General features: G+C 51.4%; 3 protein-coding genes and 1 long non-coding RNA gene across 10 annotated transcripts; 2 read left to right on the forward strand and 2 right to left on the reverse strand.

The window, feature by feature from the left end:
- Positions 1–6,970: 6,970 nt before the first annotated feature.
- TPST2 (tyrosylprotein sulfotransferase 2) lies at positions 6,971–58,438 on the reverse strand. Of its 3 annotated transcripts, none has more exons than XM_058531675.1 (7): positions 58,363–58,438; positions 23,342–23,413; positions 18,302–19,207; positions 15,191–15,389; positions 11,967–12,017; positions 9,035–9,083; positions 6,971–7,465 (listed from the first exon to the last, which is right to left on the reverse strand). In XM_058531675.1, exons 1-6 carry the CDS (start codon positions 58,410–58,412, stop codon positions 9,042–9,044), a joined length of 1,320 nt encoding a protein of 439 aa, XP_058387658.1. In that variant the 5' UTR covers positions 58,413–58,438; the 3' UTR covers positions 6,971–7,465; positions 9,035–9,041. The 3 variants fall into 3 exon arrangements, with proteins under 3 accessions (XP_058387658.1, XP_058387660.1, XP_058387659.1); XM_058531677.1 differs by lacking the exon at positions 58,363–58,438 and adding an exon at positions 58,114–58,153; XM_058531676.1 differs by lacking the exon at positions 58,363–58,438 and adding an exon at positions 49,183–49,254.
- Positions 58,439–64,325: 5,887 nt separating this feature from the next.
- Positions 64,326–75,046, reverse strand: CRYBB1 (crystallin beta B1). Its single transcript, XM_058532291.1, has 5 exons — positions 74,747–75,046; positions 72,884–73,002; positions 68,944–69,076; positions 66,514–66,656; positions 64,326–64,590 (listed from the first exon to the last, which is right to left on the reverse strand). Exons 1-5 carry the CDS (start codon positions 74,918–74,920, stop codon positions 64,407–64,409), a joined length of 753 nt encoding a protein of 250 aa, XP_058388274.1. The 5' UTR covers positions 74,921–75,046; the 3' UTR covers positions 64,326–64,406.
- Positions 75,047–81,338: 6,292 nt separating this feature from the next.
- CRYBA4 (crystallin beta A4) lies at positions 81,339–88,196 on the forward strand. The gene is made up of 5 exons (XM_058532292.1): positions 81,339–81,419; positions 82,069–82,187; positions 83,923–84,064; positions 86,282–86,424; positions 87,884–88,196. Exons 1-5 carry the CDS (start codon positions 81,381–81,383, stop codon positions 88,029–88,031), a joined length of 591 nt encoding a protein of 196 aa, XP_058388275.1. The 5' UTR covers positions 81,339–81,380; the 3' UTR covers positions 88,032–88,196.
- A 15,561-nt stretch (positions 88,197–103,757) lies between these two features.
- Positions 103,758–114,882, forward strand: LOC131398297 (uncharacterized). 5 transcript variants are annotated; one of them, XR_009216857.1, is made up of 6 exons: positions 103,758–103,986; positions 108,548–108,746; positions 109,533–109,625; positions 110,183–111,440; positions 111,675–111,817; positions 112,244–114,882. It is a non-coding gene; the product is annotated as an uncharacterized LOC131398297 (long non-coding RNA). The 5 variants fall into 5 exon arrangements; XR_009216858.1 differs by lacking the exon at positions 109,533–109,625 and having other exon boundaries at positions 110,183–110,700; positions 111,362–111,440; XR_009216856.1 differs by lacking the exon at positions 109,533–109,625 and having other exon boundaries at positions 111,670–111,817.
- Positions 114,883–141,667: the final 26,785 nt, after the last annotated feature.

Raw genomic sequence — 141,667 nt, forward strand, 5'->3', positions numbered from 1 at the left:
AGGACTGGCTCATGGGATGGTTGTGGGGAATCGCGTGAGGCAGTAGCGGGGCCGGAACACGGCATTCAGGTGGGGATGATGAAGGTCAGGACTGTCTCCTGTGTCCTTGGGTCTCCGGTAAGCCCCGTCGTGGGCACAGAGCAGTTGCCTTATGTAGGAGTTTGAGGGAGTGAAGGAATGAATGGGCAAACTCGAGAAGTCCCAAGTATTCCCTCCAGGAAGCCTCTCCATTCTCTTCCTTTCCAGCCGGTTGATAAATAAATTCATTCATTCACTGATCTAATAAAAATGTACTGTCTACTCTGTGCCGGGCTCGGGGGATACAATGAACAAACCAGGCAGCGGCCCTCCCAGGGAATCCCTCACTGGCTCTGAGTACCAATCTCAGCTCTGCCACTTACCAGCTCTGGGCCTTGGGCAAGTCATTCCATCTCTCGAAGCTTCAGTTCTCTCTCCTGCAAAATGGTTGAGGATCCAATGAGATACAATATGTAAGCAATTAAAACTGAACCAGGTACACAGTAGGTGCTTGGGAAGTGTTAGCCGTTAATGTTTTCGTATGTTCCCTCGCTCTGTTTCTCTCTCTCCTCCGTATGATGAAAATATCCAAGACGCAAGTGTTGGTGTGCTTTGGAGCGAAAAGATTTGGGTCTAACTTCGAGTGGGTGTTATTAATTAAATGAGAATCCCGTGAAGCCAATTAAATGCCAGGTTCTTGGTGTTCACACAAAATAACCAATAACTATTCTATAGATAAGAGAGAGAGGTGAGTTTTACTTGAGCCAGACTGAGGGTTATAGCTGGGGAAGGCCTTTTCAGGACAGGAAGAAAGCATTGGGGAGAGAAAGCCTTGGGGAGAAACATGGTTTTTGTTACAGTCTTATATCTTTTTAGAACAAAGAACTTATATTAAACACACCCGGGATACATTTTCATCAAAGTTTCAAAGAGGTATTTAGTTGCAAATTAGCAGGTCAACATGACCCTGATGTCGGGACAGGGAATTTATTTTAGGAGTACTAATATGGGCGTTACCAATAGGGTGTAGGAGAGGAAGGATACTTTCTTAAGAGAGTGCGTGCTTTACTTTTATGGTTAAAGCAGATATACAATGTATGTTTGATAGGCCAAAGGCAGGCATCTTTTTTAGTTCAAGCTGAATTAGTTTTGAATCAAATACTTACCCCATATACCCCAATATGTGAAAACTTACTGGGAATGGGGACTGTGCTTTACTGGTCTCTGTATCCCCAGTGACATGTAGTGTCACTGTGCCTGACACAAAGTATGTACTTAGGAAAGAAACTGGAAAGTGAGGTTTTAGTAGAGGAGAACGCCGGGGAGACAGAGTCTAAGAGACCAAAATGTCCACTAGGCAGCAGACTGAGGGAAACAGATGAGATAAACCATTTTGAGTCTGGGCCTGAAAATGTATATGCCTCTGTTTATAGCCCAAAGCCAAAAATAGAAGTAAGCTTGGCTTCTCAGTAGCTATGTCTGTAGCTTCACAGCAGACTTTATGGAGCTGAAATTACTTTGATCATGAGGGGCTGATGGGTTTGCTTCACCAAATGGACCCCACTATGTGGCTTCTGGAGAAGAGACCTTTGTGGACTGTTGTGGCGTCACTGCAGGCTCTGATCGAGTGACCAGGGTGTGTGTCCTCAAGAATGGACAAATGAAAATCACGTACCACGTGGTAGGATGCCCTGAGAAGATCGCAGCATCACTCTTGTGATATTCCTGCCAAAGATGCATAACCTGAAGGGAATTATGAGGATACGTCAGACAAACCCAAATAAGGGGACATTCTCCCAAAATCTGGCCTGTTATCTTCAAAAGTGCCAATGTTGTGAAAGTCAGAGAAAGACCCTAGAACTGTTCCAGACTGAAGGAAACTAAAGAGACACGATAACTAAATGCAACACATGAATCTGAACTGGATCTTTTTGCTATAAAGGAAGTTATTGGGACAAAGGGCAAAATTGAAATGGGGTCCGGGGTTTCCAGGGTGTGATGTGTCCGTGTTAATTTCCTGATTTTGATGGTTGTCCTGTGGTTACATTGGAGAGTGTCTTTGTTTTTGGAAATACTCAAGTCTTGGGGGTGGTGGAGCATCCAGCAAGCAACTCAATCTCAAATGATTAAGAGAAAAAGATGTCTTCTTTATGAACTTAGAATTTTTTTCCAAAATGAAGGTTCTGGAGTAAAACTTCAAGGATCCAAATCTCCACTTTGCTGCTTCCTGAATGTGGGACCTGGGGCAGGTTCCATCACCTCTCTGCACCTCAGTTCTCCCACCTGTAAAATGGGAATAACAGTGGTACTGCTCTAAAAGGGTTATTTTTAGGACAAAAAAAAAAAAAAAGGCTGACTAATACATGTAAAGTTCCTGGTATAGTAAGAGCTTCATAAATGGTTGTGGCTATTTCCACTGAAAAGACCCAGTCTTATTCCTCTGCACGGGAGGCCTCTCAGCCTCAAAGATGAGTAGATTTTCAGGATTTCTGGGCTCAAATGCCCAACCTCAGGAAAAGCAAGGAAAGAGGTGGCCAGAAGTTTAGATTCAGGATCTCATATCCACCCTGGTCTCTCGTCACTGCCCAGAAAAACCCTTGCTTTGGGACTCGGGGACGTCCAGGCCCGTGTCTAGATTCCCAATGAGGTACTCAGACATGTAGCCTTCCCAGAAGGGTTGCTAGGCAACACGGCTCCTGAGCAGGAGCCTGGAAGGGCCCCCGGACACTCATTAGTCCCTCCCTCTTTTTTCACAGATGAGGCAATGTGCCCAGGGCCACACAGTGAGTTTATAGACAGAGCCAGGCCTGGAACCCAGGAGTCAGACTTCCAAACCAGTGCTTCCTCTGCTGTACCATGCATGGGGCACCCACACCATTTCTCTCTACTTATTTGAGCTAATACTTATAGAGTGATTCCTGTCTATTCAGAGTCACAAAGACAAACCATACATCATCTCTTAGATTCCTTAACCTTCTGAGGTAGTTTCTATTACCCCCTGAGTTCACACGCCTAATCACCCCTTTATGTGGCCTATGCCATACAGCACTGTTTCCATATTGCCTTCAAAAGATCTGGGGGGAAAATCCTCGCCTAGTTACAACTTTAAATAGTTTGGTACCATAGAAACAATCAGTAAGTGGTATTTCAAAGCTGAGATATTTAAAGTCTAGCACAAGTACCTTTTCTAGGACAGTGACATTATACAGTTGCACATGGCTTATTCTTATTTTGAATTCTGTCACAAAAATGTACCCTGAACTTGGCAGAATTGAAAATCCAGATCGGCTGAGATTAGCAGATCTGGTTTCCCTTTAAATGTTTCTTACAGATGGTTTCTACCCTACTTATCTTTCAAGAATTTGCGAACACTCTATCCTTATATAGAAAAGCTGGGACATGAAGTTCCGTGGGCCTGGGGAATTATCTGTAAAGCACGCATCCTCTAAAGCACACAGGTGAGTTGAGGAACCACAGCCTTCATCACTCATCTATTCATTGATTCATTCATTCAGTCATTCATTAACAAATATTTTGTGGGTTCCTATGTATTATATCTATTACAATGTAACAGTTAACTCCAAACTTAGTGGCTTGAAATGACAGTGAACAGTATCTCATATGATTTCTTTGGGTAGGAATTCAAGAGTGGCTTAGCTAGCTGGTTCTGACTTGGGGTCTCTCTTGGGGTTGCAGTCAAGACCTTAGCTGGGACTGTCATCATCTGCAGGCTTGACCCGGGCTGGATGATCCATGTCCAAGGTGTTTCACTCACACAGCTGGAAGCCTGGTGCTGGCTGTCGGCAGGAGGCCTCAGTTCCCTGCCACGTGAACCTCGACACAGGGCTGCTGAGTGTCCTCATGACACGGTGACTGGCCCCCTCGAGAGTGAGTGACTCAAGAGAGAACAAGGCTGAAGCCACAAGGTCTGTGCTCTAGTCTCGGAAGTCACACACTCTCATTTCCCTGAATATCTTACTGGCTGCATGGTCAGCCCTATTTAGGGTTGCCAGATTTAGCAAATAAAAATAGAAGATGCCCAGTTAAATTTGAATTTCAGTCAACAACAAATAAGTTTTTAGTACAAATATGTCCCATGAAATACTGTCAAAGACTAAAAAGTTAGTCATTGCTTTATCCGAAATTCAAGTTTAATCATCCATCCTGTATTAAACTGGAATCCTGTCCCCATTCAGTGTGGAAAGGGACAACATACAAAAGGAGCATGATACCAGGAGGCAAGCATCACTGTGGGCCATTTTGGAAGCTGGCTCCCCCATGCCCTGATACGCTAGATATGAAATGAGGATAAATGGGGAGCAATTAAAAATAACTGTCCCTTCACTCCTGCAGTTTACAGTCTCATAAGACCAACTTGAATCAAATCACCAGGCCAATAAATGCAAAACCCTGACTTTGATAAAGTGCTTCAGAGAGAAGTAGTTGGAGCTTGGGACAAGGATGGCTCCTCATCAGAACAGCCATGTTTATTGGTTTTATAGATTGACCTTTTAGATGTGATTTTGTCTATGTGGGAGAGGGTATATGGAAGGTTTTGCCACTAAAAAAAGGTAACAAAACCCTGAAAATACACACACACACACACAAACACATGCAAAAAATGGTGAAAACTGAATAAGGTCTGTGGTCTAGTCAGCAGCACTGGACTAATGTCGATTTCTGGGTTTTGATATTGCACTGCAGTTGTATAAGATGTGAGCATTGGGGGAAACTGCATGAAGGGCACGTGGGATTCTTTGTATTACTTTTGCAACTTCATGAGTCTATAATTATTTCCAAAAAAAAGTTAACCAACAACCCATTTAAAACACCAGCTGTTACAATGGAACAGGGTCAGATGAGAATAATCCAGACTTGTGAAGGCACTGAAGTTGGAGTAGGGCCATGTGGTGAAGAGCACACCCTGGTGGGTGGGGCTGGGTCTCGCACCTGAAGGAATGGAATTCTCAATGTTAATGATCCTGAAACACGTTCCTTTAGGACAGAGGAGGAGCATGGGGGGTGGGGGATGGCTAAGAGAGGTCCTCCTGGTTCTAGGCCCAGATTTGGGGCTTGGGGTGACCTGGAGTAGCTCCATCAGTAGCAAGAACCTTCGCTGGTCCCAAGGCAGAGGCTGGGGAAACCCCCCAAGAAGCCTGAGGTTTTTGAGACCTAGCCTTTGGGGGGCCTCGAATCATCCGAATTTAAATAGTAAAGGAAAGGTATGTCTTTATTTTGTACCCTAACTGAAGAAAGGGAACATGTGATGAATTCATATGTTATTTGACGACCTGCAGATAAGGCTGATAAATTGGTTTTCCAAAGACGACCTCAGCAATCTCTCTCACCCCACATGCTCTCCTGCTTTGTGACCGTGCCACTCCACCATCATGAGGACCAGTCTGTCTCTCTACTCCCTTGAATGTAAGAGGGCCCTCTGACTACTTTGACAATCTCAGTGGAAGTGACACTGCAGGACTTTCAGGCACGTCACTTAACCAACACAGTTCTGCTGCTTCCTGCCTCTTGCAACGCTTGCTCTGGGAAGCCAGCCGTCATATAAGAAGTCTGACTACTCTGCGACTGCCATGCTGTGAGGAAGCCCAGGCTAGTCACGTGGACAGGCTACATGATAGGGATGCCCAGTAAAAGCCTCTAGATGCTCCCCCCGGCCCAGCCCAGGCACCAGACATGAGGATGAAGATGCCTTCAGATGACAGAAGTCCCAGCCACCATCGGACCGCTCACTCTAGTTAACAACAAATTGTTTTAAGTCTCTAAGTTTTGGGCTGGTTGGTTACGCAACAGTGGATGAGTGGATCAACGAATGAGGCTGGACGTCCTCTGCTACCCCGTGAGTGGTGACGTGAGCCTCCTGTGTTCACAGCTCCATCCACTGTCCGTCCCACTGCAGTCTCGGGACAAGAAGGGACATGAACTGCCTCGTGCTGGGGGCTCATCACACACCAGGCACCAGTGCCCGCGTCACCCATCAGCCCCTCCCAATAAGCCCGTGAAGTTCGAACTTCCCCATTTTACAGACGAAGAAACGAAGGCTCAAGCCACACAGCTGGGAAGTCAGCCTGCTTCCAAAAATCCATGCCCCAAACCACTCTGAGTCGCTGGCTTCCCAAAACCTCACTATTATCAGGAGCTGTAAGGCAAGGGAGCGTGGGTGAAACACCGTAACCTTTAAAGATGCAAAACCGTTCTGGGCCCAGTCCATCCCTCAGCATGTGGAGGCTGTGCAGTAAGGGGTTAACTCAGCGGCTTGGAGAGTTCCGACCCTGCACCTGCCAGAGAGAAGACTGGCCCTTAACCAACTCCTGGGAGATGACCTCTACACCCTTGGTGTATCCTGTCTAATAGGAGCATCTTTGTCTACCTGGGACCCTGGGCCACAGCAGGCCAGATAGTCAGTGATAACAATGTGATTTATGGGGGCCCTTGGGTCACGCTGTATCATTTGACCTTAGTCACTAAGGTCAGTCATGTGGTTGTCTCATGCCTACGAGACTGATGCCTCATAAAAAATGCTGGACACCAACACGCAGGTGCACTTTCCTGGCTGGCAGCACTTCATATATGTTGTCGCACATCATTGCTGGGAGAATTAAGCGCGCCCGTAAGACTCCACCAGGAGAGGGCAACTGAAGCTCACTCCTGGTCTTGCCTGGAGTCTGCCCTATGCACCTTCTTCCTTTGCTGATTTGAATCTGCATTCTTTTGCTGTAATAAACTATAACCAGGAATCTAACAGGTTTTCTAAGTTCTGTGAGTCCTTCTAGCAAATCACTGAACCAGAGGATGGCCTTGGGGACTCGTGACACAGGAGCTCAGCTGTGCCTTGCACAGATCTATTCTCTAGACTTTGCTCGCCATCAGTCCACCTGACCAAATTCAATATGGAGAAAAAAAATCTATTCAGTCTGTAAAGAAAGGCACAGACAAATGAGTCTCTCTTCACTTTATTCAAATAATAGTTTTTTTTTCTCTTTGAAACTGGGTAGAACTGAGGAGGAATCAAAGAAAGCCTCATATATTAAATTCTTAAATAGATTCTTTGAATTCAAAGTAAGGGTCAATAGGAAAGGCACAGGTGGTGGGCCTTGTCCCAGCAAACAAAGCCACCCGGGCGGTCCAGCAGATTAAGGAGGATGGTAAATCTGCTTCTTGAAAAAAAGTTCTCGAGGGGCAAAATATAAAATACCGAAGTTTCAAAAGCCGGGCTACTTCCACGCTCTTCCGTCTCTATCCTGGAGTGTCCAAGATAGAGCGTCTCAAGGTAAGTTTTCAACAATTCAGCCTTTGCAAAGATATGCAAATACATTCCTCATCAGCAGTCCTGTTTGGGCGATTAATAGCAAGCAATATGCTTGGAGTAGAGGTCCGATTTCCACTCTAATGCAAAGTCTCTTCTCTCGGCAACAAAGCCATTTGCAGAGATCTGAAAGGAAAGAAGGCTGCGTTAGGCCCAGAGTAGCAATTCTGAAATAGATCTTTTATATTTATACGTGTGATTGCAGAACGGATGGGCTGCACACATTCGCACAAGCAAGTGAGCTTTTCTATCCGCCTCGCAGATGGCCAGAGAGAATTTAAATTTAAAAACGTTTTTTGGGTTCTTCCCCACATCTCAACCTGTATCCACTTGACCTCAAAGATACTTTTCTTATTTCTGAAGAGCAAATGGCAATGATTATGTGATAAATGCCAATGGATGTTTGGAGGCAAGGGCAGGATTAGCGTTTGTTCCAGGCACTTCTATACCAGGGATTAGCTAAAGCGCCCTGTATAAGGTGTCTCATTTAAAGAGTAAAGCGAGGAATCTATGTGGCTTTTGTCAACGAGAAGGTTCGAGATTCTACTACTAATGAATCTGCAGAAAGAGAACGAGGGAACAGAGTGAGAAACATGGAGAAAGACTGTCTTTCACGTGAGGTTCTTTTCTTTGGAATTAAATAGAACTCCGGGATTAGCACAATTCAAGAGGGGAACCCTGATAATGACAGGACTGGGTGTCTCCAGCCTTGCAGGTTGGTGCAAAGTGGATTTAAAGAGAAACTGAAAAATACACTGATTATTTAAAAATATGAAAAGGAGGCTACAAACAGAGTCCAGGCTCGAAGCTCTTGCACAGTCTAAAAGAATAGGGAAATACCCATGCAAGCTGGTTGTGACCTCTCTGAGTGCCCCAAGTTCCCGTGAGCCTGGTCAGAGAGGCTGGGGACATATGGAAGTGAGCTCACCCACTGGAGCCCAAACTCCAGCGCCCTAACATCAATGAATCCCCATTCTCCAGCAGTGGAAAATGGAGGCCGGAGAAGTCAAGTTACAGAACCCGGTCCCCGACCCTTTAGCAAAATACGGATGGACAAATATGCACTTAAAATCGTTCATGGAAAGCAAACTCTGGGCGAGACGGCCGTTGGGAGAATTCTGCCATTTGGTAGCTATGTGGCCTTGGGCAAGTCAATGCCCTTCTCTGGGCTTTGGTTTTCTCCTCCAAAAACAGGACAATCGTGTCACCTGTCTCCCAGGGATGCTGAGGGTTAAATGAGTAACACATAAGGAGTAAGTATTTGGCCCAGTGCTGTGGGGGTTATTCTTAGACCAGAACTGCTTATGACTATTATTAGAACATTAATTGCCTTGGGCCAAACCTGATGCTGTTTATAGAAACCAAACTGGCAGACAGCATTCTGTGCAAAAATGGTTCTAGAATCCCCCCATCATGCTGGTCCTCTCTGTCCCCTCCCCGAGGTCAGACAAACCTTTTTCTGGTGGGTTCTGCATTGATCCCTGCCCCCACCCCTGATGCAGAGCTAGGAGACTAAGCCTTGATTCTATAAATAGCTCCCCCAGCCTGTCACCATGGAAACCTCCCGATGGGGCTGGGACAGCCCACCTTGGTGGACACTTGTCCCCAGGGAGGCTCTGGAAGGACAAGCTTTTCAGAAAAGTGGCTCCTGGGCTCAGAAGTGGCTGGAGCCCCCACCAAAGTCCGCAGGCCTACCTGGAAATCATGAGCTTCCCAAGTGGGAGGAGGTGCTGTTCTGGTTCACCTGGAGGAAGACAACACAGAGGAAGGGGTCACAGCCAGGTGGGGATGCCAGGGTCTCGCCGCCCTGAGGTTCACCTCTCAGCGTCATTGAGTCAGGCACACACTCACTCGTGGCATATTTACTGCACACCTACTATGTGCCAGGTGCTGGGAATACTGTGAACACGACAGACCCAGTCCTGTCTTCATGCAGCTTACATTCGACCGTGGAGAGAGCCTGTTACACAAACACATACGCAAGATAATGTCCGGGCGATACAGTGGGCTGATATGAGGGACTGGTGTTGGGGCTCCTTCAGATAGGGTGGCTAGGAAAAGGCCACTACATGTGGATGACATTTAAGCTGTGGTGTAATGAACAATAATCATTTGATCCTTGTCCTGGGTTCCTGGCACACAGCAACTCAAACTCTTGGAATCTCCAGAGTGGTAACAAGCATCTGTCGTATGCTAATAAGATGACTGATGGCTGAGGTCCCTAGAGAGCTTCAGGACGGGGGCTGGTCCCCAGAAAGACCAAGGCATGATTAAAGGGTTGGAAATTTCAGCCCAACCCCACAACCTCTGGGGAGGGGAGAGGGGCTGGAGATTGAGTTAATAACAAATGGTCAATGATTTAATCAATCACGCCTGCTTAATGAAACCTCCATAAAAATCCCTAAATGACAGGGTTCACAGAGCTTCTGGATTGGTGAACACATCGAGGTGCTGGAGGGTGGTGCACCCAGAGAGGGCGTGGAAACTCCGCACCCTGTCCCCCATACCTTGCCCTATGCATCTCTTCCATTTGGCTGTTCCTGAGTTGTAACCTTTATAATAAACCAGTAATCTAGGAAGTCAAGTGTTTTCCTGAGTCCTGTGAGTTGTTCCAGAGAACCTGAGCGGGGGGCGGTCATGGGAGCCCCCTGGCTGGGCAGGAGTGTGAGTCGCCTGGCATCCCATTGAGGCTGGCATCTGAAGTGAGGGGAAAGTCTTGGGGGACTGAGCCCTTAACCTGCAGGGTCTGACACTCTCTCCGGGAGTCAGCGTCAGAACAGAATTGAATTATTCAACACCCAGTCAGTGACCAGAGAATGAGAGAATTGGTTGTCGGTGTTGGAAAACACCCCATAAGCAAAGCTCTAGAAGATGAAAACCAGGCCAGCCACGCAAAGATCTGGGTGGAAAAGCATTCCTGGCAGAGGGAACAGCAAAGACCTGGAAGGGGGAGGGGGTCTGGGGCCAGGGAAGTGAGTATACATTTTTGCATTTGTTGCAATTCTAACGTGTGAGCTGCTCCGTTTTGCTTGCTTAATTATGGTAATCACGATTACCATTTTGGGTGGCCACACAGTGTTCTGTAGAATGCACGTGCCACCGCTTACTTCACTGTTCCCTAGGAATGGGTGAAGTCACGTGCACAGTGGAGGAGAGCAGAGGAGAGGAGGGCGGAAAGTAGAGGTTTGACCCAATTTGCAGGGCCGCTCTCCCGAGGGTGGGAGTGTTCATGACGACAGAGCATATGCCATGTCTTCATATTTTGCTCCTAACAGCGCAAAAAAACAGTCCTAGGTCAGCTAGATATCTTGTATATGGCATACGCTGCAGGGGAGCGTAAAGTGGCCCAACTCTTATAAAACAATTTTAGCCTTGTAGTTCAAGAGTCTTAAAAAGGTCTGGACCTTTCTGCCCACTGATTCCACTCCCTAAAAATGTATTTGAAGGGAATGATTCTATCCAGCTCTCCTACCCCTCACCCCACAGGAGAGAGGAAAAATCAGGATGATGTGCATACGACATTATTTGGGATATAGCAAAAATCGGGGACGATGTTAGGGCAGCAGTTAAGTAACTGGTGGTATATAATGCATTCTAGAAAATATTACGTAGCCATCCAAAATGGCAATAATGAAACTCAAAAGATGGAAAAATATTAAGAAAGCAAAACCAAGCAGCTCATACTGCAACGGATGCAAAAGTGTATACTCAGGTGGGCAAGAAAGGATAACATGCAAAAATGAAGAGTTTCGGATTGTGGCTACTTCCCCTCACCCCCGCTTCTGTTGGTTGTTCTCGTGACATCATCTTTTTGGTTAAAACAAATAAGAAATGAGTGCTGACTAATTCCAGCAATATTTTTTCACGGTGGCAAGAGATGGGTCTCTGATTCCCACAAAGGGAGCGTGGACCCCTCCCCAAAGAACTGACATACGCGCAAAAGCTGTGGTCCCCAGGCAATCAGACTTCACGAATGTGATAATTAAACTGGGGACTGGCATAGGGTGGCCCATCCTTATTTGCCAAATTAAATGAAACACACATACAAACTGAAACTACTAATTTTAGCACTACCACGTCATTTAAAAGGGGGCACTTTAAGACCAAAAGGAGGACGGCTACAATGTCAGTCAAGGGGCAGTCCTTCTTGATATGATACGTGGACCACCTCCCACGGACAGACCCAGGATGGGCGTGGGGATCCAGGAGCGTATGTACGCCTACATTACACATAGGCCCTCACCAGATGACCATCATGTGTCTCATTTTTCGGTAAACTGATGAAAATTTTGTGCTGGGTTGTGGTTGGGAACGGCCATTTGAAATAAACCTGAATTTACGGCTAGAGACAGAAAGCTTGATAGAAAGTCCCCACCAAGTCCCTCCAACTGCTATCAAGCTGGGAGATGAGGTGAAGGAAGGGGCTCAGGCAGAAGGACTGCTGAGACTTGGCCCCGGCTGGATCAGACACTTAGAGAGCCTCTGGCCCAACTCTAACCCCCACCCAATTTTCTGATGGGGAAACTATCAGCCACATTAGAGACGTGACGTGTCCAAGTGTCCAAGTGTCCAAGCTAGTGGTACAGCCAGATACACAGACTTCAGAATTCCCCTTGGGGTTTCTAACCTGAAAATATCCTTTCAGATTGGCTGGTGTTTTATAGTCCCCTTTCAAGACCTAGGAAAGAAAAACATAAATATTACTATCATGGAAATGATTAAAAAATAAAATTTAGTCCATCATCTCCATATCCTTCCACCCTCCCATCCACCCATTCATCCACTAACCCATCCACCCATCTGCTCATCCTTCCATCCATCCACTCATCTACCCACCCATCCATTCATCTATCCCCTCACCCATCCACTCACCCATCCATCCCCTCATCCATCCGTCCATCTATCCATCCATCCACCCACCCATCCACCTACCTACCTACCTATCCATTTATCTGTCCACCCACCCACCCACACACCCATCCATCCATCAATCCATCCATCCATCCATCCACCCACCCACCCACCCACCCACCCATCCGTCCATCCATCCATCCAACAAACATTTATGGAGCTCTTCTTATTCCAGGCATTGTTCTAAGCTCCAGGGGTACAACATTAACCAGACAATTAAAATTCCTGTTCTCCTGGGGCTTCCATTCTAGAGGGGGAGCCAGAAACGATCCACAAGTAATAATAAACACAAACAAGAACATATCAAACCTCGGGCAGTGCTACGAAGAACGTAAAACAAAGGGATGTGATTAGGAGTGACCAAAGGAATTCTTTGGATGGGTGGTCAAAAAGGGCCTCTTGCAACAGGTGACCTTTGGACTGAGACCTCAATGACAGGGAAAACCAGCCAGGCCAAGGTTGGAAGGAGAAGCATTCCGGGCAGAGGACACAGCTAGGGCAAAGGCCCTGAGGTGGGAACCAGAAAATTCCAGGCCTTTCCTCTTGATAGATAAAGCACATCTAGACCAGCGCTGTCCAACAGAAGATAATGTGAACCAACTAAGTAATTTTAAGTTTCCTAGCAGCTACATTAAAAAAAAAGTGAATCAGGTGAAATTAATTCCAGTAATAGCTATTACTTAATTTTTTAAAAATTATTTTATTTTATTTAACTTGATATATCAAAAATATTAATACTTCAACATGTAATCAATATAAAAACGATTAATGAGAAACTTTATAGATTTTTTTTTGTACTAGGACTTCAAAATCCAGCATGTAGTTTACACGGATGGCACGTCTCAATTTGGACTCGTCACATTTCAACGGCCACAGAAAGTTAGTGACTCGTGGCTGTAATGGACAGTGCAGGTGTAGACAATTTCATTAGCAATGGGGTCCTTTCAGTCACTGAGCCTACTGCACCCCAGGATCCACTACAGGAACACACGGTGTCTACAACATACACAGAAACACACACACGCGCACACACACTCACACACGGCTTTCAACGAGGGGACTTATCTTTGTTGTAATAACAAAACTATTGTCAAGACTAAACAAGCATCTGGCACTTGCCAAGATCTGAGGAAGCCCCAGGGAGGAAACCTGTTTGGAAGAAAACGACAGACATCTTCCATTTTAAACAAACAACAGAGCTCCGAAGAGCTGATCTTAACCATCAGTGCTCATCAGAAGTTTTAATTGTTTATACAATACACAAGGTCAGGCCTTCCTCTGGGAGCTTCTGACCCCAGTCTGGGGGCAAGCCAGCCTTTTTTTTTTTTTTTTTTAAATAATTTTATTTATTTATTTTTTCTCCCCAAAGCCCCAGTAGATAGTTGTATGTCATAGCTGCACATCCTTCTAGTTGCTGTATGTGGGACGTGGCCTCAGCATGGCCGGAGAAGCAGTGCGTCGGTGCGCGACCGGGATGCGAACCCGGGCTGCCAGTAGCCGAGCGCACGCACTTAACCGCTAAGCCACGGGGCTGGCCCACAAGCCAGCCTTTTAAAGAGACTTCAGAGAAGCTGCTGTGGGGCCCCTGGCTGGTGAGGAGAGCACAGCGTGGGGACGCGACGGTCCTCATTCTGCCCTGGGGCTGGATTTCCAGATCACCGCCAGCTGCTCCTTTTTCATCCAGTTAATTAATTTTTTATTGTGAAATATAGCATATAAAACACATAAGTACAGTTTAAAGAATAATTATTATTAAAGAATAATAAAAAATAAACAAATGAAATATAATAAATATTTATAATAAAAATAATAACATGATAAAAAGAAACCACATCCAGGTTGCGAACATCCACACTGTGAATGCAGTCTGGGTATCTACGTCGGATCTCTGAGTATTTCCACCCATAAACGGTCTGCAAAATCCACTGATGTCGGGGGGGGAAGCATAACTAATGTAATTACACTTCAATTACCAGGGCAGAGCCCCCAGAGTCAGGGTTAGTAAATTCTCTCTGTGAAAAGGCGAGCTTGCGCATATCAGAGAGGCGTTCAAGACCCGGTAGCACCAAATGGAGTCCTTCTCCTTGAGTCAACTGAAGAATTACAGGAGAACTGAGAGAGGAATGACTTTGCTCCTTTGGGCTTCAAGGCAAGAAATGTTCACTTCCTAAAATCAGCAGGTGCTCAGAAATGCTGGGCTTAGGTTAAATTCCGACTCTGGGTCTTAACGATGGAAGGAAGCGCCAGGAGGGCTCCTCCTCAGGCCTGGCTCCCCCTTTCAAATATTTTCACTAACTCAGCGCCTCTAAGGAAGTCAGAAAGCAGCACCCAATGTAAACCAGCAACTGTGGCAGCAACGTATAAAGAAGAGCCTGCAGGTGTTAACTGTTCTTGTACCCCGGGTTAGTCTACTCGAACGCTTCACAAACATCTTATCAAAGTCATCTCCCTTGACCACCCTACCTAAGAAGAACTCAAAAAGTAATTTAAACTGCCCTCAGCTCACATTTGTCTGAGAAATCAACCTTAAACCTAGTGGGGCAATAAAGGGGAATGACTTTTATTTATAAAAATAAATAGTTTATTTATTTATGACAGCCTCAACAAAGACTTGAAGTGCTTTACAAACAAAGGAACAAACAGCCAGGGAAATGAGGGGAATGGATAAATGAGAGTTGAGAAATAGGATGAAATCAGTGCACAAATGGGCCTCCTGTAAAATGCTTTAGAGTGTAAGAGACAGGCTACGGATTGGTTTTGAGCTTCCTTGTGGCCCAAGCAAAAATGGAAATACAAGAAGTCATACAATTCACTATGTCCATAAGATAGAAACAAACCAACTGCTTGGGAAACAAGAGACTAAATGTTTTCTCAGGTAGCCGGAGCTTCCACCCCTGCCGCAGCCTGAGAGCACATCTTCTCGTGTGCACGTGCACTCACCCGGTGTGTATTGTTGATGACGATCGGGTCGGGGTTGCCATAGTTGGGCGGGTTTGCGTAAGGGTCATAGCCGAGCCGAGCCAGCATGGGGGCGATCTGGGCCATGTCCCTCAACACGTCCCCAGGGATGTGGCCGGTCCACTTGGAAAGTGCTTCCAGGTTCACAGGCTTGATGACCTGGTCTGTGGATCGCTCGATCCTGGAGAGAAAGGACAGGCTGGATGGGGCCTGGGCAGACCCAGATGGCACCTGGGCGGGCTCCCTGCTGAGTCACTCTGGGGAAATTGCAAAGGCTGGGGGTACCTGGCCCTGGGCCAGCTGTAGGCTGCAGGCAACTCACTGGGCCTCATCATACCTCCTCTGTACAATGGGGTAAGAGCACGCAGTGAGAAGTTGGAGGACTCGTTCATACAAGTACTGGGCAGTGCACACCACTGGTGCTTAAATTCTGCTTCCTTGATATCTCTGATTTTTAAAAATAACTTTTTATTTATGTGACTAAGATGGATATTTTGTTCTTGAGAAATAATTATAAAACACTAATGGTAAGGCTAAGAGGCCCTGTGGTCACCACTCCCAGGCCATCAGCTCCCTACAGGGACCCAGTCTTGGCATTTTGGGGCACACCCTTGCAATCCTGTTTCTGTGCTTGAAATAGTACAGCAGCTAAGAGCAGACTCAGGAGCCAGCCTGCCCGGGTTCAAATGCCAGCTGTACCAACATCGGCTGTGTGGCCTGGGGAGAGTTACCTCACCTCTCTGAACCGCCGTTTCCTTATCTCTAAATGGGAATAATGATAGTACCTACACCTCACTGGGCTGTTTCGAGGAGTAAATGAGTTCATGCAAGTAAATGCATTAGTAATAGAAGAATATATGGTCCATTGTAAGGTCTCAGTAAGTGTTAGCTTTCTTTCTCTCCCTCTCCCATACACAGACACACAGAAAATCGATGGTTTTGTTTGCAATTTTTAAAACAGAAATGATACACTACATGTAATGGTTTGCAACTTTTTTTTTCGCTCAACTCTCATTCTTTTTTCCAGCTATGAAGCATGCCTCCATAACTTATTTTTCCATTCCCCTAAAGATGGACACTGAGGTTCTTTTCAAGGTCATGCTCTTAGGATGGAACAACCATGATCTTCTGTGTGCTTCCTTCTACTCCCCTGTAATAGGCTCACAAGCCATCGGAATCACAAAGATCTCACCAGTTATAGCTCAGGGGCCTTGCAGGATGGAGGGTGGGGAACTCCCAGGATTGAGAGCCTATTTCTAGATGCTTCCATCCATTAAGCGGTAACTTGGGGAAAAGAATAGAAACGAACAGATGTAGCAAAAGGAAGACAGAACCAGGAGTAAGGAGAACTGGGGAGGTGAGAGGGTGCGGGCTAATGGAACAGCATGGATTTGGAGCCTGCAGGCCCGGATGTAAATCTCAACTCTAGCCAGTGAGTCAAAAATCTCAAATACGTGCATGGCCTCTGCCAGAACCCTTGTATCTCTAGGACTTTATGGGATGGAAATCAGGCAGACAGCATCCCAGAACATGTATGGGAGCAATGCTTGATACGAGTCAATAAACTAGAAATAACCAAAGTGTCCAACAACAGGGGATGTTAAATAGAATACAGTGGTCTGTGTCGTGGAATATTACGCAGCCATCCAAAATGATGTTGTAGCAGAGTGCTGGGGCCCCTGGGCAAGTGGTCCCACATACGAAGTGAAATAAGGTGACAGAGGAACATGTTCCGTAGGACCCTGGTTTTATTAATATGCCCTACAAAGGACCAGCAGGTCATATATTAAAATCTAGGTGGTGGGATTATGGGTTGCTTTCCTTTCCCAAGGATATTGCCCTAATTTCCTACAGTAAAGATGTATTCCTTTGGTAATCTGATGTTTTGTCAGGATAATTTACAAAATCCCAGTTCCAGCACCCACTGGCTGGGGTCCCTGGCATGCGGGCACGTCACTGCCGGTGGGTGAGCTGCCATAGCCCCCAGCTCTGCTCAGGGCTCAAGAGCTCTTGGGGCTGCAGCCTGGCAGAGACCAGCCATGAAACAAAGGGGGAGGTGTTGTCCGGGAAGGACTGCCCTTTCACTGGGCTCTCAGGGACTCCCGGGCCTGATGGGGATGGAGACAGGGATGGCACACCGTGATCCTACAGTGCCGGAGAGTGCCCTGGGTCTCGGCAGAGGGGCGGCCTCCCCAAAGGAGGAAGGCAGAGAGCAAGGGACAAAGAGAGGGACAGAGGAGGGGTCCTGGATGTGGAGAGCTTAAGACCACAGGCTCTGGAGCCCACCAGACCTGGATTCAAATCCTGACACCACACTTTGCTAGCTGTGTGGCCTTAGGCCAGTAACTTCTCCTCTCTGAGATTCAGTTTATTCATCTGTAGAATGGGGATAAGAGCATTATTATGTCCTCAGGTTGCTCTGGAGACTAAAGGAATAATATTTAAGTGCTTGCCACACAGCAGGCACTCAGTAAATGGTAACGACGGTGAGGATGATGGGTATTCCAATACAAGCAACAGCAACAATAAAATGATAACAATAATAACAGTCATAGTAGCCCCTATGTGTATCACCCTATCTGATGCTCACAGGGCTCTACAAGGTAGACAGATTAGATCCCCATGTTATAGAGGAGGAAACGGAGGCACAGAGAGGCTGAATCACTTGCTCAAGGTCACACAGCTGGGAAGCGGCAGAGCTGGGATTTGAACCCAGACAGCCTGGTTCCAAAATCTGTATCCTTAACCTCTATCCACTACACCCGTACTACAAAGCATCCTCGAAGTTTGCTGATTCTCTCAGAAAAGAGAGGAGTGATTGCCCCACTTTTTTGGAAAATGGAGCTGAGGTTCAGAGAGGTACAGCGACTTGTCAATGCCACACAGTTAGGAGGTGGGACAGCTAGTTCAAGGCCCTGCTCCCAACCACCCCTTCCCAGATCTCCTCCATTACAACAGAGGCAGCGGAGGCTCAGAGAGGCACAGTGACCTGCCCAAGGCCACACAGCTCGGAGAGGCAGAACCGATCTCCCCGCCTAGTGCCTCTGACTCCAGGAGGAGGGGTGTGGGCGGAGCAGAGGGGGCTCCACTCACTTGGACAGGGAGACGCCTCCGGGCTTGCCAATGAGGTCCTCGTGGTGCAGGACGGCGTCGCTCCAAGCGATGCCGAGGAAGTCGAGGATGAGCTTGAGGGAGCGCCGGGGGTGCAGCACGAGCTGCTCGTAGTAGACGGGCAGGCACTTGTCCCTGCCCACCTCCATGCACTGCGCGTACATCACCTCGATGGCCTTGTTCCACTTGGTGAGGCAGTCGCGGTAGCTGCTGAGGTCGAAGCCGGCGATGGTGACCTTGCGCGTGATCATGGAGTGCACGGAGGCGCGGCCGTCGCGCACCATCAGCAGGAACTTGGAGTTGGGGAACAGGCGCGACAGGTAGACCGAGGACTTGAGCGTGAAGGGGTCCTTGTTGCACAGCACGCGGGCCGGCTCGCCGTGCTTGGCGATCACCTCCAGGATGAAGGCCTGCATGGCGGCGTCCAGCACCTCGTCCGTCACGCCCGCCTCGTCCAGCCGCAGCTTCTCGCGGCCCGACTTGGACCAGGCCTGGCGCATGGCCAGCACGCGGGGGATGATGCGCGTCTCCTCGCCGCAGCGCACCTCGGGGTGGGCGTCCAGCATGGCGCGCATGAGCGTGGTGCCGCTGCGGGGCACGCCGCCCACGAAGATGAGCGGCATGGCCTTGCCGTAGCGGTACTCCACGTGGTCCGTGCCCACCATCACCAGGTCCTCCTGCTCCGGCCGCATGGCCCGCCGCGGGCTCCGCGGGCCCTCCAACACAGCGCGGCACTCCAGCACCCGCTGCCCCAGCTGGACCGCCAGCACCAGGGCCAGCGTGAAGCCCGCCGCCAGCAGCGCCCTGCGCACAGACAGGCGCATGCTGGGCCTGGGGTAGCGGGCCTGCTTCAGCGACAGGTCAGCGGGAGGCCCGCGGGGCTCACATCTGGGGAGAGAGAGGGGGACACACGTAGTCAGGGAGGCCTTGACCGTACAGACCCCAATGACAGCAGACGGGAGGACGCTGAAATTCACAGCAGGGCAGGTGTCAGGAGCACTGCTGTGTTCTTGGCACCGAGCTGCACCCTTCATCCATCTTAACTCGACATCCTCCAGCAACCCCAGGGGAAGGGCTGTCATCAAGGGACATGGGAGCCCCACGGCCTGGGTTCAAATCCCTTCTCGCCACTTCCTAGCTGTGGGACGCACTCAGTTCCTGAACCACTCAGTGCCTCAGTTTCCTCATCTGATAAGTGGAGGAATAATAATTATTTTAAAATTGACTATCCAAGTGTGGAAAACAGTAATACACCGGAGCATCAGATTTCAGCAGCACATGTTTCGCAAGGACAGAGTTTTGGCCTGGTTTGTTCTCAGCTGTCTCCCTGGCTCCTAGCACAGTGCTGGCGCCTCTAGGTGCTCGAGAAAATTTCCGGAATGTGCCCTGGTTGAATGAGCAGGCTGGCACAGAGCAGGTGCTAGGAAATGATCACTGTAGAGAGAGGAGGAGACGGAGGCACGGAGAGGTGGCTCACAATCGTCCAGCTGGGAAGCGGCCAGGCCGGGGTCCGAGATTTGGACCCGGGCCAGCTGGCTCTGGCGTCTGCTGTGAACGACCACACTCTGCCTCTGCAGGAGAGGCTCTTCAGGAGAAGGCACAGAACATCCTGGTCTGGGTTTTGTCCAGAATCCCCAGCCATTCATTCAGTCTTCATTCAGTAAGTGCTTATGAAACAGTAAAAGGTGCCAGGCACATGCTCAGGGCTGGGGACAGGAGAGTGGACGAGACAGCCAGGCCTCTGGCCTCAAGGAGCTTATGTCCTAGCGAGGGAAGCGGACGGTACACAGCTAGGGCCAGATGGCGATAATGGCTTGCAAAGGAATGAACCAGACACCGTGAGGGGGACCAAGTAGAGGACAGAGGGTGGAGGTCGGAGGGCCTCTCGGAGGAGGTGACATCTAAGCCAAGACTTGGATTTGTGAAGGTGTGTGGAAAGGGTGCTCCAGGCAGAGGGAACAGAAAGCGCAAAGACTTCGAGATGGGAGAGGGTGTGGATGTTCAAGAACCTTCGAGGAGACTGCTGGGGTGGGAGGGGAGGGAGGGGAAAGACAGCGTGAGGTGGGATGGGCAGCTGCCAAGCAGGATGACTTAGGACATGAATTATGACCCTGAGCCCACGCTCCTCACGCACCCCCCCCCCCCGGCATTGCTAATAAAGATGATCAGACTTCAACGGCAATTCTTCAGGGAGGGCCCACCCCGCTAAGCCACCCCCTTCTCCGGTCACCTCAAATGACACATGTGCCCTCCTCCCCAGTTTACCCTCAGGGCACCTCAATTTTGCAACCAGGGCCCAATACAGAAGGTGTAGATTCAGATGCTGGGCTGACACTCAGCCAGCCTCCGACCACCCCGGCCCTTCTCTGCCTCGTCCCTGCTGTGTTTCTGAGCCTTCGCGTCCTCTCCCACCTCTTTCCAGAATCAAAGTGAGGGACTGAAATCTCTGGGCATTCAGGAGTCAGGCAGACTGAGTTCGAATCCCAGCTCTGCCACTTCCTGTGGGCTGTGTGAGCTTGGGCAACAGACTTCACTTCTCTGAGCCTCATCTGTAAAATGGGTCTAAGAATATCAAACTCAAAGGGCTACCATGAACATTAAAAGAGCTGCTTAAGAACTTCAGAACACACCTGGCACACAGGGCACATTAGAAAGAATTTTAGTGGTGTTGACCACAATCATCGGTTATTCATTTATTCCAACATACCTACTGCGTGCCAGGAGTTGGGCTATGGAGCTAAGAGACACAGCCTCAGCCCCCCGAGTCTGCTCCCACTGTGGACCCACACCTGGGAAGGAGTGATCGGTTCTGCCCGAGTAGGCAAGGAAGGCTGCCTGTAGGAGGCAGCCCTCATGCTGAGTTCTGAATAGTGGACATGTGGAGTTTTAAACAGCCAGGTGGAGAAGAGAAAGAAGGGTGTTCCTGGCCTAGGGAACAGCCAGCGGAAAGGCACAGGCAGGAAAGGACCCAGCAGGACTGGGGGGCTGCACGTGGCTTAGTGAATGGTGCCAGGTCTGGAGAGAAAGGAGTGCGGAGATGATTTCTCTTCGACATGAGGTCCAGCCGAAAACACCAAAGGACCCGGTTTGCAGGTGGGCCAACCCACCCACCTGGCCCTGGGCTGCCTGAGGCTCCTCCGGCCGCAGCAAGTAGAAAATACACATCAAAGCAGAGGGAACATACAGTCCCGGGGCTGGGGTCAAAGGTGCTGAGAGGCCCTGGCATTTCCTGGCCATGTGGCTTTGGGAGAGTCACTTCCTCCAGCTAAGCCACAGTTTCCTCAGCTGCAGAGAGGGCGGGTCCACTGACCACAAAGGCTGCTGTGCGGGTTCTAGAAGCACCTGACAAGCAAAGAGGAGTCTCGCCCTGGGGTCACTGGCCTCTCTGAGCACTGGAAAATAGCCCAGAAACTTGTACCTATCAAATGTTCCTGACTATGCTGGGGGTTCAGAGGTGCCCTGAATTCAGGGTCTGGGATGGTGAAGTCTAATTCCAGGCCTACTTTCAGCAGGGAGGCAGGCTGGACAGAAAATCACTCGGAAATCCCTCCAAGGACCCCTCATCTTCTTCAAGTGCTCACTGAAACTCTCCCCTTAGACCTGAGACCAGAATTCTACAGGATATTGTTATCTCAGGGTCAATGCCCTGGCAGACTGTCAATCACACTTTAGCTGAAATTAGTGCACTCACCCTTTCTTCCTGACACTTAGTGGGGAGCAAGAGACTGGAGCTTTTGGGGGCCAGATGGTGATGAGGGACGCAGAGAAATGGAGGAAAGGGGATAATCTGGGAAAGTTGTTTCCAGAAAGGATAGGCAAAATGTGCATGCCACTACATGTGCGTACTCTCGAACTCATGTTTGGGGTTGGAAGTGATGTGGATACTAAATACCAGGGGGAAAGGCCTGGAAGAAGGGATCAGCAGAATAAGACAAATGTTATCAGCTCACCAGTTTTGCTTGAGACTGATCAGTCATTTGGCTACAGCACTTTCAAACAAAGCAGCTGAGTTTTCTGCTTTTACATTTATCGAGTGCTGGTTCTGCTCAAGTATTTTCCACGCAGCATCTAACAGGATCCTCTCCACGACCTCTGGGGTAGGGATGCCTCGCCTCCAGCAGCTCAGAGAGAAGACGCAACCTGCCCAAGGTCGCACGGCCAGAGTGGCAGGCCTGGATCAGACCAGGCTGAGGCCGAGCTGTTCATTGTCCTCGGACAGGCCCCAGCAAGAGCCCCATCTCTGCCCCCAGAAGAAAGCAGCTCAAAGCGGGCAGGTCAGACATGAGCAGAAGACAGCAAAGACCTGGAGGATGGCTTGAAAAGAAAAATCAGGGCGACTTGGCAGAGGGAAAGCAGCTGGGAACCCACAAAGCAGAGGTGGCTTCCTGGCCACCCAGAGCCAGGGAGCCCACTCCAGGAGGGGCCAGAGGGACCTGGGCCTGCCCTCCACCCCCACACCCCCCTGGACCCTGACAGAGGAGGTGTCCCAGCATCCTGGCAGTGAGGATGATGGATAAGAGCCTCAGACTCAGTATCCTACAGCCCCAGGTTCAAATCCCGCCTCTGCCACTTGCCAGCTGGACCTAGACAAGGAACTTCACCTCTCTGAGCTTCTATTTTCTCCTCCAAAAAAACGGGATAATAATAACTTTTCTCAGGGAGCTATTATGAGGTTTGGGGAACTTGTGTGTGAAGCGCTGAGCAAGCACTCCAAAACTGCCAGCAGGGGTAACGTGGAATGCAAGAGGGTTTGGATTCTGGCTGTGCCTGGAATCTGCTCAGGGACGCTGGGTAAGACCTGCCCGCTCCGGAACTCAGCCTTCTCTGTCCCATCGCCAGGAGAATCATCTTCCCAAGACAAAGAGAAGCAGAGGCCTGCCCTCTCCATGCTGCTGCGACCCAGCTCATTCTAGCACCGGATCTGAGCCAGCCAGGGGAGTCTGCTCGGCCGCCCAATAATGGAGGCTGGGGGTGTGGGATGGCTGTGCCTCGAGAGTCAGGGGGGCCTTCGGATGCACTTACCTCCCCCAGGCACTCGCATCCCTGGGCTCCAGCCCTCGTGGCCACTCGCCAAGGCCGTCCACCGGCTGACCCCTGCAAAGCAGACGAGACGCTGCATTAGGGGTGGGTGCCGCAGAGAGGGGCTGGGCCACCTCAGAGGGGATGTCAGGCTCCCCAGGGGCACCCGATAGTGATTTGGGGGGGAAGTTCCTTGGAAGACGAGCTGTAGTGCAGGGAGAGGCCACCTCAGCCCAAGATGTCACAGCTGGGGTCTGAACTCGCCTGGTCCTACAGGGAATGAACTGCTCCCTTCTCAGGCAGAGAGGTGTGAGCTGAGAATCTGAGCTAAGGCCCTGCAGCCTTAGGGAGCCCCTTGGTCTTTGCCAACTAGGCTTTTCCCTTCCTCTCGGCCCGGGGACCTTGGACTTCAGGAAAAGTAAATATAACAATAAGCAACAACCACCACCACTATTCCACTAATCGCCATCTGGGACTGCTGGGTAGGGTTGAACAGGCTGTGCACGGCCCAACTCCAACGGGCACCATGTAGTTAGCCTACAATAAATATGGCACCCCCGGAGTCAGACAGTGTCCTGCCACCACCTAACACTGACCAAATGCCCACTGTGTGAGTCCTTGTGTCACTTAAGCCCCCTAAGAGGAAAGTATGATGATCCCAATTTTATAGATGAGAAGACGACACCAAGAGGGGAGCTGCCAGCACCAGGAACTCCATCCAGATCTGTGAGACACTGACGCCTAGCTCTTAGCCACTGCATTAAAGGAATGAGGCCACCAACACGACGGGGTCTGGCATGAAGCCAGGACCTGGCCAACGTGGAACCAAGGGGATCCTGGTGGACATCTCACTGCTGTGTCCTTACCTTTTAGGGTGGGGACGGTTTTTCGTCCACTGCTCACCTTCCCCCATTTTACAGATGGGACAATTGAGGCCTACGAGGGGAAATCACCTCGCAGACTCACCTACTGTGCCTGAGGCTCAAAACCTCCCTCCTCTCGGTCCCATTCCAGGTGGGGGTGGGTAAGAGCGCAGCTCTGCAGTTGGACGCCTCCCTGACGACAGAGATCGTCACTCCCCTGAGCCTCAGTTTTCCTGTTCTGGAAAATGGGCTGTTGGGAGATCTGAACAAGATAAGAGCAAGCCCTCAAAAGTCTCAGCTATTGTTTTATTTGCATCATAATGGAAATAAACTGGGTAGAAGCTATTACTGCATTACTTTGTCCTCCCTCCCTTCCTAGTCGCTCACTCCTCACTTCTATGGTTTTTTTTCTATCCCTGAAATACCAGCCTGATTAATACATCTCAACCCAGATGGAGAAGGGTACTCAGGTGTAACCACAGCAACCAGCACCCCGCCCTGTCCCCAAGCTACAGAGCACACAGGCCTGGCCCTCCCGGGGCACAGCTGGCCAAGCACGGAGGCCTGCCTCTTGGAACAAATACAAACACTTAGGGACCGGGCACTTGAAGCTCTCATGGAGGCGAGGTGGCTCGGGCCCAGCCGCCCTCCGGCGGCCCTTGAAATGCCAGAGAGCTCGAGAGGCCTGCCAGCCAGGCAGCTCCCACGGCGGGGCCCTCAGTCCCTGAGAGCTGTGTGTCCAACGCGGGGCACCACCCACAGCTAGGTACATTTACATGAAGTGAAATTAAATGAAATGTAAAATTCAGCTCCTGTTTGCAGTGGCCACGTTTCAAGTGCCCAGTAGCCACGCGGTGGCCAGTGCCCACCATACTGGACAGCACAGATCTAGGATGGGGTTGGCAAACTGTGGCCCTCAGGCCAAATCCAACCCTTGGCCTTTGAGCTAAGAGTGGCTTTTACATTTTTTTAAGGGAACGAGAAGGGAGAGGAGCAGCAACAACAAAAACTCTACAGGCCCCACAAAACCTGAAATATTTACTCTCTGGACACTTACAGAAAAAGTGGCCGACTCCTGTTCTAGAACATTCCCATCATTCGCACAAAGTCCTATCGGACAGCACCAATTTAGAGACAAATGAGAGGCATGGGGAGGGGTCAGGGAGCCCTCCTTTTCTTGTAGGAGGAACAGCAGCATGTATTAAGCGCCACTGTGTATTTAACATCAGCCCAAGGCTTTCCACGCCCTACCTCCTGTATCCTCCCAACAGCCCAATGGTGGGGTGCGGCGGCGGCAGCCTGGTCCTCCAATTTGTGGACGACAAAGGCCCACGTGGGTGCCAGGTGCACACAACTATGCCAAAAAGAAAACTGCCAAATCCACCGAACCAACCAGCACACACAAACCACAGGTGAGAGAAAAACAAGAAGGAAATAGGCTCAAAACGCCCCCAGGGATTTTGTTCGGGCGTTAGGTGACCATATTTTTCTCCTAAAAATGTACTCTCATGGTGTTGTTACATTGTCTTTCTACACAATAAAACAATACAACGACCGACTAGTAGTTTTGAGTTCTAAGCCAGGCCTAGTAGGGGCTAGACAGCTTGGGCTCAAATCTCGGCTCCCCCAGCTACCAGCTGTGGGCCCTTGGCAAGTCATTCAACCTCGCTGAGCCTCAGTTTCCTCATCTGTAAAATGGGGCTGATAACAATACCTCACAGGAGGCTCACATGAAATGTGGCTGGTGCAAACGAGGAACGAGCCCCAGAGGAGTGTTGGGAGGTGTAAATAAGTCAGAACATGCTAGAACACCGCCTGGCACCGGGGGAGTGCTATTTACATTTTGGCTTTCATTTTCTAATTTCATCCTCAGCAGAACCTTTCAAGGTGGGGATTTTTTTTTTTTTTTTAAATGACACGCAGTCTTTTTTTTTTTTTTTTTTGTGCGGAGGATCAGCCCTGAGCTAACATCCGTGCCAATCCTCCTCTTTTTGCTGAGGAAGACCGGCTCTGAGCTAACATCTATTGCCAATCCTCCTCCTTTTTTTCCCCCAAAACCCCAGTAGATAGTTGTATGTCATAGCAGCACATCCTTCTAGTTGCTGTATGTGGGATGCGGCCTCAGCATGGCCAGACAAGCGGTGCATCAGTGCACGCCCGGGATCCGAACCCGGGCCGCCAGTAGCGGAGGACGCGCACTCAACCGCTAAGCCACGGGGCCGGCCCGGGGGGTTTTTATCTTCATTTGATAGGTGAGAAGACTGAAGCTCTGAGAAGGGAAGCCATTCACAAAAGGCCCACGACTAGTCAGAGCAAAAGCCGGTGTCCAAATCTGGCTCTGTCCCCAAGACATCGTGTCTGGCGGCTCATAAAACGGGGGCAGCAGGAGAGGATGGGAGGGGACTTTGCCCTCTCTTTAAGGCCCCATGGGCTGCCCTGAATGACCACTGGAAGGATGGGGATGCATTCATTGCACAAATGTTGACTGAGCACCAAGTACCAGGCACTGACCAAGATGCCAGGACACTCCAGGACAGCAAAGGCCCCGGCCCTCATGGAGTTGACATTCTAGCGGGGAGCCAGGAAACCGGCGTGTGAGATCATTTCTCCCGTGATAAAGGCTGGAAGGAAGGAAGGAAAGGCCCACGTGCCCTGGGGGTTCAACTCGTTTCAACTTTCTAACTCAGCATGATTTCCCCAAGCTCAGCAGATCCAGAGGTTCCCAAGACAGGGGACGGGGCTGGAGCACGCGACGCCAGTGCAGGAGGCTGTCACTGCAGCTCAGGGCGGCCTTGGAGGGGTGCCCGGTGCCCACGTGCCTGAGCTCGGCCATCAGCCCTGCGAGCCCTCCCGTGGGAACCAGCTCCCAAACATTCCATCACCATGGCCACCACTCCCCCGACCCCCGCTGGGCCCCGCTGACCTCGCCACTCCAAGCCCCGACCCTCTCGACCCTCTCGTGCAGATAGGGGAAGCCTGAAGCTCTCTGGGGCAGGGGCCCTGGGGATCAGAGACCTCTGACCCACCCTGGAGGGAAGCCAGTCAAGAAAAGCCTGCCAGATTCCAACGGGGTGAGAAGAAGAAAATAATAAGAAAAATGATAATTCCGAGGCTATGGACACTGCTTCAACTTAACAAGAGGGAGGAAGAGGAGGCAGGGTGGCGTGCTGCCTTAACAAGATTAGCTCATCCTTATTGAGCGCTTACTGTATGCCAGGTACTGAGCTCAGGGGTTTACATACATCGTCGAATTTTGTTCCCACCCCTGTTACCCCATGTGACCCTCCTTTATTAACCATCCATTCAGTGGGGCTCAGAGAGGTGGGGTCACCTGCCTAAGGCCACACAGCTGCTAAGCGGGGGAGCCAGGAGGAAAACCTGTCTCCCTCTCTCTCTGTAGCCCCTGCTTCTAGATCCACGATTTCACTCTCCTGACTTGCTTTGCAATTTCTACCTAAAATGATAAAGCAGCCCCCCTGCTGCCACTGTCCCGGCTCCCCTCGGAGGCCCAGTTCAGCACTCTGTTAGGCACAAGCTGGAGTGGGAGGTGATGAGCCTGGAGGTCACATCCCAGCTCCCCCACTCAGAGGCTGGGTGTCCTGGCTCAATCTGGAGCGGCTCTCGGAGCCTCAGCGTTCTCATCTGAGAAATGGGAATAACCCTGGAGCAGAGAGAGTCGTGAGGAACCACATAACGTGCATCAAGCCCAGCCCGGAGCCAACATGCAAAACTGCTAGCATTTAATATCATGATCACTGTCGTCACAGCAAAGGCACGAAGCCTGGAAGGACACACAAGCTAAGAAACGAGGGGCCTGGTGAGGTGGGGTCGGCAAACTTCTTCTGTAAAGGGCCAGAAGGCCAACAACTCGGACGCTGTGGGTCAGATGGTCTCTGGCGTAGCTACTCCGCTCTGCTTTTGCGGCAGGAGAGCAGCCATAGAAAACAACGCGTCGATACACGTGTGTGGCTGTGTTCCAATATAGACTATTTACAAAGTCAGGCGGCGAGCTACATTCGTCCCGCGGGCCCTGGTTTGTCAGCGCCCTGGTCTGGATGACGAGAAGACGATCTTGGCAGCACACGACCCCGGCGACCTTGGACAAACCCTCGAAATGCAAATGCAGTGAGCGGCGGTAGAAGCCGGTGTATACTCGGGTCCTGGGCCCCGTCTCACAAGGGCCAGTGGGAGGACCCAGGCCACCAGCCTTTGGTGGGCGAGAGAAAACATACAACTCGGGAAAACAGTTGATTTTTTTTAAAAAGAGGCACGTGCATGCACATGGAATCATCCGACATCTGGTCTGGCGCCAAGTAAAGACTTAAAGAGAGAGACATGGGTGCCTGGCACTGTTATATGCATTTTGCCTCTAACCACAACCCTGGGGGGTAGGCACTATTATTACCCCATTTCACAGAGGGGGAATCTGAGGCTCAGAGAGGTCAAGTGTTTAGCCAGAGGTCACACAGCTGATAGTTACCAGCTGAGTGTGAACTGGAACCCAGGTCTGCCTGATACCAGAACCAGAGCCTAAATCCCTACCCTGCCAAGTACACAGATGGGGGAAGCCATCTGTCCCAGGTCGTGCAGGTGCTCAGGGCAGTGACCAGCTCGGACTCCTGGCCCCCATCCCCCAGCCTGGCCCCCAGCGCCTGGCGCGGCCCCTGCTCTGGGCTTCCTTTTCGAGAACACACAAGGCCTGTGCCTGGTAAACAACGCAAACAGGAAAAGACCAGGGTGACCTTGTGGGACTGGGGCTTCCTGCACTTGCCACACACACACACACACACACACACACACACACACACACACGACCCGCTGACAAGCTGCCGGGGGGGGGGGGATGAGCACTGGAGTCGGAGTCCACACACCTGACTTTGAGTCCTGGTTCTGGTGATTACTAGCAATGCAGCCCTGGGGAAGGGGGGGAGGGGAGGTGTCACCTGACTTCTCTGGGCCTCAGTTTCTTCATCTGAGAAATGGGGATGCTGACAGCAGTTGCGAGACTTAACAAATGAACTGATAGAAAGCACTCAGGACAGGGCTTTGTTACTCTATCATGGTTATTTCTTCCCTTTAGGGGGTTCTCAAACTTCCACGTGCAGTAACATTGCCAGAAACTGTTAAAAGACAGGTCCCCAGCTCCTACCCCCAAATATTCTGATTTGGAAGTTACGTGATGGGGCCTAGGGCCCCGCATTTTACCACGAGCCGCCCCTGCCCCAGCTCTGTGAAATACCGCTGAGGGCACTGAATCCCGCATTCGAGGACTGTGTCCTGGGCGCCCACCCAGGCCAGGCACGGGGAACGCAACAGCCACAGAGTGTGGGGTCTGGAGTGCACGCCCCGAAGCTGGACGGGCCCGGGTGCGATCTGGGCTTGGCCCCTCGCCAGCTGTGTGACTTGAGCCAGCGACTTCTCCCTTCTGGGCCTCGCTCGCCTCATCCCCAGATTAAGGGTGCAAACAGCAGCTGCCCGGCCGGGCTGGCACAGAGGTGAGCTCAGTGACAGTAGCTACCAGGATGTACTGTTATTTCTTAGGAGACACAGCCCTGCCCGTAAGGAGTGGCCGAGCAACAGACCCAGGAGAGGCAGACACGCCACACACAAGGGAGGGAGAGAGTGGCTTGGCCACCCCGGAGAGAAAGAGGCTTGCCTGGCAGGGCCGGCCGAGGGTGAGCCACCATTCTCGAACACAAAATGTAAGGGGGCGCCCCAAAACTCAGGAGTCAAGATCAATAATGTTTTAGTGGAGTATTTTTAAATAAATGCCAAAAAACTATTAAATTTTTAAATAGGATAAATAATGAGGCTGTGCCAAGCCGTACTGGAGCCTGAGGCAGAGGGAAAATATCAGGAATATGATCCCGTCTTTATTTAAAATTTTGACATATTGTTCATCCTGGATATTCTTGCATTGATTTAGATTACTTTGGTAATAGCTTTATTCACGTACCACACAACTCACCTATTGAAAGCGTACAATTCTACAGTTTTTGTGTATGCAGAGGTATGCAACCATCACCACAATCAATTTTAGGACATTTTCATCACCCCAAAAAGAAACCCCGACCGTTAGCTATTGCCCCCCCTCCCCTCCTCCCCCAGCCCCTGGCAACCACTAATCTACCTTCTGTCTCTATGGATCTGCCTCTTCTGAATATTTCATGTAAACGGAATCACACAGTACATGGTCTTCAGTGACTAGCTTCTTCCACTTACATAATGTTGTCAAGATCCATCCATCGGTTCTGATTTTTTTAAATTTGCATTAAAATGTTATTTATCTTGATTACTGAACTTTCTGGGAATCCTTTAAATTTTACACCCGGGCGAGTGCCTGACTGATTAATCTCAGCCCAGCTGCCTGGGGCTCCTCCAGACCAAACCTGAGTTTCTGCAAACCCCAAAATTGATGGCACGGTTCTGTTCGCACCACGCCCAGGAGCCAGGGAGCTCAAGACCCCCAGAAATCCCCCAGCCTGGGGAGTAGGAGCTGCTGGGAGCCTCTCGAGGAAATCCACACAGGGGTGGAAGCGGGTTCCCCACAAAGTCCTGCTCCTTCTGGAACCACTCTGCCTCGCCTTGCCCTGAGAAATTCTACTGTGACTTCTGCTTTGACACGAGCATTTATTGAGCTCCAGCTGTATACATCACATGTCACCTCGCCACACACTGAACTCAGTTTGCAGCCACTTCATGCCTTTTCCTCAGTCAGTCACGGCACACCCCCTGAGGCAAGCGACAAGGCTGGGAGACAGGCACGGGACAGGAGTCAGGGGGTCAGGGAGTCGGGTTCACCTCTGCCGCTCCCTGGCTGTGCAGCTCCGGACAAGACACTCAGCCTCTCTGAGCCCTGGTTTCCTCATCTGTTAAATGGGGCGCACGGGGAGCCCTCCTAACAGGGCTGTAGAGAGGAGACAAGGACAGTCCTCGGTGAACTGTCACTTTTGTACGTAGATGCACGCTCACTCTCAGCCGGCACGGAGCTAGGGGTGTAGCAAGCGCGGCACCATCTGATGCCCCCAGCCGCCCTGAAAGAAAGGCACAATGATGTCCCATTTCACAGAGGAGGAATCAGAGGCTCAGGGAAGTGAAGTACCTTGTCCGGGGCTACACAGCTGGTAGGGGCCAGGCCAGGAGTCAAACTGAGGTCTGACTCTGAAACACCGGATCCGAGAAATCGAGCTGGCTTCATCAGTCTTAAGTGCCAGCCTCCTCCGTTCCGACCCCACAATGGGACCCTATGGGTTTAAGAGAGCGGGACACACGTGAACAGCTCCCCAGGGGGGTACAAGAGCGCACCTTTGGGAACCCCCAGCCTTCCCTGGGCTGTCCTGAGCAGTGGTGGGCACGCCGCAGCTGTGTCTGTATCCAAACTGCACATCCCTTCCCCCTAAAATAGAGTCACCACGTCAGTGGCCCTTGGGGGAAGGGAGGGGCGGCCAGCCAGGAAACGCAGGGCAGAGCGGCATGTTCTGGGCTCAGGACAAGCGGAAGCGGGTTCCAATCCTAGCTGCACTGCCAAAGCACCCGGCAACCAGGACGTGCCTCTGCCCTCTCCGCGACTCCCACCTCCTCGGGCTACTGAGAGGGAACAGACAATACACCCAGAGTGCTTAGAGGAGCCCCTGACTCAGGCTCAGCCCCATCAGGTGGTCCAGGATGCCCCGACACTTTGAACTCTCCAGGACAGATGCTGACAAGGGGACCTCGGACGAGGCTCTTGACCTCTCCATACCTTAGTGTCCTCACCTGAACACGGAACCCACTTCCTAGGCTGTTGAGAGGGCTCGACAGCTCAGGGCGGCCACAGCAGGTAGCCCAGCACCCTGGAAACTCGTAAGGAACAGAAGCCACTGTATCCAGCGTCCCCCAGAATCCACAGGGAGGGGCCTCAGCCACCCACTCTCTCGAGGTTTGGGGAAACCATCCAGCTGAGCCAGGCTGTGTTTCGCCCCAGGGAGCTCTGGCCAACTCCGGCGGGCAGGTGCCTCTCCTGCGGGAGGAAGAGCTGCTCCCAGCAGGACACACCCTTTCTTTGGCCAAGGCTGCCTCTCCGCCTACCGAAGACTACCTAATTGGTCTTCCTTCCTCGCTTGGTGAGCACCTAGCCTGCTTGCCCGCCTCAAAAAACAGGGCATCATGGGAACATGGGAGGTGAGGCACACGGCAGGGTTGTCCAATGGTTAAGGGCACAGGTGGAGGGCTCAGAGGGGCTGGGGCCACGTCTCGCTTGGCCAAGGATGGGCTGTGAGACCTGGGGCCGGTTAACTTCAACAGCCTCGGTTTCCTCATCTGTAAAATGGGGCTGAACTGCCTGCCTCAGAGGGCTGCGCTAATGACTGCTGAGGCAAGTGCTCAGGGCAGGACCTGGCAGGAGGGGATTTCAGACAATGCTAGCTATTAATTTATCATCATCTCTAATTAGATACTCTAATTAAATATTCATGGCATAACCATAACAGACCTGGATACGACCATAAAAAACGATTCATTCCCTGGCAAGACATCTGGGATAAGATGTTAGGTGATAAAAAGATGTTAGGTGAGCCCGTTCTGGTAAATATTTATGTTGGAGGAATATTCCAGAAAGATACACCCTAAAATGCTAACTGGAGTTTCACTTATTTTTCCTCTTTCTCTCCCTGAATTTTATAACTGTTCTACAGTGGACATCTATCAACGGTGTGATGCAAAATAAACAAATGGAGAAATGAAATTGGGGCGATTTCTAGATATGCTGCAAAACTTTGAGACCTTGAGTCCGGAATATACAGCCAGCCTTGGAGAAAGCCTGGCGCAAGCCCAGACTGGAGAGTCTGGCCAAGGTCACACGGCAAGGTCATAGAGCAGCCAGGCCTAGGCCCGGCTTTCCAGACACCCAGAGCTGGGCTCCTCTCTGCTGGCATTGTACTGGTGTTCATTCTCCCAACAAGATTAGGAAGGCTGGCCTCTTGGTTACAAGTCTGGCTCTGGAATCAGGCTGCAGATCCTGGCAGGGCCACAAGCTGTGTGACCTTGGGCAAGACACAACTTCTGTGGGCATCAGACCTGCAGCAGTGTCATAGGGCTTTTGTAAGGGTTGAATAAGATAATGTATGTAAAGCACTTAGTACCATGCTGGGCAAACAGTAGGTGCTTCAGGTCCTATTATTATTATTATTACTCTTATTACTATGCAGAATCTAGTTATGTTATGGAGAATCCTCTGTAGGACATGGAATGCTAACCTGGCAAGCACAGGAAGGAGATTTAGACTTGGGTACTGGGGAGCCATTGCAGGTGTTTGAGCAGGAGAGGAGCAGTATGATTGTGAAGCTGCATAAGGCTGGAGGCCAGTGCCCACCTACAGGGACTGTCTCTGCCACGTCCTCCATCACTGGCTCCACATCCTTGGCAGTCCTCCTAGTGCTGCCAGGCAGAAACACAGCACAACTCCCATAGGCTACACCCCTGCCATTTCCAGCCTGTCTGTTTCCTGGGTGCCACCTGGGCTGGTGAAGTTCAGGCGATCAACAAGCTGGGGGACTTGAAGCAGCCCACACGGCCTCAGTCCACAGGTGTGATGAGCAGGAGGCCCAGATGCCTGGCGGGGGCCACAGGGTGGCGGAGGAGAAACGGCCTCTACTTTGGAGCCATGCAGACTGGTTTCCTCCTACTTTGCTGTGTGCCCTTGGGAAAGTCCCTTCCCGTCTCTGAGCTCCAGTTTGCCCACATGCAAAGAGGGTCTGAACTGCTTCCATACACCGAGGGGCTGCTGGAGGGGTGCAACACAATAAGACAACAACGGTTTCCTTTGGCTGCGTTCCCACTATGCGCCAGGCACGGTGCCAAGGGCTTGCATTAAATCCTCACAACTCTAGAAGCACTCCTTGTACCATTCCTATTTTTAAATGTTACTTAATTACTCAAGTCACAGGTATAATCTGCATAATTTAAAAAAAAAATAGAGAAGGCTTAGGTCTCTTTGGAGGAAAATCCCCAATCCTGCCCTTTTCTCTCTTTCTTAAGAAGTAACCAGGTTGATCAGTGTGGGGAGGAGCCCCCCACACCTGCTTTCTATGAGGTTATAGCCAAACAGGACCTCTCTCCCTCCCCTCCCAAACACCCATCCCTCCATCTTTCCACTCAGCCTTCCCTCCTCCCTGCCACATGCCATCAGATCACACTGTGGTTCTCAACTGGGGCCGACTGCCCCTCAGGGGACAACCAGCAACGTGTGGAGACAGGTTTGGTTGTCACGACTAGGGTCATCTGGCAGGTAGAGGCCAGGGATGCTGCTAAGCGCCCTACAGGGCTCAGATCAGCCCCCAGCACAAACAATCATCTGGACCAATGCCAGTGATGCCCAGGCTGAGAAGGCCTGGACTGCACGTGTCCCTCTGGGACCTGCGTGGCGTCCTCCCCACCAGGTCCTGAAGATCTTTCCACATCAGTGTATTCATTCTGTCATTCCTAAATGTAGCCTGAGCACCTACTGTGTGCCAGACCCTGTCCTAGCATGGGCCCACATCAGTAAGGACACAGAGAAAGCCCCAGCCCTCAGAGGGTGCTCCATCCTCATGGAAGACAAGACCCCGATGGCTCTCCCCCCCTCTTTTTAATTGCTCCAGAGCATCCTCGGCCGGGATGGCGCACCATTGATTCATTTGGCCAAGGCTTTCCTGATGGACACTTGTTGATGCAACACACTCCGTCACAGAGGAACACGCCTCCTTGTGCCCGTGAGTGAGAGGCGCCCTGGGGCCCTGCTAACTGTATCAGCAGAGTCTCCTGGAAGCTCGCGAGTCCCACCCCAGCGGTACTCAATCCGGGTCTGCATTTAAACCAGACCCCACGCCTTCCCATGCATGTTAAAACTTGACAAGCACAGCTCTAAGTAGTTACCAGAAGCAGGTCGGCTGCTCAGGGGCCACGCACGCTCTACATTTCAGCAGAAACTGCCAGAACTGCCCTCCAAGGACCCTCCCACCAGTAGTCCGCAAGTTCCCCTTCTGCACCAACTTTGTATTGTCAGACGTTGCTGTTTTTGCCGAGCTGACAGTTCCTCCCCTTTTCCAGATATGGAGACTGAGGCTGAACAAGGTACCTAGACAACCAGAACCCAGGGTCGATGACCTCTACAGCCTCTCCCAGCTCTGGCTTTGAGGATCTGGCCACGTCCTGGGCCTGTTCTGTGCCAGCTTCCTGCCCAACCACTCTGGCTGTCAGAAGGACGCTCAGTGCAGGAGGCAGGAAAGGTTACAGCTCGCCTAGCAAAGGAAAGAGAGTTTCCAAGGGAGGGAACAGGCTCTGCAGGCTGGGCACCTGTGAATGCCACCTGGGAGGCTGCCCTGTGCCCGTTCGTGTCCAGTCATCTGGGACGAAGGACCAGGCTGGCGCATAGGACAAGCTCGCCCTTGTCACGCACAAGAGGTAATAACGCCAAGGCTCCGGGGTGAGGGCGAGGATGGGGGCCGTGCAGGCGAGGAGAAGGGCTCTGGAGCCAAGGAGCTGGCTGGGCCCCCAACCCTGCTCTCACCAGCTACACATCTTAGCCTCAGTTTCCTCCCCTGAAAAATGGGCTCATTCCACCCACCACGGAGAGCTGCCGGAGGACTTGCGTGCAGATCCATCAACAAACGGAAGCTGCCATCTGCAGCCCCGCCTGCACCAGCGCCGCGCTGCTCCACTCAGCTTACTACATCCCCACAGCAACCGGCTGCGGGCAGCGCTGTTATCTTCCCTGCTCGACAGATGAGGAAATTGAGGCTCAGAGAGCTGCAGCGCCCTGCCCTTGATCCCACGCTGAGATACAGGCCACGGCAGCAGGGGCCCGGGACCCTCGAGGTCAGCCTTCCTCATCGCGATTCTGCCTCTGTCGAGCTGTGTGACCCCGGGCAAGCCGCTTCACCTCTCTGAGCCTCAGCTTCCGAAGCAGTGAAATGGGGACATCACACAGAGACGGGAGATGGAAGGCCACCCTGCAAACGGGCGAGTTCCGTGTGCCCCTCCTCCGGGGCTCCACACTGTCACCCCCAGCCCAGGAAGACGTGTCACGAGACGCGGGCATCTCGGCTCTCTCCTTGCACTCTAGGTGTGACACGGGTGAGGCCATGAAAGCAGGCAGCCCCCAGAGAGGGACAGCCACTTGCTCAAGGTCACGTAGCTGATAAGCAGTGGAAAGCAGCAAGAGGTGGGGTTTCCAACCTGAGTGGGGTCCGGGCAGCAGCCAGGGTGGGGGCCAGGGGCAGGCTGGGGCTGGCAGGTGTCCGGAGTGGGGACCGCCAGGAACAGGCAGATCTGCAGTGGCCGAGGTCTCTCCTGCTGGCCCTTGCCTGCGAGGCCTCTTTGAAGGACCAGACAGTCCCCGCCTCTCCCCAAAGGCTCCTCCTCCCTCGGGGCCCAGCTGGTCACTGGCCCGTGGACGGGCAGTGGGCACCACCTGTCTGCGGCCTCAGGGCTTCGCTCTGCGGCTGCAGCACAGGCCACCTAGGCCACGCAGTCTCCCTATGGCTGAATTTGTCCGTCTTCTGGAATCTTCTCTCACCACTGCAGCCAGAGTGTGTAGCTACCACAGAATCCTGACCATGTCCTTCCCCCCCCACTGCTTAAATCCTCCCATGAGCCCTCAGCCTCAGCGCCACAGTCCCGCTCCTCCCTACGGTTTGTAACAGCGACAGGCAACAGAAGCCCAAGTTGAGTCACATGTGGAACTCAATTTCCCAGTAGCCACATTCAAAAACTAAAAAGAAAAAGGTGAAATTAAGTTTAAGAATAGATTTCATTTCACCCAATATATCCAAAATATTATCATTAATCAACATAAAAATTAATATAACAAAAAATCAATATAAAAATTAAAATTAATGAGACATTTTACTTTGTTTTATTTTCCTTAATACTAAGTCTTTGAGGTCTGGGGTATGTCTTCTACGTTCAGCACATCTCAATTTGGCTGATCAATTTGCACTGGAAATACCTGATCTGTATTTAGAGTTCCTAAAATGTAAAGTTGGAAAAGCACTTTCACATCCCCAAATAGTTCCACACGTATTCAAAAATTTTCCAAGAACAGAATCGAGTATCTGTTTTGAAATCTAAACTTCAACTACGTTAAAATAAAACACTGAGTTCCTCAGCCGCGTTAGCCACGCTTCAAGGGCTCAGCATCCACGTGTGGCTCGTGGCTCCCGTGGTAGACAACAGGTAGATGGAGTCCTTCCACGTCTGGTCCCCACGGCCCTCGCAGCCTCATTTCTAGGCCTGTCCTAGACAGGGAGTGAAAGCTCTGAGCACACACTGCCTTTCCATCCCCATGACCCTGCCCTTCCTCAACGTCCCCCACTTCCTGCCAATTCCGACTCTTTCCTTAAAATTCAGCTCCAGGTTCCTCCCTCTGCAAAGCCTTCTCCGACAGCCTCCGGACCCGAGAACATTCCCCATCCCTCTGCTCATTCCTCTTATTGTAATGTCACACGGTGTTGTAGCTGTCCATCTCGAGGTTTCTCAACCTCGGCACTGTCAACATTTGGGTCAGATAATTGTAGGATGTTAAGCAGCAACCCGGGCCTCTACCCGCTAGATGCCAGCAGTACCCCTACCCCCAGTCGTGACAACCAAAAATTCCTCCCGGCATTGCCAAGTGTTCCCCAGGGGCACAATCACCCCTGGCTGGGAACCAGGGCCTGGCACACAGAAGGCACCCAAGCCTGCGCCTCAACAGAAGAGGCTTACCCAAGTATACTCTACCATGAGGCTCACCTCCTCCAGGAAGCCTTCCATGATGCCCTAGCCCGGTTAGTGTTTCCCCTGGGCTCCCACAGCCCCTGCACTCACCCCCCCCCTACAACGCCCTCCAAGGAACTGGGTCTTGTCCACCGCTGTACTTTCAATGCCTAGGCTGGAGATTGGTATATAGTAGGCGCTTACTAGATATTTACACAACTGACCTGAGAAACAGGGATGGCTTAGGTTGAAAAGGCCCACAGGGCCTGTCTTGCCTATTTTAGTTCAGGACTCTCATCCCAGCAAAGGTGATAATAACAGTCACAGCTCCATTTATATACCAAGCACTGGGCTAACTCTGCAGCATTTAGAGAGGGAAACTGAGGCTCAGGCAGGCGAAGGGCTTACCCTGTGTCCAAATCAATGATTTTGAGGCTCAAAACTCCTGCTTCCTCCTCTTACTGATTGAAAGAAGTTACACATGGAAGAAGATATTTGCAATACATATATCAAACAAGATATCCAGAATATATAAAGAGCTCTGTGAAATCAATAAGAACAGGACAGGCAACCCAATAGAAAAATGGGCACATTTGAAGAGATACTTGTACAAGAGGTTATCTAAATAGTCAATAAGCATATGGGAGGGTGCTCAATCTCATTATCCATCAGGGAAATACATGCAAATTAAAAGTACAATATGGGACCATGCTACATCTGAATGGCTTGAAAAAAAAAAAAAGTGATACCAGTGTTAACAAGGATGTGATGCAACCAGAACTTGCATGCTCTGCTGGTGGGAGCGTAACCAGGCAAATCCCTTTGGAAGACTCTTTGGCATAACAGAGACAAAAGCTGAACACGCACCTTCTCTACGACCCAGCTAATCCACCGCTAAGTACACGTCCATCAGAAATGCATCTAACTGTTCACCAAAGGGCACCTATCAAAATGTTCCCAGCAGCACTGTTTTTGCTACAGTCCCCAGCTGGAAACGACTCAACTGCCCATTAACAAGAGGATAGACAAATGAGTAAATACAAATAAATAAATTTATACTGGACAGCCAGGAGAAAGAATAAGCTAGAACTTCACACAACAATATGGATGAATCTCACAGATATTATGTTGAGCAAAACAAGTCAATACAAAAGAAAACATACATATGATTTTATGCATGTAAAGTACTTTATATGCATATAAAGTACAAAGACAGGCGGAATTCATCTCTGGAAGGAGACCTCAGGATGGTGCTTACCCTTGGGGGGCCATGACTGGAGGGGGCACAAGGCGTCTTGGGGTGGGGGAGGGGGTGCTGGGCACGTGTTTTTCTTGATCTGGGTGCCATCCCACGAGCACACTCATCTTCTGAAAATTCACCGAGCTGACCACTCAGGATGTGTGCACCTTCCTCTACGTACGACAGACTTCAATAAAAACAGTCTTAAAGAATCACACTTTGTCAAATACTGGGGAATGGTGGTGCTGGCCGGGCGTCTTCCCACCCGCAAACCTTTCCCGTCTGCTGCAGAGGAACACACAAGACTCCTTTCATTCATTCAATCAACACCCGCTGGCAGGCGCTCTCCCAGGGCCAGGCTTGGTCCTGGGCACCGGAACCATAAAGGTGAACTGAGCCGTGGCCTCCGACGGTGCCACCCATGTCCCAGTGCCTGGCACACACACCTGCAGACCCACACGCAATCAAGGAGCTGCCAGGCTGGGACGGCTTTTGATCAGAGGCCAAGGAGGTGATGTCTGCTTGTCCTCCGCTCTCTCTGCCCCCCCGCCCTGGGCTCAAGAAAGTTTTCAGGCTTTTTCCTTCCGCTGGGCCAAACCCAGCCATTCCGGCACAGGCGGCAGAAGTTTCATACTTGCTAATTTCTCTGCCACCATCTCCCCTCCCTCCTGATGACTCCTGGATTGTCATCTCCAGCCCAAACCTCTCTCTTCAATGCCACAGTCGGGGTCAACTGTCTCCTCGTCACCTCCACTTGGGCTGGTACCCCAAACTTAATGCGTCCAAAGCTGATCTCCTGGTTTCTCCCCCTAAATCACTCCACTCGCTGTTGCTGACAGCTCATTATGCTCAGGCCAAAAGCCTTGAAGGCAGCCAAAAGCCTTGACTCCTCTCTCTCTCTCTCCCACCCCAGTCCAACCCAGCAGCAAATCCTGTCAACTTCACCTTCAAAACAGTGCCATGCAATGACTTCTTGGATATGACACCAAAGGCATAGGTAACAAAGAAAAAATAGACAAACTGGACTTCATTTGTGCATCAAAAGGCACCATCCAGAGAGTAAAAGTCAACCCACAGAATGGGAGAAAATATTTGCAAATCGTATATCTGATAAGGGGTTAACATCTAGAATATATAAAGAACTCCTACAACTCAACAACAAAAAACCAAACAACTCAATTCAAAAATGGGCAAAGGACTTGAATAGACATTTCTCCAAAGAAGAAATACAGATGGCCAACAAGCACGTGAAAAGATGTTCAACATCACTCATCCTCAGGGAAATGCAAATCAAAACCACAATGAGACATCACCTCACACTCGTTAAGATGGCCACTACCAAAAAACAGAAAACAAGTGTTGGCGAGGATGTGGAGAAATTGGAACCCTTGTGCACCGTTGGTGGGAACGTAACATGGTGCAGCTGCTGTGGAAAACAGTACGGAGGTTCCTCAAAAAATTAAAAATAGACCCACCATATGATCCAGTAATTCCATTTCTGGATATATACCCAAAAGAATCAAAAGCAGGGACTCGAACAGATATTTGAGCAGCATTATTCACAAGAGCCAGAAGGTGGAAGCAACCCAAGCGTCCATCACAGATGACTGGATAAGCAAAACGCGGTATATACATACAATGGAATATTATTCGGCCTTAGAAGGAAGGAAATTCTGCAATATGCTGCAACATGGATGAATCTCGGGGACATTATGATAAATAAGCCAGTCACAAAAAGACAAATACTGTCTGATTCCACTTACATGAGGTCCTCACAGTAGCCAAAACCACAGAGACAAATTATAATGCTGGTTGCCAGGGGCTGGTGGGAGGGAGGTTGGGTAGTTACTGTTTCATGGGGACAGAGTTTCAGTTTTACAAGATGAAAAGAGTTCTGTGGATGGATGGTGGTGACGGTTGCACAACAGTGTGGACGTACTTAATGCCACTGAACTGTATACTTAAAAATGGTTAAGATGGTAAATTTTATGTTATGTGTATTTTCACAGACACACACACGAGCCAGAACCTTCCCCACCCCCCCCACTTCACATCACTCGCGCTTATTGGGGCTTTGTGTGTTTTGTGCACCCTCTTCTCACCGCCCTGGTCCAAGGCACCCTCGTCTCTTGCCTGCATAACTCGAACTGGCCCCCTGATTCTGCCCTTGTCTCCTCAGTCCATTTTCACCGAGCAGCCGGAGTGATCATATGAAGATGGAAATCAGGTCACGGCCCTCCTCTGCTCTGAATCCTCCCATGGCTCCCGGGCTCAGGAAAAGCAAGTCCCCATATAGCCCGCAGGCCCTATAGGCTCTATCCGGCCCTTACCTTCCCGGCCTCACTCCCCACCTGGCTCTCTTCCAGCCCCACGGCCCCCTTGCTGTTCCTCATACTCGGGGGCACGCTCCCACCGCAGGGCCCTTGCCCAGCTGGCCCCGCTGCCTGGACGCCCTTTCCCCAGACATCCACCCGGCCTGCCTGTCCCTGCTCGTGTCTCTCTCCTGATCACCCATTTAGTACTGTTACCTGCCCGCACTAACATGGTACTCCAGACCCCCTTTCGCTGCACGATTTTTCCTTTCTCTTAGCATTCACCACCTGCCAACACGTCACACAACTGACACTGTATTGCGCATTCACTGTCCGGGTCCCGGATGCTTTGCTCACTAGAATAGAGCCTGGCGCACAGTACGTGCTCCATCAATATTTACTGCATTCTCACTCTGGGCCCCTCTCCTGAGGCCACGTGACCCTGACGCGCACCCCCCCCCCCTCACAGCAACTATGAAATACTCGACTCCCCGGGACCACCTGAACTCACCACGTTATCTCCTAGCGTGGTCCCCTTCCAGGCTTCCCTGCTGGAACAAGCCTGGTGGAACAGCCAGGATCACTGTGAACTCCTTCCCCTCCACGAGCCCCTGATCCTACTCCCCACCAAGCCCTACCCATCACCCCAAGCCCCCATCACCTCCCACCTGGCCCCCGCCTCTCTCCACGCAGCGGGCATGCCACTTTCTGCTTTTACGACGTTGCCCACACTTGCCACTATCTTCAGGATGCAATTCTTCCCATGGCTTATGGGGGCCTCATGATCAGACCCATGCGCTCTGGCCAAATGGAACTTCTATCAGGCCCAAGGTAGCCACACACCCCTGATTTTCCTATGCACAGTCTCAGTCTACGTGTCCAGGTGTGGACACGTGACCCAGGCCTGGACAATCACAGTGTTCTGTTCCTAGGCTATGGTGTTGGTTCAGGGACGCATACGTGACTCAATCGAGGTCAGAAAAAGTTGGCTAGAGACTTTTGCAGGATGCTCTGGGGAGGCTAAGCAAGTAGGGTGTGGGGCTGGAGGTGTGGGGCCATCTCTAGTCACAACCTGTGGAGCCTGCCTGAGATGGAAGCCAACCCAAGAAGATGAAGACAAGAGATGGAGGCATGACTCCCTCATGTTAGCTGGGCTCCTGGATCCAGCCATGCCTGAAGCCATCACTACCCCTCGACTTTCTGGTTACATGAGCCGATAAATGCATTTTTTTGCTTAATTCCGTGGGTGCTGGGTTTCTGTTTCTGTTACTCAAGAGTCCCAACTAATAGGTATCTACATACCCTCTCTCCAACCTCATCTTGACCTGCTTGTTATTGCCTCAGCTCAAGCATCACCTTTTCCAGGAAATCTTCCTTGAACACCCAGACTAGATTAAGCACCTGCTATGTCTCACAGTCCCCTATGCCTACCCCTCGCCATTCTCTATGGTAACTGCTGTTTGCCCCTCCATCTCCCACACTTGACTGTGGGGAGCTCATGGGCTGAGAGGCACTGCAGTCTTTTTACATTTTTTCTTCTGTGTATTCCCACCCTTAACACAGGGCCTAGCACACCCTTAGGCATTTATATTTTATTTTCTGAGCTCACTCTGCTGATCAGTAAGTGTCTTCAGGTATCAGAGTGGTGAAAGAATGGGCTTTGAGGAAGACAGACCTGAGTTTGAATTCTTCGCCTATTAGCTTTGTGACCTTAGGCAAGTCACTTAACCTCTCTGAGCCTCATTTTCTTATCTGTGAAAGGGGGAGAGCAGCTACATACACACAAATTGTATATACACAGCTACATCCACATGCCTTGAGACCATATCGGAGGAGAGGAAACGCTCACTTAATAGCAGCGCCTGCCTCCACCTTCTCTTCCAGCGCCGAAATCCTGCCCTTCCCTTTCATTTCTGCTCCACCACCGGCACGGGCATCCGTCAACCTGCCTGCCAAGAACGCATTCTCCAGTCTTCTGGGATTAGTCCTTATGACGAGGACAGGGCTGACCCCATGCCCAGGACCAGTGACTGTGGTCTGGCCAGTAAGGCGGTACAGATGTTCACACGTGGGCATGAGGCTCCAGGAGGGTGAAGAGAAATCAACCCCACCTGGATTTGCCAGAATTATTAGAGAAATGGCTCTCTTATAGCCGAGATTGCTAAATTAGTAAGATGTATGCCTGGAGGAGATGTTAATGGGGAGAGCATGAGCAAAAGAGATAGTCTGATGATACACTCGAGCACCTGGATACAGCTGTCCCTGAAGGCAACATGCCTCTGGACTTTCCATTTACCTGAGCCATTCATTCCTTTATTTTTCACCTTATGTCACTTTAAATTAGGATTCTACCACTCACAGCCAGACACAGACACGTAATAGGCTTTATTGGACTTGCATGCTTCCACTCAAGTGGTCTCCCAGGCCCCAGCATAATTAAAGAAAAAATGTTTTGACAAAACTAAGCAAAATTGATTTCCAAAGCCTTATTTGAAGACTCAGAGCGATGTCTTGAGCCAGCTAACCACTGTCACTTCTGTCCCAAGGGTACAGACTTAGGTTTCCCACCTGCGAAGCCAACTGGAGAATATCCTCACATAATTTCAAAATGGTGTTCCGATTCTGTTTGCTTAGAAAGTCCTTAGCTAACTTCCCCCTTCCCCTGCCCCCAGTTGTAGTTTATGGCTTTTTTGATGGCATTACCTTCCGCTTGTTTGTTGTGGAGGTTTTGCGATGGCTGACTGCCAAAAGATGGAAAGGCTTGACCAAGAACAAAGCAAGTAATAAATGCCTGCTGGATGTAATGTTCCAGATAAGCTGATCTAAACCTTTTCCCTTGACATTCATCCAAGAAGCGTTAGGCTTTCATCCCGATGATCTTTTGGCACATGAGTGGGGGCCGGGGGTGGGATCTGGGTGCGGGTTTTAAGAGCACACTTTGCAGGCCTGGTCCTGAGGCAGCACATACCTGAGAATCTAGTCACCCGGGTCATTAACCGGCCCTGCTGCCTCCGTCTTGGGCATTCAAAGCAGCCCGGGCCCAGGAGACCCTCCTCCCTCTCGCTTGCTCCTGAAGCAGGCTGAAGAGGAAGCATTCCAAAGGCTTCAAGAGCTGCTCAGAACAAGAACACTTAAAAAATCGAAGGGAGAAACTTATGAGGAAGAAGTGGCATCTCCTCATGCTTCACTGTCTCCCGGGAGCCAGATGTGGAGTAAGTGAATGGCTTTTTCCTAAAGAAAAATGGTTTGCGGCTCTGAGGGGGCCTGTGATCTTGCTGGAAAGTATGTCCTTCTGCAGAATTCCCTGGACATCGCCAGGAACAGGGTCAGGGAGCAAACTGCTGTGGGGAGAGTCCCTGAACTTCTCTGAGCCTCAGTTTCCTCATCTGTAAAATGGGTGAATAACAGAATCCTTGTTGCTATGAATTACTGAGCACCTCTGTGCATCAGGAGCCACATAACCTTATCTACAATCTTCCCAGCAACCCAAGAGATGGTCACTATTATGATCCCCGTTTTACAGGTGAGGGAAGTGAGGTCCAGAGAGGGGAAGTGGCTGGCCGAGGGTCTCCCAGCTTGTGCACAAGCCAGCTGGTATTCCAACTCAAGTGTGTCTTACTGGAAAGGCCCCATGTTTCCACCACACCAGGGCTCCCCGCCATGCCTGCCTCACAGGTCACTGTGAGGGTTCAATGACACCACACATAAAAAGATAAAGATGCACCTTTTGCTCAGAAACCAGCAAGTCCTAGGTGTTCTCATAGTCATGAGAAATGAATGGCTGGAGGCAGATGCAAATCCCCAAAGTCCTCATTACCTGCTTCATCTGGGCTCTCTCTGTCCCTAGCCCTAAGTGGAGAAGGTCCCCAAAGAGCAGAGCTGGGAAAAGACGACAGTAAGGAATCACCTCTTTTCAATGAAGGAGCGCACACCTGGGCATCCTCACCCTCCAGAACATGGGCTTCCAACCATGGGTCTGGCTGAGCCCATCACTTCTGGCCACAACGCCAGCCCCCCAGGCACCTGCCACCCACCGGCGGACCCCACCAGAAGGGGACGAGGGAGGAGCCGTCCCTTCCCACCCACTCTTGTGGGGCTTCAAGCCACATTGGTTTTTCTGGACCACAAGATGAGAATATGTGCTGTAAGCCACGCCACCCCATACACCCCGGGACCACCCAAGGGCTCCAGCAGGAGGACGTGCCCCACGACCTCTGGGATTCAAGGCAAAACTCCAGCCCTCCCCACCCGGCCCCAGCCCCTTGAGTCTCACCTCCCATCACTCGCCTGTGGGAGCCCTCAGCCCCCAGATGAAGGGGTAAGAAGCTGGGTTTGAATTCCACTCCTCCACTTCCCCAGAGAAGTGGCCCAATTCCTCTATGCCCCGTTTCCCTCATCTGAAAATGAGGAATATAAAGCGCCTCCCTGGAGGGTGAGGTGATTTGTACCCAGGAGGCCTTAGTAGAGAACCTGGGGCACAGAAAGACATCAACAAACACTGGCTACAAACATCCCAACTTGGACACCAATTGCCTTCCTGTCTCTGTTCTGTTACTGACACTATTCCTTCCTCCTACAGCACCTCCCTTCCCCCTCACCTCCTCTCTCTAATAATTTGGTAATAATAATAGTAATAGTTGTAGCTATCAATTGCTGAGGGCCTCTTATATGGAAGACTGCACAGAGCACTGCACCTGGACCATCTCCTCCCTAGCACATCCTCCCAAAACAACACGACCACTTATATACTCCTGTGATGGTTAATTTCATGTGTCAACCTGATTGGGCTAAGGGATGCCCAGAGAGCTGGTAACACATTATCTCTGGGTGTGTCTGTGAGGGTGTTTCTAGAAGGGATTAGGATTTAACTGGGTAGATTGAGTAAGGATGGCCCTCCCCAATGCAGGTGGGCATCATCCAATCCATCGAAAGCCCGAATAGAACAAAAAGGTGGAGAGAGGGAGAATCTACACTTTTTGGCTTGAGCTGGGACATTCACCTTCTCCTGCCCTCGGATACCGGCGCCCCTGGTTCTCAGGCCTTCAGACTCGAACTCAATTCTGCCACCAGCTGTCCTGGGTCTCCAGCCTGCAGACAGCAGATCAGGGGACTTCTTGGCCCCCACAATTAGGAAAACCAATTCCTATAATAAATCTTCTATCTGTATAAACATATCTGTATATATCCCATCGGTTCTGTTTCTCTGGAGAACCCTAAGACATCTCCCTTGGTATCCATCTTGTTCCCTAAAACGTCAGCTCCCCAAGGGCAGGGATGGCCTGTCTTGCTCACTGCTGGATCCCAGATACCTGGCACAGTCTGGCACACAGAAAGTGCTTGATATTATGAGACCCCACTGAATCCTCACAAAAACCCACTGACATAAACCGACGATATATCCTTTTAAAATGAAGATGCAAAAGGCACACAAAACAGAAAATTACCAGAGGCCACACAGCGCTCAATGGTAAAATCCAGATTTGAACCTGGGGTTTTCGGACGCCAAGTCATGTGCTTACTAATTATGGAAATCCCACACTCCACGTGGAGCTCCACTCCGGAGCCTTCTCTGCCGGCCCACCGCCCACGGGGCTGGCCTTCTCGAAACACATCAGGGCTGTACTTTGGGGGTGACCTTCCCAGGGGACCTCTTTTGTGCCAGCAGAGCCCCGAGAAGTCAGATCTGAAGGAGCCTGTGGCTCAGCACGGGAGACTGGCGCCCAGGTAACTGGATAATCGGCAGAATGAAAGATCTTGATTAGGGGAATAAATAAGTCATGCCATCACAGGGTCAGAGGAAGGGACTGGATTCCGGCTAGAGCGGGGCAGGGGAGTGGAGAGGGTCGGGAAGGAATGTGAGCTGAGTCTAGAAGGCTGGGCAGCATGGTAACAGGTGCAGAGTTGGGAGAAGCATCTAGGTGGGGGAAAGAGCTTGGGCAGAGGGGCCTGGAGGTGTGACAGCGCACTGGACTTAGAGGAACGGCAGAGGATTCACCGGAAGCAGAACAGTCTGGGGGTGGGCTGGGGAGGGGGGTAAATAATAACAGTAATAAAAATAACAGCAACAATAATAGTAATAATAGCAAACACACACACAGTGCTTACTCCATGCCTGGGCACTGTTCTAGGTACTTAACCCTCACAGGAAATCTACGACAACGGTGCTGTCATTATCCCATTTCAGAGATGAGGAAGCTGAGGTGGAGAGGGAGAGCTTGCCTGAGAGCTCACAGCAGGTCATGCTGGAGCACGTGGTGGAGCAGGGTCTTGAGCCTGTCTGGTTTTAAAGCACGGTTAACCCCTGCTACAGTGGTTCTCAAAGCGGGTTCCCAGAGCAGCAGCATCGGCAGCACCTGGGAATCTACTAGAGATGCAGATTCTCGGTCCCTTCCGGCCCTGCTGAAGGGGGATTCGGGGTGTGGGGTGCAGCAGGCGGTGCTGGATGAGCCCTCCCAGGGAGCCCCTGCTGCTCAGAGCTGCTGCATGACTATACTCCTTCTTGGGAGGGGAGGGCAGGGGAGGCAGGAGGGGAGGGCAGGGGAAGATCTCAGGGCCTCAAGTGCCAGGAGAAGGAGTGGCTGTGACATCCTCTGCAGGCCACTGAAGTCTTCTGAGGCTGGGAGCTGTGTCTCCTCCTCCTGGGTTTTCCCAGCTAATTCACAGAAGACCCTGTGACACAAAGTCTCCTCTTGATCCAAGACAGGCCAGGCAACTGTGGGGGATCAGAATCTGCCACCCCAAAATGTGTCTCTTTGGCTTGATTATTTTTAAGAAGAAAAGACTCTGAAAGAAACTTTGACCTTCCCCCCAACTGCCTAAAAGAATTTAAGATAGAAAGCCTGTTCCAGGAACGAGCTATCACCAGAAGATAACTACAGTGTAATGTAAAAATGTGTCTCTCAGGTCCCAGTGTCTATAGACGGCCCAGCAAACACCTATTTATCAAATATTTCTTCTCCGTCTCCAGGTGAATTGCCTTCCTCCCCTCTGAAGCCCCAAATCACTACCCCCAACCTCCTCCTTTGTCTTTAGCTGAAGATGGTATTTAAAGTGGTTGCTTTGGCCATTCTGGCGAGTTACTCAGTTTTCCTGGGTGTCTCCCACGTATACGTGTTATTAAACTTTGTCTGATTTTCTTCTGTCTTATATCAATTTAATTCTTGGACCAGCCAGAAGGACCAAGAGGGTAGAGGAACTGTCTTCCTCCCCTACACAACACACAACCAGAGGACTAAAATGCAGCCACGGCCCTTGCCTGAGAACACACCATCCACCAGCTGCGAGGTCAGCGACCTCTGACCCCACGGACCTGACCCCCTCTGCAATCCTCAGGACTGTGTGCGCATCACCCGGAGGGTGTGTAGGGACCCTAAGGACCTCAGGGGAGGAACATGCCCAGATCCCCCAGCAGGTGGGTAAGAGCCAGCTGGCCTCAAACCGAGTCTCTCGCCTCCTCAGCGGGGGTTTCCCAGGACACCCACGAGGGCCGTCAGAGCACCCACCCACCAGCTAAACCCACTCCCTGCACTGCTTCCAGCTTCCAGGGGATGGGGGACCCATCCTGTGCTCCAAAACGGTCCGTGTGATTCTGAGCCGGCCACCTTGACTGTCTGGGCCTCAGTTTCCCCACCTTGAAAGGAAGAGTTTGGACTCAATTTCCAATCTTGCTATTCTCCCCAAACTCCCCAAACTGTTAGCCAACAAACATGCACTGCTGACCTACTGTGTGCTCAGGTGGAGCAGCGAGCACAGCGCGTTGGCCACCGAGACGCCTGAAGAGAGATGGAGGCAAGGACGCGCAGGGCCGCGCGCCCCACACCAAACCCCAGCCCCAGAGCATTCTGCCCCGTCCCGCCCACCCGGGCTTCCTCTTCCTCCCCAGCCCCGGGCCGGGCCGGCGGGGGCGGGGCGAGGGCCCGGGCGTGGGCGGACGCGGGACCCTGCCCCAGCCGGCGGCCTCCGCCAGGCTCCCCCCTCCCTGGGCTCCAGCTCTTCCCCGGGGAGGTGGCAGCCGCGGCCCCCACGCCGCCGTGGCCTGCCTGGCCGAGTTTGGGACTCTGCCAGGGTGGGGATGGTTCTGAGGCAGGATGTCACTCACGGCCAAAGGAAGTGGGACGGAGGGTTTCTAATGAGAGAAAGGAAGAGCTGTGCGGGCTGATGTGCATGGGGGGGGTGGGGAGGAAGGGGAAGTAGTGCGGTGGGGGAGGGGGAAGACAGAGACAGCCATGGGGAGTCAGAGATGGGGAGAGACAGAGGAGGGGAGAGACAGAGATGAGAGAGACAGCAATGGGGGAGTCAGAGATGGGGGAGACAGAGATGGGGAGAGACAGAGGAGGGGAGAGACAGATGTAGGGAGAGACAGAGATGAGAGACACAGAGATGGGGGAGTCAGATGGGGAGAGACAGAGGAGGGGAGAGACAGAGATGGGAGAAACAGAGATGAGAGAGACAGAGATGGGAGAGAGGTAAAGATGGGGACAGACAGAGATGAGGTAGCCAGAGATGGGGGAGACAGAAACAATGAGAGCCAGAGATGAGGGGAGACATAAACACAGGGAGACAGGGATGAGAAGGAGACAGGGAGCCACAAAAATAGAGACCAAGAAAGACACTAGAGAAGGAGTAAGACGGGGATCAGGACCAGCCTGGAACAGGAGCCCATCTCCGGCGCCCACCGTGCAGGAATCACTCCCGGCCCTCGGTCAAGGCTCCTGGGGCTCCAAGGAGGAGCAGAACATTAAGAGCAAGCTCGCTGCCAGCCTGGCCCCCTCCAAGCCCCCACCTCCTGTCCCAGGACTCCCCAAATCCCCACCTGCTGAGGACCACCTTCCCCAGCTACATCCAGAACACCCTTTACTCTCACCTCTTTAATAGTTCTGTTAAATGGATTCAATCTTGTTACAGCATTTTCAAAGGAAACTATAACCCACTAGCTTACATTAAAAACACGCCTTAATGAAAAAGTAACTGCAAAACTAAATGCAAAGGAAGCAATCCTGATACCTCCTGGCTGGAGGCTGCCGTCGCCCGAGGAGCCCGGGGAAGCCCGGCAAGGGTCTGCTCTCCGTGCAACAAGAGGCTGCAGAGAAACATTCCCTTAGCAAGTGGGACTTTCTCCGGGAAGTCATCAGAGGAGGCCGTGGAGAGGGAAACTTTCATTTGCCAGGTGAAACCCAGGTTTTCTGACGTGGCACTTGAGAGTGTGTGGTGACTTGACTCCTGCTGACCTTCACCTTTACCATGTCACCTCCCACCCCAACACACACACACACGCGCACGTGCGCGCGAACTTTCTAAAGTCTGTGCCATGAACTCCACTAGACCTACAAAACCACAGCGTCTCACACCTCCAAACTTGCGCCTGTGGTTCCCTCCCCCTGGAAAACCTTTCCTGCCCTCCTCTACCCAGCTAACTCCTATTGGTATAATTTGGACCCCTTCCTCCAGGAAGCCTTCCCTGACTGCCTCCTATCCCTGTGCCAGTGTCCTCCACAGTACTTAGCACCCTGAGTGGCTCTCTGGCTCGCTGCCTCCTCCCCTGGAATGCGCAGGGCTGGGCATTACCCCCATCCTCTCAGAACTCAATGTGGCCCCCAACTCCCAGTTCAGGCTACACAGATATTTGTGGACTAAATGAGAGAACAGACAAATAAAGAACTGAAGGCACCCGAGTGCCCTTGCACAGGCTGAAATGAAAACAAACCCCTCTCTGTGCTCTGTGGAAAAGTCCCAGGCAGAAGCTCCTGGGAGACAAGAACGAGATGACCTGGCTCTAATGGGCCACACCCACCCCCTGGCCCACAGACTCTGGGCCGGTGACCCAGCCCCTATGAGCCTCAGTTTTCTCTCCTCTAAAATGGACACAGTCGTGTTACCTATGCGAGTCGAGCTAAGAAAAATACACGCCAAGAGCTAAGGAGGCACTCAAATATTAACTGCAATCATTATTTGTATTACCACCTTACACTCCCCAAACCACAAAATATCATAACTTGAAGGAACCCAAGAGATAATTAGATCAGGGGTTGTCAGACTTTCCGTAAAGGGTGCAATAACACGTATTTTCAGTTTTGTGGACCATACAGTCTCTGTCAGGACTACTCAACTCCGCCGCTGCAGCACGGAAGCAGCCAGACAAAACGCAAATAAAGGAGCGTGGCTGTGTCCCAATAAAACTTTATTTACAAAAACAAGTAGTGGGCCGAATTCGGCCCGTGGGCTGTAGTTTGCCGACCTCTGACCTAGACCCTCCAAGTGTGATCTTTAGATGAGCAGCACCCGAGCCCCCTGGGGGCTGGTTAGCAACGCGGTGGTAGGCCCTGCCCCAAACCTGCTGAATCAGTCTGCACTGGACCCAGAGCCCAGGGGATCTGTATAAGCACGAAAGTTTGACAGGTGTTGCACCCCACTTGCTAGCCCAGCCCTCGAGTCAGAGATGTGGTTTACCTTCTCTTGTTTGATGCTTCCACCAGAAGGTAAACTCCAGGAAAAGCGGGACCTGGTGGCTTCCTAAATCCTGCACCCCAGCATCTGGCTGAGAATTTGCCACGTATCCTGATTCTGCAAGTAGCACTGAGTGCCTAGTATGACCCAGGCCCAGTGCCAGGGGCTGGGGACGTGGCAGTGACCGCAGACACCAGTGGAGGGCATCACGCAGTGGACATTTTTGCAGTGACGGGATGGATGGACAGCTCCAATGGGCAGCCTCTGAGCCGGGCAGACCTGGGTTCGAATGCAGGTGCTGTCACATCAGGCCTGTGTGACCTCAGAAAAGTGACTCGACTGTCTCTGAGCCTCAGTTGCTGGGCAATGGGGTTGTCAATAACAAATGCTTCCCTGGTACTTGTGAGGACAGAGAAAGGGTAAGGGACGGTGTCTGGGCAGCTGTGCAGGGGGTACAGATGTGCTGGGACACAGATCCACACTAGCCAGTACTCACAGCAGAGGGACCTCGGCTGTCCCCAAGTATCTCACTGTGGGTTACACGGGGACCTGAGCCAGGTAAGGTGGGACCCTGGGGCCCAGGGACAGGGGCTCCTCACCCAGGAGTGTGGACTGGGGACAAGCTTATGGTGTGTTACAGCCTCGATGGTTCACAGTGGCAGAAACAGCATCAGGAGGCCTCAGACAGCCTCTGATGTCCTAGAAAAGCAGCCCGGGAAGGACTCTTGGAGAGCATTGAAACCAGTGGTTAAAAAACAGTTGTTTTGAAAGCAATGGAACTGCTCGTTCAAGTGACATCCAGGCAGGTCCGTGGTGTCCTCAGAGCCCTGAAGACCTGTCAGGGCCAGAGGGCCCTTGGGGCCAGGCAGGTCACGCATGTGGCGAGGGGGAGTGGTCGGGACTGCAGTGACCAGGGGCACCTGGGCCATCTAAGGGGAGCTTCAGGCCCCTCCAGTTTGGTCCAAGCTCCTGAGTTTCCAAAAGAAGTGAGAAATTGGAGTTATTCTCTAAAAATATTTGAATGTTGGCTCGATTTAAAATAAAACACCCTGGGGGTTAAACAAAAACCATCCTGTGGGTCAAAGCCATCGAAAGCCATCAACTGGCAGCTTGTTTCCCAGAGCAGCTGCCATTTCACATGGGGGGAGACTGAGTCTCAGAGAGGGGAAGCACCTTGCCCAATGTCACACAGCGATCTGGAGGCAGAGTTGGGACGCAGCTGCCTCCAAGCTCTTGCCCACCCCCAACTGCTCATGAGAGTGTGGGGAGCGGGAGGGAGTGGGGGATAGGCATCTAGACTTCACAAGCCAAGAGCCCTGTTTGTTCTGTCCATCCAGGAAGCAGTGTGGGCAAAGGGGTAGAGAAAGGGATATTTATTAATAATAAATAATAATTTTATAATAACTAACTTTTTCTGAGTGTTTTCTATGTGCTGGGCATTAAGATAGGGTATTGAGAGGAGGTAAGATGGCAATTAAGAGTGTGGACCCTGGGGGGCCGGCCCGGTGGTGCAAGCGGTTAAGTGTGCTCTAGCGCAGTGGCCTGGGGTTCACTGGTTCGGATCCCAGGCGCGCACCGACGCACCGCTTGTCAAGCCATGCTGTGGCGGTGTCCCATATAAAGTAGGGGAAGATGGGCACGGATGTTAGCCCAGGGCCAGTCTTCCTCAGCAAAAAAAAAAAAAAAAAAAAAGAGGAGGATCACCATCAGATGTTAGCTCAGGGCTGATCTTCCTCACAAAAAAAAAAAAAGAGTGTAGACTCTGGATTCAAATCCCACCTCTCCTACTTCCTAGCTGGGTGACCCTGTGCAAATTACTTCACCTCTCTGTGCCTTGGCACATTCATCCCACAGGGCTGTTGGGAGAATTGGATGAGTTAAAGTACATAAAGGGCCTAGAACATTGCCTGGTCCCTGGTGAGCTCTGTTGATATTAGTTATTTTTATAATTACTGCCTTTTGACAGATGGGGAAACTGAGGCTCACAAAGAGACCTGCTCAACATTCCAAAGAGCCCGCCCGACACGAGCCTCACATTCTGCCTGGTACTTGGGAGAGCACTTCACCCCCATGCCCTCCTGTCCAGCAACCCCAGGAGGTAGGTCCAATTTGTGCCTCTCTTCTGCAGATGAGAAAACTGATGGATGGGGAGGCAGATGCTAACAGCGGCCTGAGCCCACCTCCTGGCCACAGCAGGCTGGGTCAAAAGTCTGGTTGATGCAAGAGTTCACTTGGCAGACAGGTGGCTTTCCTTCCCTTCTGCCTGAGTCTGAGCTGGCAGGATAACACGAAGCTCCTCCCAGGGCGGCAGCCCCAGACACTCCCCAGGGCATGTGGGCGCTGCCCTCCGCGGTCCTTCCCTGCAATCTTTGGGGACTGGCCCAGCTCTTGGGCTGCTCTGCATGAATCATTCCCACGAATCCTCCTCAGGCCACAGCCCCGGGCGGAGGAGACCCGAGAAAGGGCATAGGAGGGGGCAGGCATTCCAGAACCTTCTCTGGAGTGGCTCCAGACCGGGGGGCGGTGGGGAGGGATGTGTGACTGCAGAGAGCAAGGGGGCCTTATGGGTACCAGGAATAGGCAGCAAGTGGGGAGGCCAGGAGGTGCTGCCAGCCAGAGAAGGTCCCACAACACCACATGGCAAATTAAAGCCACCCAGGCCACACCTGGGCTTTCAAATCACCAACACCAGCCACTTCTGACCCACCTCTCTTGCTACAAATCGATCCACAAAGTCACATTGATAACGCACTCTGACAGCCTTCCCGATCCCGAGGTGGTACTGCATCCGAATTCTCAGTCCACGCCCATTCCCCAGCAGGGCACACTGAGGCCCAGAGAGGGGCAGTCCCTTGCCTAGCCTACTCAACCCTGTTTCCATTTCCCCAGGCTGCCCTCCTCGTGCACAGGAATCCAGGATGTTAAAAGGGCAAGGAGGGGAACATATGTACAAATGAGTAACAGCAGGAGGGGCTGGATAGAGCCACCAGAAGGCACGGTCTCAATGCCCCTCCCTAACAGAGCTGCCCAGGCCAGACGAGGCTAGTTGCTGGGAACCCGGAACGCACAGACAGACGAATGCTGGCTTGAGTTCCTGAACCCGCAAAATACAGGTTTACCCTCCGGAAGAACCGATGATCTTCAAGAAACCTGGGGGTTCCGGGTGTGGGGATGATGCCCGAGAGGAGGGAAGGGGGTGTCTGTGTCACAGATGGGGCGTTTGTAACTCAACACTGCTGGTCTCAGGCCTGGGGGTGGCATCTCTTGAAATAAGCAGTGGCTTACTTAGGCCCCTCGTGTGGCCCACCTCACGTGGCCACCAGGGGAGGTCACCTTCAGAGTGAGCATGGGGGGCCAGGGTAGAGCACGGGCAGGACCAGACCCCATTTTGGAGCCAAGGGACGGGCCTTCCCTTTGGATTGCAGTCTAGAAACCCAGCAAGGGTCTCCCTGGCGTCCGCGGATCCTCTGCTGTCAAGGGACCCCGAGCTGGCCTGGGGTGGGAAGGTCTGAGCAGTCTCCACCTTTTCTTCATCCCATGCACAAGTTCCTAACAGGTGCTACCGGGTCCTGGGGTGGGTGCTGTGAGCCCCGGGGGTCCTCACTGCCTCCTCTTGTCCTGCTCAGGGCTTGGCAGCAGGCCCTCAGCAAATATCTGTCACCGTTATAGGAGGAACGTAAGTGCACAGACCTCAGCTAAGCTCTCTACAGGCTTGACCTGTTTCCCTCCCTGATGGTCCCGGAGATGCTCCTGGTGACAGGCAGGACACTCCTTATTCTGCTAATGAGGCGCTTTATTTCATGTGTTAGAAAATAATTTAGAACTAGCACATCAAAGCCAGTGATTTCACAGATTATAACTGCTTAAGAGGAGACTAAATTTATTCCAGATTATCAGAACCCTCATCTGCTCTGGGGGGGAATGTAAAATAGTGCAGCTGCTTTGGAAAAGTTTGACGGTTCCTCAACAGGTTAAACAGAGAATAACTATATGATCTAGCAATTTCACTTCTAGGGATATACTTGGGAGAACTGAAAATATATATCCACACAAAGACTTGTACACAAATGTTCATAGCAGCGTTATTCATAACAGCCGAAAAGTGGAAACAACCCAAATGTCCATCAACTGATAAATGATAAATAAACTGCGGTCTATCCATAACAGTGGAATATTATTCAGTCATAAAAAGTAATGAAATACTAGAAAATAAAGCAAGTACTGATACAAGCTACCACGTGGATGAACCTCGGAAACATTCTTCTAAGTGAAAAGTTTCAGTCACAAAAGGCCACAGAGTGTATGATTCCATTTATCTGAAATGTCCAGCATAAACAAATCCACAGAGACAGAAAGTAGATTAGTGGTTGCCAGGGGCTGGGGAAGGAGGGATTGAGTAGTGACTGGTGACAGGTCCAGGGTTTCTTTTTGGATGATGAAAATGTTTTAGAATTAGACAGTGGTGATGGCTGCACAAGTCTGTGAATATCCTAAAAAGCACTGACTTGAATACTTTAAAAGGATGGATTGTATGGTATATGACTTATATCTCAATAAAGCTGCTATAAAACAAATTACATGAGGTTTTAAAAAAATGAGGTGATATATGGGGCTGGCCTGGTGGCATAGTGGTTATGTTCACGCACTCCGCTTCGGTAGCCTGGGGTTCACCGGTTTGGATCCCGGGCACAGACCTACACACCGCTCATCAAGCCATGCTGTGGCAGCGTCCCATATACAAAATAGAGGAAGACTGGCACAGATGTTAGCTCAGGGCCAATCTTCCTCACCAAAAAAAAAAAAAAATTTAAGGCGATATTAATATATCTTAAGTAAATAATAGTACAATGGGGTTCGGTGGGGTAAATGGTTCATAAATGATGCAATGAAGTCAATTTTACAGTCATGGAAACTGAGGCTGGGTGAGGGGGAATGACTCGCCCAGACCACATCATACTAAACCGGGTGAGTCACAACTTGATCTGTCCAAACCCAGCAGCGTGGCCTAACCACCAGCCCACTGGGCTGAAGGAAAGGATATGAGATGAGGTATGGGGAGAGGGGTCCACAGCCCAGTATGGGAGACAGACCTGCAAGGAGGTTGGTAAGTGACGGAAAAGGCCAGCTACCTGGGGGGGTGTCAACACAGGAAGCACCCAACAATGTCTCAGGAGTGCCAGGCGAGGCTTCCAGGAGGGAGTGCTGCTGGGGGAGGCTTCTGAAGGATGAGTAGGAGTTCACCAGCCCCTTCCCCAGCTTCCCTACAGGACACATGAAGTCAGGAAGCCTGAGGGTGAGTTTCAGGTCTGCCAATCCCAGCTGTGAGAAGAGCCATGGGCATGTGACCTCTCTGAGCCTCAGTTTCCCCATCTGTAAAAAGGGGAGGGGGAAAGGTGACAGGCATAGGGCCTTCTAAGGATTGCGCTGAATCGGATGGTTCCCACCCTTCCTCCAGAGGGGACGGACTTTTGAGTGGGAAAGCCAGACCTCGACCTCTTTCCCATATAATAATGACTTGGCCAGGTCAGGCGTGCCCAGCCTGGTGACCATGCCCCCTTTCCTTTGCTGCCACTCCCAGCCCCAGTTTTATGAGGCACCTCCCGTTCAGCTCTTACTGAAAGGGGTTGGCTGCTGGGCGGTGGGATCCTCTGGCCAAATTTCGCCCCCCTCCTGGCGGGTGCCCCCCAAGTTCAGCAGGGCTCCCCTTACTCCACGCTCTCGGCGCCCCCCTCCCCAGCCAGCGATTTCCGTCCCCCAGCGCCTCCACTTTTGATACGCCTCGCAACTCCACGGCGGCGGCAAGTTAGCTTCCACGCGCCCCCCGCGCGTCCCGGCGCCCGCCGGGGGTCCCCGCGCGCCGGGGAGGGTCGGGGACTCCGACGGGGATGACAAGCCGCCTGCCCCCCGCAACACACACGCACAGACGCTGAGCGCCCCCCGGGCGCGGGGTCCCAAGCGGGAAGCGCGGCCACGGGGCCGGGGCTCCGCCGCACCCGCGGGGAGCGCGCCGGGCGCCGGGCGGCTGCGGATCCCCGGACCGCCGCCCGCACCGCCTCCCGCCCAGCTCCCGGCGCCGGAGCCCGAGCGCCGCGCCGGGCCCGGAGGAAGCCGCGCGGGCCGCGGCCTCCCGGCGCCCCAGGCCGGCCCGCAGGCGGCCCCCTGCCGGCGGCTGCCGCCCAGGCCCCCGCGCCGCCCAGGGCCACCTACCGTGCGGAGGCGCCGCGAGGCCGCCGCGCGCCCAGCGATGCCCGCTCGCCAGCCGCCCCGGCCCGGGGAGGGGGAGGCCGCGGGGGGGCGGGGCGCGCGCCGTGACGTCACGGGGCGGGCCCGGCGCGGCCCCGCCCCCGCCCTCGGCCCCGCCCCCAGACAGCGCGGTGGGGCGGGGCGGCCCCGGACGTGGCCCCGCCCCGGAAGCCCTGCTCTGCGGCCGGCTTACCCCCGGGACCGGCAGCTCACCACTTTCCGTCCCGGGGGGGTCTGTGCAAGAGAGGCTCGCCTCTGTCCATAGGCAGTGAGTGAGATGATCGCCGAGAACTGCTGTAGGGGAGGAAACTGGACCCTGAGCAGGGTGTATTTATGCTGCTGTTTGTGTGAAAAACAAAAGAGGGAGGGGCTATCATGCATATTCATAGACATCAGTGTTCTCAAGGAAGGGGCGAGTTTGCCCTGGCCCTACCTCTGCCCCTCTGCCCCTCTGCCCCTCTGCCCCTCTGCCCCCAGGGACATTTGGCAATACCTGAAGACATTTTTGGTTCTCACAATTTGGGGTGGGGGAGTGTCCTACTGGCATCTAGTGGGTAGAGACCTGGGATGCTGGTAAACATCCTACCATGCACAGGACAGCCCCTTCCCCCCATCCAGCCTAAAATGTCAATTGTGCCCAAGTTGAGAAACCCTGATATACAGGAATAAAATAAAACTCCAGGCTGGTAGATCTCAGCTCAGCCTAAGATACTTAACCTCTCTGTTCCTCGATTTCTCCATCTGTAAAATGGGTGTAATATAATAGATCTATCTATACATTATAGGCATGTGCATTGAATGAAGGGGGGAAAGGGATGCAGGCTTACTTTTCACTGTGAACCTTCGTTCTTCGTTCTGTTTGAATTTTTCTTTTTACTGTATGCATATATTACCTGTTTAAAATAAATTTCTGTGATAGTTACAACCATAACAGCAAACATTTTATATATATATATTATATATATGTATATTTACCTGCTAAGTGCCAGGCATTGCTCTAAACGCTTTATTGATGTTTATACATTTAAACCTTTAATGGCCTTGTGGTCTATTATGATCCCCATCTTACAGATAAGGAAACTGAGGCACACAGATATTAAGTACTGTTGTTTGCCCATGCCCAGCCATGTGTTCCTTCATCGCTCATTCATATGTCCAATAAATAGTGCCTGCTGTGCAGAAAGTGCTGAAACGGACAAATTGAAATCCTCTGCCTGCAGGGAGCCAGCTGTTCCTGGTCTGGAAGCAATATTATCTAGCGTTTACTGTGCACATATTAGAGGCTTTGTACCACTGACCTCAGGAACCCTGCTGGGTGTTTAAAATGTCCCTTTGTGGGTGGAGAAATGGGGATCGAGGGAAAAGGTCTGAAGGGGCCGTATGTTTAATAACATTCTACAACAGCATTTCCTCAGCACCTTGTGCTGGGCGCTGGGGGTCAGCAGGAAAGGGGAGGACTTAGGGCCTTGCATCCAAGTAGGGGAGGCAGGACCCTCCAACAAGCACTGGGGAGTTGGGAACAGGGGGATGGAGCTGGTCCAGGGAGGGAGGGCCAGGGGGTTTCTACTCCATGTTTACACGGAGGCCGGGGGCGTGGTTGTGGTTTCACAGAAGAGCGGGTCACAGGGAGCCGCAGGTGCGAAGGTCCAGTGGAAAGGACCTTTGTCGTGGGGCCGTGCATGACATGCACAGTGGACAGGATGTGGGGAGGGGGGCGAGGAGGTCAGAGGGGCCTGCAGGGGCTGGATGCTACAGGGCTGTGTGGGCTATAGGCAGGAGTCAGGACTTCATCCTGCAGCAGTGGAGAGACATGGAAGGTCTTCAGAGGGGAAGGACATGGTTAGCTTTGCTTTCTGCAAAGATCCTTCTAGCTCCTGTGTGGAGGAAGACAGGCGGGGACACTGGTTTGGAGTCTGTTGAAATACTCCTGGGGAAGTGGCCAACCAAGGGCAGGGCTGGGGGCACAGAGGGAGTGTTCAGGTTCCAGAGATGTTTGGAAGACAGAATCAGCAGATCTCAGTGGCGGGGCTCAAGAAAGAAGGGGACCAGAATGATCTTCTGGTTTCTAGATCGGGCCTTCTCCTCTCAGTCTCCCAACTCAGCAAACCCCTTCAGGTCTCAAGCTGGCTGTTCCGTCCTTGAGGCAGTCTGCCCACCCCCTAGGATATCCTGATGGGACGGACACTAGACCATGCAGCCCGGGAATTGGATGTGGTTTCAAAGGCAGATGAACAAGCTCAGTCCTGTCTGCTCCTCCGGTCTGTGAACAACCAGGGCAAGAGCCTCTTCTGTCTTCTCCCCCAACCCGTCTCCCCTGCATCTGGACAAAGCCTGGCACTTAGGAGGCCGTTAGTCAATAGTTGTTGAAAGCAGGATGAATAAATGTGGTATCAAACAGGTTGATTCTAAAACTCTTTCCGGCTCTGACATTCGAGAAGATGCTGCTGCTGATGATTTGGGTGCTTGCGATGCTCTGAGCGCCTTATATGTATTATATTCACACTGATCATTTACTCCTCCCGACAACCTTCGGAGGTTTGATTATCATTACTCCCATTTTACAGATGAGGAAACAGAGGCTCCATCAGGTAATTTGACTCGACCAAGGGCAACAGCTAGTAAATATCGGAGCTGAGATGGAAAGTCAGTACAGTGGTGGAAGGCGGTGGCCCAGCAGTGGGCGGGAAGCTAGGATAGAGGGGCAGGTTCCCTTCTGCTGGAAGGATGTGGGGTTACCATTCCTTGCTGGCTACCCAGGCTTCACAAAGCACTTTGATCTTGGGCATCTGATCCAGGTGACTGGCTGTCATGGCAACGTGGCTCTAAAGAGATGCTCATCTCTCTAGAACCTCCTCAGGGCACTCCAGCACCATGCTGTTTTCCCAAAACTCAGTTGCTGTGTGTCCATCAGCATCTGGTGCTGGCAACAAAAGGGGTCACGCCTCTGGGTGGTCCGCCTGCTCCCCCATGCACACACACTGCTGACTTTGGGTCCATGCGCTAATGCCCAAAATATTGTAGGTTACCTCCTGTTGCCATGGACAGGAGATGATGCTCCATAACTCAGGTGCTTTGTCTTCCCAGCGCCCTGCGACTCAGAGTCACAGGCTGGGATCTAGCGTTGAAACACAGTGATGCCCCAGCTTGCCCAGGCATTGCGTTCTGGAGCCAGCGTTTAGGGCAAAACCGGCACCAAGAAGCCCCTGCGAAGGCTGTGGGCACCACGGCCACTTGGCCGAGGCCAGCTGCTCTGGTCGCCTCCAGCATCCTGCCCATCAGCCTTTCTTCTGCTGAGCACCTGATGAAGTCGAAACTCCAAGTTTCGGTTTCGAGGCAAAAGAAGTGACTTGTCTTTAAGCTCTGAAAGTCTGTTCCAGGTGGTGAGATGCTCACGTTTCGAGAGGCATGTTGGAACTAGGAACCACAGAGGAAACAACAGGTTTATGATGCTTATGTCACACTCGCTCCCGACCTTTTGACATGTTATTTTCTTTTACTTGGTTCTTTTTATCTTTGTTATTTATTTATGCTTGTAATTTTTATTTGTTCTCTGTTTTTTATTACAGCGTGTTTTGTCTATTCATAAATTTGTTAAAGTTAAATAAATGTATTGATAAAACAGTAAGTTAAAAGCAAAATAATTACTTTGTTATTTTCTTCCGGTTTTTGTTGGTTGGTTTTGCCAAGTGTATGTATCATGTTTTGGCAATGCTAATATGCATATTTCTTTCATACAACACCTGTAAGAAAAAAAGGACATCGACAACTTTGAGTGGAAAGTAATCTGGAAGATCAAGACTATGAACACAGGGCCAGCCTGGTGGCATAGTGGTTAAGTTCGCATGCTCCACTTCGGCGGCGCAGGGTTCGCGGGTTCTGATCCCAGGCACGGACCTACACACCGCTCATCAAGCCATGCTGTGGCAGCAGCCCACATACAAAATAGAGGAAGACTGGCGCAGATGTTAGCTCAGGGCCAGTCTTCCTCACCAAAAAAATAAAAAAGTTTTGAATAAGACTATGAACACAAAGAAGTTTTAGGACTAACTTAACTGATGAATTTCTATTGTTCTCTTTTTTAAGACTCAGAAGATTGATACACTGAACAAAAAACTATTATGTCAAAATAAGTCCAAAATAGTTCTTTCAGTAAATGTGAAATAAAAATTCTAAGGGATCAGAAGGCAGTTGCATTGTATTTGAATGGATAGTATTTCTCTTTTTGTCCTTGGATCGTAAAATCATGGTGCGTCTTGCCATCAGTGAGGTCTTAGGTTGAAGACATGTGAAAGTTGAGTTCATGTGGCTCATGTGATTGGAAGGTTGACTCCACTACAGGAGAATTATAGAGCTGTGCTCCCCGACCTTAGGAGCTGAGGATGGGAATCTATATAGCTTGATTTTGGAATCAGAGAACCATGGACGCTTAGAGATAAATGACAGAGTCTTGGAGAATCATGGAACTTTGGAACGAGAGAATCCCAGAGTCAGAATCTCGAGGCTCGATGAACATTTCAGCTGTTGTTTGACAGACGGGAAGAATGAGTCCCAGGGAGTGGAAGCGATTTGCCCAACACTTTGTAGCTTCTAAGAGTAGAGCAGGGCTAAGACCTGTATCTCCTGACTCCTGCGCAGGAATCCTGTCTTCTAGTCCAAGACAGGACAACCTGTCTTCTAACCCAAGATGCTGGTCACATGGGAGGGTGGAGGTTGGGAGAACTGGGTGGGAGGAAGAGGGAGGGTGCCTGCCCCAGAGGGTAAGACCTTTTATGTGAGGTGGTGCCTCAACTTTGAAGCTCAGCAAAACCACAGAGTGGGGTGTCACCAGGCCCCACCTTTCTTTCCAGCTCACACTCAGCCACACTCAGCGTCTCCTTCCCACCCCCCTCTTCTGCCCACAACCACCAAACTACTGCTCCCACCTCAACAAGCTTCGCTTGGACCCACCACAAGCTCTCTCAACCTCTCTGCCTTTACCCATGGCACTCCAGGGCTGCCAAGTACATCTGTGCAAGTTGGGCACAGCACAAGGGTGCCACATGCATGTTGCAGACATCACAGATTTATACCAATAATTTCTGGTGGATGGCGGTAAAATGTCTTGAGGAAAAGGCATCTTTTTATCATTTGCACAAAGGTGTCACATGGGGTGGCAGGACCCCTGCTGTTTGCTCTGCCTGGAAGGTCATCTCCCCCATTCTCTGTCATCTTCTCCCACCTGGAGCCAGCCCCCTTCGAATAGCCCCAGGCCCAAAGGGAGATACCCATGGCAACACCTCCCCAGCCTTCCTGCATGGATTAAAGGTTAATAACATCAGTCAATGCTAACTGTTGATATGGGAGTCGATATTGCCTGGTGCAGATTTCCAAAGAGCAGGGCATGTACCATTCCTAGTAGGAGAGATGATTCTGGGTGGAACCTGGACCCAGGATTAAATAACATTGAATCAGATACAAGGAAATAATGCTCTTTTCAAACTTCTTTGATTAAATGAAGGAGAAAAATCTTAGTTTGGTGCAAACATGTCTTTCATACCTCTCTCCAGAGCTTGCTAATCACTCCTTTTGTCACAGAGTGATGCAGGCTTACAGCCTTCAGCAGGCAGTGGTGTCTGCTGAGAATTCAATACTTGGCCCTTCTTTAAATTGTATTTATTTATATGATTGCTTTCTATCTATGGCATATGATGCTGATTTTCCATCTCCCTATGGTGTTATAAAGTTTTATTTACAAATCAATGCATTTATGCACAAAATAGTAAGTCTATTTAAATAAAAGTATTAAGTAAATAACAAAACAGATGGTAAGCAGAGAGGGTAAAAAATCATGGGAGTGGTGCCTGAAGGAGCAGAGCTTGAAAACACAGATTTGTTTAAGAGTGCAGGCTCTGGAGACAGATGGCCTGGGCTGAAATCTCCACTCACTGTGTGACCTTGGGCTAGTCACTTTCCCTCTCTGAGCCTCAATTTCCTCACTTGTTAAATAGGAATAATTATAATACTGACCTCCTAGAGTAGTCCAAAAGATATGCTAAGAATGTGTATAAAGAACTTTGCAGGCCTTGCTGTTTTTATGATGATGATGATGATCAAGACTCAGGAAGTCACGTGGCAGCAATGATGTGGGCTGTCAAGGTGCACATCTGTTCACAGACCCAGGAGACATTTCGGCTTTAGGAACTTTTATTTGCATGGGAAAGACGGGGAAATTGAGCCTGAGGAAGGGGTGGTACGGGGGAGACGAGTGGAGTGCGGGCTCATTTGGGGGACTCGGTAGCTAGGACGGGGAAGGAACCCTCATGGTGCCACTGCCTGTCGCGCAGGCGGCGTACGGCCTGCATCTGTGGCTGGAAGGCCCCCCACTCGTTCCAGTGCCGGAAGTCGCCAGGCTCCAGGAGGTACTGGTATCCGCGGTAGCCAGGATACTGATAGCCGACCCAGCTGAGGGGAAAGCAAGAAGGACGGCGTGGAGACAGCCAGCCACTCTGCCCAGCACCCCAGACCTCTGCCCGGGCCAGCCAGTTCTCCATCTGTCCCTACAGTCTGCTCTGCATCCCTCACCTGTGGGGGCTCGGGCTTGGGCCACCTGGGGCTCCTCTGTGCTGGCTTTGCCCCTTCCTGCTGACTTACCATTGGCTTTGGCCAGTGACTTTACTTCTCTAACAGACCTCAGTTTCCTCTTCTACAAAGTGGGGATGGTCATGGTGGCTGGACTATTGGGGTGTTTTGGGGGCCAAATGGGAAAATGCACCTAAAGTACTTACTAAGTATGTTGCATGTGCATGATAGGGAGATTAATACACACCTCGTGGAAAGTGGTGACCCGCGGCTCCGAGAACGCACTCAAAGCGAGTGAGGACAGGGCTTGGGGACTGGTTAGCAATGAGGCAGATAGGGAGGAGCCTTGTTTCAAAAAACAGTTTCCTTTGTATGTAAGTGAATTTGTGTGTAGTGATTGGGAACACACATTCTGGTATCAGACATAACCGGGTTCAAATCCTAGCTCTGCCGTTTACTTGCTGTGAGAATCTAGGCAGGCAACTTAGGCAACTTCTTATCAGAACCCCAGTTTGCTGTCTGTGAGGTGGGAACGATAACGCACCTACCTCATTGCTTTGTTAAAAAGATTCAGTAACTATTCACTGTAAGTTGTTAGCATAGCTCGTGGTACACAGTAAGCACTCAATAAAAGCTATTATCAATGATTCATTTCTAACTTCTCTCATTGTCTCTGCTCAGAGGGTCTTTCCAGGGCTCTCTTGGACTCCCCGCCCATCTTTCAAAGTCTGGTTTAAGTTCCAACCTCCTCAATACACCTCTGGCCTGCCCTCTACTCCAGCACACGCAGCCATGACCCAGAAACCTTCCTCCCTCCTCTGACCTCCTGTGTGGACCATCTTTTACCTGGTATTGGTGGAGATCATCTCACAGGTATACTTGGGCCTCCCTGCTAGGCTGAGTCAGCCCCCTGAAGGCAGGAACTGAGGCTTATTCATCTCTGCCTCCTCCAGTGTGCCCAGCACAGTGCCCAGCTCACAGGCAATGCTCAGTAAATTTCAAATGGCTTAAATGCAGGGATACAGGCTTCAGGGAAGGCGAAGGGAGCAAGAAAAAGGCCAGGGCCCTGATGGTGTTACAGGAGCTCAGAAAGAGCCCAGTGGAGAGATAGAAGCCATACATTTGCCTCAAGGAGACCAGGGGTGTCTGGCATGGTTGTCTGGAGGCAGAGGGACAGATAAAGTGACCTCCTTTAGGGCATCCAGCACTTGCTGTGTTCTCATGGACATGCGGTCATGGGGCCCTGCTTTGAAAGCTCAAATCCTGAGAGTTCAGAGCAGAAAGGGCCCTTTTAGATCAAGGAGCCTGGTGTGCCCATTGTATAGGTGGCAACACTGAGACGCAGAGAGGGGCTCACCCGGCTTCCACAGCACATCAGGATAGGGTCAAGGTCCTTTCACTATAGTCTCGCCTCTCAGATGCCATTCTGCTCATTTCCCCAGAGGCTCTGGATTTCCCTGAATGTTTTCTCTCCCTAGATGCATCAGACTCATCTCCCCACATCAGCTCTGCCCCCCTTACTTAATTATTTCTCTAGTCCCAATCTGGGTTGAGAAACCCCTATTCTCTCCACCTTCCAGCTTTTTAGAACCAATTTCTGGGTTTGTTTGCACTGACACGTAACTCATCAGAGTAAGGATCCACTCTCTGGAGGAATACCGCTCTGTCGGTGGAGCCCCAGGTACCAGCACTGGGAGAGTTTGGGAGGGGCTGGGCCTTTCCTATGCACCTGAGGCCATATCCTGACAGAGGGACAGCCTCTAGTTGGTCTGTGCTTGAAGCAGGAGCCAAGGGAGGGAGGCTTACGTTCCACTGGAGACCCTCACACTGCCCACGCGGTCACGGAAGCCGTGGACCCAGAGGCTGGGCACGTCGTCCTCCTGGATCTCCAAGGTGTTGCCCTTGAAGTTGGCGCCTTCAAACAGGCAGATCTTGTGCTCCTGGGAGTCCTGGGGAAGGAGAGACCGGGTCAGGTGTGTGAATGTGAACGGGGCAATGAGAAGTCGCTTAGCGGGGCCTCCTGGGGGTGGAGAGAGGGAGCCGAGTGTGCTCGGGCCACCATGGGACTCGCCCAGAATTGCCACTGTCCAGCCCGGAAGGGCCCTCCTCATCTGTGAAAAGAGGATATTAGCTCCTATTTCACAGAGTTTCATGAGGAATAAATGACCTAATCCATGTGGAGCACTTAGCATGAGGCCTGGCATACACCAAGTGCTCCAAAAATACAAATTTATTCATTATTTTCATTACTATGGTCAGGGATACAGAGGCTCAGAGAGGTCAAGGTTCTTGACCAATGTCACACAGCCAGCAAGGGGCAGAACTTTTCAGAGAAGCATTTCATTCCTCCTATCCCATTTTATACTCCTCTCCCCTCCACTCCCTCTGCCACAGCCACATTTGCTGCTTTTACGTTCTTTGGTCACACCCAGTCCATTCTGGCTTCAGGAACTCTGCACTCACTGTTCCCTGGAAGGCTGTTCACATTGCTGACTCTGTTCCCATCCTTCGGAAGCTGTCTTCTCTGACCACCCTCCGACTGCTCCCACCCTCTCCCCAACATCAGAGCCCTCTCCCGCTCTCCTAACACAAGGCATGGCCCCTTCGCAGCATGTACAATGATGGTTTGCAAATAGAGACTGATTTCCATGGTTAGGTTTTCAATAGCTGCCTCCCAGGAGGGCAAGGACCTTGCCTGTCCCAGGCAGAGTTGTGCACCCAGAGCCTACAACAGAGCCTGGTAGAAACAGGTCAACCAATAGTGGTCAAATGCATGACTGTAAGTGGAAGATGGTTGGGTTAGAGATCCCTCCAACTTCCCAGGAGAGAGGGCTGGAAAGGAGTCAGGGAACCCAGCCGGGAAGCAGTTGGAGCTGCCCAGGGAAGAGAGAATGGCAGTCAGCACCAGGATGGGGGCAGAGAGAGAGGAGGGATTAGACCGGTGGCTCTCAGCCTTGGCTGCACTGGGACTACCTGGGGGCGTGGAAAAGATATCAGTGTCTGCGCACCAGCCCCGGATTTAATTGGTCTGGGGAGGGTCTGGGCATTGGGATTTTTTTTCCTAATAATATAGTTTATTTATGCAAATATGTCCAAAATATTATAACTTCAATAAGTAACCAATATAACAATATTGATGAGATCGTTTACATTCTTATTTTTCTTTTTTACTATGTATTCAAAACCTGGTGTGTATGCTACCCTTACAGCATATGTCCAATCAGACTAGCCAAAATTCAAGTGTTCAACAGCCACATGTGGCTACTGTGGACTGTAAGGGACAGCAAAGCTCTAGAAGCTTCTAGAAATGTCCTGGCTGATCATTCTTCCAAACAACCTCTCTTGACATCGGTTGCCATGTAAGGACCATTCAATGATTGAGAGATAAACCTATGAATTCTTACAAAGTGTCCATTATAAAGGCTGATAACTCAGCCTCAAATTCTGAGAAAAGCATTGGGAACGATCTGCTTGGATCATCCGTTAAGGTGAGTTTGATGATGCCAAAACAGCTGGCTGTTGGCCCCTGATGGCCTCAAATGGACATTCATGAAAATTCCCATCATGGAAGGCAGAAGTTGGTTACCACGGGAAACTAACATTGGTGAGTGAAGAGGCGGTTGGTTCATAAGCCCTAATCAACACAATTCTGGAAAAACTGTGAATTGCTTGGGGATCATGCCACCTATCCAGGCTTTGAGATGTCTTGAAGGTATACTAAGGGGCTAATTCAGTATATGGCCATATCATCAGCAAGTTCAGGTGTGTTTCCACAGCATCCCTCTTCTCAGCCACTGCACAAACTTCAGTGTTTGAGGTTTTACATGGGCAGTGGGATTTTCAAAGCTACCCAGGAGGGTCTAATGTGCAGCCAGGTATTAGAAACATTCCACAAAGAGAATCAAGAAAGACAGTGAAGTTCCTAGCTCCAACCACTGAGAGATTGACTGCTCTCTTGATAGCAGCAGGGAAAGACGAAAATGGGTTTTGTGTATCTCACTTGCCCAGGGCTCCTAGCAGAGGCTGGGCACACCGTGAGTGTGGCAGGGACGCCTTGTGAACGGATGAGCACAAGAGCCCACTGCCCTTGGACAACACAGAGGTCACCGCGCCTCCCTGCCCATCATTCCTTCCTTCTTTCCCTTGCTTACTCCCGTTCCCTTGCTTGATGTCAGACCTCAGACTTGCCTCTGCCCTCCCCACTCATCCCCCAGGTCTGGTCCAGAAGCCACTCACCATCTTGACGGGCCGGAAGGACAGGAGCCGGTCGCTGCGGTAGCTGCTCGACCACGTGTCCCAGCGTGGGTACTGGCCCTTCTCCAGGACGAACATCTCTCCCCGGAAGTTGGACTGCTCAAAGGCGACCCAGCTGGATGCGAGAGGGATGGGGAGGGTGGGGACGGCCGGGAGGGACAAAGGCAGAAAGGAGAGAAATCATTAGCAGAAGCCCCTTCACCCTCATTCACCTTCTTAGCTCCCCCGTGCAAGGCAGCCCTAAGGCCACTAGGTTTGATCCTAGCCACTCACTGGCTGTGTGACCACAGGCAAGTGGCTTCACCTCTCTGAGCCTCAGTTTCCTCATCTGATACGCCTATTTTCTTTGAGTTGGTGAAGGATTAAACGAGACAGTGTGTGTAATTATGTGACCAAAATGTTTCCCCAGAGGTAGGATTCACATATGATTTAAGTACTACAAGGACCTGAGACCAACGAACACACAGGAAGATTTTTTCTTTTAAACCTGCTTACAGCTAGGAGAAAGTCTCTGGTAGATGCTAACGTGCTTTTAACACTTACTAATCTCTTTTTGCAACAAAGGAAGATCAGGCTACCAGCCAAGACTTGAGCCAGCAATGGTACAATAGCACTGCTTTGTGTTCATTGGATTAATTTTTTATGGATATCTTTTACTCATAGCAAGGAACACTAGCTTTCCATTTGTAAAAGTGATGTAAAGGTTCTTTTAAAATATATTTATTTGTGTTAAAAAGGGTCATTTAAAATGAAATATATTAAATAAATAATCCTGGAGGTACAGGGGTAAGGGAAAAATTGATACGGGTGCTTGAATCATATGTTTGGTAAAGACTGGCCTGGCGTACAGAAGTCACTCAGTAATCAGTGTGGGGGCAGTGGGGGGGAAATGATAGCCATAGGACCTCTCAGATACCTATGAGAATTAAATGTGATCGTGCATATGAAGGTGATCAGTCCTCTATAAGGACTAATTACGAGCCTGAAGTCAAATGGGGGTTTTTCCTGGATTTTCCAGTGCAGCCTGATTAAGGGTGGAAAGTGAGCTTGTGTCAGAGGGGCCAGGGATTCTGGGGGAGATAGGATGATCCCCATTTCGTAGAGGAGAAGGCTGAGACTAAGGGAGCCCTTGACCTTTGCTCTATATGTGTTCAGGAGTTCTCAGGGAATAAGAGAGGGCTGAGGGGACACTGACATTAGTATCATTTCCCTGGGGGCTGCTGTGACCTTCCTCTACCCAGAAGGAGATGGGGTGGGGGTGGGTGTGGGCTACCACCACAGACTAAAACAGAATGCAGCCCAGAAGCCTCAGGTCCTTGTCTGAGGAATGAACCAACCCACATTAGAGTGACAAAATTGAAGACACAGAGTTATCCTCCCAGAATAGAGTTGAATCTGCTTTAGCCCTACCTGGTCTGGAGTAGATAAGAAAAGGATGGATGGATGGATAGATGAATGGATAAGTGGGTGGATGGATGGATGGATGGATGGATGGGTGGATGGGTGGATGGATGGATGGGTGGATGGATGAATTAATGATTGAATGGATGAGAAGATGAATAGACGGATAGGTGGATATATAGGGGGGTAGATGGATAGATGGGCAGATAGATAGATGGACGGATATATGGATGGATGTATTGATGGATGGATGATGGAGAATGGATGGATGGAGGGAGAGGTAAGCAGATAGATAAATAAATTGTTGGAGAATGAATGGATAGATAGATGGATGAACTGATCTATAGACGGATGGATAGATAGATGAATGGGTAAATAGATGGATGATGAATGGATGGATGAATAGATGGATGGGTGGGTGAGAAGAGAGCCTTGGAAGATGGTACCATGTAGGAGTTAAGAGGATCGACTCTGAAAACAGACAGACCTGAGTTCTAATCCCAGCTCATCATTTATTTGCTGTGTGACTTTGGGCAAGTCACTTACGCCCATTAAGCCTCAGTAAAAGAGAAGAAATGATTGCATCTACCTTGTCAGGAGGTTATGAGGGTCTAAAAGGGGAATGCACGGAACAAGTCCAGCACAGAGAAGGCACAATAAATAATATCTTTTATGATTAAAGAGACACGGAAGCTGCTGGACGTCTGAGCCTGTAGAAAGACAGACACTGATGCGGTCTAACCACTTTGCCCACTCTCCCAAAAAACTCCCTGTCTTCTTCAGGAAACATAATGCCCAGTGAGGACCTGTTATATGAGTCAGGAATTTTAAATATTTATTTCAGTGCCTTTTCTCTTCTCCCAGGGCTCATCTGAGCCTTACAAGCAAGGAGAGAGGTAGGACAGAAATCTTAATTTACAGATAGGGAAACTGAGGCTCAGAAAGGTTAAGTCACCCGTCTAAGGTCACACGATGGTATCTGGTGTCAGGTTGAAGGCTCCTAGGTTTCAGGCAGGCATGCCTCCCCTCCCCACCCCCGTGCTGGGGACACACCTCTTTTCCCCTTCCCTGCCTACCTCATCCTCTCCATCTTTTTACTACCACTGTTTTTCCTACAGCCCTGCTGGTCCTGACACAGACCCAGGGCCCTGGACCACAGGCTCTTTTCTCTCCCCATCAGGCACAGCCCCAAAGCACACACCAAAGATCAGCTGCATCTTTGTTTTGAGGAGAAATACTCTGGGTTTGAGTCACTGGCCCCCAAAAAAAGCCTGAAAACCCAAACTGGCCACATCTGGCAGCTTCTGTTCCCAGCTGGGCTTTGGGGTGGGGCTAAGGCTGTGTTGACCACACCGGAGGTGGGGGTGGGTGCAGGAGGTAGAAATGTTCCCTGCCCCCCACCTACCCTGGACCAGGGTGACTTGGCTAAATTTTACAGGGAAATGGGGAAGGAAATAATCATCACTGTCGCCTGCCATGTTTGGGCATCCACAAAGCGTCAGGCCCATGCTGCGTTATCTCCTTCAGGCCTCAGAATAATCCAGTGGAGGGTAGTGGGAACTGTTATTCTCCCATTCCAGAGATGAGGAAACTGAGGCTCATAGACTGAATAAGGCAAAAGGGAGAGATGGGACTTGAACCCAGGCCTGTCTGACCTCAAAGCCATCTCTGCTCTTTGTACTGAAAAGACCCCCGGGATGCTGGGCATCCAGGCTGACCACACCCCGGCGGGGCTTTCGGGCTAGAGAGACAAGAGGCAAAGGGGCCATGTTGATCTTGTGCTGGGGCTGGCCCTGCACCCTGAGCTCAGGCCACAGGGGCTGAAGCTGGTGCAGTCACTATGTCCAAGGGACACATGTTCCTGCTTATATGGGGGTCACTAAGCCCAGAGCAGCCCAGAGAGTCAGAGGCAGGCCGCCGGGCTTGGTGTCAAAAGCATGTTGGTGAAACTGATCAACCTGAGTTGAATCCAGGCTCTGTCACTTACCACTAGGTGACTTTGGCCAAGGGACTTAAACCCTCTGAGCCTCAGTTTCCCCATCACTCAAATGGAGGTAAGAACAGCCCCTCCCTCATACAGCGATCATTTAGGTAAAGCCCTCAGTCAGTGCCTGGCACCTAGCAGGTGCTCAACAGATGCTTATCACTACTCTTTCGGCTGTCCAGGACAGGGGACAGCTGGTGAACACTTGGCTCTTTGGTCTCCTCCTGCGCTCTGTGATGGTCCAGGGCTCCCTCTACAATGGAAGCAGCATTTCTCTGGAGCCCAGAATCTTGACTTTCTGTCAGTGTGACCACATGCAAATCACTTCTCTGAACCTCAGTTTCCTCATCTGTAAAATGGGAAGGAGAATCATACCTCCCTGTCGGGTTTGACATGAGGAGTGGAACTAACAGATGTGTCTCCACTAGCACGGTGGCAGGCACAAGGCAGGCACCCCAGTAAGTGGCAGCTGCTATTGTTTTATTATTATTACTTCACTATGGCAGCAGGAGTGCTCCTCCCCCACCCAATACTCACGGTCCCGAGGTGACAATGATGCTGCGCGCTCGGTCAAAGCTGCGCTCTCCCAGGTTTAGGCACTCTCCGGAGAATTCCACGCTGCGGCCCTGGAAGTTCTCCTTCTCATAGACCACCAGCTGTGGGAGAGAAGTCCCCATGTGGAGGGGACAGATAAGTGGGTGGAGTACCTCCACACTGGGGAGGCTCCAGGTCAAATATTCATTAAGCACCTATAGAAATACAAGCAGGCCTGCACAGATCACGTGAGAGCGTGCCATGAGCCAAGGTCCGTGAGACAATCCTGTCCTCCCTTCCCTCCACTTCTGAACTTATAGCTGCACCATCCTTCAGAACTGATATCTGTACTGTTCCTTCTGCCTGGAATGCCCTCTCCACTACACGTCCCCACCCTGGAGCTCATGTTCCCTGTCCTGTTCTATGTGCAGATGTCATCTCCTCCAGGAAGCCTTCCCTGATGCCTTCTCCAGTGTGGGCTTAGTTGAGTGCCCCCACTGTGCTCACCTCATTAGCTGCAAAAGTAACACTGCTGCTGTGCTTCTGGGTCTCTCTCTAGGCACCCCTCTCCCCATCCTGTCCCTTACTCAACCCGTCCAAAGACCAAGGGCTCCTCCAGGGCAGAGCGTGGGGTTGATCCATTTCTGTATCTCCAGCCGCAGCACCTGCCACAGAGCTGATGCTCAGGAAACACTTGCCAGTCTACCTGCCACAATGCAGGGGAGCCCAGCCTTGCCATTCACTTGAACCGAGGCAAGTGTCTTCCTTTTCTGAGCCTCTGTTTCCCCAGCTGTAAGAGGAAGAGGTTCGCATAGCCTTGACCCAGCACTTCCACTCCTATACTTGTCCGCCCAAGAGAAACTCCTGTACCTGGCCCCAGGAGACAGGGATAAGAACATTCTAGCCATGCTGTTCATGAGAGCAAAGCTGGCGACCACCCCAACGGTCCTCAGGAGGGACGGTCCCACTCTGAAACATACAGCGGCCAAAACGAATGACCCCCAGCAATGCACAACAATATGGAAGACTATTAGGGATCTCACAGTAAGTGAAAAGAGAAAAACCTAGAATGGTTACATACAGCATATTTCAATAGGTTAAAAACATTTAAAATACAAATATAAACTTTTAAAGGAATAATGCATAAAAATATATCAAAAAACAAGGAAGCAGATGACAGATGGGTGAGGACAGCAGTTGCCTTTAGTGGAGGAGGAAGGTGGTGAGCTCATGAGGGACACTTCAGAGTTAGAGGATTTTTACCAAGTCCTGGCTTTTAACACGGTGATGGGTTTGCAGGTGCTTGCTGCATTATTAAAAATTAGATACAAATTAATGTGAAATGACTACATAATAAAAGTTGGCCATGCAGGGACCACATGAGAGCATGCGTGAACCAGGGGTTGTGAAATTCCCCAGTTCTGGGCACCTGAGGTTGAAGCCAAACCCAGCTCCACCCCAGGGGCCTGGATGCCTTGCCCTCCGGGAGAACGTTCAGTCTGACGGGCTGACGGCCTGGGACCATCTTCAGGAGGGTCTGGGGCAGCCCGCCGCCCTACAGAACTTCCTGGGACAGGCGGTTCCTGCTGCTAAGCCAGCCCACTTTCTTTTCTTCTGTTTCTTGCTTTCCACAAACTCTAAGCACAGGCTTGCACAGGTTGTCCAGTGGCAGGGGGAGAGGGAGGAGGGGGAGGGAAGAGGGGCGGGGAGGAGGGGAGGAGAGGGTGGAGGAGGAGGGGGAGGGAGGGGGGAGGGAGAAGAAGAGAGGGAGGGGGGAGGGAAAACGAGGGAGGAGGAAGAAGAGGAAGGGACAGGGCGGAGGAAGCGCAGGGGTGGAGCCCAACCCCCTCCCCCGCCCCTGCTTACCCTGTAGCTCGCGGGAGGCAGCTCCCCCACCTTGGCAGTGGGAATGGGCAGGGACGCTGGGGCCAGGGCGGGGCCGGTGCCGGCGGCAGGTGCTGCGGGCGGGGTCCCCTTCCCCTTCCCGTCAGGCCCTGGGTTCACCACAGCTGTCCCCGAAGGCTTCGCAGCCTGAGACATGGCTCACACCCGCAAAGGTCTGTGGAGAAACCTTTAGCCAAGGTTAATTCGGAGATGGCACCCCCCAGCTGCCCTCCCACTCCCACACCCCCTCATCCTGTGTTTTCAGGCTCCTTTGCACTCATTTCCACTCTTTCTCCTGGAACATAAGCCTTGATGTTGTCTGTCCCGACCTGGTCCCACAGTCAATATTTCCTGTCCAGGGACCGCGCATCCCTGACCTGCCTTCCTCCAAGCCTGTGATCACGCCCTCCCTTCTCCCGCTCTTCTCTGCCGTGTCCTTCCTTAGCCCCCTGGACTTTTCCTCATCGCTTACTCTTATTTGCTCGTGCAACTTCAATTTGCCTCTCCAGGTTAAGAAGAAGTAGTCATGTTTGGGAGTACTTAAGGTCTGCCAGGCTCTGTTACCGCATTCGTGAACCCATCTGTCCCTCGCCCCACCCCTGTGCAGTGAATGCTAACTTATCCCCTCTGAGCAATCCCAGGCTCAGAGAGGGGAGGTGACCAGCCCAAGACCACACAGCTACTAAAATCTCAACTCAAGCGGATGGACCCCGCCACTGAGTTATTCAACGCTCTGCCGTTTATTTATTCTGATTATTCACCCTCCATCCCCAGCCCTTGGCTTAGCACCTAGCACATAGGAGACTCTCAAGTGTTGTCTGTTCAGGGAATGAATGAATGCATGCTCCCCTCTCCTCTCCCAGTCAAACTGCTGCCTCTGCCATTCTCTGGGAACTGGGGTGCCGGTGCAGATGCAGGCCTGGGCCTCAGCCTACAGGCGGACCCAAGAGGGTGGGTTTATGCCTGTCGGGGGTTTTGAAATGAGGCTGTGGCCGCGTGGGCGCTGGTGGAGAGAGCTTTGGTCCATTCCTGTGGTTTCTCGTAGCTTTGGGGTCACGGATGCCATTAAGTGTTTGAAGAATGCCTTGTCCTTGTCCCCAGGGGAAAAACATGCCCCCTTGAATTTTGGAGACAATCTCCAGGGATTGGAGAACCCCCTGGCCACACAGATTGAGACCCTCTGGCCCAGCGGGTTACTGAACGCTGTCTGTCAGATGGAACTAGTTCGGGCGAGCAGATCCGTCTCCCCGCCTTCCCAGAGGAAGACTATTATTACTCGGGTGCTTTGCCCATCCTGGGCAGGCCAAACATCTGGGCCACAATCTGTGGCCTCCAGGGTCTCACTCCCCTGCATGTCAGTCTGTGAATCAACAGTCTTCCTGGCTGGCGTGGACTCATTCCTTCCTGGAGATGTTCTCCAGTCTCTCTCTCTCCCTCCCTCTCTCTCTCTCTCTCTCCCTCCCTATCTCTCTCTCTCTCCCCTCCACTTCTTCCTGTCTCTTTCTCCCTCCCTCTCTCTCTCTCTGCTCCTCCCTCTCTCTGCCTGTCTCTCTCTGTTTATTTCCATCTTCTCTCTCTCTCTCTCTTTACTTCTCTCTCTCTGTGCCTATCCTCTCTCTCTCTCTCCCCCCACCGTATCTCGCTCTCTTTGTATCTCTGCCTATCTCTTCTATCTTTTCTTTATTACTGTCTTTTCTTCTTCTCTCTCTTCTCCTCCCTCCCTCTCTTCCTCTCTCTGTCTGTCTCTGTTAATTTTTATCTTTTCTTCTCTCTCTCTGCCTTTCTCTCCATCACCCTGTCTCTCTTCTGTAGCTGCTCTCTCTGCCTCCCCCCCTCTCTGCCTCCCCTCTCCTCTCCCCTCACCTCCAGCTGTCAGCAGCCTGGCAGGTTCTCTCTTACCTGCTACTTCCTGCTGGAGGACAGGCAGGCGGGCGGACGGGGCGCAGTGGGTGACTAGGGGCCGACCCCCCATTTTATAGTCTGGCAGACACCAGGCCCTATGGTCCGTGGCACAAAGCAGGAGCTGGCTCAGCAGGCCCCGGGTGGGGAGCGGGCCCCGGAGGCCCCAACCTTGCCTGGCTTACTGCGGACAGCAGCACTTTCCATTGTGAGCCCAGCGTGCACAGCAGAAACCCCGGCCAGCAGCGACTTCACCTCGCCCTCTGCCCTGCCCGTCCCTGACGCCTGTCTCTAAAACCCCAGCAGGGTCCCCCCTGGCCGCCAATCCTGGGGCAGGGAAAAGGGGAGCCCCCCAGAAGGCAGGAGACCTGGATTTGAATCCTGGCTCAGCCTCTATGCACTGTGTGGCTTTTGGCAGGTCTCAATCCCTTGAGACCTCTGTGACTGCAGTTACAAGTGGGCACAAGTGTCCCTGTTGGATGCTACACAGGAAAGAAGGTGACAGTGAGCATAGGAGATGGAAAAATGCTTGGTAAAGGCAGATGTGGGCACGATATCAACTGGGCCACTTACTGAGTGCTTACTGAGTACTAAGCACAACATCCACGCAGTCTCAGTCAACCCCCAGGACAACCCACCTTGTTTGGTACTTGCCTTATACCCATTTCACAGATGAGCAGAGCTAGGGCACAGAGAGGTCAGAGCAGGAACCGGACGGGCAGGCTGGCTTGGGGGCCTGTGGGCTTCATTCTCGCACTGTCTGCCTCTGGCCCTGGCCTGACTTCCTGCTTCGAGATATAGGGGTGGGGATGGGGGGACCCCCTGTGCTCGGGTGAGGTGGACATTCAGGGCCTGGGTTCCGTTCCTCTGCCCACACTGGGCCCAGATTCCTCCCCCACTCTCTCCTGACCTTCCTGGAGACCCTCCCCCCATTGTCTGACCCCAGGGACAGAGCTGGTGGCCGGGAATATGCCTGCCTGTCTCCAGCTTCCTTGGGGATGCCCCAATCTCCACCGCCTCCTGCTCTCCGCTGGGCCCCAGCACCCAGCACAGGGCTGGCACATAGTGGGCCCTCAATCAATTTGGGGGGCTTAAATGGTGGTGCCAAAGGGTCATAATGGAAGGTGGGGTGCGGAGGAGATAGGGAAACTGAGACGGGGAGAAAGAAATAAAATAGGGAGACTGATGGGAAGAAGTGGAGAGGGACAGAGAGAGAGATGACGGAGACAGAAATTCAGAGGGGCAGAGAGGGAGACAGATGGTGAAGGAGAGAGGGAGACAGAAGTCAAAACAGAGCAATAAGGACTCAGAACAACGGAACGGATGACAAACTCATATGATCCAATTCCCTCATTTCACAAATGGAGTAACTGAGGCCCAGGTGGAACATGTGATTTCAACAAGGTCACACAGTGTGAACTCACAGAAGAGCCAGGGCTGGAGGGGCCCAGGGGACCCGCTGAGCCAGATCAGCCTGCAGTCTGGGCTGGCGGGAGGGGTCTGCACAGGTTCCTGCCTCTTCTGCGGGAGTCCAGGGACCCAGACTCCCCACGGAGCCCAGCTCCACTTGAGGTCACAGTGGCCTGCAGCCAGCTCTGCCTTCTGCCCCTCCACCGCCACCGGGCACCCCTTCGCTTCCCAGCCACCCCCTCAGCCTTTCATCCTGGGCCAAGGCCTGGGAGGGGGCAAGAACCGCAGGATGGGGCAGCCACTGGAACCAACGCCAAGATGCCTGTGGTGGGGGGCCACCCACATGTCTGGGCTTCAAGGCCAGGCTGTCTGGGACAGTTCCTTGTCCCCCGTGGCAGTGGGCCGCCTGCCAAGAGATGGGGGCAGAGGTGGGGGATGGCCCCCCAGGCTGGGCGGCTCCACTCTGAGCCCTGCACTGACTTGGCTTCTGGAATCCTTGCGATGATGGGAGGGGGTCTCTGGGATTAATCCTATTTGCAGATAAGGAAACTGAGGCAGCTCCGTTTTACCTCTCTCAGCCTGTTTTCTCATCCATGAAACGGAATTGGGAAGTCACATCTTAACTTCTGAACTCAACCTCTTAAAAACTTGAGAGCTGCTTTTATATGAATAATTATTTAATAGTAATCATTTTTTCCAGCTTTATTGAGATATAATTGACACAGAACACTGTGTAAGTTTCAAGTGTACAATGTGTTGATTTGATACATTTATAAATTGCAACATGATTACCACCACAGCCTTAACTACCGCCTCCATCTCATCACATAGTTACATTTCTTTTTTGTGGTGAGAACACTTAAGATCTACTCTCTTAGCAACATTCAAGTACATGATCCAGTATTAGCTATAATCACCATGCTGGACGTTAGATCCCCAGACTCGTTAATCTTCTAACTGGAAGTTTGTACCCTTTGATTAACATCTCCCCATTTCCTCCTCCCCCCAACTCCTGGCAACCCCCACTCTACTCTCTGTTTCTCTGAGTTTGTCTTGTTTAGATTCCACATATAAGTGAGATCATACAGTATTTGTCTTTCTCTGTCTGACTTATTTCACTTAGCATAATGCATTCGAGGTCCCTCCACGTTGTCACAAATGGCAAGATTTCCTTCATTTTCGTGGCTGAATAATATTCCATGGTATGTATATACCACACTTTCTTTACCCATTCATCCGCTGATGGACTCTTAGGCTGTTTCCGTATCTTGGCTGTTGTGATTAATGCTGCACTGAACGTGGGAGTGCAGAAATCTTAATAGGAATCATTTTTATTATTAGCAATGATGATGACAATGATGATGGAGGCACATAATGCTTTTTATGTCCCGGGATCAATTCCAGAACAGCAAGGACTATTCATGTGTAATTCACATTTACCCTCCAATACCCCTATCTCTTAGGCTAAACTCGGTTTACCTTGTTAGACTCATTTTACACATGAGGAAACTGAGGCTCAGAGAGATTAAGTAACACACTCAATGTTAGCCAGCCAGCAAGAGTAGGATGCAAACCCAGGCTGTTTGGCTGCAGAGGCTGCATTCTTAGCCTTTGATCTTCATGGTAACCCTTCATCAAAGTTACGTATTTGATAGAGCAGCATTTAACCCTCCCAGGAGGGAGCTCATGTGGCCATTTTATAGGCCAGACATAAGAGAGCAGACGTCTTCCAGGTCACCCAGATGTTCAGAGGCTGGGCTGGGTTTCCAGAGTGGTCTGATTTCCGGCCATGCCCTTTCCCGTGCTGTGAGCAGCCCCTCTTAGATCACCTCAGAAGGTGGGCATTTGGGGAGACGGTGCGCAGAGTGAATTCTACACATATCCATGTTTGGCAGTTGCCCTACCTGGGGGCAAAGCTCTTTCATTCTGCCCACAGAGCCCTCTGGATTCATCTGTGGGCTTTGTGGGCCCTGGAGGCCCCCGCCCAGCCCACCGCTCCTGCCTTGCTCCCTCTGCTCTCCTTCAGAGTCCCTGAGCTCCACCCCCAGCGGGGCTCCCAGCTTTCTCTTTATATGCGTCCCAAGTTCCCACCTCCACACTTCTGCTTAGAAAAAGCGTTTCCTTCTATCTCACTTTGTACAAATCCTCCTCACTCTTCAGAGTCTAGTTTGAGTGCCACCTCCAACATGAAGCCTACCCTGATTGCCTCTGCAGGAAGAGGAAGGGGGCACAGGAGGCGGAAAGGTAGAGGCGTCCGTTGTATATTTAGTCTGTGCCAGGCATGTTACAGAACCTCACAACCACCCTGCGATGTAGTTTATTCTTGCCCCGTTTTATAGAAGAAACAGAGGGGAAATGACCTGCCCCAGGCACGCAGCTAGGAAGGAAGGATGAGATTTTTGGGCTCCTTGTCCAGTGCTCATTCTCCTGCTCTAGTCAGGAGTCGCATGGAGCTGACTAAGGCAGACCTTCCTCCTTTTGCCTTCTCTGTGGCTGACCCCCGAGGGAGGCGACCTGACCCTTTCCCTCCCAACCGAAGCCAGTGCTGCTGACACCGCTCCCCTGGGGCTTCAGCCAGGCTTGGCTTTTGTTTTTGCTGCTCACTTGCTGAGTCGGAGCTTTGCCTCCCAGGGGCCCTCTCCCCTCCCTGCCTATAAGAGCCTGACCTCGGCGGGTCCCAGGTCGGGCATGTTCTCTGGGTCCGTCTCGGTAAGTCCAGGCTTGGAGACGGGGTGGGACCCGAGCTCTGAGTGAGCACGCTGGGAGGTGGGGGAGCCTAGGTCCCCAATCCTGGGGACATCACTGTGTCACCCTGAATGTCATCCTCATCCTAACCAAGGCCAGGCCCCAGATATCAAGAGCAGGACCTGCTACCCTCATTTAAAACCAAAATTATGCAGAGTCCCATTGCCTCCATCTCCACCACGAGAGTCACCTCTTTGAGTCATGTCCTGTCTTTGGGAGGGGGTCTTAAGCTGAGCACCTTGCCACTTGCCACCCACCGGCAGCCACAGAAATTTCCCACAGTGAGCAGATGAAACTGTACAGAGAGGAGCTCAGAGGCAGTGGGATCCAGAATGGCTAAGCTTTGAGATGGCGATGGGACGGAAGAAAAGGAGATGGCATGAGTCACAGATGGAAAGGGGAGGAGAGGGACGGGCCAGAGCCACACTCCGCCCCTAGCCCAGGCACGTCTGGACCCTGTCTGGACCCCTGCCTCTCCCAAACCGGACCTCAGCCTCAAGGAGAAGAGCAGAGTCAGGGCGGAAAGCTGTCATCTTCTTCTCTTGTGTAGGAAGCGGGCAGCATGGCTCTGCAATGCACCAAGACAGCGGGACACTGGAAGGTAGGGCGAGGCATGGGGGGGTGGTTCTGGGGAGTGGGGGGGTACAGGTCAAACCCAGGTCGACGGGACCCCTGCATCCCCACCTCCAATGAATCCCCACCTCCCCCCTGGCAGGGGGTTATGAGGGCCCATTTCACAGAGGATGCAATTGAGGCTTAGAGAGGAGAAGGGACTTGTTTAAGGTTACACACAGGGGTCTCGATTTGCCTCCTGGGGTTCTTCTGGTCCCCAAATTTAACTGTCATGCTCTTTGGCAGAGATGGCAAACGACGGCACAGTCTTTGGGCATGATTTATTTGCCCCCCTCTGTGTTTAGAACATTTTTTTCTGAATTTGTCATTAACCTTTAAAAACCTGGAGGGTCCACAGCAAAGTCCAGGTTATTGATTGTCTTCAGAAATTGGAAAGTCTGGCCTGCATTACCACGTGGCAACAGTAGGTGGCGCTGAGCAGAGGCTGCCCCTGTGCCCCGGGCCTGTGTTCTCGGTTGCCCTGGCCCTCTCCCTCCTTACCTGCCTGGGCGGGAGGCAGCTGAGTTTGCAATCCCTACTTTACCTGCCCAGTCCCAGCCTGAGTCCTGGGGTGAGCCCTTCACCCCTCACGCCCCACAGGGCTCTGATGCAGGCCCCACCTTTTTCTCTCCCGCTAGATCGTGGTGTGGGACGAGGAGGGCTTCCAGGGCCGGCGCCACGAGTTCACGGCTGAGTGCCCCAGCGTGCTGGAGCTTGGCTTTGAGACTGTGCGATCCTTGAAAGTGCTGAGTGGAGCGTGAGTCCGGGGATTGTGAGTCGGGGTGGGAGAGACAGACGGGAATCTGGAGAGGGGTGCTGGGACTTTTAGACCTTCCAGGCCCTACCTTTCCAGGCTCTAACTTTCCGCTGTGCCTTCGTTCCATCCAAAATGCTGGAGAGTGTGCAGGACGGCAGTGTATGCTCATGCAGGTTGTGCACTGCCCAAATGTAGTGGGCGCCATTCACACAGATCCTGCCCGCTGCATGAGGCAGCCCTGCCGGGGCAGATCTTTAGAATCAAGTGTTGGGTCTGAAATGTCCCTCTTAGGCATAAATCGAAAGCCAACATCACTCACCAAAAGTAGAAGGTAACTATAAAAATAAATATGGTAAAAAACAATGCCATTAATTTTTAGCTGAACATTGTTGCCTGACTGAGGCTCTGAGCATGAGATATGCTTTGTTAAAAAAAGAAGAGAGAGAGAGATTAATCAGATGTCGACTGGTGTTAAGGGCACACTAATACCATGCGGGGACTTCTAGATCAGCACCTTTCAGTAGAACTTTCTGCAGTGATGGCAATGTTCTACGTCTGCCCTGTCCGTTTTGGAACCACCGGCTACCTATGACCGTCGAGCACTTGGAATGTAGCTGGTGCCACTAAAGAACTGAATTTTTAATTTTATTTAATTTAAATTTATGTAGAATTAAATTTAATTAGCTACCTGTGGCCAGTGGCTACCATATTGCGTAGAAGCTTCTAGAAGGTTGCAAAGTAGACTGAAAGGAGAGCAATGTTCTCTCTGTGATTTGGGGTCACTTCATGCTACACCTGTGAGTGCCACTGAAGGTTGCCTTGGGGGTATTTCCGCATCTCACACCAGGGTTAATGCTCTTCTTACAGTAGGAATGGGGTTGGGGGGGGCAGTGACCTGTCCAGGGATATGTCCAGCAGACTGATAGCTTTTGCCGGGAAGGAGACAGCAAGTTCAGGTTTCTTACTTAGATAAGATGGTTTTTATTTCTATAGACAGCGGATGCCAGGTCAGCATGGGGTTAGCCTCCGTGCCCCTTGTCCTGCAGGACGGCACCAAAAGGGGCCCGATGGTGGCAGGAGAGGTGGGCACCCTGTTGCTGAGGAGCCCTTCAGGCTTCAGCTAGAGCTGCTGCTGTGCCCGCCAGGGTGGCGAGGTGGAAAGTCCCACAGCTCACGGAACCAGAGAGGCAGATGGGCGACTGTCTCGTGGAAGCTTCCCTCGCGAGAGGGAGGTGGGCAAGAAATGGCCGTGTGGCAGCTCCTCACAGGACTGCCTGTCTCCCCACGTTCCGGAGGATCACGAGGAATCCCCCCAGGGCTGGGGTCAGCCGGTGGTCAGACCTTGTCTCCGTGGCCTAGAGGGGCCCATGCGAGGTTGTGAGGCACCTGCGTGGGGCAGGTCCCCCACCTGTGGGACGCACAGCAAGGCGGCGGGCGGCTAGGTCCAGAGGGGATGGCTCCACCTCGGCACTGCGCACGTTTGGGGCCGGATATTTCTGTTGTGGGGGGCTGTCCTGTGCATCAGAGGAGGTTTAGCAGCATCTCTGACCTCTACCCACTAAATGCCAGTTGCAAACATACTCTCCTCCCTCCTCCCAGTGTGACAACTAAAAATGCCTCCAGACAGCGTGAAATGCCTCCTGGGGGACAAAGTCACGCCTGACTGATAACCATCGGTCTAGAACTCAGGGCGAAGGGTCTCTCACCTCTTGCGCTCTCTGCCCTCTGTCCGCAGGTGGGTGGGCTTTGAGCACGCTGGCTTCCGGGGGCAGCAGTACGTGCTGGAGCGGGGCGAGTACCCGTCCTGGGATGCCTGGAGTGGCAACACGGCCTACCCCACCGAGAGGCTCACCTCCTTCCGGCCCGTGCCCTGTGCTGTGAGTCCTGCCGCTGCCTCGGCCCAGGGAGGCCCAAGACCCCCGGGGGGGGGGGCGTTGGGCACAGGATGTCCCTGAGTTCAAATACTCATGCCACCTCTTTAAGCTGGGTGACACGGCCGTCCCTCCCTGCCCTGAGCCTCAGTTTCTTCATCTGGAAATGGGGCCACAGTGCCTACGGTGTGGGGAAGAAGATGTATAGCGTCTGCACAGATCCCACCACAGACATTCCGCCTACTGCCACTTTGGTTATGACGTGAGCCCTGCGTGTTTCATGTCCCTCTTTTCATGACTCAGGGATGCTGGGAGAAGCTGGGTGCCAGAGACGGCGGGGCGAGGTGGGGAGGAAGGGTCTCGTTTCTTGTTCCTGATTCAGTATCAGTGTTCCTGGTTTTACATTTTAGCTACTGTTTATGGAGTATGGGTAGAGGTGGGCATAACTATCCCCATCTTACAGGTGAGAAAACTGAGGCTCAGAAAGGTGTATTTTTTTCCTTCAAGAACAACATTTAGCTATCTATTTATTTTAAAATTATTTTATTCAGCTCATATAGGTTTATAACACTGTGTAAATTTCAGGTGTATGTTATTATATTTCAGTTTCTGTCTCGACTGCCTCATGTTCGCCACCAATAGGCTAGTTTCCATCCATCACTGTACACGTATCCCTTTACCCCTTTCTCTCTCCCTCCATCCCCTTATCCTCTGGTAACCACCAATCTGTTCTCTGTATTGATGTGTTTGTTTGTTTACCTTCGACATATGAGTGAAGTCATATGATATTTGTCTTTCTCTGTCTGACTTATTTCTCTTAGCATAATACCCTCAAGGTCCATCCATGTTGTCGCAAATGGCACAATTTTGTCTTTTTTATGGCTTAGTATTCCATTGTATATGTATATATACCATATCTTCTTTATCTGTTCATCTGTTGATGGGCGCTTGGGTTGCTTCCAAGTCTTGGCTATTGTGAATAATGCCGCAATGAACACAGGGGATGCATTTATCTTTTCAGATTAATGTTTTCATGTTCTTTGGATAAATACTCAGAAGTAGGATAGCTGGATTATATTATATATATATTACTTTTAACTTTTTGAGGTATCTCCCTACTGTTTTCCATAGTGGCTGCACCAGTTTGCACTCCCACCAGCAGTGTATGAGAGCTCCCTTTTCTCCACATCCTCACCATCACTTGTTATTTCCTGTCTTGTTAGTTATAGCCGTTCTGACGGGCATGAGATGATATCTCATTATAGTTTTGATTTGCATTTCCCTAATCATTACTGAGGTTGAACATCTTTTCATGTGCCTATCAGCCATCTAAGAACAACTTTTATTGATTTAAAATCATCTAAGGCACACATATTTATCATTTAAAATTCAGGAAAAAACCCTGATATGGCAGAATAAGAAAATAAAAGTCACTTATACTCACACCTCTGAGACAGAAGCCCACTGTTAACATTGCTGAAGATTTCTTCTCATCTTATTTGCTATCCACAGATCACATCTCTAGTGATTGGTGTCAATATTTGTAGATCTACATGCATATATCATTTATAAAACCATTATAAAATCATTTTATAAAACCATTATAAAATGGTTATAAAAATTGAACCATAATGAACCTAAGGCTTGGAAACCAGCTTTTCTCACTGGGCAAATACATCACAATCATCCTCCCAGGAGATTGTCTCATTTACAGCATCATTTCCACAGCTCCCTGGTATTCCATTTTGTGAATAAGTTCGTTTGCTCACTCGTTCCACCAATGGCCCAGGCACTGTGCCAATACGGGGACCCACAGTGGACTCTGACAGATGCCATCTCTGCTTTCACGCAGTTTACTACTTCCGATTTCATTTAGTCCTCAAAACAATCTTGAAAAGTAGATGTGGTTAGTTTCATTTTATAGACATGGAAACAGACTCAGAAATGCTGTGTGACACGTCTCAGCTCAGTCAGCTGGTGAGTGGAGAGGCAGGATTTGAAGCCATTCCTCCACATCCTTCTCCTAACCCTAGTGCAATATACCAGTTTACCACCTGATCCCCTGTTGCTGGATATTCAGGTTGATTCCTTCTTCTTCTTCTTTTCCTCCTCCTCCTCTTCCTCTTCTCATTTGGGAGCCAAGGGCGGGGATGTGTGGGCCAGCAGAGACTCCTGGGTCTGAACAGGGCACCTGATGGTCTGACCTGTTCCCTGTGCCTGCAGAACCACCGTGACTCGAGGCTGACCATCTATGAGCAAGAGAACTTCCTGGGCAGGAAGGGAGAGCTGAATGATGACTATCCCTCCCTCCAGGCCATGGGCTGGGAAGGCAATGAAGTGGGCTCCTTCCATGTGCACTCGGGGGCGTAAGTGGATCCAAGGCTCTGCCTGGCAGGGAAAGGGAGGGGTAGGGACACCTCCTGTGAAAACTGTGTGCTGGGGACTTTGGAGCTCTGATGCCTACATTCCAGAGGAGGACACTGAGGCACAGAGAGGTATCAGGCAGAATTTATGGGATTGCAAGAAGTGGACATGCAGATCAAACTGATATTAAGCCCAAAGGATATTTATTGGCCCCTGTAACTAGCTTCAGGCACAGCTGGATCCAGGTGCTACAGCAGGGATCTGTCTTTCTCCCCCTCTTGCCCTGCCTGCCTCAGCGAGGCTACATTTTTAGGCAAAGATGGCAGCTTCATCCTTGCACTTCAGCCAGCCCCAGGGAAAAAGTGTCCTTTCTCAATGATTCCACCAAAAGTTCCAAGAAAGGCTCTCATTGGTCCAACTTGGGTCATGTGCTCAACCCTGAACCAATCACCGCACCCACAGGAATGGGGCACTCTGATTGGCTAGGCCTGGTCACATGCTCATTGCTAGAGGAGCATTTTCCCACATTGACTGGGGGTGGGGGTGGGGGGGTGACAGGGTCTCAGAAGAGCAGAGAATAGATGTCCAGCCGTAGGGAAATGGATGTGGGTTACCCACCTTGCTCCAAGGCCAACAGCAGGCAGGTGACTGAATCGGCTTCGAGCCCAGGACTGGCTGACCCTTCCTGCCCTATCACCCAGAGGCGGCAGGTGACGGCTGAGGTGTGAGATCCTCACTTAGGAAGGAACCACCAGAAAATCTTGTTTTTTCAGGGTAGGATGGACCCCTGGTGATTCTCGAGTCCACCGCCCTGTTTTACAGAAAGAGAAAAGGCAGGTCAGAAAAGGAGATGCCAATTCTTGTCCAGCCTCAAACAATGTAGGGGTCAATGAATTGAATGAATAGTGCTTGTCTTGGAAGTGCCTCAGTGTAAGGGAGGAGGGGGAAAGACTAAGACCCCCCACTCCTTCCTTCCTTCCTTCATTCACTCACTCATCAAACATTGAGCCCCCTTCTCTGCCAGGCATTGTGCCAGGCACTGGGGATAACAATGAACCAGGCACACACACCCCTGCACCCAGGAGCTCACCTGCTGGTGGAGGAGGCTGACATTTCACAAATATTCTGATAATTGTCTAATTACATGAGAGCTACAAAGGTACAATAAGGGACTGTGGCCTGATTTAGGGAATAGGTCAGGCTGCCCTGATGAGGTGATGATTGAGCTGAGATCTGAAGGATAAATGCAATTGGCCAGGCAAAGAGTGGCTGGAATGGTGTTCTGGCAAAGGGAACAGCATGATGAAAGGCACAGTGCTGGGAAGAGCAAGGTACATTCTGGGCACTGAAGGAAGGCCCAGGGTGGCTGGAATGTGATGGCAGCTTGAGTCCCTTTGTCCCCGTCTCCACCATCATGCTGGTACCTCCCTAGGGTAACAGTCTGACCCTTCTCTTCCCCAGATGGGTTTGTTCCCAGTTTCCTGGCTACCGTGGTTTTCAGTATGTGCTGGAGTGTGATCACCACTCGGGCGACTACAAGCACTTCCGGGAGTGGGGCTCTCATGCCCAGACCTTCCAGGTGCAGAGCATCCGCAGGATCCAGCAGTGAGTGGGGGGCCAGCTGAGGAGCAAACGTGTGCTTGTCTGGAACAGAGGAGCTGTGGGGGCTGTCGCGTGCTCTCTCCTCTGCCTCCCCCTGTGAGCCGTGTGACCCCAGCACCTGTGTGAGCCAGTCCATGCACAGTCGGCACGAAAACTAAAAGTAATAAAAAAGGTCTAGTGTTAGCTTGGGCTTTTCGATTTTATTCATCCTTTCAAAGAACCAATGTTTAGCTTTGTTAATTTCCTCTGTCATTTGTCTGTGTTTTATTTCACTGAGTTTTGCTATCTCTAGTATTTCTTTCCTTCTATTTACTTTGGGTTTACTTATTCTTCCTTTTTCTAGCTTTTAAAGGTAGACTCTCGGATCATTAATTTTAGGCTCCTCTTTTTTTCCCCCCAATATAGTCATTGAGAGCTATGAATGTCCCTACAAGGACTGCATTAGCTGCTTCCCACACATTTTAATTTGATGTGTTTTCATTATCATTTACTTTGATATTTTCTAGTTTCCCTTGTAATTTCTTTTTTGACCCATGGGTTATTGAAAGGCATGTTATCTAAATATTTGGGACTTTCTAGATATTGTATTGTTATTGATTTGTTATTTAGGTCTGTTGTGGGCAGAGAGCATATTCAAGATTTCAATATTCTGGAATGAAATGAGACTTATTTCATGGCCCAGCACATGGTTTATTTTTGATTGACTTGAAAAGTATTTAACTTCTGCAGTTCTGGGGTATAGTGTTCTGTAAACATTGATTAGGTGCAGTTGGTTGAGTGTGGTTTAGATTTTTGTATATCCTTGCTGATTTGTTTAAATCAATTTTTTATCAATTACTGAGAGAGGGCTTTTCATATCTCCTACTGTGGTTTAGATTTATCTGTTTCTCCCTTTAGTTTTGTCCATTTTTGCTTTCTGATTTTTTTTCTTCAAGAATTTTGATGCTCTGTTATTAGATGCACATATATGTATGATTGCTGTCTTCCTGCTAAATTGTTCTTAGCTTGTGTTTTTTAACATGCATGGAGGGAGCCAGTTTTCTCCCATAGCAAACCTTCTCATTTTCCTTTTCTCTCTCCTCAGTTATCTCTCTCACACCCTACCTTGGAGTCTCTCATTGAACATCCTCCAACCTCCAAAGGAAGTCTTTAAAACAAAGAAATAAATTCCCATTCCACTTGCAGCCTGAGTGGAGAGATTGTGTCCTTTCTCTCTCTCTCTCTCCTTCCCTCATTACTGTCTCCTGGTTCTTTATTACATAGATGTCTTAACCTCTCTCATAAGCTGTCTGGCTCTTTTACCGGACTATCTTCCTCTGCCGTAAATAAGTCTGATAGAGACAGGAAGGGGTGGGGATCTGAACAGCTTGCTGGAAAAGATAACATTATCTGGCTCAGGAAGGGGAGGGAAGTGTTTAGGAACATTTGCACTTTAGTAATTTTTAACCCCTCATTGTATCACCCCATTCATTCCAACAATCATTTAACTGGCACCTACTGTGTGCCAGGCCCTGGGAAGTGGTAAACAAGACACATGAAGTCCTTTCTCTCTCCTGGTTGGATGGGGAAGACAGGTGAGTCCACAGGGGATCGCAGTATCCTGCAATAGGAGCTGTGATGGGGGAAGCACGGGAGCTGGAGGGCTGGGACAGATAAGAACGGGACTGGGGCAGATGCTGGGAGAGGGGTGGGCGAGGCAGACCCTCCTCGGTGCTTATCTCTATGCAGACCTCTCCTCTGAACTCCATCCCTGAGTATAGACTGACTGCTCGACACCTCCACGTGGATGTCTGCACATCTCAAACAATCCACCCCAAACCGAAGCTGCACTTTTCCAGCTGTTCAGGCCAAGCCTTAGGAATAACCCATAACTCTTCTCTTTCTCTCACGCCCCACAATCCAATCCACTGGCAAATCCTGCTGGCCGTGCCTTCAAAATGGACCAGAATGCAATCATGTATCACCATCCCCAATGCTACTACACTGGTCCGAGCCTCCCCCTCTGCCCTCCTCCTCACCCTCTCCCTGCTCCCACCTTTGCCCCTCACAAGGCTGTGTGAGTTCTCCACCCAGCAGCCAGAGTGGTCCTGTTAAAAATGTAAGGCTGGTCTTGTCACTGCTCCAAACCCTCCCAGGCTTCCCATCCGACTCCGAGAAAAACAAACCAAAACAACATTTTTATTAGTCCTACAGGCCAGCCATAGTCTGCCTCCCCCATGGCCTCTCTGACCTCACGTCCCTACGGTGACTCTTCCTTACACATGCCACGTGTATTCGGTTGCTGTTTGCCATAACGAAACACCACACCTTGGGCGGCTTAAACAACAGAGACTTATTTTCTCACAGTCCGGGAGGCTACAAGTCCAAGATCAACATTCAGCAGGTTTGGTTTCTCCCGAGGCCTCTCTCCTTGGCTGGCAGAGGCTGCCTTATCGCCGTGTCCTCACACAGCCCTGCCTCTGTGTGCCCACCTGGTGTCTCTTTCTCTTCTTATAAGAACCCCAGTCCTATTGGATGAGGGCCCCACCCTAACGGCCTAACTTAATCACCTCATTAGAGACCCTTGCTCTAAACACCTGAGGAACCAGGGGCTGGGACTTCAACAGATGAGTTTTGAGAGGAAACATTTCAGTCCACAACACCAGCTGTATTCCCACCTGAGGCTTCCGGTTCTTGCTGTCCCCTGCTCCCCCAGATATTTCCGCCAATCCTCCCACCTAGAGTCAAAGGTCCCTAGACTGTCAGACCCGGGAGGAAACTTCCAGATCAAGTCTGGTGTCTCTCAACCTTTTTTCATTATTGCCTCCCCTCCCTCCCAAGGAGCCTTTTTAAACATTCTTTTCCTAATTGCCATCTCTCCATGAAATTTTAATACCACAGATATAACGTGTATCTGTGTATCCGATATGTGTATCTGTGCTTTATACATAAAAAAGAGTACGAGTTCTTTTTGCTCCCCAAGAATCAATTTTCACCTTTCGGGGGTGCTATTGCCCCCACTGAGTATGTATGATATAGTCTCATCCAGGGGTTGGATGGGGACTTGCCCAAGGACGTGCAGTGAGTTAGACGCAAAGCCAGAACTAGAACACAGACCTGCTGCCAACTCACCCTATTCACTCATTCATTTATTCAACAAACATTTATCAAATGTCTACTATGTATCAAACACTATTACAGGCGCTGAGGATCTAACAGGGGACAAAACAAACAAAAACCCCTTCCATTGAGGGATTTACATTCTAATTGGGGGACACAGATGTTACCCCCATATCTCCATGGTTCCTCAGTTAGGATTTATCAAAGACTGTTTTGGGTATGTTGTTACATTGTTCCTTGAAAAAAAAATGATGTCCAATAGGTTTGGGTATTGTTGGTGTCTATACTGGAGGACTTCTCAGAGCCTGCAATAGTTTTTTGTGTATTGTGACTCTCTGGAAGGAAGAAGAGTATTCAGAGTTTCCCAAACTTATTTGACCACACAACTATTATTCTCTTGTTTTTCGGTGGAGCATCTGCGTGATGAGTGACCTGAGGAGTATAAGGTGGGAAATGCTGGAGTTAGCTGTGTTGGTCATTCACACCACAGTATGAATTAGTTGTGTGTGTTCAGGTCCTGACATTCAGCAGGGCTTTAGGAAGTGAACTGTGGGAGAGGTAAGTGCTGCTGTGGGAGTACGGGTACTGTTCAGGAAGTGGTCTCATGGTCAGTCCCAGGGAATGGGCACTAGGAAGACACAGGGGTGAGGACAATTTAGAGAGAGAGCCTGGAAGTCAGTCTCTGTGGATTCGGAGGTTTTGCAAAGGCCTGGGATGGGGGCTGGGCCTGGCTGCCGTCTTCCAATCACATGTGTCCTCACTCTGAGCCCCTGGAAGGCACTGGGTTTGTGGGGGGTGTACCCCTACAGCTGTACCCACCGCAGAGGGGCGGCTGTCTGACCCTGACAGCTCTCGGTTGGCATCACCCCCTGGGGAACAGGCCATCACAGCCCTGGGCTTACCAGCGACCTCAGTTTCCTCATCTGTTAACTGGGAAACACAGCACCCACCTCTTTGCTTGCGAAAAGTTAAATGACGTATTATACACGCCTGTGCCCAGAACATGTGCAAGGTATCTGGTGAGCTCTCAGGCAAGGCTGGAGGAAGTCGTTGGTGTCATTCTCAGTACTGTCAGTATCATTCTACCTTCCTCTGTCCTTTGCTTTGACACCCCCCATCCCACCCCAGTCCCCTTACCTGGGGCGTGCCTTCCTCATAACGATGATGAGGATAATATCGATGGTGCATGTTGTGCCCGTCTCTTTCACATGGGATGTAACTCCTACCACATAGTAACTCCTTGACATCATTATTATTCCCTTAAAACCCATCAGAATCTTGAGGCTCTGAGGCTCAGAGAGGTCAAGCAACTGGCCTGAGACCACCCAGCCTGCAAGAGCATTGAGCCCACTATGGGTTGTGGAAGGTTTGGGGAGGATTAAAGAGATAATGGGCTTATATGGGATTTATAAACAGTAAGTTGCTAGGTGCATGCCCTCCTTTAAAAAAGTTAAGAAAGTAGCCCCTCACACTTTAGTCTGAATAAGTGGAGAGCTTCTCCTCTATCACAGGAAACTCTTGGATCCCTGGGGACAAAGCAGACAACATTTGCTGAATGAATGAATGAATGAATGAGGGAGCCTCACTAGAATTATGATGGCAGTCCTATTAAGAGCCAGCCCCAGTTGGAGACAAGAGTGAGGCCAGTAACCATAAAAAATGGGACCCCAGATGTGAGCTGATGGCTGGAGCGACAGGCAATAAAGAGACGATTTGTCAGGGGTGATCTTGGGAGGGGAGGCAAGAGAGCGTGAAATTATTTTTCATATCTTGCCAGGAGACCAATTTCTCTAGGTTATAAAGGAAAAGGAACTTGAATGATTGATGCTATTTGGTCAGAAGTAAGTGGTAGGCACGGAACACCCATCATCCAGAACAGTGCACTCGGCCAACAGGACTGACCACAGGCTCCGGGACTGCGGACCCCAAACCAGCATCCTCCTGGCCCAGAGAGGGAAGCAGCCTTGTCCAAGACCACACAGCCAGCACCACCCATGCTGCTGCTCCTTTCAGCCTCATCGCCCAGCCCAGCTACTCACGCCCGGGAGTGGCTGGCTTGGCCGGGAGGATGTCAACACATTTGGAGCTGCACACACCCGGGTCTGAATCCCGGATCCCGAGTTTTCCAAACAGGGCCACCTTCAGGGCGGCTACTTTGCCTCCCGAGCCTCAGTTACCTCGCCTCTGACAGGAGAGGGCTGTTTCAAGGGTCAAGGAAGCGAGACCTGAAAGGGTGTTGTGGAAAATACCATGCTGTGTAGAGGGAGGCTCCTCCCTCTCCTCCCTCACTCGCTCCCTCTCTGTTCCCCTCCTGTTCTTTGTCTTGTTCACACGCGCCCCGCACCACTGCCCCTGAGTCACCTCCCTGGAGCACTGTGACCGAGACACCGGCGGAAATGGTCAAATAAAAAGAAACGAAACCACCTGGAATGAAAGGGGCGAGAGCGGAACATCTGTTCATTCCTAACAAGGACGAAAGCTCCGATGCCTAGAGTAACGAAGCCCGTCCCCGCAGTCCTTTGTGGAAAGGACAAAGAAACAGTATCTACTGAGCGTCTACTCTGTGCTGAGCACAGGGCCCGGCCCTCACACCTCCCCTCGAGTGACGCCCCCCACCCCGGGTACCCCCAGCTCGCCAATGAGGGAACCGAGCAAAAGGGGCCCCCAGCTGGCCCGGGGCGTGCAGTCTCGCACCAGCCTGAGCTGTGGGAGGTGAACCCCCCACCCCAGTCCCTCCTTCCTGGGGCTGTTTCCTGTTGCCTTAATTACAAGATTAACGGAGGGGGATTATCAGCTGGGTGGGGAGGCCCTGCCTTTCCCTGGCGGGCGCTCCTGCGTCTTCTCTTGACACAAGACGTCGGGAGAGGCAGGCCTGTGGGTTGTCACAGTTTCCTCCCAGAGGCGGCAGTCTGCCAGTTTTCCCCTGGGGGTTAGACAACCACCCTCCCTTCTCTCTGAGTCAAGCCTGAATGGGGTCCACCCACCCTGATTCCAGAGCCTGGGACACGACCCAAGTCTGGCCAATAACAGTCACTGTGATTGGCCCAGGGATGGGCACACGACCCAGTGGGGACCAACGTGAGCCAGCTCTGGAACTTTGGTTGGAACCATCTGGAAAGAGATGCTCGCTATGTGCAGGGCGTGTGAAGTTATGGGACGTAAGCTCGGAGCTCGCCACCACGGGCAGCCTGAACACAAAACCGATGTAAGGGAAAGCGGAGGCCAGAAACGGGGAGAGTGAGTCTTACCATGCTGTTACGCAGACGCCCCATGTGCTTTTTATCACATGAGCCAGAAACACCCTCTCCCGGCTTTTTTTTTTGGCTTAAGATATTTTAAGATGGGTTTCTGTCAGTTACACTTGAACCAGGCCTGGCTCTTTTATGTCCCCAAACTCACCAGAGGAAACAAACAGGAGCTCACCACTTCCCCTCCTCATCCCTAACTAGGAGCCCTCGTGGTTTTTCTTTCCAGGAAGGTGGGTCCTCTTTTTTCTCCCCTGTAGCTCAGAAGCGCTCGGTCCTTCACCCTGTGGCTGTCCTTGGCGTTAGTGACCGTGATCATTCTCCATCCCTGTCCCAGTCTCCTTTTCTCCCAACAGCCATTGTTCACCCCCTTGCTCAGATGAGAAGACTGAGGCTGAGAGCGGCAAGCTGATGTGCTCAAGTTTACAGAGAACCGGAGGCAGAGCTGGGAATCGAACCCGGGACTCCTGACTCTGCCCAGGGCTCTCTTCCTTCTAGTCCCCTGTGGAGAAGCAGCGCAGCTTGATTCTGCCGAACACGAGGCTGATTTCCTCGTTGAGGTCCAACCAAAAGCTTGCCGCGCACTGGCTGAGGTTTCTCCCGCCCCTCTGGCCCCTCCCGCCCGCCGGGCAGCTCGGGTGCACAGCTTGTCCGGCAGTCTAGGAAATGTCCACCCGAGACCGGCACCGCCCTGCCACCTGGTGGCGACATGTGAAAACACACCCTCCAAGGCGCTGTCAGAAGATTGTTCTGCCCTGGGGTGGTGGGACAGCGAAAGGTGCAGACAGGGAGATGGATTGAGGGGGAGTTTCTGGGAAATTAGGGATCTGCGATTAGATTACAGGGGCTGAGATTCCTTCTCTGTTGCCAATACCAGCCACAGCTGTGTCTCTATGCATCTAGTTTCTTTTCTACTCAGAGACCTTGGACACTTGAGAAACTAATTGCATTCCCTCTTTGCCTTGGCTGCCAGGATGCTCAGAACCAATGTACAGTCCACTATTAGCAACTGAGCAGAACCATGTGGCAGGCATTTGGAAGAAGAACTTAGTCTCTGACTCCATATTGCTTTCTCTGGGCTAATTTTTCTATCTTATTTTATATTTTGATTTCTGGCTCTCCTAAGAGCATCTTTATAAACCACCTTAACTCCCCTCTTTTGTGGGGGGAGGAGGGACAAAGCAGGGTTATACATTCCAAAAGAGCTTGCCTACCTTCTGCAAGCCTCAGTTTCCTCCCCTGTAAAGTGGGCACAAGAATCCCTGCCTTGAGGGGTTTTGTGTGGATTTGAGGGTATGCTCAGTCAATGTTGGCGCCCACCATTTCCCATCGTCCCGTCCCCCAGGGCTCTCTGCTGCTTGCCTCGGGCAGGCCAGGATACATAGCAGATGCAAAGCACAGATTGCTTTGTCCCCAGTCCCGCTCTGCGCTCTGCAGACCCACTGGCTCCCCCTGCTGGAGCCTGGTGCCCGGAGCCCAGCCGCTGTCTGCCTCCTGGAAGACTCTAGGCTTCCAGAACCCCCCACCTCCCGCCTGCAGCACCGCCGTGTTCCCGGCTGATTTGCAGAGAGCCCAGATGCATCTCATAAATGAAGAATGCAGAACAGTAGTTCTGCAGAATGGCTGCGGCGTGGCCGTGCGGGGGAGGGAAGGCTGGATCAGGGAGGCAGGGAGGACCGTATGGGGCTGCTGGTCAGACCGGGCTGATGAGAGGCTGGGAGGCGTAATGAGACGGGAGTGGGGAGGGGTCTCCATGAGGCCAGGATCTGGATGTAGACTGTTGGGGCTGAATCTTGGTTCAGATACCTTCTAGCTGTGTTCCCTTAGCCTCAGTTTCCTTGTCTGTAAAATGGGGATGCTATCGACACCTGGCACCACTGGGCTGGTACAGCTATTGCATTTATAGCATTTAGCCCAGAACCCAGAACACAGTAAATGCTCAATAAGTGTTATTATGTGCCCCCAACTTCCTTAGTGCCTTCCCCGAGAGCTTTGAGTAGCCTGGTGTTAGGACTGCATCTGTGTCTGGGGAGAGGACAGCAGGCTACAGGAAGGGCGGGGGGACAGGTGCAGGTGCTCAAGGGGACAGGAGCAGGTGTTTGGAGCAAGAGGCTAAGACTGGCGCGCCCACCAGCAGAGCCAGACAAGCCCCTGAAAGGGAACTGCATCTCTGCAGCCATTTCAGAGTGGGCGCTGGAGGTGTTTGATTGGCTTCAAAAGGAGACAGCGACCTTTGGAAGGCAGAAGGAGCTGGGGACGCTGTGATTACATCGTCAGCATGGCCACACTGGAACAGGGACCTCAGGTAAGTCACTTTCCTTCTTTGGGTCTTTGTCCATCTATAAAATGGTTTCCGAGAGGCCTTCCAGAACTGCAGCATTCCTAGCTTCGAGGTTTCGTCATTCTTTTGCAAACAGACGTTGAGGGCCTCCTGTGTCAGACCCTGTGCCGAGCCCCGGGGACGCCACGGTGGAAAAATCAAGCAGGTTTCTCCCAAGAGGAATCTCACAGGTTGATTGTGGAGTGTGTGTGTGTACAACAGACAGCAAATGAATATAGAATCCCAAACTGAAATCAGCCCTGAAGGGGAGAGCCAGGGGTCAACCAAGGAGTGTGTGTAACTGAAGGACTTGACTTCTACCCGGAGGTCGGAGAAGGTTTCTGGGGGGCGACGAGGCTCCGGCAGGGCTGGGCTGGGCAGCCTGGGGTTGGAGCAGGAGCTTGGTGGGGGACGGGTGTGGCGCCATCAGCAGGGGTGCCAGCCAGGGAGGCGTCTCGCAGGTAAAAGGTAAAGAGTTTGCTTTTCATCCTGAGACCAGAGGGACATCACTGAAGGGCTGTGGGCAGAGGAGTGATGAGGTCAGCTTTGCATTTCGAGAGTCTTCTGGCTGGGAGGAGGGAACAGATTGGAGGGGCCTGGAGTGGAAGCTGGAGGTCCCAGTAGGGGGTGGCGGGAGCAGAGACTGCGGTGGCAATTGGTGGGGTGAGCATGACTTGGTGGAATGTTCGGGAGGATACACTGATGGGGCCGGGGCCTCTGGGTGTGAGGCTCTGCAGGGCTCATCTCCCCCTTTCCAGTTCCTTCCGGCCCCATCTCTGGCTCTGCCAGCATCTGCCCCTGCAGGAAAAGAGATGAGGTGGGGGGGCGGGGAGGGCAGGGGAGGCGGCGGCTGTGCTGGCGGCGGGGGCCTGCGCCTTTCTCTCAGCAGGGCAGTGAGATGCTGCCCGGTGCACCTGCTGGGGCGGCTGGAGGGCTGGGGAGCAGGTGCGGGGCATCTGGAGGGGGTCTGCATGCAGATGGATAACGAGACGGATGGATGAGAGCAGCACACGCTCTGCCCCCTTCCCTGTTGTCTGGACACAAAAGCCAAGACAAAGCATCAGCAGGGACACAGGACACCGCCGCACAGGCATGCCCACACGGCGCACACATGCCGGAGACAAAAGAGAGGCGGGCGGAGGCACATGCACGCAGAACAAGGGGTGCGGGAGGGGGAGGCTCGCGGGACCTCTGGCAAGGCCTCCTTGTGTCCAAGCCTGGCTCCGGGCACCGAAAATGAAGAGGCTGGGGACACCAGTGGGCCCCGCATCTCACCAGTCTGACGGTCTTTCTCAAAGGAAAACAGATCGTGGACTTAATGATAAAGACAGTGACCATGAGAGTGGTGTGGGGTTGACGCCGACCTGTATTTAATCAAACCAACAGCATGAACACACGTAAAAACGAGCAAGTGCGTATGTGTTATTTACATGTTTGTAGACAGGGTGGCGTCTGTTTAGTTTCTAAGGCCCCTTATAGTATCTTCCCAGGAATAAGAACTCCAGGTCTTGGAGAACCTCTACTGGCCCTTCCAACAGAGAGAGAGAGAGAGAGAAAATTTACTGAGCCCATAATGACTAGGCCACGTGATTTCCAGGCTCAGATCACTTAATTCTTCTGAAAGCCCTCCGAGAGAGGTCATGTTATCCCCATTTTCAACAAGAGGAAACTGAGGCCCGGGGGGTGAAGTTCCTTGCCTGACGTCACATGGCAAGTAAGGGGCAGAGGTGGGATTCAGACTCAGGTCTGCCTGACTCCCGCGTCCATGTCTTGGCTGCCCGCCTGGATGAAAAGGAGGCAGAGAAAGGAAACAAGACAAAGCGCCAGGTGGCAGAGGGTCTGGCAGTCCTTAGTGGGCTCCTCCCCACTACTTCCGCAGACAGCTGGAGAGAGACAGATGCCTGGTAATGTTTGGACACCTGGATACAGCTGTGCCTGAAACCATTATAGCCTTGAACTTGTTTTGGCCCCTCGAAACTGAAAAGGTCCCAAAACGTAGTGATCGACAGAGTTACACTTATTCTTGTAATTTTCAGTTTCAGTACCTGGGACAGGGTCTTTCCTTGACCTCAAAAACTAGTTGGGTTGCTCATGTATGCCCCCTGAACGTCCTTCATTATGACGTGGATCATAGTGACTTATCTCTCTCCCCGACTAGGCTGTGAGCTCCTAGAGGGCAGGGCTCTGTCTGTGTTGTTCACCATCTTATGCCAGGTTGGCATGTAGGTGTGGAAGCCCTGTGACTCCCTGCTGCCTGCTTCCTCTGGCCAAGGACATGTGTTTGGTTTGTGCCTGGGGCAGCCTGGAGGTGGCTGATGTGCAAGGAGCATCCTTCAACCATGACGGATAAGAGTTGGTGGGTAAGTAGCCCACTTCCTTGACCTCAGGTGGGATGACTCAGGTGTGTCCCACAAGATCTCTCAGAGGACCTCAGCAGGACTGAGTCCCACTTATCCACAACAACTTGCTTATTGTTATGGATTGAATTGTGTCCTCCCAAATTTGTATGTTGAAGCCCTAACCCCCCAAGTGACTGTATTTGGAGGTAGGATCTTTATGGAGGTTTTTCAGATTAAATGAGGTCATAAGGGTGAGACCCTAATCCAATAGGACTGAGGTCCTTACAAGAAGAGGAAGACACCCCAGGGTGTGTACACAGAGGAAACGCCATCTTCCAGCCAAGGAGAGAGGCCTCAGGAGAAACCAACCCTGCTGGCACCTTGCTCTTGGACTTCCAGCCTCCAGAACTGTGAGAAAACAAATTCCTGTTGTTTAAGCCCCCTAATCTGTATAGCAGATGAATACACTCATGAACGCACCTATTCTGGCTTTCTTCTCTTCCCTGTCTCCTTGCTCTGCTCCCTTATCAATGCTTCCTGGGATCACCTCCCAAATAAACTACTTGCACTTAAATCCTTGTCTCAGGCTCTGCATCTGGGATAATCTGGGCTAACGCTCCTGTCCGTGCCTTATCTAGCGGGATGCTGGCCTTCACACATTAAGGCTGCCCATGGGGGGCGGAGGGCAGGACAGGGATAAGACTCTGGGGATCACTGAACTCTACTCATTCATAGCCGTGATCCTGAACCAATGATGTCCCTCCTGGACTAGGCAGAAATTAACCACCGCTGTCCACACCCAGGGCAGGGCAATGAACAGACCCCAGAGTGACCCCAGCAAGGTGGCAGAGTCATTGTCCAGCTGGCTGTGGGGCAGCACCTCCTTTCCAGGGGAAGGATCAGGTGAGCGTGAGTGCAGACAGGTTTTCTATACAGAGATTCTGAGCGCAGCTTTTGGAATCAGACAGTGGGTTTGAATCTCAGCTTTACCGCTTTCTAGCTGGCTGACCTTGGGGAAGTCACTTCTCCTCTCAGAGCCTCACTTACCTTATCAGATGGAGATGATATGGACACTTCCTCAGGGGGAGCTGGAGGGAGCATGGGAAAGCACTCTGAACAGTGTCAGGTAAGTGGGCAAGGGGTCAAGTTCATTGCATCTGAAGGGGATTACAGGGGCAGGGGAATTCTGTAGCTGCAGGGGATTGTTGAAAGGCACATTCTTTGTGGGCCACACAAACCCTGCCCTCCTCTGCTAGACAAACACACCCTTCTGAATTCGGGTTGCCCCACCCTCACTCTGGGTGAGGATGGCTGCTCTGATGAGTCAAAATGAAATTTTCTATCTGAGTGAGACTGGGAGCGGCTTGCTCAGAGAACAGCTGTCAGAGAGGAGCTCCCCTGAGGGGTATATATCCAAAACAATCGAAAAGGAGGACTCAAACAAATCCTTGTACACACACGTTCACAGCAGCATTAGTCACAATCGCCAAAAGGTCGAAACAACACAAATGCCCACCAATGGATGAATGCATGAACAAATCGTGCTACGTATGATGGAATATTATTCAGCCATAAAAAGGAATGCAGTACTGGTACGTGCTACAACATGGATAAACCTCAAATACATTATGCTGAGTGACATAACCCGGAACCAAGACGACAAATATTGTATGATTCCATTTATATGAAAAAAACCAGAATAGGTAAATCCACAGAGACAGAAAGTAGATTCACAGTTGCCAGGGGCTGGGAGGAGGAGGGAATGGGGAGAAATTGCTTCAGGGGCGTGGGGTATTATTTTGGGGTGATGACAATGTTTTGGAACTTGATAGAGGTGGTGGTTGCACAACATTGTGAATGTGCCAAATGCCACATTTGTACTCTTTAAAGTGGTTAGTTTTATATTATGTGAAGTTCACCTCAAAAAAAAAAAAAAAGCACAGGGGTCAATGAGTGCTCAGCGGCACCCAGCGGGCTGATGGCAGGGTCGCAACTGGAACCCTGGCCTCCTGGGCCACCCTCATTTCTCTAGGGATAAAGAGAAACCTGAGGCCCCTCTCCTGGACATGTCACCAGTGTCAGAATTGCCCTGAAAATCTTGGGCTGTGGGGCAGCACCAGGAGCCACAGACTCTCCAGCTTACAGACCCTCACGAGGATGGGTGAGGTAACCACCTGCTCCAGCTTAGAGGAGCAAACTTTACTCTGAAGTGATCTTCAGTATGATGGTGCCTCCTCCTGTTGCCATGGCAGCTGACACTCCATAATAACCGGCTCAGGCCATTTTCAAAAGAGGCGGAAGAGAGAACATTGACGCTTCTCTTTGGGGTTCCATCTGGTGCTGTTGTCTGGTGCTGCTTGGGGGCTCTCGGGGCCCAAGTTAGCCCATAAATGTCACTTGGAAGATGAGAGCGAGTTGGTGATTTGTGGCGAGGATGACATTTACTATCTTGGAGTGTGCTCTGCAATGTCCTGGGTCTACCTGCAGGGTAAGATGAGGGTCAGAGTTACAGTGATGGGGAGACAAGAAGGATGCCAGCTCTAGCTATCCAACTAGACGGGAATCCCAAAGGAGGCGGTGGTAGGGTCCTGAGCCTAAAGGAGATGGGGGAGGCGCTGCGGGTCCCTAACTCTCCCCAGGAAAATGGAGGACGCTGGGGAGGTTTTGCTCCCCACAAAGGCACTCGACAGATGGAAGAAAGCAGGGCAGAGGACCACCTGAGTTCCCCAGGAGAGCCAGTTTGGGCTACCCATGACAAGGAAATGTGCCATGTTGGAGAACCGGGGTGGAAGACAGCAGGCAGGACCACGCTGGTTTTGGTACCTGCTGGACATGGGGTCTGCCCCCTCGTTGCATGACTCAGTTTATGGCTCACTCTGCATCCACTTGAGTTAGATGTGGTCCCTTTGCAGTGAGCCCACGGGAACTTCTAACGATCACTTCCTTCCCCTCCCCCCTTTTCCTCCCACTGCTCTCCTCGAAAAAATATCTCTAGAACCAAAGACACTTGGAAATACCATCACGGGCTCATTATTGTTCATCTTTGAGAAGCCCTAGGAACAGGAGAAGTGTTGAAAATTTGGGAGTGGGAAAGTACCTTGATTTTTTCCAAATGGAGATTGGAAATAATGGACTGATACTCAGAAGAATTGGGGAGCAGATTATGGAACCGGTGGCTTGGGATTATTTAAACAAGCAGGGAGTGACCCCTACGCATCCCCTGTGCTCATTTAGAACACGTCTGTGAGACCCCGTTGCCTTTCTTGCTTGTGCTCTGGTGATGTAGGGGAAAGTTGTAGACCTGGTCATGCCAACATCTGGGCAGTACTGTGCCCACGTCCCATTTTGCCTTTTCTCTAACTGTTCCACATGAGTCTTACTTCTCCAGCAGGACTGCCAGCTCCACCAGGGTGGAGGCACTACCTGGGGCCTCCCTGGGACTGTCAAGGTTCCTGCGATGGCCTTGGGATGGGCACACTGGAAATGTGCTATAGGTTTGTGGAATTGGGTTTTCTGGGGCTCCCAGAAAGACATGTGCTGTACAGAGGACAGCTAGTAGACTTGAAACCTGAAATGGTGAGTTCAAATCCTGCCTGGGTCCCGTACAGTGGCAGTGGGCAGCACTCTTTGCCTCTCTGAGCCTTAATGTCTTTGTCTGAGCAATGAAGATGATAAGGAATACACACAGAAGTGTGAAATTAAAGAAGATGTCATAGTATTATAATAATAAAAATATGTTTTGAGCCCTTACTAAGTGCCAGTCACTGTTCAGAGCATCCCCTCCCCCCCATGCATTCCAGAATTTAACCCACACAACCCTATGAGGTGGAGTCCATTATTATCTCTACTTTATGGAATAGGAAACAGTCTCAGGAAGGGTGTGAAGCTTGCCTAAGGTCGTCTGTTAAGGGACAGAGCTGAAATTGATACCCAGGACAGTTTGGTTATAGAGGCCACTGGAATGATCTAGCACAGCGGTTCTCAAACTTGAATGTGCATCAGAATCCCCTAGAGGGCTGGTTAAAACGCAGATTGCTGGGTCCCAGCCTAGAGTTTTTGATCCAGTAGCTCTGGGGTGAAGCCTGAGAATTTGCATTTCTAACAAGCTCCCAAGCGATGTTGATGCTGCTGGTCTAGAACCAGCTCTAGAACCACCACTCTAGGACCACTTTCTAGCATCACTGCTCTAGAAAACAGTAGGTACTAAGGAGAGAGCAGTTGAAAGAAATAAAAGACCAAACCTATAAAAGTCGTTAGGCCAAGCGGTGTGGCGGCACCGTACATGGGCATGGAGTCACAGACACGGGCTTAAATTTTGGCTCCTCCCTAACCGCGTTCCCAGCTAGCAGGGTTAATTGAGAGGCATACGCGGAGGCCGTGCGGGTTGAGCACCGGGTACTCCAGGACCAGTCTCTTCCGTCCTCTTACGCCCGGGTCCAGGCTTCCGCTCCCGGGTCCCCGGTCGCGCGCCATCCGCGCGCCCCGCTCCATCCCTGCGCGCTCCGCAGCCGAGTCCAGCCGGGCAAGCGTTGCCATGGCAGCGCCGCGGGCGGGGATGCGGGAGGCTGAGCGCGCCGCGGGGCTCGCCCCATTGTGCCGCGGGGGCGGCGGTGCGCTCTCCCGGCTCCCGACTGCATCCGATCCCCCGGGCCCGGACCCCGAGGAGGGGGTGGGGTGTGGGGTTGCAGGGGCGCTGGGAGGCGGGAGGAGGGCCGAGGCGAGGACCAGGGGTGGGGCGCCTCCGCCCGCCAGCCGCTCCCGCATTAAAATTTCATGGGCGCTGCAGCAGCTACAAAGACGACGCCGGCTGCGCTCGAGGGACCAGAGGGAGGGAGGCTGCGGACGAGTGCGGGGAGGAGTTTGCGATGGGAGGCGCTTGCAGGGGCTCCCCCAGTTCTGCGCTGTGAGCCCGGGCACAAAGAGCCCTCTGCACTCGCGCCGCAGGACCGCCGACCCGAGGTAAGCCGCCGCCCCATCCTAAGAGCCCTCCCTCCCCAAGCGTCCTTGTCCTCGCGCCCAGAACAGCCTAATTCCCCGAGGTTGGGGTCGACGGTACGTCCCAGGGTCCCAGGCAGGGCTCAGGGGATGGCAAACGCTGCCTGAAGTGCCCCTCATTTGATGGATGAAGAGCTCTCCAGCTCGCAGCTGTCAAATGCAGCCAAGAAGCGGGCCTGGGTGGGGCATGAGACAGGGAAAGGGGAGGATGCGCTGGGAGTCCAGGGCGGATGGGGTCCTGCAGTCAGGATCTGAGGGGAACAAAGACCAGCCCCCCTATCAGACAGACATGAGGGGACCCCCCGGACCTTCTCTGTCCACCAGGTTAGCAGTTAACTGGCCAGGGCTTGGACAGAGCCCAAATGGTCTCGGAACTGGGGGTGGGGGTGGGGTGCCTGAGCCGCCTTCCCTCACTGCGAGCCCAACTCTCCCAGCGCCGGCCAATGCTCCACTTCTGGGACTCAGATTCCAGGTGTCCGGCGTCCTCTGTGGCTCCGAAGGGATGGCGACAGCCGGAAAACCACCTTCTTCGGGAATAATAATGACATTGATAATGATAATCACGACAATCAGTTTATGGAGAGCTTGCTCTATGCCAGCAACATGCTTAGTGCTTTGCATGTGTTATCACAACAGTCCCACGAGACGGTAAGAACTCCATTTTAAAGATGAGGAAATCGAGATCCAGAGAGAGTTAGGGACACGTCCAAGGTCACACAGCCAGTGATTTTGAATCCAGATATGTCGGACTCTAAAGCCCATGTTACATCCCTAAATAGGTCTGGGAGGGAAAGACCCCAGAACTCACCAGCTCCCTTCCCACCTCTCCTCCTCTCCAACACACTCCCTAGAGAGGCTGGGAATTCGGGAGGGAGGAGGCCAGATCTCCCCTCTTCCCCAGCGGAGGGCCCTGAACTAGAGAAATTGCTTCTCCGACTGTGCAGGGGGAGACCTGGGGGCCCTGGATTCCCCACCCGCATCCCAGTCTCCAGACCAGTGGCTGCGGTGCGCCCGGGTTGCTGGCGCACACACCCCACTGCAGTGGTGCGGCGGGGATAACGCCCCCACCTGCTGCTGGGGGAGGCGGGGAGGGAGGCAGTAGTGCGGGGAGGGATGGGGAGAGAAAGGCGAGATTATGTGCAGAAGCGGCTTTGTTTTTCTCGGTGCCGGCCTCCAACTGAGGGCGGCCGGTGGCAGAACCTTATTCTGGACATCCTGTGCTTTACTTTCCAAAGCGCATTCCCATTTGGGAGCACCCAGGAGTTTCGAGTTGCCGGGGCTGGGGCGGGGGCAGGGTAGGGATGAGTAATTCCTCTTGACAGACAGGGAAACCTGAGGACAGTGGTTCTCAGACTTTAGGGGCGTTGCTTCAGATACGCAGATGTCCAGGCCACGTGGCCAGGGGATGAGTCAGCGGCGCTGGAGTGGGGCTGGGCATCTGGTAGTTTGCTCAGACCCTCCCCTCCCCCTCCTCATGCAGGTGGTCAGACATCGGTTGAGAGAACAGTGCCCCGACCTCTCTTCCCACCGGGAACCCAGAACCACATAGCAGTATGGGCAGAATGGTTTCCTCGGGGACACTTGACCAGCGCCTAGCTTTGGGTGGCACTGAATTCATCCCACGCTGGGCTTGGTTAATTTCGAGTTGAAAGAATTTTGCAGTAACATCCCCTATGCCCCCCATGCCCACCTACTTTATTATTTAATGACCCTTGCCACTGAGAAAGGTTCTGGAATCTACCCTACATCCTTCTTGCTGCGTTTTTGTCCTCTCTCTCCACTCCTTAATAGAGCAGAGAGCTTAAGTCTTCGGAGTCCCCAAAGGAACCACAACTCTTTACCAAGAGCTTTAGAAGAACCACTCTCTATGCCTGCATTGAAAATGAGAATTTTATAATTTTTGGTAATTTTTAAAAGCATTTAATAAGTTAATAAAATGCATGATAATTGCAGAAGATTTGGAAAAGACAAAAAAAAAAAAAAGAAAGAAAGAAAGAGAAGAAGATGCCATAGTTTCATCACACAAGAATAACTACCATATTTACTATTTTCATGTATTTCCCTCTGGTATATTTTCTATTACTGAAAATACTCATTGAAATTGTACTGTATGTATACTGCTTTTAAAAAGTTACATCAGATGTGTTTCTCTGTTTTTATGCCCTTTGCAGAAATCATTGTAAGAGAGTTAGTGTTTCACAGAGTAGACGAACACGCTCTACTCAGCTCCCTGTTATTGGACCTGCCGGTTTTTTCCATTTTTTGTTTTACATCTTCATTTTTATGGTCTGTTCTCTGGATCTGATCCATGCTTCCACCCAGGGCAGGATTTGCTCTTCGAATTGATCACTCATTGAGGCAATGTGGCGTAGTGGAAGGAGAAGGGATTGAAAGTTACACAGATCTGTGTTAGAATCCTTTTCCCCACCTACTCTCTGTGTCAGCCTCAGTAAGGAATTTCCATTCTGTGAGCCTCAGTCTTCTCATCTGTAAAATGGGGATCATAAACCCTGTTTTCAAAGGCTGTTGTGAGGCTATGAACCAGCGAGTGTAAAGTGCCCGGTACCCAGTAGGTGCTTAATAAGGACAATGCTGCTATAGTGCACCCACTGTGTACCGGCCGAGTTCCTTACACGGCCCCTGAATCTTGTCTAGATACTTAGTTATTTGCTGTTATTTGTATGGTATTTTATTTGTGCTGGTTCCTCTCCTGGGTGATCCTCGGGCTGCTGGAGCAGCGGTGTTTTTGGGGCACTGGCTTCTGGGGCACTGGTTCAATGGGCTGGTGAATCACTTACAGGCTAGTCCTTTGTTCTGAGGGGTCCTTCCTCTTGTCTCTGTGGCTCGGTTCATCTGTCAGCTGGAGCTCTGTGGAACAATAGCCAGAGATACTTAGGAACACAGGCAAAGGCTGGCTGAGGGTGACATCTGTCCCTCATCCCTCTCCAGGCTGATGGGATCAGACGAGGCAGGTGTCCACTTCTCCCTTGCCGTGCCAGGTGGGCCCCTCTAGAGGCTACTGGATGTTATGGAAGGGCAGGAGAGGCTGAATTATTGTGGACTCAAGGGTGTGGAGTAGATAATTAATGATAACCAACTCCTGCTACCATTTAGTAACCATTTGCCAGGGTTCTTGCTGAATGCTCCCTCATGGAGACCCCACGACGAGGCCGGGAACTGGGCATTACAGATGAGACACTGAAGCTCAGCGAGGTGAAGTGACTAGCTCAGGGTCACACAGCAAGTTAGTTGCAGAGTCGGGATTTGAACTTGAATCTAGAATAACTCTGAAACCAGTGTTTGTAACTACTGCTCTCCTCCACCTCCTCTCCTAAAAGTGAACTTAGTCATTTGCCTCGAGACCATGGAAGCAACTGGAATAAATGGATCTGAGATGGTTTAGCAATCATGGGTCAGTTTCTTCATAGTAATAGTAATGCTGAGGACCACAGTGTTTGCGTTTACACATACCTTCCTCGAGTCTTTTCGCACTGAATCCTCACCCCCACATTTGAACATGAGTCTTCTGCCCCTTCGGGGGTCAACAGGTCACCGTACCCCGAACCTCAGTTTCCTCAACTGTCAAATGAGGACAAAAAACCCAACTCATTGTTTTGTCAGGTAGGTAAAGGTGCCCCCAATTCGTGTCTGTTCTCAGTCAATGCTAGTTTACCTTCCTTTCCCTACTCCTTGCTTTTCTTCCTCCCCCCCGCAGCTCAGAGATTCCTCCGTTTGGAGGAGATTTGAATTTCGAAGCTCCTCTTTGGTGTACGTGTTGGAATTCATCCAGAAACAGTGCTGTCTGCTCCTCTGCAGAAGCCTCTCTTTCCCTCTGCGTGTCACCTGCTCGTGCCCCACACATTTCTTATTCCCAGGAGCTTCCTCACCTCTCCGCACTCACTCATCCAAAGCAATTTAGGCCAGCGTCTCCCGTATGCCTCAGCTCTCTCAGCAGCTATTTTATTCCAGAGTCAGGGAAAAAACCCCAAAACCCAGAGGAATCCTAAAATGCAACCACATGCACATTTCCCTGGCAGCTGTTTGTCCGTTACCAGGAGCAGTGCAGAGAGTTTAGGGGGAGAAATGAAAACCCCGTGGATGGTGTTATGAGCAGTGTGGGCTATGGTAGTAATAATAATGTAAGAAAATAATAGAATGCACGCTAATAGATGAAATTTATCATCCCATGCAATCCTCACAACAGCCCTGTGACATGGGCACCATCATTCTCCTCATTTCATGGGTAAGAAGACAATTCCAGAACGGCAATGCGCTTGCTCAGGGTAGCAGAGCAGGACAGGAATTCACGCCGGAGAGCCCGTGTCCTTTCCAACGCGTTAAGATGTTTTTGTTGGCACTGGCCTGACCAAGATACCTCCCGGTTTCCTGTTTTGCTTCTGATCTGCATCTGAGGAGATCAGTTTTGGCAAATGCTGTGACTTCAGAACAGGACGCTGGCATCCATTCCCCGACGTGCCCGCGGGTACATATTCATTCCACTACCCTCTCTCTCTCTCCATGACAGCTGGAAGCATCTTCCTGCCCACCCATGTAGCTCCAGACACGTTCACATGGCCGCCATGATCCTGACAGCATCAAAAGGGTGACCAAGGTGACTCTTCCTCTCCTTCTGTGCACCCCGGGGACGGCAGACACTGCCTTCCTGCTGTGTGGTCAGGTCCACCACGAAACCCATATGTGCGGAGACCTCCTGAATCTCAGAGGTAGGCGGGACCTCTGAGCATCCTCTGGGGTCCAGTCCTTCAAGTAAAGCTTCCCTGATGAGGCCCCTGACCTTGGCTTGAAGTTGGGGAGGGGGAGGGTCCATGAAGGCAAGTGGGAGCTGAGATGCCAGAGCCCTGCGGCATAGAGACCACCAGGTCTCTGTATGGCCTTTGATCTGACCCTTCTTGGTTCTTGTCCTCTGTCATCATATCTAAATGAGTTTTGAAAGAATAACTTTATTGTGGTATAATTTACGTACAAACAACACACCCATTTAAAGCATACATTTCAATGTGTTTTGATAAATGTATACACTCGTGTAACCACCTCCACAATCAAGATATAGAACATTTCATCACCCTAAAATGTACCCCCGTCCCTTCTTGTCAATCCCCTCCCAGCCCCAGCCAACCACTGACCTGTTTTTTGTGACCATAAAATAGACTTGTTTTTTCCTAAAGTTCCATTAATATGAAATCTTTTGTGTTTGGCTTCTCTTGCTCAGCATAACATTTTTGAGGTTTATACTTGTTATTGCATGTATCAGTAGTTCAACCCTTTTTTGTCTAACTTCATTGAGGCATAGTTTAAATATCATATAACTCACCCATTTCAAGCACAATTCCATGATTTTTAGTAAATTTACCAAGTTAGGCACCCATCACCGTAAATCAGTTTTGGAACATTTCCACTGCCCCCAATAAGATCCCTCATACCCTTTTACTGTGAATCTCCTTCCCACAGTTAATCCCAGACAGGCACTAAGCTACTTGCTGTCTCTGTAGGTTTTGCCTTTTCTGGACATTTCATAAACGTGGAATCATACAGCGCCTGGTCTCTTGTGCCTGGCTTCTTTCACTCCGTATGATATTTCTGAGGTTCGTTCACGTCGTAGTAGGTATCAATAGTTTGTTCCTTTTTATTGCTGGGTAGATTTCATTATATGAGTGTGTTACAGTTTTTATCCATTCTCCAGGACAGGGGACTTTAATTTGATCTGTGCTTCCTAACTGGGGTATGTACACCCCCTGCCCTGGGGAGGCATATAATGCCCCAGCATAAAGATGGCCCATATTTCTGGGACATCAGTGTTACATAAAGATTTACTCAAAGGTTAAATCATTCACTGGTGAAAATAATTTTTGGAACACTTACTGTGTGGCAGGTACTGGCTAAGCCTTTGAGAATAATTAACTTTGAGCCACACGTTGGGTATGTGGGGCTGGGAGGCCATAGTTTCCTCCAGGTTTGTCTGACCTCAAAGCCCTTGCTTTCTTTTCTACCCTCCTAGCTCTCAGCTTGACCCAGGAGCTAAAGTTTCCCTTGAAACCTCCATTGCCTTATTAACATCAGGGATTCAGGGTCCACAGGGCCAGGGGGGAGGGTCATTGTGGTCAAACAGAGCTCCTCTGAGCAGCCCAGGGTCTGTTTACAGAGTGCAACAAGTTCCTGGGACGGAGGAGAGAGAAGGGAATTTCTGGGTTCTTCAGGATGTTCGCGACCACACCGGAAGCAGCCCTGCAGATAAGTATTCCAACTTACCGCAGCCTGAGGGCCAGCCTGCCCTCTCCTGGTCTGTGCAGGAAAGTGCAGTATCCCGGAATCTCCACGGGAGGGGAGACATTGGTGATACAGCTCATTTGCGTTTCAACCTCTGTGCCACAGAGAAAGAGTTTGTCCTCATTTTCTGGGGCCCCAGAAAGGGTAATTTTCCTACCCCACTTTTGGCATCAGGCTAGTATTTTATAAACTCCGCCACCAGGAACTTCTGAGAGCTGAGCTGAATGACTTCACCTTGAGCAGCCCTGGAGCTGGTGTCAGGAGGCGGCTGGGCACGCCTGGTGATCTGGGCCGGCCCTTCTCTTCTCACTCTGGCCCTTTGTGATCCTATTTATAAAACTTGGCCAGGGCTCCTTTGCCGGGCAGTCAAGCGGGGACCTCAGCGCTGTGCAGGTAGGGCACATTCTTCTCAGTGCAAGGGCCTGAGTGCGTCTCCGGCTCTGGTCCTGTGCCCCAAGTCCCGGGTGCTGACAGCAAGCTCTGAAAATACACGAAGAGGGCCCTGGACTCTCCTGGTGTGAGTCTGCCAGTCAACAAAGATAGCTTAGCTGTCACCAAAGGCAATGCCTGGGGGATGGTCCTGGGTCAGGCTTAGTGGGTATCTGAGGGGGGGACAGAAAAATAAGAGGCTGAGCAGAAGGGCCCCTCCTGTCTCCCCTCCACCGCCTCCAAGAATGGGTTACTATTGTGCACCTTGGGTGAAAGTCAGGTCCCACGGTCCAGAAAGACGGACAGACTTCCCAGGGCTCCACAGTATGGCAGAGCTGGGACCAGAACTCCCAATTCCTGACTCTGTTCAGCTGTCGTCCAGCTGAGTCTGTCTCACTTTCTCCTGGGTCCCATTCTGCTGTTGTTGGGAACAGGGAGGTGTGTGAAGGGAGCCCCCTCCCCGCCCCTAGGACAGTCTGGGGTGGGAGGAAGGGAGGTGGCGGGTGTGTGTCCCGGCCCAGCCTCCCTGGCTCCTGGGCCTTCTGAGAATTCTGGCCAGACCCGGGCTGGGGAGGGGGCCTGGGTGCGGTTTTCTCCTGCGGCGTGGCTGGCTCTTGTCTTCTAGGATGGGCCTGTGGGGTCTGCGTGGGGAAGGAGCTGGGAGCTGGGCCTGGGCTGCCAGTGTGTTGGCTGGGCGCTGCCAGGTAAGCGTGGCGACAGAGGTTCCATTGAGCTTAGCAAAGATTGTACCCCCCCCCCAGGACTCTCCCCAAGCCCAGGCCTGGCCAGAACACCTCTGCTCCTGAAAAGAGGGCCCGGGAGCCAGGTGGCTGGAAGGCTTGTTCTGACCAGTCTTGGTGGGGGCTGGCGGGACCAAATCAGACCACCGTGGGTGGGTTCATGGCAGAGATTTCAGCTCGTTCCTTCACTCAGCACAGACGTGGACCCAGTGCCTTCTCCCAGCTAGATGCTGAGGATCCGGAGGTGAACACCACAGATGTGGCTCTGCCCTCTCAGATCTTCACGTGAGAAGGTGCTTTAGCACAGTCTCTGCGAGGGAATGAGCTCCCCGTCCTGGGAGGTGTGCATGTGTGCGTGTATGTGTGTTGGGGAAGGGAGGTGCAGAGGTCCCTTAGGGGGAATGTTGTAAAGGGATCCTAGTCTTCTCAGGACTCTGAAGGCCCTTTCTGGCCACCTGAACCCCTGTCCTTCTCCACCCACGATGCTCTTGGGGCTGGCTCTGGCCTCCCTTTATTGCTTTTCTGTCCCCTGGGCTAGCCCTGCCAAGGTGGGGCATTGGCTTCCATCACTTCCTCTCTCTTCCTAAGTTTCTCCTGAAAGGTATTAGTGTTCAAAGCCCTCACCCTCACACTGTCTAGGTGTTGGGGCCACAGGAGGGAGACTGGGGGTCTCTGAAGGTGTCCCCCCTCGGATGTGGGGTTAGGCTGGTCGGGGGGAGAGCTGGGGATGGGGCTGTGCCCTCCTCCTAACGCGCTGTCTCTTCCAGGCGGCTCTGCCCAGCTGCATCTCCAGGACTCCTGCGTGGTCTCCTCTTTGGAGCCCGGGTGACTCTGGACTCTGGTCACAATGACACACAGAGCAGCCTTCAGTAGTTTCCTGGAACCTTGGACAATTGCCTGAAGACCTTATCCTTCCCAACTCCCGAGATGGAGCCTCCTGTGGATACAGGCCCCTCCTGGTCGGAGCTCAGGGCCTGGCTCTGGAGGACAGCTGGAGGGGCGTGCGGGAGGCCGGCAACCCATCGTCCCCTCCTCACCTGCCTGGACCTGCCTGCTGGGCCTTCCTGTCAGGGCCTGGAGACCGTCCTGGCCCCATGGGGATTCGTTCCTCCTTGCATCCCTGCCAGCAACCAGACAGAGCTTGGCCCGGCCAAGGCCCCACTGACCACACCCTCCCCACGCTGGGTCTCCAAGGACCCTCCGGGACAGGGGTGGGAGCGCGGGATGGGAGTCGGGGAGGAGCTGCAGTGGGAGGGGGGCCGTCGCAGCTCTGGGGGCGCAGCTGGCTGGAGTCTCTCTTGCGCCGTTTGCTGTGTGAGTGATTCTCATTTTGGGGGTGTGTTTTGGATGGGGCTTGTCTGTGCTTCTCCTCTTCTTGAGGGTCGCAGGGAGGAGGCAGCCAGGGTCAGGGGCAGCCCGGGCCTCCCTCTAGTGTCGCTGAGTTCTGGGAGGGGCAGATGGAGGGGAGAGGGTGTGCTGTCCTGAGAGGGGAGGGCTTCCCAGAGATGAGGAGGCTCAGGCCAGGGGCGCTCGCAGGAAGGAGACAGACACTGGGCCTTGTTCCCGCCGTCCAAAGGGAATGGGCTGGAACCAGCCTTGCCGCATGGCTTGAGGGGTCCCCCCAAGCCCGATCGCAGACCCCTGCTCCTTGCTGCGCTGATCCTCAATTCTGTCCTTGGGGAGCAAGGGCAGGCAGGGCGGGCCCCACGTGTGTGCAGCTCCCCCACCACACTCGCGGAGTTACTCCTGTCCACCTCCCCATCCTCCCCTCGGTCCAGCCCCTCCAGGGGGCAGTCCCTGTGCTTGCACAGGAGCAGCCGTGGCCTTCCTTAAGAGCCCTCGTCATTTTCCCAGGTTGAGGAGGGGGCCTGTGTTAGTCTGCTGGGGCTGCCATAACAAAATACCACAGGCTGGGGGCTTAAACAGCAGAAATGTATTTTCTCACAGTTCTGGAGGCTGGGGGGTCTAAGATCAAGGTGTCAGGGGTGGTTTCTGGTGAGGGCTCTCTCCTTGGCTGCAGGTGGCACCTTCCTGCGGTGTCCTCACATGGCCTCTTCTCTGTGCACACGGGCGGAGGGAGAGAGGGTGAGACGGAGAGAGAGAGATCTGGTGTCTCTTCTTACAAGGACACCGGTCCTATTGGATTAGGTCCTCATTTAGCCTTAATTACCTCCTTAAAAGCCCTGTTTCCAAATACAGTCACACTGGGGTTACAGCTTCAACCTATGAATTTGGGGGCACACAATGCAGTCCATACAGGTGGTCCCCACAAACATGGAAAGCGAGAGGCATGCCCTTCAGAATCCCCACGCCCACAGGGAGAGGAGAGAGGAGCACAGAGGTTTGGGAAACAGAAGCAGAGTGCGGGAGATACTGTGCTCGGGTGGCCCTCGGTGCCTTGGGGACACACGGAACGGGCTGGACCCAGTGCAGCAAGGAGGACCCCCCAGGAGAGGCGTGTCCTGGGAAGAGCCCGGGCACTGGAGCCCAAGGGTGCGCTCTCTGCTGACCAACCTCGGGCAAGTCACCTCACCTCTGTGCGTCCGATTTCCACTCGGCAACGGGAGCCGTCTGCTCGCCTGGTGGGCGCAGGGAGGTTTCGATGAACTCACCTGCAGACACAGTGCTTGACTCTTAGTAGGTGCTCAGTAGACGCCCCCATCCATCTGGGAGTTCAGATTTAGAGCTTGTCTATTCTGGGCGCTCTGGACTGTGAACTCAGCATCTGCCATCCGGAGGCCTTTCTGATCAGCTCTTCGCCAGCCTATTTTCTTAACATCCCTCTCTAATCAGTTTGTGGAAGTGGCTGAATTTCGTGGCCCCCATAGTAGCTCAGAGTGCTTCCTGGGGTATTTAAATTCTACCCCTGTCATCAGAATTGAGCACTTATGGCGGGCCCTTCCCTGTGCTAGTCCTTTTGAGGGAATGTAGGTGAAGGTCTGGCCATGCCAAGTGGGAGACAACCAGCTCACGTGGAGAACTGGAGAATGGGGATAAAACAGTCCACTGAGGCACAGGCTCTGAGTGCCTGGGGGGTGGGAATAAGATCCCAGAGAGGGCTGCCGCAGCCTGGACAGGCTTCCCGGCAAGGCTGACCCAACCAGGGCCTTGAAGGATGAGAAAGATGTGGCTTAGCTGAGAGCTTCCAGGGGGAAGTTAGAGCAGAGAGCCCCGTAGTAAGTTCTAGGAGATATCACTGCTCTTTAAAAAAAAGCGAGTTACATTCTGCAGAATTCTGTAGTGCAGGACTTATTAGAGCCTTTAAAATGCTAATGGGGATCATGAATATTCAAGGCCAGAGGATGATGTGTTCCCCCCCAGACTTTACTGGTAACAGAACCCTTTTCTTATGGAGCATCACTTAGAAGTGTGGGAGATGCCAGGCTGGGAACACTCCAGCGGTGATAGGAGGTGACATAACCAGGGCAGGCTCAGGTGCTTGGTAGCATCGGCTGGAAAGGCCGCAGACCAGGAGGGGCTGGGGGGTCTTGGTTCCAGGAGTCAGGTGAGCTGTCTATGCAGTTTTGGTTTGGGGGGGAGGGCAGGCCAGTGGTTGCAGTGGCCAGAGGCCTGGCAGTTGGTGACAGAAGAGATGTCCAGTGGCCATGGTGGTCTCAGGGCATCAGCCTGTTCTGGGAAGATGCTGGTGTGTGCACGTGTGCGTGTGAGTGTGTGTGCCTGAGTGTGACAGGATGCAGCCTTCTGGGAAGGGGCCGACCAGAACCAGGCAGGGGGTTTCCAGGACAAGTAGGGTCTATTTTCAGGGGAACCGAAGTGTCTGGGAGGAGGGCCTTGAGGCCCACAGCCAAGAAACAGGGAGGGAAAATGCTTTGGGGAAGAATGCATATGGATAGGCTTGATTCTGGTGGGGCTGAGGGGCTTGGAGGCAGACCCCCTGCCCTGGTCAGGCCTGGCTTCCTGGCTGGTGGGCGGGAGGCCTCTGGAGCTGCAGCTGAGGGGCCGGGGCAGTGTTGCATGGTGAGATTAACCTACTAACCCAGGGCTCGGCCGGGACGCTGTGGCGAGTGACGAGGTGCCTGGCCTTCTGCCAACCAACTAACCCACTAACCAGGCCCGAGCATGCCCTACTAACACCCGCAGCCAGACCCTACTAACCTTGCAGCTCATGGGCCTTTCAAGGGGCTGGGACGTGGGGGCAGATGAGTCTCCGGAAGGCCCTGCCCGTGGCCTGGGATCTCTGTGCAGACCCACGTTCCAGGACAGGGCATGCCAACAGGACTGGCCACCTCCGCCACTTCCTGCGGGGCGGCTTTGAGCAAGTGCCCTCACCTCTCTGAACCTCAGCTTGCTCAGATGGGGGTCCCGACCTTTCCCTCACAGACTGCAGTGAGGATTCCCATGAATATAAAGGTCTCGGCACATGGCAGATGCTTAAAAAAAATGTAAGGGTGGGCATGGGAGGCCCAGAAAACCTGGTTGATCATGGCCCCGGCCTAGGCCCTTATCCCTCTGGGTGTTCTGCACACAGACCCTTCTGCCTGGGGCCAGACACTTGCTTCAAACCCCTAACCGTCTCTTCCCCACCTTCTTCCTCCTCCTCAGCTTTCTTTTCTGTAGGCAGCTCTTTTGTTCGATTACTAACCCGTCTAACCCGGGGTGCCCATCTGCACCCCGATCATCCCGTAACAAACTAACAGACCTGCGTGTGTTCTTCCTTCTCTCCTAGTGACTCCTGCGTGTGTCTGCTGAGGTGCCCTGTCCGCTGGTGTGTGCTCTGACTTACTAACCCAGCCTCTACTAACCCGGTTTTCTCTTCTTACTAACCCCAGCCCTGCCGAGCTCTGGGCCCCCCTGGGGGCTGGTCCCCATCCTTTTGGCAAGCAGATGTCCTGGGGCGAGCTCTGCAGACAGACGCCCCAGTCGGCTGCTTGTGAGTTCAGAGTCCAGGGGGCCCGGTCTGAGGCAGGGGACGGCCCTAGTGACCACAGGGGCCCAGAGGAGGAGGCGGTAATGCGGATGCGGGAGGCGGGCCTCCCAGCACGAGCATCCTTCCTCTGTGCAGAAGTCTGGCTGCCACTGGGAGTGGGCGGGCCCGGGAGACCTCTGGGGTGTGAGTGTGGAGGCCTGCGGGGCTAGAGCGTGGAGCACCGGGGTTTCCCAGCCACGGGCGCAGAGAACCGGCCCGCGCGTCCTTTGGAGGGACGTGTGGGTAGAACTTTCTCTACTGGAAAGTGATGGGTAGAGGTGAGGTCCCGCACAGGAAGTCGGGGGGGGGGCGGGGTGTGTGGGGGGAAGGGGGCGTGCCCTGCACCTGAAGTCAGCAAAGGGGCGTGTCCTGCAACGGAAGTCAGTAAGCTGAGACTTCTCTACATTGCAAGTCAATGAAAGGGTTTTTCCCACGCTGGAAATTACTGAGTGGAGCATTTAGGGCAGGAAAGCAGCAAGAGGGGGAAGTCCCCATATTTGAAGGATGGAAAGAGGGGCGTTTCTGCCAGAAGTCAGTGAGGGGAGTTTCCAGCCGTATCACAAGGCATGAGGAGGAATGCCAGGAGATCAGTGAGTGGGGCCTTTCCCACAACTGGAGGTTGGCTAGAGGTCCTTCCCATACCTGAGGATGCGGACCGTTTTTCATACCGGAAGTCACTGTCTCACACTGGGAAGCTTGAGGAAGCAGGGAGGAAAGATGATCTGCCCGGGATCCGGGGTTTGCGGGAGGAGCAAACGGGAAGCAGAAGTGAACCCCAGGGGCCCACGGGGTCCTGCAGCTCCTTGGGAATTCCGGCCAGGAACTCAGCCCTGGGTCCCTGTCGTGTCCCACCCACACCCCTGTTCCAGCCGGCCTCCCCCAGAGCCCGCCAGCCGCTGAGCCAGGGCCACACCTGGGGGTGATCCAATGCCTCACCTCCAGTAGGCACCTCGGTCTCTCTGAGCTACTCTCTGGCTCCCTTGCACTAACTCTTGCTCTCCCCCAGCTAATCCCCGCCTCGCCCTGGCTGCCCCGGGGCTGCCCACTAACAGCCATCCCTGCCCGTCCAGGAGTTCCAGGCTCCTGGCCTGGCTCCCGACCGGCTCTTAATTAACCTCTCCTTCACCTCGACTAACTCCTGCCCTCCTGGTCTGTTCCTTTCAGCAGAAACTAATGGCTTGTGGACTTCCTTCTGACTAACAACAGGTCTAACACTCCTTGTTACTATTACTATTAACAGCTTGGATGTCGGCATGGCTGGGACGGGGCTAACGCAGGTTTGGAACGTGATGGACACGGGGAGAGGTGCAGCTAGTCGTGCTGGCCTTGCTGACTGCTCTGGGCAGAGCAATCTGAAGTCAGTAAAGACGGCAGTACTCTAGAGGAGGTGCAGGGCTGGGTGTGGCCCGGGCCAGATGGAGGAGTGGTTCCCACTGAGGTGAGGTCAGAAGCATAGTCAGCCTTCCGAGGTTTTGGCTACTGGACGTATCCTATCGACCCCTCATAATCTGCGTTTGGGTTTTGGTTCTTGTAAACAATAGCCTCATATTTGCAGTAGTCCAAACGAGTGGATGCAGCTCTTACAGACCTCAGAACGCCTGTCTGGTGTGTACAGAGGCTATGCCATTATGTATGGAATCACCAGTTGCCAGGCCAGGGCCTAGAGTCGTTGGTTCGGGGACCAACCAGAACCCCTGGTATATAAAACTTTAGCTAGGAATATTCAGAAGGGTCATAAATCCATCATCCATTTATACCTTAGTGTAAATTAGCTCAGGTTCTTCTTCTATCCTCTGTGCAATTTAGCGGCACTGACAGATGAGAGTTTGGCTGGAAGGGAGTTTGGATGTCTCCAGGGCTGCGGGAGGTCCTTTGGGAGCAGAGAGGGGGAGCCACAAGGCCAAGGGTTCCTGGGTGGGGATAAAAGGTGGCCTCAGGTTGAGGGGGGATGGGAAGAGGGGCCTGTTTTGCTGGATCCGTCTGGCAGTCAGGGTCTGTGGGGGAGGGCAGCTCATGGCAGGGCCAGCAGGATTGGATCAGCTCAGGGACAGGGTCAGAGGCCAGCCTGGAGGTCTTGCAGGCAGGTTGCTTGGGTCATTGAATGCGGGTCTGGCGTGGAGAGCATCTCCGATAGCCACGGGCTCGGAGCTAACCGGGTGGAGCTGGCAGTGAGGCCTGAAGGGTGGTCCAGCGAGGCCTGAGCGGGGAAGGGAAGAAGAGAGGAGAATGCATCAGGTAGAGCTTGGAGAAGGTGCATTGGCTGCTGGCAGGGACCCAGGACGGGGTAAAGCCTTCACTGGGGAAACACCTCCCTGCCGCCCTCTAGTGGCCACCTTGTCCCATGTCACTCAAAGCAGGAAGCTTGGAGGCTTCCCATTCCAGGAGCTCCTCTTCATTCAACTACAAAGATTTGATGCCGCTGAGGACCTACTGTGTGCCCAGCACTGCTCTGGGTGCTAGGACCCACACACGGGTTTTCCCATCATGATGTGTATACAGCTCAGCGGGAGAGGTGGAGAAGTGAGCAGATAATGCAGTGAGATGGGTGCTGTGATGGAGGTGGTCGGGCTGTGGGGACACCTAGGAGACAGACAAGGACGATATGCCCCTGCTCTGTGCCAGGCGCAGTGCTAGGCGTTGGGGTGAGTGGTGATTAAACACCGTCCCATCTTCAGGAGGCTTAATGCTAGTATGTCAGGTGGGTGCAGGGTTGAGGGGGGTTTAGGCAGTCAGGGTAGACTTTCTGAAGAGGGAGACATTTAAGCTGAGCCCTGGCTGGGCAGTGTGTGCTGGGGATGAGTTCCAGGCAGCAGGAATGGCAGACACAAAGTTCCGGGCATCAGAGAGGATCGGAGAGATTCTGGAAGGTTCGTGGGGAACGTAGCGGGAGACAGACAGGAAATGAACGAGTACCAGGCCATGTTGCCAGGCAGTTTATCCCAAGGGGGCCATGGATGTGATCTGAGGAGGGGAAACGTTGCATTAGAGTTTTAGGCTGACAATTAGGCTGTTTCAGCTCAGGTGGAATTCTGAGGTACTTATAATGAGTTCTGGTCAAATTTTGGATAACTGATTAGAACTTCTTGAAACTAGGAGGACCCTTAGGTTCATGTTGAGATAAGCAGGATCCATAAATTCTTGCCCCAGTTGGAGGTAGTTCTGCAATGACTGGAAAGTAAAAAGGGCTGTGTTCATGCCAGGCAGGGGCTTGATGGAGGTGACAATGACACCTCGGAAGAGGAGCAGTCTCGAAAGCATGTCAACTCAGGCCCTGGTGGTATGCGGCTTCCGAAGAGGATCCAAGGGGCTGTGGTCACGGGTTGGAAGTCTGCAGGAGAATCTCACTGGAGAGGGAGCCCCTTTGGCCTGTGTGGGTGCAAGGGGGACACACGAGTGTGGAGTAAGCTTCCGAGAGGCTGATCCTGGTCCTGGGGAGGGGGGTGAAATATGTCTTGGGGGATAACAAATCTTCTGTCCCTATGGGCAGAAGGATCGGGACCAGGCCAACTTTGAGATGATGGTGGTGAGATTCTAGGATTCTGTGTGTGAGTGTGTGTGTGGGTGTGTGACTGTGTGTCCTCGACTTAATACCCCGGGAAGCCGAGCCCAGGTAGGCACACTCTACACCCTGACCCGGGCCTGCTGTGTTCACTGTGGCCTTGAGTCCATTGAACATCAAGGTCGTTAGGAGCAGGACCTCATGAGCTGGGGACTGACCTCCCAGTCTGAAGAGGTGTCTTGATCCTTTCTTAATAGACTACATGGAGGGTGTGGCCACTGTGGATTGCGCCTGGGTGCAGTGCTGGCGCAAATGGTGACACAGAGCCGGGGGGTGCCTGGGGTGGGGGACTGGTCCCATCCCAGCAGAGGACCCCAAAGGCCCTCTTGAGAGTCTATCCAGGGACCCATTGTTTTATTCCAACAGACCAGAGAAGACATTTTCCATGTTGTTGCCCTCTGGGGATGCTGAATGTGGGGACAGAAATTCCACTGTAGATTAAAAATCAGATTTTTACATGGATCCATCAATGGAATGTGAACTTGACTTTTTGTTTTCACCCGTGAATACAGTTTTTTTTTTTGTTTAAAATACCATTTTGATATTAAAAACCAATTCATACCCAAAGGATGATTGTGGATTAGGAGGCAGAAGGATGCGTAGGTTGGAGGAGAAGGGGGAGCCAGTGGCATTTTCAAGGAGCAGGAGTGGGCTCTGTCAGCCTTTTCTCAAGACCATGATTTTAGAAGTCAATACAAGAGGGTATTTATTTTTATTTTTCTTTGTGAGGAAGATTGGCCCTGAGCCGACATCCCTGCCCATCTTCCTCTACTTTATATGGGACGCCGCCACAGCATGGCTTGATAAGCGGTGCATTGGTCCGTGTCCAGGATCTGAACCTGCGAACCCTGGGCCGCTGAAGCAGAGCGCGCAAACTTAATCACTACACCACTGGGCCGGCCTCACTATATATTTTTTAATAGCACTACTTTGTGCCTAGGACAGTGCTTCAGAGAAAATCCAGGTTCTTACTGCCAGGAAGCTTATACTTCACTGCGAAGGCAGAGTTGCTTGGCGACAGAGAAAAAAGGAGAAAGAATTTAGCGTGTGGTGGTGAAGGGCTGGCAGATACATGGCACATGTATTGCCATTCCCCCTTCCTGCACCCAGGACAGACATTGCTAGTTGATCACTGATCTCTCTTTGGGAACCTGGATGCAACTTCAGGATCTTTCTCACAATAGTGCCCAGTGTTTTTCAGAGTCAGTCCTAGGACTGAGATTCCTGACAGACCTTGGTTTGAACCCTAGCTTTGCCACTTACCTGCTATGAGATCTTGGGGATAATTCCCTTTCTCTGAGCCTCCATCTGCTCTGTAAAATGAGGACAATACTCTCACTTGGTAGGACTGTTGTCAGGGCTCACAAGGGAGTGTTCCCCCAGAGCTGAGACAGAGCCTGATGCCTCACGAGTGTTCCCCCGAAATCTCGTTCTAAGTTAGCACCAGATGGGGGGCTGGGCACCAGGGGGGCTGATGGAGAGGAGATCACAGGGAGGTGAGGTGAGGGAGGTGAGGAGGGGCAACAAGGGAAGGCTTCCTGGAATAGGTGACACATGAGGGAAACCTAAAAGGATGGGGAAAATGAATCAGTTTGGATAAAATAGCCATGGTGGTGCAGGGTATTTGGAATGGCTCCCCCAAGATTCATCAGGCCAGTTCTGTAGGAGATGGGGATATGGATGGTGGGGCAGGTAGGGTGGGCACTCCATAGGACGTCACAGCTTGAGCTAAGAGGTGGAGGCTGGGCTGCACAGCAACGCTCAAGGTGTGATAAGAAGAGTTGGGAGTCTCTTAAGGTTGGCAGAACTTGAGGGCCAGGAGAGCCAAGTGCCTCCTGAGGGAGAGAGGAGGAAGAGAGGCTGATGATCTTGGGGAAGCTCTGGACACTGGGCTAGGAAGGAAAGGAGCCTGGAGTGGGGGCAGAAGCAGGGCCAATAGCAGCCAGGACAGCACTCGGGCTGGGCGCTCACCACCCCCCCACCCCAACACAAACACACAGAGTTCCCAGCACCTCCTGGACCTGGTACAGCCTAAAAGGACTCAGTCCTTGTGCCTGCAGAACTGGCTTCTGGTTCTAATTCTACAGCTGTCTTGTCTGAGTGATCTTGAGGGGTCACTTTCTCCCTCTGTGCTTCAGTCTTTTCCGTAAAAGATGCAAGTCCATTAGAGGATCTCTAGGCCCTTCTGCCCTCAAAGAACTAGAAGATACCTAACTAGAAGACGACTTCCTCCTACTCCTCCTGGCAGCTTTCACCCGCCCACTGGTCTCTTCCCAGCTCCTTTCTCCTCCCTCCTTCTACTCACCCTGAAACCATCCAATAAGTCCTTCCTGTATACCAGGCAGTGCCCTAGACTCTGGGATGCCAGGCTGCAGCCTTTCTGTTCCTCTAAGACACCTGTCTTGTTCTCTCTTGAGGATCTTTGTGCTGGCTGTTCCCTCTGCCTGGAACATATGTCCCTCTGCTTTTCACATGGTTGACTTCTTTGTGGCCCTCAGGTCTCAGCCAAACGTCACCTCCCCAGAGAGGTCTCTCCTGACCACCCCATCGGTGGTTACTCTATCACTGCAGTATCACTGCAGTTCTCAAACATTTGATCCCACCACCCCTTTATACTCTCACCATATAGTAAATGGTCGCTCCTGAGTCTGCTTGGGCACCCATCCCCTCACAAGGCTCATCTGGCTCCCATTTCATTCATTCAACGAAATCTTATCCCCACTCTGAGTGCCCAGGGTACAGCCATGAAACAGGCAGGCATGGCCCCCGCCCCTGTGGAGCTCACAGACTAGAGGCGGCAGTAAATGAGCAAGTGGATATGAAATTGCAAACTGTGTCCAGCACTCCAAGGATGGGGAACACCATGCAGGGAGAAGGAGGAAGAGGAGAGAGGAATTGGTGGAGAGAGAATATACCATATTAGAAATGAAAACTAATAATAGAAATGGCCTTTCAAAAAAAAAGACTTGTTTCTTAATTCATTGAAAAAGTAACAATAACAACAATAAACTCATTGCATGCTAACGTAAATAACACATTCTTTATTAAAAAAATAACTCTGTTTCCAAAACAAAATAAATTTAGGGAGAAGACAGCATTATTATTATTATTTTTTGTAAGTCTCTTTAACGTCTGGCTTAATAGAAGATGAATTCTGTTGGATTCTAATATCTGCTTCTGCAGTCAATCTCTTGCAACATCACATGTCATGTAGCCTCTGGAAAATCCCACTGTACCCTCTTGAGAGAATGAGATGAAAAAGACAAATTAATGTCTCTCTAGGCCCCCAGCTCTCAGGACCACATCTTGAGAACTGCTGCTCCAACACAAAGACCTGTTTATTTCTTGTTTAAAACTTGTGCCCATCTGAGATTACCTGGCTTACTTGTCTGATTGCTTGTTTACTGTCTGTGTCCCGTCTTGTGTATTGTACGCTCCTGGAAGGCAGGGTCCCAGAGCCTAACGTGGGCGCTCGGAGTGGCCCAGCCAGATCTGCAGTTCTCAGGCATGGCCAGCAGATGGCGGTGTTGCACCAAGACCACCTCATTCTTCGTTCTTGAAACATGGTTTCCCTTTGGGACATTTGGGGATGCTCTATGAGGATACTCTTCGGATCCCAGAGTTTTAAGGCTTCGAGTGGGCCTGGAATGGGTGGGGGAAGGGAGGAGGCTGGAGAGAATGCATCTGAGGCAGCAGCTCTGGAAAAGCTCTGCTCATTTCTGCTGAGGGCTTCTGTTCTTAACAGAAGCCAAGCCAAGTGACGTCCCCTCTCTAAGCCTCAGTTTTCTTCTCTGCAAAATGGGCAGACCATGACTTTAGCTTCCATTTTGCTATGCCTCTCTTGGCAAGGGTCACTTTATTTTGATTACTCTGGTGTTTCTTGCAATGCAGTGTCCGCTAATGTTCTCCCCCAGAGCATTCCGAGAACCAGCTGATGCTGTGGGCTCTGCCTGCAGACAAGACCATTTCTCCTCATTCCGCCTCCAAACCCCTTGCCTTAGCCCATCTGGGTTGACTTAAAATGGCTCTCACCATTTTCTGAGTGCTTGCTACATGCCAAGCTCTGAGCTAAATGGTTCATACGTCTTGATTCATGAAGTGCTCACAATATTGAGAGGTGGGTTTCGCTGTCCCCATTTTTACAGGAGGACGCTGAAGCTCAGAGAGGCGAAGAGCCTTGCCCGAAGACACACAGCTGGAGGATGGGGAAACCTGGCGTCAAGATGGTTACCGTGCCCATGGGGGTACATCTTCCCAAAATGCTGACTCCACCTTCTCAATAAGATTGAGCCCAAGCATTCTCTCTACATCGGCTTCTCTCTCTGGTTCCTCCCTCTCCCTGTGAGGTGTTCACTGTCCTCGGAGAGCTGAACGCTGTTTGTGCTTCCGTATTTACTTGCTCATTTCCTGCCTCCTCTGGTTTGGGAGCTCCGTAAGGGCGGGCTGATGCCTGCCTGCTTCATGGCCGCACCCTGGCACCCAGCATCATGCTTGGCAGGGAGTCAGGGGTCAAGAAGATTTTGCTGCACGAATGAAACGGGGAGCCAACTGAGCCTTGCCCGTGAGCGGCGCCCAAGCGGACTCGGGGGTGGCCGGAGCCACCCTCACTGGCTGTGTGACTTAGGGCTGGCGATCTCCCCCATTTGAGCCTCAGTTTCTTCATCTGTAAAATGGGGATAACACTGTCTCCCTCCCAGAGAGGTTGTAAGCATTCAACAAGAGGTCGGTTGCAAAGCATCAGCATATGGTGGGCCCCAAGCCCTCTTTTGTGCACAGGTATGACTTGCCAACAGGATCCAGGCGGAAGGCAGTGCAGCCTCAGGATCGGTCGGGGGAGCAACTGGACCAGGTCACCGAGCAAACTGTCCTCCCAGTGCCTGAGCCCGCCTGGATGTGGCCCCCAGGAGCTGCAGTCTTGGTGGCCAACTCCCTCTGGGCATTCCTCACCAGGACCATGGCAGATAAATAGGTTCTCCCATGCAAAGTGCCTACAGCAGGGCCAAAGCCACATACCACCCGGTGGAGAGCTGGTGCTGTTCAGCCTGAAACGCAGTGGGTTTCCCAATTCTTGCACAAGCGTCCTCTCCTGTGGGAAGGAGCCTTCCTCCCCCAGAACAGCCCTGGAATGTAAGGAATGCACCGGAGCCTCCAGTTAGGGCCCCAGGACGAGAATGCCTCAGAAGCCCAGGGCAGTGGGGGCATTTTCCCAGCGAGCTCAGGCCGCTGGGCCGCCCGGGAGCTCATACCAGACATCACCTTTTGGCATTGGGGTCAGGCCTCAACCGCCTCGAAGCTTTCCCAGGTTCTCAGGCTGGGAGTGGTGGGGGCCCTGCTGGGCTCACACAGGCTTCGATTGCAGCCTCTGGCCCAGAACCAGCACCCTGGGGTCCGGGGCCGGGCTCTAGCTTGGGCACCGAGGTGGAGAGAAAAATCAGGCGAGCTCTGCTCTGCGCCACCTGGGGTGGGAAAGATCCAGTTTCAAATCTTGACTCAGATACTGTGTCACCTTGCACAAGTCACTTTGCCTGTCTGAGCCTCTGTGTCCCCATGTGTAAGCGGGGACACTATCAGGACCTCCTTCCTGGGATTGTCACGAGGGTGGAAGGACCCCATGCACATGAGGTTCCTGGCGCAGAGTGAGTGTGCAGTAAATGTTGGTTATTATGGTTACTGTGGTTGAGTGTGTTTTCCAGAAAAGGTGGCAACAGTCTCCCCCATCCTGCTTGCTCTCCTTATGATATGACTGTGATTCTGCTCCCATCAAGAGCTTTACAGGCACACCTCGCTTTATTGCATTTTGCAGGTACTATGTGTTTTACAAGACCCTCCACCAGCAAAAAGATCCCGACTTGCTGAAGGCTCAGATGATGGTTAGCATTTTTTAGCAATAAAGCATCTTTTAATTAAGGTACTTGCACTGTTTTTTTAGACAATCGCTATTGCACGCTTCATCCACCACAGTATAGTGTCAACATAGCGTTTATATGCACTGGGAAACCCGAAAATTCGTGTGACTCGCTTTATTGGGATGTTTGCTTTATTGTGGTGGTCTGGAACGGAACCTACAATATCTCCGAGGTGTGCCTGTGCTATGTTCTCTCCCCCTGAGTCTGGGTGGTTTTGTGACTGTGGCGGAATTGATGCTGTGTGACTCCCATGGCTTGGTCATGCTCGCTGTTGGGACCCAGCCACCATGCTGTGAGGAAACCCAAGCAGCTCTGAAGGGGCCGCATGGAGAGGAGGTGAGCCCCCCACCCACAGCCCTGGCTGAGCTCGCTGTCCACAGCCGGCACCAACTGGGCAATCAGGGGAGTGAACCATCTTGCAGGTGGATCCTTCAGCTTAGCGGGGCCACCCCCGCGGGTGCTGCATGGAGCGGAGACAAACCGTCCTCACTGAGCCATGCCCAAATTGCAGGTTCAGGAGCAAAAGAAATGATTCTAGTTTTAAGCCACTAGGTCTTAGAGTGGTTCCTCAGGCAGCAGCAGACAACCAGCACAGTTCCTTTTAAGAAACATCTTTGCTTCTCTCTCAGCTGAACTCAGGAGCTCTCCCCCCAAGCCTGGTCCCCCGCCAGCATCTCCCATCTCGGTGGAGAGCCCCACCGTCTCGTCTCTGGTTGCCCGAAGGAGAAATCTGGGAGGCATCCTTCCCCTTCCCTCCCTGTCTGTTACAACCTTTGCCCAAGACCTGTCATTTTACCTCCTAAATATCTCTCGATTCTGTCCGCTTTTCTCCATCCCCCTGCCATCGCCCTCGTCCAAGCGGCCAGCACTTCGTCTTGGACAGCCACTGCAGCTCCCTCACGGGCCTCCCAATTTCTCATACCGAACAGGAGTCTTGGTACATAAATGATGCTCAGAGCGGGTAAATTACAGACTTGCAATTTGCTTCTGCCTTGACTGCTGGTCTCACCTTGCAACCTTCATTTGTCTTTTCCTGGCCTGTCCTCTTCGTTCCTCACATGAGCCCAGGATAAGGCCCCTCCGGCCACCACATCCTGTCTGTGCATAAGACCCCCCTGGGCCAGCAGGGGACACAGACGTTAAACATGGTAACAAACGTGTTAGACACGTCCTGCCACTGTTCACTGCGATGAAAGAAGCAAAGCAGGACAAGGGGCAATGTGGCCCGGGGGGAGACAAGTCCAGGTGGTGGGAGGAGGTGGCATTTGAGCTGCTGAGAAGGAGTCAGTCATATGATGTTAAGAGGAAGGGGGTGTCAGGCAGGGGAACAGCGAGGGAAAAGGCCCTGAGGTAGGAATAATTGGTGTGTTGAGGGGACAGAGATGAGGCCGGGGTGCAAGAGGCTGGTGGACGTGAGGGCGGAGGGGGAAGGGGGGAGTCCGGGGAGGAGGCTGTGGGGGGGTCCAGGAGAGGAACTGCACGGCATCGCTGGGCTGACACGCCCCCATCTCCTCCTCCCGCTCAGCTCCCCTGTGCCTGTGACTTTTAGTCGCCTCTGTCTGTTATTCTTTAAAAGGCCCTCTCCCCCCACCTCCGAGGCGAGAGTCTCTCAACAGACTCACATCAGCATCCTGAAAGTCTTCCGGAAGCCCAGCTTAGCTGCCCAAGCGAGGTCTTCGCAGCACTGTCTTGAAAGCTGTGTTGAGCCATTTGTTGCTGTCACATCCTTTGATCCTAACCATGCCCTGGCCCCTGACTCACCCCATCCTCTTGGAGGGGCTGTTTTCCCAGACGAGGTGGCTGGAGCTCCATAGTGCACAAACATCAGACTTGTGTTCTTGTCCAGGACGGGCTGTGTGACCTCCGGCAAGTCACTTCACCCCGCTGAGCCTCGGTTTCCCCATCTGTGCCGTCATCACGGTGTCACTGGGTTGGTTGAACCAGATGACGGCCAGTAAAGGGTTTGTGCGTGGTGAGGTGCCGTTTGGAATCGAGGAGGCAATTCAAAGTTATTTATATGTTTGTTTTTCCAACCAGGCTGCTGGTCTCTCGAAGGGCAAAGACAGACCCCATTGTCTCCCTGGTGGGGAGTGCTATGCACACCATGGGTGCCCATTAAAAGTGACCCTTGGAGGCTGGCCCGGTTGTGTAGTGGTTAAGTTCATGCCTTGCGCTCTGGTGGCCCAGGGTTTATGGGTTTGGATCCCGAGCGTGGACCTACACACCGCTTGTCAAGCCATGCTGTGGTGGCGTCCCATATAAAGTAGAGGAGGATGGGCATAGATGTTAGCTCAGGGCCAGTCTTCCTCAGCAAAAAGAGGAGGATTGGCAACAGATGTTAGCTCAGGGCTAATCTTCCTCACACACGCACAAAAAAGTGACCCTTGATGGGGGCAAATCCTTCTTTAGGCTCCCCTTGGAAATTCCCACTCAATGCAGCGTCACCTGGTCCGTGAAGACTTCTGGGTTCAGCTGGCCGTGCTTTCCTTGGGTCGCACTGGACTCTGGACCAGCTTCCAGCCGAGCACTCAGAGCTCTGACTTTTAAGTCTCTTTGTGTGGATCTTTCTCTCCAAACAGGCCAGTGTGTCTCAAAACGAGGTTGCCCAACTGCATCAGAGTTTCCGGGGGCGGGGGGGCTCGTGAAAAATACAGACCCCTCTGAATCAGAATCCCAGAGAGTGTGCCCCAGAATCTGCCTTTTTAACAAGCTGCCTGCCAAATAATTCTTATGCTCCCAGATGTTTTAGAACTGCTGTATCACAGAGGGTGCTCCTAAGCAGAGGGGCTGCCTCTAATATTGTGCCGTGTCCCCGGGTTCCCTGCACAAAGCTCTTGCCCTGTAAATGAGGGTTGAGTGAATGAATGAGGTTTTAGGCAGGGATGTGGGAGAATAACTTTATTCCTCGTAAGACCCTCCCCCCAGGTAGGACATGCGGTCTCACCACATCTTTCTACCATGGGGAAACTTCCCCAGTGAGGACCCCCTCCCCGCCACTGTATAATCTGCTCATTAATACACAGTATTGTAAAAGCGATCTATAATTAGATGCTAACCGAGTTTGCGGTAAAATTGGGGGGGCGAGGTCAGCAAGGTAAGCCGGGAGCCAGCTGATTGAGATGATCAATCAATAACCTATTTATTTCCCAACATTTCTATTAACCTCTGCCAGCCAATCACAGTTTCAATTTGAAATGCTGGGGTCCGCTCTGCTGACTGGACAAGTCTGATTGAAAGCGAGCCCCTGACACGACCCCAAGGGCGAAATCCAATTAAATCATTTTCACTTGTAGATTAATATTTTTAGCATGTTCTCCATCCTGGGATTCATCATTCCTGGCAATAACTAATGCCTTGTGACATGAGCAGGTGGATTGGCACTGCCATAAATAATAATTGTGATTAATTAGCTCATCACGTCCAGGATGGCTTTGGGGTGGCGGTCGGTGCAGCTTCTGGGAACTTCTCCCACCAAACCCTCATTGTGTGGACCTCTGAGTCACATCACCGGAATGGCCTTTTCTAGGTAGGAATGGAGTTTATCCATCTCTGGGTCTGTCTCCCTCTTGAAACTCGCCACTCTTGAGGCCACATATTATGTGTCATTCATCTCAGTAAGTCACTTATTGTTTGATGTATCCACCTCTTCTTCTCTGGAGACCGTCCCTTACTCTCTCCATCCACAATGTCATAGCAGGAATGTGCAGCATGGCCCCACCCATGGATGCTGTTGATTGGGCTAGGGGTTGGAGCCAAGCCAAGCTGGGCCAATGAAAGCCTCACGGCCCCACTCCTGGATGCTGTTGATTGGATGGGGGTTGAGGCCAAGCCAAGCTGAGCCAATGAAAGCCTTCCTCAGGAATTTGGAATTAGGTTTCAGGGAAGGAGTCCCACTAGCACAGCCTGGCTATTCAGGGGAGTGTTGACTGTTGTTATCTGTCCTGTGGAATGGGAAGTATTACAAATGAAAACAAAGCTGAGAGAGGAGAAAGGATGAGGGCAGAGAGAAGGGACGTCTTAGGTTTCCCAGCACATCCTAACATCCTAGTCCCTGTTTCCAGCCCTTTCTTGAGACCTGGCTGCATTCAGCTCCTCGAGTTCTCTGAGTCATCCCTGCATTTTTATAATTATTCTTTCTCCCTACCTCCCCTGCTTGAGTTAGTGTGAGTGAGTCTATTCTTTTCAACCCAAAGTATCCTAACAAATTCAGAGCCCAAGAGATGTCCAGTGTCACACTGCAGGCTGGTGGCAGAACCATCTCTTTCTCTTGACTCTGTAATGCAATGCCTTTTGGGGAAAGAAGGGAGCAGGGAGAAAGGAATAACTCACATTTATTGAAGATTTCCTATGTTTCGGTGCTTTGGAATATTGTCTATTTAATCTTTCCCATCCTGGGTGGTAGATTTCATTCTCTTTTGTTTGCGGATGAGGAAACTGAGGGTCAGAAATGTTGAATAACTTGTCCAGCAAAGAACTGGGGATTTTATGTAATTTTTTGACTAATTCTGTGATTGTCTAGTACTCCATGCTGTCCCTTAAAAAGAAGTGTGCCGATTTGAGGTAAATACCAGGATGAGGCTCCTGGAAGATAGGGAGTTAGCCAATGGGCGCCTGGGAAGAAGTCAACCAACAGATTGCAGGTCAGCCCCTTGAAATCTTGCAGAGGACAGACAGGACCAAGTCCTTCTAGCTTCAAAGACCATCTCCTTCTAGAACCCACTCGCTGCTCTCGGTTTCAGCAAGGAACCACCCAGACAGCCCCACCTCCAGCCTCTGGAGACATCTCATTGGTGGCTTCCCTGAGTGCCCATCCAGCCCCTACACCTGCATGTTAGGAAAAGAGGGAAATCAGGTCTCTCAAAAGAGGTTCTGCGAAGGGGAAATCCCAGTGGATTTCAATCTGCTTTGGAGCTGTCTGCGATTTTTGTCTCCTCACACTGGGCTGGGGATGTGTGGGCACCAGGCTCCCTATAATGTGCACATCTGGCCTGGACTGGGATTCCCACAGCAGATTTCCTGACAGGAAATGGATGACAAGGGAAATTAACACAGCCAGGCTCAGGCATCCCGACCACTGTGTACAGAAGAGTGTTTCAGCAGATCCAACAGATAGATTCAGGAGTCCAAGAAGATTGGGAAATTCCTGTAGTCCCTGTCTTAGTCCATTCAGGCTGCTGTAACAAATTACCAGAGATGGGGGGCTTAAACAACAAACACATATTTCTCACAGTTCTGGAGACTGAGAGCTCCAAGATCAGGGTGGGATTCTGGAGATTTCTGGGCTGCAGACTGCTGACTTCTCATATCTTCACATGACAGACACAGCGAGCTAGCTGTCTGACTTCTCCTTACAAAGGCACTAATTCCATTCACGAGGGCTCCACCCTCGTGACCTAATCACCTCCCAAATGCCTCCCCTCCAAATACCATCACAATGGGGATTAGATTTCAACATATGAATTTTGGGAGGACACAAGCATTCAATCCATAATAATCCCAAATTCCAATGTCCAAATTGATTCGACTGACCATGAAAAATCAACCTAGAGGCCTTGTAACACAGCTGTTTCTTGAGCCTCACTTCAGGGGATTATATTTCGATAGATCTGTGGTGCATTGATCCTTTGGATATGCTTCCTGGAGGGGGATTCTGACAATCAGCCAGATTTGGAGATTCTTTACATTAAAGGCACTGAGAAGTCCTGCAATAAAGGCACCTATTAATTTCGTTGAACTCAGTTTACGAAAGTTACTTGAACACACATCCCTTTATTTTATTTTTGCAATAACACCTATTTTTACAAGGTCCGCTGCTCAGAAAGAGTCTCCCAATATTTTTACCTTACTAATTCCACACGCATGTCAGAAGTCCAGTGATTCTTTTTTGCCTTTCCTATGGATTTTATTGTATCCACTGTTCTCTCCCCAAGGACAGGAATAATGTCTATCTTACTCACAATATACCCTCCCAACAGAGCCAGCGTAAACGAGTGTCTCTTAAAATCATCTCTGAACAGGGGACATGGCCCCTTGTCCACCAAAAGCAACACTGATATTAGGGAGAGATTTAAAGCTTAATGATGATAATTTCCCTTCAATCTTCCTAGAATTGAATCTCCTGGTTTTCATCCCACAGCTGGTCATTGTTGGGAAGCCTACAGAACTGCACTTGTTGACAGTTGTGGGTATTGGGTGCGGGCAGCCATCTCCTCCTACTCTGAGCTGGTCTTGGCCTCTTAGCAAACTTGGTTCCCAGGCAGAAGCCCTCCTGAGAGATTTGGTGAAGACGAGAAGTTTCCCGTTTCTCCACATCCTCCTATTTCAGCCACCAGGGGTTGAAGAGAGCAGTGGCGAGGCCCCTTAAACGGGCTTCTCTGCAGAGCGAGCCCTTGTGTTGGCAATTGGGTTAAACTCAGCATGCACAAACCGTTCACAATGGCTCTTCACACCCCCGGAGCACCAAGAACCCACTAATCTTCAGTCAGAACAGTTAGAGCATGAAGGGCGGCGTTGTCATCCCAAAGGCACTGGGCATCTGGAAGTTGGGAAGAGTCTGGACCACCCGCAGTCAGAGCTTCGACTCTCGGGTGGCATGATGACAGGGCAGGACAACAGGAGACCCGAGGATCTTGCTGGGTGTTGCGGGAAGAGGGCCTGATCAGAGTCAAGTGGGCTCAGCCCATCCGTCTCTCCCTCCACGAAGTGAACGCTTAGCATGTTTAAATGCACTTTAAATGCACCATCTCATTGCATCCTCCATGGGGATGGAGCTTTGTTACCAGTATCTGCTACTACAGCCGAAGAAACTGAGGCACAGGGAAGGTAAATAATGCACCCGTCAGGGCCCCACAGGAAACAGATGGCATGTTCAAATTAGTCTAGTATGAGAGGAGTTTAATAAAGGTGCCATTTACAGAGGTGAGGGCAGTGTATTCGTTTTCTATTGCTGCATTACAAGGGGCCACACACTTTGTGGCTTGAAATAGCACCATCTATCAGCTTATAGCTCTGTAGGTCGGTACAGACCTACACGGCATAGTTGGAGTTTCTGTTCAGGGTCCCACGAGGTTGAAATCAAGATTTCTTTGGGGCTGTGGTCTCATCTGAGGCTCAGGGGTCTCTTTTGAACTCCTTCAGGTTGATGGCAGAACTCAGTTCTTTGTCATTGTGGGACTAACATCCCTGTTTTCTCGCTGGCTCTTCTCTGGGGACTTCTCTCAGCTCCTAGAGAGCACTCCCAGATCCTTGCCCCGTATTCCCCTCCACAGGCAGCTCACAGCAGGGATGTTTTCTCCTTTCAGACCAGCAGGAGATGCTCTCTCACACTTCAAATCTCTCTGACATCTTTTAAGGGTCGCCTGATTAGGTCAGGCCCACCGTGGATAATCTTTCTTTTGAGGAACTCATAGTCAACAGATTAGTAACCGAATCACAGTGTGAAATCTCATCCTAGTTACAAGTACAGCCCACACTCAAGGGGAGGGGATTATACAGGGTGTGCTCACCCTGGGTGTTCACCAGGAAGCAGGAATCTTGGGAGTCATTTTAGCATTCTGCCACCTATAGGCAGGAAGTCGGGAACCACCAGGAATAGTGCAGTTTCCTGGGGATTGTAATGATGGGACTTGATTACCATCCCTACTCATGAATAGATGAAGAAAGGGGGTGGTTACCGGAGCTGGGAGACAGGGAGGGCTGTGTGCAGAGGGCCACCTAGCAGAAGCTGGGACCTTTGGTTGAGGGACACGGCTAGTCCATGGCGATGTGGCAAGGGGGAGCGAGAGAAAAGTACCCCACGCTCGGCCTCCTCCCTCCCTTTCATCTTCTCCTGCTGCTCTCCAACGGCTGATCTCTACAGGAAGCTAGGGCAAGGGAGCCAACTGACTCACGCAGTCAAGAGAGGTCAACGCTCCTGTCAAATTCCCAGGGTAAAGAGCAGGACGGAGGAAGATGAAGAGTGGATGGGGAGGGACAAGCAGAAGATCTCAGCAAAAAATGTCTTTATTTATTTATTTTTATTTACTTATTTTTATTTATTTATTTATTTTTTGTGTGAGGAAGATCAGCCCTGAGCTAACATCCATGCTAATCCTCCTCTTTTTGCTGAGGAAGACCGGCTCTGAGCTAACATCTATTGCCAATCCTCCTCCTTTTTTTTCCCCCAAAGCCCCAGTGGATAGTTGTACGTCATAGCTGCACACCCTTCTAGTTGCTGTATGGGGGTCGCGGCCTCAGCATGGCCGGAGAAGCGGTGCGTGGGTGCACGCCCGGGATCCAAACCCAGGCTGCCAGTAGCGGAGCGCGCGCACTTAACCACTAAGCCACGGGGCCGGCCCAGCAAAGTAACATCTTAGGGTCACACAGCTAGTGATGATAGAGTGATGATATTCCAATGGAAGTCTGTTTAAAGTCAAAGCATACCACCTACCTATCCATCCATCCCTCTATCCACCAATCCATCCACCCACCTACCCATCCACCCACCCACCCATCCATCCATCCACTCTCTTATCCATCCATCCATCCATCCATCCATCCATCCATCCATCCATCCATCCATCCATCCATCCATCCACTCTCTTATCCATCCATCCATCCATCCATCCATCCATCCATCCATCCACTCTCTTATCCATCCATCCATCCATCCATCCATCCATCCATCCATCCATCCATCCATCCATCCACTCTCTTATCCATCCATCCATCCATCCATCCATCCATCCATCCATCCATCCATCCATCCACTCTCTTATCCATCCATCCATCCATCCATCCATCCATCCATCCATCCATCCATCCACTCTCTTATCCATCCATCCAACCACCCACCCACCCATCCATCCATTCATTCATTTTTTGAGTGCTTTCTGTGTGCAAGGCACTCTGCTAATCTAATTAACCAATGAGGTACATACTTTTATTCCTATTTTATAAAGACCCAGAGAGGTTAAGTAAATAGCCCAGAGTCACACAGCTAGTGGGTGGCAAAGCTGGGATTCTAATTTGATCCCAAAACTTGCCTTCCACCCTCTCCACCCCCATCCATCCATATATCCACCCACCAATCCACGCATTCATCAGGCTTCTACTGCATGTCTTAAATAAGCCAGGCACTGAGTGTTCAGAGCTGAATGAGGTACCACTCCTGTGTCCTCATGATATCCTCAGTCTGGTAAGAGAAATGGACCTATAAGCAGGTTATTGTGCAGTGGAGGGGGACAGGGGCTGTGAGAGAGGGACATACAATGCCCTCTGTGGACATATGGGAGGGAGAGGTCTGCTCAGCTTGGGGAGTATGAAAAGGCTTCACAGAGGCACACACCTTTGCGCTGGATTTTGACAGATGAATAGGATCCCAAGGGGATGGTGCATCTTGGGAGAACAACATATCTTAGTTGTCCAGTTGCCTTGCTTTTACTGCACCTTCCTCCTCCCAGGGAATAATTGGGAAGGACTAGGTTTTATTGTTATTGAGGAAACAGAACTTTCTAAAATTCGCAGCTCAGGGGCTACAATGGGATACAGAAAAGATTATGGAGCCCCCACTGAAATCCCCTATGTAAATCAAAATAAAACAATGTAAACCATAAAACACAAAATATGTGCACATGCTGAGGTTAAATGGACTCTTTTCTAGATTTCCTGATGTGTTTCAAGTTTTTTACTCCTTTCATGTCATGACTTTGCTGAGGCCCTAAGCCCATGCTTACCTGGCCTCCTGGGGGAGACAGGTCTGCATATGGGATCTTGAATAAAGAAGGGAATGAGAGAAAGGTAGATTATCCCAGGCAAAGGGCAGAGCATGGATGTACAAAGGCCCTGGGGTAGGTGCTGAGTTGTAAGAGTTCTTCATGTCGATTTATTTTTGTTGAGCTATTATAACTACTCCCAGTAGGGCTCTGCCAGGATCCCCAGGCATCAGGAGTGTCCTCTGCTTAGCAGGAGAGGGGCTGTAAATGTCCTTTTCCTTGAGCAGCCCACTGGCTGACTTCCCCTCAGAGAGCAGAGCCAATCATTGCTTCTCCCACAGGCCTCAGCCCTCCTTGACAATTACTCTCAAGGCTCCCTGGGGTCTTCTTACCTAAAAGTCTCCCTGGGGGCTGCTCGGCCAGCTTTGTGGGAGTTCTCCAGCCGGGAGAAGGAGATTCTCTTGGGAGGAGTGTGGGCACCCAGCTCCTGTCTCACCTCCCACTCCTGGTGGGTTAGAGACTCAGAGACCCTGGGGTGAGCCCACAATTCTGCCTGCGTCAGGCCTCTGAGCCCTCACGCCTCTTGGTGAGGCTTAGGGACAAACTGGGACATTAATCCAGCTTGGGGAGGCTGTGAGCACTGTGCGAGGAGTCAGAGAGCCTCCTATGGCTTTTGGTCTCTGGTCTGCCACCACAAGGCTGTGCGGCTTTGCCAAAGTCACCTGGGGTCCCTGGACCTCATCTCTGCAACGGGCCTGCATCCCTGTTGGAAGGAACCAGTTTGAACCTTTCTGATCGGGGATTCTGTGATGGGTTTAAGAAATGTTTCTTGCAGGACATCACCTCCTCTAGGAAGCCCCCGACCGCTCCAATTGCATCAGGCGATTCTCAGCTGCCTGGGCTTATCCTGTCCTGGGTGTCTCTGGTTGTGATTGCCCATCACGTGTCCCTCACTCTCACTGGATCCTCAGCACCCTGAGGGTACAAGCTGATCATGTCAGTTCCTGCTCAGAACCCTTGGAAGACTTCGCATAGCTTTAGGGTGAAGAGCAAATCCTTCCTCTGGCCTCAGCTCCCTGGATGGGTTTGCATCGTCTCCCTCTTCAGTGTCACCTCGCATGGCACTCCCCTTATTCTCTCTGTTCCAGATACAGGGTCATCTTTGGGTCCTTTGTGCTTCCCACCACAGGGCCTTTGCACATGCTGTTCCCCCTGCCTGGATGCCCTTTCTTTCCCTTGTCACCTTAAACATCCTTCAGATTTCAGCACATGCTTTACCTCTTGAGACAAACCTTCTGGGACGCCCCCACATTAGGTCAAATGCCTGTTACCAGCTCTGTGGATCTGACCACTTTGTTGCTTTTCTTACTGGATAAGTGACTGTCTCCCCTGACGGAGCAGAGACCATGCTTGTTGGTCCTTCATTGGAGCCCCAGTGCCTAGCCCAGGGCCTGGAGCAGAGTAGGAGCTAAATGAATCCATGTCAAACGGCGAATGAATCTTTGTGCTCTTGGAGTCAGGGCCTGGCAAGCAGCAGGTGCAGAACAACTGGTTGCATTTTTGCTGAATAAACGAATGGGTTCCCCGTGGTGAAGTCCCATCGCTGCTTCCGTGTGGTGTCAACGGCACGGGCTCCGGGGTGGACAGACCCGTGTTTGAATGTGGGCTCCTCTCGGGCTGTCCACTGGGGGTCTTCATGATTTCACGGCTCGTGGACCAGAGCCTTTTGCAAATGCACTTAAAGAAATACTGCCTCCCCCAATATCCTTCTGCAGAGACCAGCGGTTCAGACCCCAGAGGGTGAACCCAGTGCTGGGTCAGCCCCCAGCGGCCAGGGCTGCCGGCCTCACGTCCCCTCCCTTCCCCGACCCTCCTCCGTCCGAGCTGCTTGATGAGCAGTGGCCGTGGGCAGAACTTCCCGGTGCTGAGCGACTGGGGAGCGTGGCCACAAATCCGAACATCGCAGATGTAAGTTCTGAGTCTGGTCCCCCGCATCTCGCAGGCGGGAGGAAGGGGGACAGATTTAACAGCAGGGTGCGTGGCGCGGCTGCTTGAGTCCTGTCTTCGTGCTTTGTGGGTGTGAAGTCTGAGACACGCTCACACTGCACGCAGCCCGTTTCTCCCCCACCGTGGCTCATGTAGAGATTCCCCCCTCCCCGCCTCAACGAATTTATTTATTTCTTATTGTCTTTTGTCTCTTAATTATAACATAATGCACGCTTGTTGTAAAAAAAGGTTCAAACAATACGGAAATGTGTAATATAGTAGAAAGTGATGATTCTTCCTGCCCACTTGAATCCCATATTCTAGAGTAGCCGGTGTAGAATGTGATATGAACACCACCGGGCCCCTGCCTCTATGATGCACTCAAAGCATATATGTGACAGCAAGAATTATTAATTGCAGAGTGCTTACTATGGGATGGGCATTATGCTGTAAGTTGCTAGGAGAGTCACATGGCTTAATTCAAGGCTGGTAGAATAGCTGCACCCATTTTACAGATGAGGAAACTGAGGCCCAAGGATTTTTAAGTGGTTTGTCCAAGGTCACACAGCTAATAAGTGGGAGTCAGGATTTGAATCCTCCACATGTGTGTTTGCATAATACAATATATATGCATGTGTTCACTTAGGTACACAAATTTTTTTTAATCTCAAAAATTGGATTACACTGTATTTTTGGTTCTGAAACTTTTCTTCACTTAATAATACATTGTGGGCCTCTCTTTAGGACAGTGTCAATAAATGCACATTTAGTTTTTCAAGTATTTTAATATCTGAAGAGTATTCCAGAATATGGATGGGCTGAGATTTGGATAAACCAGCCCCAAGGGAGAAATGCTTAAGTTATTTCTAAATTTTTGCTTGAAAAACCTTGCAATGGTGACCATCCCTTTACAGATGCCTTTAAAACATTAAAAAAAAATGTCTTATGCACGTGGTAAGCATTCAAGTGGTTTCCCAGAGTGGACAATTCCTGTGTGTCTCCCGGTCCCCCTGACTGGGAAGCCATTGTTAGCAGTTTCTTCTGGAATCTTCCAGAGAGATAGTGTGTACTTTCAAGTATGTGAGGGTTGTGTACGTAGACACACACACATATATACACACACATATACACACACATACACAATACATACGTAAACACACACACGCGCGTATATACATATATACACATTTTTCAAAACACAAGTTGTATACCATACACACTGTTCTACAGACTTGCTTCTTTTTCATTTAATAGTATATATGGGAAATTGTTATACATCAGTCCATGTAGATTTCGTGCATTCATATTTACATATTTAATTTTGAAGATGTAATATACATTGTTATAATATACATAATATATATATTTTATATATATATTGTTATATATAATAATTGTTTATATATATGTTATTATATACTTGAAAATTGTTAAAATATATATAATAAAATATATTAAATATAGGCATGTGTAATATATAAGAATATAGGAATATATTTGAAGGGATACAGTGAAAAATCTCCATCTTCCTTCTATGCCGCCCCTCTCTCCCACAAGTAACTGTGAATCTTAGGTTGTTATATTCTTCCAGATGTGTATATTCAAGTATGTCTATATTCTTATTTTACCTTGCCATTTTACTCAAGAATAATACACTATATATACATTTCTACGTTTTCCTTTTTTTCATTTAAAACCGTATTTTGGCGATAGTTCCGTTTTAGTACATAAACAGCTTCCTCATTTCTTTCTTTCTTTTTTTAAACAACTGCACGTAGTACGGCATTCCACTGCGTCGATAAATCAAGGTGTGTTTTAGTCTTTTATAAATTATTATTTTAATTCATTAGGTAAGTAATACATGCGTAGCACAAAACTCGGAAGGTGCAGAGAGGTAGCCAGTGAAAAGTGAATTTCTCCCACTTCTGTCTCCAGATCACTCAGTCCCTCCATCTGGAAGCAGCCACTGTTCCCAATGTCACTCTATCCTTCTTGAGATGGGCTGTGTGTGATGTGAGCACACACACGTGCGTACACACACTCACACTTTTCCTTTCTTTCCCAGCCTCAATCAATGAGGCAGTGATCGGCCTGCACGCACACCTCTCTGCTCAGGTGTAAACAGCTCTAGAACCGTCACCAGCCATGTCAACGGCATGATCATTTCCACGTGTGATGACATCGCCACGTTTCCCTCCAAGGGGGTTGCCACGTACGTCTTTGTGTGGATCCCCCAGCGCCCAGGGTCTGGGCTGGCTCAGAAGGGCTGGGAAGCCAAGGGGAAGTCTGCCTCCGAGCCTTAGCTCCTCCTTCCCTTTGTGCCTCTGTTTCCAGGGTTTCTCCCCAGCCCGGGCTTCGTGACCAGCCTCCTCTGGGAGTGTGCTTGCTCCTGCACACCTGCCAAATGAAGCTCCATTCACAGGCTTTGTGTGCCACCTGGTCCACATGTCCCAAAGGGTCTTCTCCGAAAGTAAAGGGGTGAAAGGGAACAACAACTCCTGCAGTCAAATACATCAGAGCAATGCTGGGGTAAACAGTATTAAAACAGGTGTCTTCACTGCAGGACTTTTCAGTGCCTTTAATATGCTAACATGCATCGAGATCTCTACGAGGTCTTAGGGTGTGTAGACTGCTTTGACCACATAATTTCAGGAATGCTCACATGGTTTCACTGCTTCATTGCACTGAGGGGGATTCCAAAGCCCAGAGAGGGAATGTGACTCGTCCGCGGTCACACAGAGACAGTGGAGATCTGAATTTCCAGCTCTACTGTGGTAGCGACAGCAATGAAGTGCTCAACGCCTCTTCCCTACACTAGCAATTCTAAATGTGGGGCATCAGGGTGCCCTGGTGCCCTTCAGGGACACAAGACATATGGATTCATTAAATTTGAAATAATTGCATAGCGTCCTTCGAAAGTGTTAAGATCATGCAAACAAGGGAAGATGAGGACTGTCACAGATTGGAGGAGACCAAGGAGACATGATGACTAAATGCAGCACCCAGCCTGGGTTGGATCCACTGTAGTGAAAAAACTGGCAAAATCCGAATCAAATCTGCAGTGTAGTTGATAGTATGGCACCAATGTCAAGTTCTTAGTTTTGATCAACGTACAGTCACGCGCTGCATAAGGACGTTTTGGTCAATGATGGACTGAATATACAACAGTGGTCCCATAGATGAGTACCAAACAGCCTAGGCGTGTAGCAGGCTATACCATGTAGGTTTGTGCAGGTACGCTCTGTGATGTTCGCACAATGACGAAATCACCTAACGACGCATCTCTCAGAAAGTATCCCCGTCATTAAGCGACGCATGACTGTACTACAGTCATGTAAGATGGTAACGTTGGGAGGTGCTGGGTGAAGGGTATACCAGAACTCCCCGTATTATCTTTGCAACTCTTCTGTCAATCTAAAATTATTTCAAAGTAAAAAGTTAAAAAGATGCATATATTATTTATGCCAAATCAAATACCATCACGTACCGCATTCAGCCACAGAAAAACAAGGGCACGCTCAAAATATGTTAGAATGCTGCATGAAAATATCTTTGGAAAAATACACAAATGCGGTGACCATCTTGGTTACTTGTGAGGAAGGCCGCTGGGTGGCTGGTTTAGTAAGAGGAGGGAGGTTTTTACAGTTTATCCTTTAACACCTTTTGGATTTTGAACCACGTAAATGCATTCTCTTTCAACAATTAAATTTTAAAAATAATTGAAGGGAGAAAAATCCTAGTGGAAAAATGTTACTTTTGACTTTTTTTTTTTTGGCAAAGAGAATGAATGTGGTAATAACAATAATACCTGTTGCTGTGGGTATTTATTGGAGTTCCTATTATGTGCCAGGCACTGCGGTCGGCCTGGAAAGGGATTATCTCATTGAACTCCCTCAACAATGCATGACCCCTATTTTACAGAAGAACCATTTGCCCGGGTTGTCACGTAGAAAGTGAGAGAGCTGGAATTTGAGGTCAAGTCTGCCTCATTCCATAACATGAGCTTTTAATCCCCCTTTCTACTACTATGGGATAAGTATGCATGCAGGAGGCTATGGGAGCAGCAGGCGCTGTTGGGGGCCTGCCCACTCCCCTCGGCCCATGCCATTTCAGTTCAGGCC

This window comes from Diceros bicornis, chromosome 35 (assembly GCF_020826845.1).
Source record: "Diceros bicornis minor isolate mBicDic1 chromosome 35, mDicBic1.mat.cur, whole genome shotgun sequence".
Lineage (NCBI taxonomy): Eukaryota > Metazoa > Chordata > Mammalia > Perissodactyla > Rhinocerotidae > Diceros > Diceros bicornis.

What these genes read in the sequence shown, in the direction of transcription:
- CRYBA4 (XM_058532292.1), top strand. Translation starts at nt 81,381, where the DNA reads ATGGCTCTGCAATGCACCAAGACAGCGGGACACTGGAAG. An exon ending in AGACAGCGGGACACTGGAAG is followed by an intron (nt 81,420 to 82,068) that starts GTAGGGCGAGGC and finishes CTCTCCCGCTAG; the next exon opens with ATCGTGGTGTGGGACGAGGA. An exon ending in TCCGGCCCGTGCCCTGTGCT is followed by an intron (nt 84,065 to 86,281) that starts GTGAGTCCTGCC and finishes CTGTGCCTGCAG; the next exon opens with AACCACCGTGACTCGAGGCT.
- CRYBB1 (XM_058532291.1), bottom strand. Translation starts at nt 74,920, where the DNA reads ATGTCTCAGGCTGCGAAGCCTTCGGGGACAGCTGTGGTGAACCCAGGG. An exon ending in CCTTCCGGCCCGTCAAGATG is followed by an intron (nt 66,657 to 68,943) that starts GTGAGTGGCTTC and finishes CTCCTTCCCCAG; the next exon opens with GACTCCCAGGAGCACAAGAT. An exon ending in GTGAGGGTCTCCAGTGGAAC is followed by an intron (nt 64,591 to 66,513) that starts GTAAGCCTCCCT and finishes CTTTCCCCTCAG; the next exon opens with CTGGGTCGGCTATCAGTATC.
- TPST2 (XM_058531675.1), bottom strand. Translation starts at nt 58,412, where the DNA reads ATGGACAGAGGCGAGCCTCTCTTGCACAGACCCCCCCGGGACGGAAAG. An exon ending in GATGCGAGTGCCTGGGGGAG is followed by an intron (nt 19,208 to 23,341) that starts GTAAGTGCATCC and finishes CTCTCTCCCCAG; the next exon opens with ATGTGAGCCCCGCGGGCCTC. An exon ending in TCATCAACAATACACACCGG is followed by an intron (nt 12,018 to 15,190) that starts GTGAGTGCACGT and finishes TTTCTTTCCTAG; the next exon opens with GTCTTGAAAGGGGACTATAA.